Source organism: Diplotaxodon limnothrissa, linkage group LG5 (assembly GCF_057381915.1).
Source record: "Diplotaxodon limnothrissa isolate DT_005_m linkage group LG5, D_limnothrissa_male_GT1.1, whole genome shotgun sequence".
Classification (NCBI taxonomy): Eukaryota; Metazoa; Chordata; class Actinopteri; order Cichliformes; family Cichlidae; genus Diplotaxodon; species Diplotaxodon limnothrissa.
The window spans coordinates 26,774,163-26,910,873 of record NC_140600.1 but is presented as its reverse complement, the minus strand read 5'-3'; the positions used below and the strand labels follow the sequence as shown (position 1 = coordinate 26,910,873).

Below are 136,711 nucleotides of genomic sequence, written 5' to 3'. Positions count from 1 at the left end.
GTTCTGTTAGAGCTCAACTACAGCTGTATTTTATAATCTCAGCCAGACAACCATTCACATCTATCGGCAATTTAGAAGTACCAGTTAACCATGTCTTTGTCAGCAATGTCTGCATGTCCAAAGACAATGTCAGAATGTCAATTACACTTCCACAAAGGATACAGCTGTGCATCCTCAGATATACCTGAGTCTGTCTTCGACATGCATTTCAGAATTCGAGATATCCTTCAGTATGTTGTAATAAGATTGATGTCTGGGTTGCAGGCAGAAACATGGTGGACACAGAACACAAAGATGGACAAATGAGGTAAATGAGAACTGCATATTTGGTGGGAGGGACTAAGGCACAAGCAGAAAAGAAAAGGGAAAAGAATTGAGGATGTAAAATCTGATGAAGGGGGAAGTGGGGAAAGTAAGCCTGCAGTGGCATAGTTGGTATTGCTTTCATTATGTGTGCATCATGGCAAGTGTGGTTCTGGAGACCCCTTACTAAAGCAGGAACAACCACACTGGTGGCTCTGAGGTTTTTGACAGGGGTTTATATGCCACAACTATGCAAGATTCAGTCACGAAGCTTAACAGGTGTGCAAATAAAGGCTCATTTTGAAGATGGGTGTGGTTCAACCAGCTGTTAAATGAAGCAAACAGCTGTTAAAGGAAGTATATGTAGTGTGCAGGTGGGATTTATATGAGAGTCTCCTCCAATAAATCATATCTTTATCCAGTGTGTAAACAGATAATGTTCTTACCTGCAGAGGGCATTGTTTGAGTCTTTGTGTCTGTGTGTGTGAGTGTCAGGATGCCAAAATGACTTCATGCAGACACCAACTGAAGCAAGAACTACCACAAAGGTTGCTTTGAGTGCTTTGGCAGGTGTTTTTCTGTGGTCATACAGTCAAAAACGATGCAGGTGAGATCAAACTGAACTTTGAGTATAGGTGTGGTCTGAAAACTCATCTGTGATATGGCTGGTATCATCTCATCCCAATCCCATCTCATGGATGGGTTGTCATTTTTTGATTGCGTTTACTTTGTTTTTTGATTGATAGCCACTCCAGACACACATGTGAATTTCTGAAAGAACCAAGAAAAAGTAAGCAAATACCACAACCTTCCACCCTATTCAAGTCATGCATCGCTCCAACATGTAGTTACATTCCTCAGGGCATGCATGCCAGGTTACATAGAAGGTTATGACGCAGAGTTAAACTGGTGTAAGCTATGACCTAGATCTGACGCAGAAATACAATTCACATGGTAGGACATCTTGAGCACCAGCCAAGATGTCCTCACCCCACAAATTATAATTCACACAATGCAAATTTGTCTTTTTAATTATTAATGGATTTCCCAACCTTTTACCCGATCTAAATCTGATTGTAATCTGAACCCCTCAACAACCATCTAAAAATTGGCCTGAAAGTGAAAACTGGCCAAAGAGCTTAACCCCCAAAAGTACAAAGCTCACAACCACATAAGACTAGTTGTAAGTTATGAATACCTGTTTATTTTCCAGTCTTTTACTTAAATCTGAATCCTAAAACCAAGTTTGCAGTCTTGCCAGCCTGTGAATGTATGTCTCAAAATGAGCACTGGCTAAGATGTCCTCAATCCCCAAAGTACTAATCACACAAACACAGATCAGTACTGCAACAACATTTCCCAGCCTTTTCTTCCTAATCCAAGGGTGGAACCTAAAAACACAGGGGGGGAATCCCTTTGAATATCACTTCAAGAAGGTGAGTACTGGCCAAACTGTCCCTGTAGGTCCCCCCACAAAGATATGCGTGCGCAGTACACGCATGCACGCGCGCTCACCTCCTCCGTCCTCTCCTCCTCGCTCTCAGAGTTGTTCAGACTTGAGGGAGGAATGGCGGCCCCTCGGAGTTTCTTCATCTCTCTCTGCGGTTTATACCTGCTTTTATATTTCCCATGTGGATCTACGACATCGGGCACCAGAAGAGCGAATCAGGATCGATGCGGGTTTAAGGTAAAGCACAGAATTAAACATTATCCCTGGTGTTCAGCGACTTTTCGTTAAAGCTGTCGCTGCGACGTCTCAAGTGTCCAAAAAGTTCCGTTTTCGGAGACGGTCGTGTTTTTATGTCACTTCTGTAGTATATGCAGTCAGGTTCTTGATGAATAAGCCGCCAGTTTAACACATTCACGTGTGAAGTTAGAGTTATGCTCGCTTTTTATTTAATTTGCTGTGTTTTTAATCTCAGGGTGCGTTACCTTTACCTGTCTGTCTGCGGGGTTCTAGCTGCAGGTCTTTTGCGTAAGGCTGCGAGCCAAACTCCGTTGGAACAAGAATTAATTTCTTTTTCTCCTTTTATTGGAAATTTGCAGCCCCTCATAAGCAACTTCAGACAAATGTCTGAATGAGTCTGATATCATGTTTAATTCGGCATATAATAAAATAAAAATGATTTTAGTTGCTTGACACTATTATCCTTTACCTAATCTCCAGTCTGGTTGGAAGCGTAATTCAAAGAGATCGCAAGGGGGGTGTTTAAAAGTTTATAAACAAAAAAAACTTATTGATGATATTTATGTGTTGTGTTTGCCGAGTTGAACGCATATTTTTCTGCTTTTAACCAAAACGCTTTAAACATATTGTCGATATAAGTTTTGTCGCTTTGTGGCAAGTCTTAATATCCTTAATTATTAGTCATCAGTGTTTGGTGTTCCCTTGTCCTGTTCGGCATTTATGTAATGCTACAAAGTGCACATCACTTGGTTAAAACTCTAACCCCAACAGCCAAAGTCGAGGCGATATTTGCAGGCCCTGTAAATTATCGTAGGTCGTAAAGCTGATTTCCTGCCTTTTGTGCAATCTTTTAAAAGCAATTGATGTGGAAAACAGGAATATGTGAGCTGACCCACCGCCTCCAAACGCCTGTCCTGCTTTTGTACTTCACGGCAGCCTTGCTTTTGGCCATGAATGAACCAGTGTTTGGTCTGTGCCAGTTCAGAATAAGTCTCTAGATTCCGTAAAGGCCAGTGTGCATGAATTTCACTGCAATGTGAAAAGAACAAGTCTCAGAGATTTTTCATTTGTGGGAATTTCTATAGTTTCTATCCTCAGCCTTGTTTTCTCCTCCTCTCTGTAATGAATTTAAACATCATAAATGTTAGTTTATTTCAAAGGTCCCAAGGACCTCATGTTTGTGTTGGGTTTTCTTTATTACTGAAAAAGGTAGATTTTTTTGGCCATTAGACTTAAGCTCCTGCAGTTGATAATTCAACATTGAACGTTTGTTGTTTTTGGCCAAGTAAAATTGTATCATGTGCTTAGGCTGCACAATTAAATAATTAAACAACTAAATATAGAAAAATTGATAAAGGCAGGGGAGAGTTGTCAATAGTTATTTCTTTCAAATATTGATTTTTATTTTCTTTCTCTGAATCACACCAACAGGTCAGGGAGCACAGACTAAGCTAAGATTAACTGATGAGTTTCAATCATTGCCAGTTAATCTGTAAACCCATCTCAATTATTCAGTCATTTATTTTAAATTTGGCTCATTAAAGTTGCCAAGAGTGCCAAATGTGACGTCTTCAGGTTTTTTAGTGTTGACTATTATTTACACTGATCATATACTCTGGTTACTGTCATATATGACAAAAAAGATAAGCAACCTCTCACAATGGAGAAATTGAAGTTAGAATATACTTGTCAGTTTATCTTCCATAAAATAATAACTCTATTATGAAGTGTTAAGAAACTGTTTTTTGTTTCCATGTTTTTTTTTTAAGTGAAATAAAAGTTTCTCTGGTTGCATGTGTGTCCACTCTGCAGGTTTTAATTTTCCTATGTTGATAGATGAGTCCTACATGCCTTTGATATGCTCACTCTCCTTGTGTGTGTGTGTGTGTGTTATCCTGGTTTCCTCTTTGGCTTTGAAGTGTTTTCTACAGGAAGCTTCACACTGTTTACTCTGCTGAAACATTCCTTCCTGCAATATACCCCCCCCCCCCCCCTCACTCACCCCCCCTCCCCAGACACACAGACACACACACACACACACACACAGTCTGCCACCTCCCCCTCTCTTCTTCTGCTTCCTCTCCTTTCACACACACTTCAAAGGCTGCTGGATGGGGGTGTGAGGGCCTGCTATTCTACAGGTGTGAGGTTATTAGAGCTGTGTGTGTGTGTGTGTGTGTGTGTGTGTGTGTGTGTGTGTGTGCTAGTTTTACGTGTCAGCATCATGCAGGAAAAGGCTCCTGATTCAGGATAGATATTAAGTGTCATTTTAATAACCTCTTGGTTTCAAACACTCCATCTTCTTCCCACAGTCCAGTGACATGGATGATGTAAGGATGCGCTTGTCCAACATTTTCCACTTCCAGTAGAATATTGATACCTTTGTGTTGTGCTAAGTTATTAAGCTATATGAAGAAGAGACTGGGAATCATTCCTTTGTTAGGGACGTGGCTGCTTTGACTGTCGTGTGTCCAGGTACAGGCTGTGAATGCCAGACCTCACCTAGTGTCACTGAGCTGTATATCTACTCTGTGTTCAAGCTGTTGGTGCCTTGTAGAGTATTTTCATCAGACTAATATTCTGGCTTACTTAATGGTACAGAGCATGCAATAAGTCTGAGATTCAGTTTTTGTGAGTAAAATCTTAGTATTTCAGCTAGCTAACCCAATTTGCTAGTGCTAGCTGATGCATTAGGACTGAAGCTTTTTGATCAAATCTGGTAACTTCTGAAAGCAGAAAAGCACCAGAAAAACCCAAACTTTGAGGCGTCAAAACACAGTCTTAAGCCAATGGGTGATGTCACTATAGCTACCTAAATCTTTTATACCCAGTCTCTGGTCCTGAAACATTTGCAGATGGTACTCGTTCTTTTTTTTTTGTTTTTTTTTTTGTTAGGGTTATCAGACTCAGAATAAGAGTCAGCATACTTTATTAATCCCTAAGGAAATTATGTGGGTTACAGTTGCACCATTATAAATACCAGTAACAGAAACAGACTATTTAACAATACAATATGTTAGAGATTTAAGAAATTTAGGAAATATGAACAATATATATAAAAATCGCTCAATAATAAATATCACGGATTGACAGAGGTGATTATTAATCACTCGGTACAGATATCCCGGAAAATACTCAATACCATTTTCAGTGGTATCAGTTGCTGCTTAAATAGTTGGGGGGTTTTTTGTTTTGTTTTTTTTTAAGCAGGATGCTGCTGTCCTTTTTTGCTGGTAGACTTTACAGACATTAAACATTACAGATGGGCACGACTTTAAGGCTCCTTATCATTTTATTATTAGCTGCTAGCTGCTAACTTAACAGATGGCTAATGTGGCTGTCAGACTAACGGTTGCATTTACGATGTGTCTTTAATACTTTACGGACCTCCCGAAATTGCTCATGACATTTGTTCTGTGGCGTCAAGATCAACTGCTTCAGCTGCTAGTGAGGGGAGGGGCTGTGTGCCTGCCTATCTGTAGCAATTGTGTGTGATGTTGTGCATTAATACTCCTGCAAATAAGTATCTCATCTGTTTATTAGTATCGATTAATATCAGATTTTTTTGATAAACCTACTCAACATTCCTGCTTTGAAGAGCTACATGTTGGTCAAACTCAGTGAAACCTTTGTAATCCAGATGTTGGCTGCAGTGCCTCTAATGATGCTATGAAGTTTATTTAATTTAATTAGCTAATGTAGCCTGTAAGCTCCAAGCCTCTACATTTATTTTAACGGTCTTTAAATTGCTTGCTCAGATTTCTTCAGCTCCCTCTGGAGCCTTGCAAGACTATTGCAGTTTTTACAAAGATGGTGTAGTATTCATCAAAACAATTAAACAAGCTTTTATGTGTGAAAACAATTGTGTTTGTCTACATGGATAAATAGTAGGGTTTGTTTTTTTTAAATTGCAAATGTGTTAAAAGGAGGTTTGATATTAATCCTGAAACTCATGGAGGAAACCTCCTTTTTTCCCTACATCATCCAGAAACCCGGTTACTGCAGAGAAAGCTAGAATGATAGATGATTTAAGTCAACGTAAAATCTCTTTTTGTAGTGAAACACATCTGCTGAAGCCATCACATCTGTCTCAGCGGAGGAAGTAACTCATTCGGCTTCCTCCTCTCTGTATCCCTCTCTGGATTCTTCATCCTCCCGTCTCTCTACCCTGCCATCATTTTTCAAATAAGGTTTCCCCTGTGAAACCATGTCACATATCTAGGGCGTCGGTGTGGTTTTGGCATCAGGGAGCCTCAGAGGACATCATGGCTGGGTAGGCGTCGGATGGGAAACGTGTGTTTTCTGATTTCTGGCGGCTGAAACAGGCAGAAGGTGAAGCGTGAGTGCTGGAGCTCCACCTCTATCATAAAACAGCTCAGGGAAATATTTTTCATCGCTGTCCTCTGAGGCTTTCTGAGGAAAAACTGAGTTTTACAACTTGAACTTTACTTACGTATGCGCTGGAAATGTCCTAAACAGCCCTGAGCAGAAGTACGAGGTAATAAAAGGAAAGCGAGGATGCTTTAAAAACTTATGCAACGAACAGTTTTGATTTATTGAGTTAATATTTTGTTCTTAAACCTTTGGAAAACTTGCCACAGTTCTTCTGTGGATTCACGCTGCCTCAGTGTGATTCCATCTCTTCATGTCTTCATGAGTGAATGATGTTAAGCTCCGGTCTGCATGCCAAAGTCTCCCTGGTACCTCCAGTTGATCTATGTTGCGTTTTTCAGAATGTGAAAGCACTTAGGTAAAGAAAAAAGTGCATGTGTGGATGGTGAGTGCTCCAGTACAGAAGAAAAGTGCTATATAACAACTAGTCCATTTAGGATTCTAAGTATCTGCTATTCTTCTGGGTGAAGATGTTTTTTTTTGTTTTTTTTTAAATAACCATTTCAACACATGTACTGCAAATCTTAATTTTTTTAGACACCTTAACAGAAATATAAATGATCTTCGGTGGATCTTCCGACTTCCATCGTCTAAAGTCTGTCGTGGTTTGACTAATCCTGTGAGAATGGAGCAGGTAATTGGTCAAATCACTGCAAGCTAATGGAGTCTCTACTTGGGAAGTAGTGTACTTTGAGAAGTGAGAACGTATTGGACGTGCACTTTCTCCTGCTGTGTGGCTACACGTGTGAAAGGGAAACATCAGACAATGTCCCGACCTGATTCCTGTGACATTGTCAGGAGCTCATGTGTAAAAGTGGGCCACAGCTCTTCCTTCAGAGTCAGTTTTGTTGCAAAGAGATGGCCCCCTGACGGTGGTGGTGGTGGTGGAGAATTTGTGTATTTTTATGTCCTTCAAACAAAGAAGAACTTTGTAGTGAAAGGAAGATGTTGGATGTTAAAATCCTAAATGAAATTAAAATGGAGTTTTCTCAGGTAACAAATGAGCGTCACATGACCTCGTTCTATAGATTTGGACCGTCACTCACTACACATGTATAGTGTTGTCTAGGTCGTGTATTTTCAAAGGAAGTCAGGATTTGGCCTGCTCAGAGTCTCTTAAAGGACAAACCGTCACAGCGGGAGTGAAGCAGCTCGTCCTGGGTTAGGAGGAGGAGTCCTGATGAAGAGGGGTGGGAGGGGTTGGGGGACATTGAGGAGCAGTCATGCAGGAGGAGGAAGCCGCAGGTTTTGTTCTTGCGGTGGGAAATCTCTGGTTGGCTGCTCCCGAGCTCACACTCACACAGAGTTTGTATTGTTGGACCTCACTTTTGTTTCCAGCTTTTTCTTTCTGGATTTGGTGCTGAACCGAGATCATACATGATTTCATGTTCCTGTTCAGCAGTTTGTCATGTGACAACAGATGCGTGCGTTCCTGCTCTCCATGTTTAGCCATTAATAAAACATTTTGACTGGACTGCACTCACTGATTGGCAGTTCCAGAGTCGTTGATGATGCACGGTTTAGGTCATTTCTAGTTACATTGTACAGTTATTTCATTTTTAACCTTAATTTATATTTTATTCCTTCCTAGTTAAATTTACCCTTTTAAATTTTTCATATTTATTTCCTATCTTATTCATAGCCTTTTCCTTTTTTGTTTTCTTTAGGTCACGAGCAGTTGTCCAAGCATTTCACTACATATCGTACTGTGTATGACTGTGTACGTGACAAATAAAATTTGAATTTGAATTTGAATTCTAAAGATGATTCACCAAAGTCAGCCTGTTTGCGAAATACTTTGTGTCTCCAATTTTCATCTAGCATGTCTGACCATCTTTATCAACAAGTACATGCTCCTCACTTTCGATGCACCCTCTCCTCTATGTTCTTTCTCCGGATGGATGCACACTTCCTCACTTAATCTATGATCCCACAGGGTTTCCTATCAAACTGCGAGCCTGTTAACTTGAAAAAGGAGCAGGTCTGCTGTTAGTAAATTTTACTAAAAGAAAAACTATAATAGAATGAGAAAATCAGCTAAAAGGTGTAAATTAATGTGGCAACAACCCCATCTTTAGGACACGGGAACGACTGACTGCATTTGTAATTAAGTGCTCTATTGGGTAAGCATTGGGGAGCAACTTGGGTTAACTGTCTTGTCCAAAGATAGTTTGACATACAGACAAGAGAAGTTGGGGATCAAACCACCAACCTTCTGATTAGTAGATGAGCAACTCTACCCCTGAGCTATAGCCATCTTTCCTCAGTCTTAGGCTTTTACTATCTTGTATATTTAATAAGTAGCAGAATATTTTGCTGCCTTTTCATCTTTACTGGTTAACTTATACACTAAATGCGTGAAATGATTCAATTCAGTGCCATGTGGAGGCAACAATCTAGCTGCACTTTTAAGGTGGAACACTTTCATCCATCCTACTCACGCTGACTGAACAGAATCTATGAACAGATCTCAACATAACAGTTTTAACCGTGTTTTTACTGGCTGCCTTGTATTAAATATGCTTTAGTGGGGATTGAAATGTAACTGTACTATGCAAGAATCAGTTTGAGTTATTAAAAAACACTCATAGTGTGTTGGATTGGTGTGTTTTATGCATTGCATGTTGAATATCTGTTCCGTGTCTCAACAGTATCTGGTTCTTTCATCAGTATCACTCTCCCGTGATTTATGAGGATGAAGTTAAACTATTTCTCAGTCCATGCTGAAACTCCCAAAGCCCTAAAAATAAATCCTTTAACTTTTCTTCTGATAGAAGAATAAAATAAAACATGACTCCATTACATCAGAAAGATTTAATCTTTTGCCACACAGTTCATGTGTCCTGACATGATTTTAAAAAACAAAGTTCACCAGGTGATCATAATAATTATAAAGTGCATAATTTTCTCTTGTGTAAAATACCAGTTTACAGGGAAGGATAGAAGGAAAGTACATTATCAGTGTTGATTAAAGGTCTCCGTCCGCCTCAAAAACAGCCTTTTTCCCCTGTGATGATGATCACGATGATGATGCAGCGATTCGTCAGAACTGACAGTCTGCATCTGCTCCAAAACGGTATTTGACACACAGTGAACAAGATCCTACAAGACCAGCACAGACTGAATCCAACTCCGACTCAGGCGCTTTGTTATCAGCGGCCTTGTTGTGCCATATGGAAGTGTTTGGAGGTGTGTGTTTGTCTGTAAAAGGCAGGAAGACATTAAGAGGGCTGAGTTTTTAGCCTCGAGGCTTTTGCATGAACAAGGACCTCATCAGCTTCACACGGTCTCGCTGTTCTTTGTGTGCAATGAAATCCTCAGTGAAGTTTCAATGAAGATAAAAAGGTTCAGGTGGCTTTTTTGAAGTAGTTGCCATAAAGGAGCATTTTCTTTGGTGGGGTAGTCTCTGGAAGTTCGCAGAATTGCTAAAAAGTGGTCGTATTGTGTCTTATCTCATCTGCGTGCAGAAAACAAGTTCTCTAGAAGCAAATACTCAGAGACGGACTCAGGAGGGGAGATGAGTAAAAATATATCAATTATAGCTTAATAATATTGACATGATTAACATGATAGGAGTAATCGAACTCAACTTTTCACTTAAAGAAAAGCAATCAGATGTCCCCGACCACATGTAAGCACACTTCATTTTTATCATAGCAGTCCCAATCATTCCTTGGGATCAATCTAAACAAATATTTATTGATTAGACTGAATGAACTGAAATAACAGCTGGAGCTCTCTGAATGTTGATTGATTGTGCCTAGCAGTTTTGAAAGAAATAAAACAGGGGAACCAGCTCCATCTTCATCCCTCAGGTTCTTTCAGTTGGGCATGAATGTAGGATGGCTGGTTTAAGGTACAGCCTACTGGACCATCACACAAGCAGCTGTGATTACTGTGGCATATTAACATCCAGGCCTGGCAGTGGGCTGGTAGCCTCCGGGTGCTGCTCAGAGCTTTGGAGATCCACATCTGCATGTTGTAGTTACCTGAGGGCAGTGTCAAAGACATGTAGAGGCTTTTCACATTTCCTGTAAGCTACTGCTGTTTATGTTTGTGGTTTTGCTGCTCCCTTAGCATTGACTTAGAAGTTATAATAGACAAAGAACTTTATTTTATTTTATTTTCAGTGAAGTGAAACCAAGTGTTGAAGATAAATACAGCTTTAACAATGTGCTGAAGAGCTTAGTCTCATGTTTTATTTGTATTTATTTATTTTTAATTACCACGAGCCTGGAAAAACTCTCGGCCTCCTCAGCTTTTTATTAGCACTGTCCATGTGTAGCATATCTAATGTGTATATTAGCCTAACCATTAGTTAGCCCATCATTACATGTGAAGTTCAAAGTTACAGTTGTGCTGTATGATTTTTAGAAATACTTCACTTAGTACATGGTAAGTCAGCTTTTTATGGAGACTTCCTGCCTGCAATTCAGCTGAAAGCTTTACGTCTTCTTTTTTCATTGATGGAAGGATGTTAAACTTTATTGTAGCACCTGGAAGAACAGCAACACTGAAAGAGTTTGGACTGTTTTTAACTCTGTGGTGATTGCTTTTGCCCAGTGTTTGTTTGCTTTTGGGAATTCAAGGACCATTTTAATACGGAAATACCCAATGACGGCAGAGTTAGCAAGCAGATAAAGATAAGATAACATAAATGACTCTATGAAGACTGATTGCTAACCAGGTTTTAACCCCCCTTTTGTTGAGCATGTTACACCCTAGTAAAGCATATGGACAAAACTGGAGAGAAGTCTGAACATTAGGACCTGAGCTGCCTGAACTGCAGCTTGATGGACATTTATGAATTCTGGAAGAAGTGGAAAAAATGTTGTCTAAACCCAAGTAGCTGCACATGAGCTTAAATGGAACTGCGTTTTGAAATCTGTGATTTAAATCTGAAAATATCTGAGAAACAAGTGAGCAGCATCATAAGTGATGGTGCCTGACAGACGCTCTGCTCTGCAGGCACTTCAGCTCATCGTGCAGCTCTAATCTTCCTCTAATCTTCCTCCCCTGAACGGAACTTTTGTTTATGCTTCAGCCCAGGAGGAGTATGTTGATTAGAGGTCAGCTGGGAGTTTGTCCCCACATCTGGAACTGGTCTGGCTGGCCCAAACAAAACGAAGCAGAGGAGAAGTCTGCTAAGTGAACCTTAAAAGCTGTAATTGAAGAAGTTCCTGTTTAATCAGATCCCTCCTTCTCTTCTTTCCTCCTTCCTTCCTTCCCTTTTTCCTTCCCTGCAGGCTCGGTCATTACTTCTCCCATCATCCTTTACTCCCCCATTCCTCTCCTGAGTCCTTAGATCCTTTCCTCCCTTGTGTGCGCTGATTAATTACTGTTTCAACTAACTGAGCCAGCAATTAGCTGTCTGATTACCACAGGAACTGATTTTGTGTGTGTGTGTGTGAGTGATGTTTGGGGATTCCCAAGGGAAATTCAGTGTTTCTTCAAAAGTTTTTATGTTGTTTAAAGAGTTTTGTTCTTCTTGTCTGAAAAAGTGAATTTTTTTTTTTTTTTTTTTTTTTTTTGGACTGGTTTGTTTATGTGTCTGCGGACAGGATGTCAAACAGCTGCTCATCCGGTCATTTATTGTGAGTGATAATGAACTACTTGTATTTTCAGTTGTTTACTGATGTGGATTCATGTCTGCTCGGGCCTCAGGGGATGTGCGTATTTTTGTGTGTGTGGATATTTGCAGGGGAGAAGCATAATGATTATTACTAGTGAGAAACACCTGGCGACAGGAAAAAAAAGCTTTTTGTGTGTGTGTCTGCTGTAAAGTATTAAAGTTTGACTCACAGCGGTGGGCGGTTTAACTGGTGGTGAAGAGGGGTAGAAATAGTTCGTTAATTCTGAATTATCTAAATATGCAAGTTAGTAAAAACTCCAGGTGTTTTTACACAGCTGGGTAACTTTAGGATAGCTTAGAGTTGCCATTAGTTGGAGTGTGAAATGAACAAGACACCTTTTACTAAACGCTGAGATTTAGCCCCTTAGAATCAGGGCTGGGTGGGTAAAGCACTTAATGAATGTATGGTTAAATCTACCTTGTAGTCTCAAGTAAGTTGAGTCTTCAGTAAGACTAGAAAAGTGCTACACAAATACCAGTGAATTTCCAATTCTTGTTTTATAAATTAGGTGCACCCCTTTCCTTTCCGGTGTGCCTTTGTCTCTTGCTGTTTTGTTCACCTTGACCCAAAAAGACTAAAAAAAAGGAGCCTTTAGTTGACAGGATCTCAGTAAATGTCACAACATTTTTTTTCTGTAGGTGAACCAGTCGATGCTTTTTCCCTTCAGATCAACAGAGGTCTGCTAGCTGTTCAGCTTTGAATGGTACGCAGTCGAGGTGTAGGTTGGATGCCTGCTTTGGCCCTTCGTTGCTCTTCCTGTAGCTAAGCTTGTCGCATGGGCCTCACTTTTCTCTTAGTGCCACTGCAGATTTTCTGCCCTTGCACGATGGCCAATATAGTTAGTCTGGGCCTGACCCCCAATTGGATGGCTTTTACTTATTTGTTAATTATTGAAGACACAATGTTTATACCATGTTAAATGATCAACCTTAAATTTGCTTACCAAAATAACATTTGCTTTGGATTGGAAACAAATAAATTCATAATGGACTGTCAGACAGTGAAGATCAGAGCCAAGTCAAGTGTTTCTGTCCTGTAAGATGCTGGAGTGTTTGAAGAGATACAGGAAATGTTGTAATGCAAAACCCATAACAGAGTAGGAGCGGATCAAAAGTACTGTCTTAATTATAATTTATGTATTAAGACATCACTATTAAATAGACTATTACTTAGAAAAAAATATAAAAAAATTAGAATGACTGAAGTCTGATATCTTGAATAGTCAAGTTAAGTAAACATTGGTGACTTTAAGAAGTGCCAGCAGCGGCGTCACGGCACATAAATTTTTTTGCATTTTAGAATATTAAGTTTGTTTATTTGATTAAAAAAACTATTTTTCCCTTTTCTTAGACAACGTGTGATTCTCATGAGTTATTTTATTTAATCATAATAAAACCACTGATGCTTGTCAGTTTGTCCACTGCAGCACAGCAAAATAATAACTGTTGACAAGTGAATTCAGCAACAAACACCGTGCACCGTGCATTGTAAACAAACACCGTAAACAGTGCTTACTGCTACGGTGTGACACGGAAAACTCAACCTGTCAGTCACAGAGGCTGTGGTGACACTGCTGTTAAAACTTGACAAACTTGTAACGTCTAACTGATTCATACCAGAGTGAATTTGAGGAATTTAAATGTGTGTTCGCAATGAGTACTTGACCTGTGATGTAAAATTATTTACTTGTTATTATGCTTTATCTCGTACGTTTTTAGCAAAAATGTAGTTCCATGCAAAACCAGGTTTTTGTGGGTCAGTGCAAGAAACCAGGAAGTCCCTTTTTTTTTTTCCTCCCCCTGTGCTTGATTTTTAATTAGCCTTTTAGTTCATGCTGCCAGCGGGACACGTGCACACACTGCAGCATATAAACTTCTAAAGGTCAAAGTTCATACAGCAGAGGCCAACTTAAAGCACAGCGTATGATTAATGCAAACATGATTAGATGAAACGTTGTGTGTGTCTGTGCGGACTATTTTATTTATTTATTTTTATCATTGTTGTGTTGCCTTTAGGTGTTTTGCGATCTGGACAATGAAGGACTTCACAAGTATGTCATTAAAAGTGTGTGTGTCTTTTTGTATGGATGGGTTGTATTTGTGAGGTACAGTGGCTGCTAATAAACAGCACACCGTCAGTAACACTCGCACACACTCAGCTGGGTGTCTCTTTGATTGGTTTCAGGTGTGTGAGACCAGTCTGACACCTCTGTAATAAACCTGAGGGGTGTGTGTGTGTGTGTGTGTGTGTGTGTGTGTGTGTGAGAACATAAAAAAGGGTCAAAGCCGTAAAACTGCTGAAACAGTCGAGGCTGAAACATGCGTAAAGAAAGTCCTCATCTTTGTGTGGGAACATGGAGAATGGGCTTCTGGGTAATTGTAGCTCACAAGGGAGCTGATGTCTCGTCTTATCTTGCTGCTCATCATGTGTTACTGTATCTGCTGTTCTTTGTATTAAATAGACCTCATGGGTGAGGTTGCAAGGATAGCCCAGTCCTGTCTATTAAATGGAGATTTGGTGACCTTTCTCAGGCGCCAGCTTTTATCTTACAAAAATGTAATTATTGCTAAGATTTCCACTGCTGACACCATCTTAAGACCAAGTCATGGCTTTTACATCTGCATGGCTAGAAAGCAAGTAGACTTAATGTCTGTTCACCGTTATTGTCATTTTGTTAAAAAGAAGTGAAACAGCCATGCTAGGTGACTGGTTTGCATAATCTTCTGCTAAAAGTTTAAGCTTTTTCACGCCTGTCACCAGGAGTGGTTACTTTCATATGTCTCATATATCTCTGTTTTCTCCCTCAGGTACCTTCAGGTGCAGATGGAGGCCGCAGGCTGGCCGTTACCTTCAGAGCCGACAGTGAGTTTCTCTTAAACATCGTAAATCTGCACAAAGTGGCTGACTAAATGTAGCAAAAATTGTAGCACACATGGTACATTTCCTCTGGTTTGCACATTGCATTGTCTGCATCAGGTGTACTCTCTTAAATCTTTACCCATTAAAAGCATACTAGGAGTAAGGAAGCATCGAAGCTCTGCTGGTGTCCGTCATATTTCAGGCCTGCTTACAGAACAAAATAATTGTGTGTTCATCAGAAGTTTGCAAGAAGATGATCTGTAAACTATTCTAATGGTCATGAAACCACTTTTATTGATACATACTTAGGTGTCAAAACTTGTCACTATGGGTACAAGAAAGGTCATCAGATGTTGTCTGAAAGGGGGGGGGGGGGGTTGAGGTAGACTCCATGTGTTGCTGTTCAATTATAATCCTTGTTTATCTTACATTGGGTCGTAGCAAGTCCATGTATAAAAGAAGCTGCTTCATCTCTTCACCCCTCAAAGTCAGCTTCTTTCTGATTGGCTTCCCCTTGTAAACATGAGCTTTGAACTTAATGAGCTGAGCTGTGTGAGACTGAGATGGCAAAAAACAGTCCAAAGTGTTAAGACCAGTTAAATTTGCAGACCTCATTACTGGACTCTCTGGCCATGTTTAACATCAGCCTCTAGAATATATAACAAAAAATAATCTAATCTAGTTCTGATTATGTTTGCTCTACCTAACTTGAATTTCAAGGTATTTATTAGTTAATCCAAATAAAATCACATTATAATATCAAATTTGAAGTGTTACAGACTAGAAGAGAGCTTTCATGCAGGCATTTTATGGAGATCGTTTTGTATTTGACACTTAAAATCCTCCACAGGTGTGACTCGTTCCTCTGAGGGTAAACCTAAAATCTTTCACAAAGATCAATTTGATCATAAAATAGTTTATTTTCTGTCATATTTGATATGAAAATCTGCAAGCCCTCCTTACCCTCGCCCACATCATCTCCTCTGTCCTCCTCCTCCACCTTTTCCACCACCACCCTGCGCCTCCTCTTCTTCTTTTGTTCTTTTCTCTGTAAAAGTCAAGTTCCTGAACCGTGGCCGATCCCTCCCTCCCTTCTTTGTCTGTGACCATGAGCGAGGAAACGCTTTCAGATCCCTCAGAAAGTGTGTGTGTGTTGTCTGCAGTGTTATTGCAACCCCTGCAGCTAACAACTACATGCGGTTTAACTATTTTATGGAGTTTGCTCGTGTTGATTGAGGAGTTTGAAAAAAAAAATTGTTATATTTGTGCGATAGAGAAAAATATTGTCATAAATACAGATTAAATTTAAATAAGAAAACCTGTATTTGGATCTAGGGACTTGATACATGGATGGAGTGGACAACAACTTCAACCTTGGTGGAGATTATTCCGTGTTTCATCTAATAAATGTAAAAAGTCCTCCTTCCTCCTTCTGTAAGGTCCAAGATGTTAGTTAGTTTAAAATTGTGCATGAGGGAAAAGTGCAGCAGCAGATTTAATTTATTAACTGTTTGTGCCGTAACTGCAGTTCCTGTGTTCAGTGATTCTGAGTTGATTCACAGGTTCAGTTTTTTAAAAATTAGAGTGAGTCTGATTTCTTAAAGATTTCCTCCCCTGTGTTTGGACACAGTCAGGTCAGCTCTTTCCTTGTGTCTCCAGCACTTATGCTACGCTAACATTATGTAGGTTTGTATTTGCTGACATTTATCTGCAGATTAAACCAAATCACCCCGTATTACCCAAAATGTCAAACTGCATTATTAACAGAATGTGATTCTTTTGTCTGAGGGTCGTCTTGGGAGTTTCTTCCATTTCTCTGATTTTCATTTAATCTAGCTTTAACACATATTATGTAAGCAATGACGTGTGGGTCAGAGGTCAGAAGATCATGTGAATTCTGAAGATCAGATGAAATGAAAACACGCTTGGAGCTAAAGTGAAGCGCTCAAGTGTTTTAGCATGACAATCAGAGTGTGTGTGTGTGTGTGTGTGTGTGTGTGTGTGTGTGTGTGTGTCACACCTCAGTAGTTTGAGGATCAAGGAGAGCCAGAGGCTTCCTCTCTCACACCCTCTCTTTGCTGGAAGTGATGTCATGGGAATTATAAAGCAGGGTGACCTTTGACCTCCAGTAGGTTCCCTAGAAAGGATTGTAGGATCAGCAATACGTTGAGGATAGTTTATTTATTTATTTATTTATTTATGTATTTGGTGATGGGTTTATCATCTTTGCTGCAAACACACCATCCTGCTGTGGGAAATTCTCACCAGTGATCAAAATGTTTTTTTTAATCCACACATTCAAACAAATGCACATTTAAAAACTGTGATGTCCGGGATTTTTAAAAACTCCTGGATATTTTGTCAAATTAAAACCGTACATTTGTAAGCTCTGTCAGATACCTGTCCAGTGTCGTGTTTGGGATATTTTCTGTAGCTCTAACTTACAGACGCACCCATAAACTGCTCACGTCCCAGCCGTCATTAATCGTGAAAACATTTTTGCCACAATATTAGACCTCCTCTTTCAGATGATTTCAAACCTGACATCACACTTCCTTGTGTAACCGAGGCTGACATATGAAGATAGTGAGCTTCATATAGAAGTGAACAGGTGCCTTATACCTGTACAAATCCATGTCTCCTCTGGTCATGATAAGAAAGAAGTGTGACTGCATCGAAGTCCATCCTTCAGCTCCTTCGATAACCTTAGGAAACACTTTCCTGATGAGAGGAAAGATTTAAGGTCTTTGTTGCTGGTTTCAGCACTTACTTAATACACCAGTTTCAGGGGGCCGAAACTGGAGCCTAGTTTTAAAAAGCAAAGCTAGTCAAAACATTTATTTGAGTTTTATTCTCCATGGATGATCTCAACATAGCTATGTCCACGGATTTTGCTCCAGCTGGGATAGGTTCCAGCCCTCCCTAGCTGACAAAAGTGTTCAGAAAATTAACTGAATGGTAACTAATTGTTGGCTTTGGTCTTCGTTTGCTGACAGTATGTCCAGGATTTGAGCATCCAGTCGGAGTGCCTCAAACCGCGTGACATGCTCCAGAGGATTTAACCAAAACTAAAGATTATGCATTTTAGAAATCTGACAGTGCCTCACTGTCATTGAATAATTCTAATTTTTTTACTCAGACTGAAATCTGCTTCAGAAGAACGTCAGCTGAAGCTGATACTTTAAAAACAGTAGGTTCAAGTTGTCATAATTCTACTTTGAAGGATGAAGCATTGAAAGAAGATGAGGATGCACAAATAAATGGAGCAACTGTGATGGTCTCCTTCAGCCTCCTCTTCTTTCTGTGCTTTGTGTGAGCGCCTCCTCCTATGCTTCTTAAATTGGAAAGCGAACAGGAAGAAAAAAGGGGACAGCTAAAGAAAACGTTTGCAGTGAACTTTAGCCCTCTTTTCGTTCTTCTGTCTTTACACTGCTTTGTTTTATAAATGCTGAAACCAAAGATTAGGGAAGGAGGAAGAAGAGTAAAAAGAACTGCAGCCTTCCTCTCCTCCATACATCCTACGGAAGATGGAGGAAGAGGAGCAACCAGCTGTGACCTTCTCCTTTAGCCCTGAACATGACCCTGCTTTGAGGAGGATGAAGAGGCGAGAGCAAGAGGAGCAGTGACTCGTGTCTAACGTTCTCTCATCCGTCTCCATCTTTTATAAGCTCTTCTCTCCCAGCTTCTTCCTCCTCTTCCTCACTTCTGTCAATCGATGGTTAGCAGGAGGAAAGGGGAGCAGTCAGTCGTGTCTGAGTTCACGCCTCTTTTCTTTCTACATCCTAAGTCCATCTTTTTTCCTCCGATCCCTCTCGGTTCATGGCTGGCTGCTCCTCCTCCTCCGCCCCTCCAACTTCGTGTCTCTCAAGATAAAACAAGAGAAATGTTGGAGACGAGAGGAGGTGAATGACAAACAACCCAGAGCGACTGAATTAATGAAGGTGCGGTTAATAAAATATGGATGACAGATCGGACAGCTGTGGAATCTGCTAATAATGCATTTCTTAATTTAACTCAAAGTATCTCCTTAGAGGGTTATCTAAAGATAATGACACACACACACACACAAAAGATGTCAATCGTATGACTTTTAAAAAAGTAGAGCTGTTATGTTCAGTCATTCTGGACTCTCATTAAAGTAGCTTTAAACAACTCACAGTTCAAATTAAGCCTTCTTTAACTTAGTTCAAACAAGCTGTTTTAGCTCCGCCCTTTAAGTCTAATTTTCTCCTGATTGGCTGCAGAAACTTTAACCAGGAGGTTTATGGAGCTGTTGAAATGAAAAGACGACATATGGACCTAAGAATAGAAATAAATGTCTGAGTTTAAGCCTGACCATTAAGGAAAGGTCAGTAGCGCAGAGCATCTCCCACCAGAGCTCTGGACCATAAACTTTCTTATATTTTAAATTCAGAATTACATATGCTTCATTTTAGCATGATCTTGGTCTATTGTACCTATAGTTTGTATAGTTTTATGGTTTTATTTGTTTATTTTCCCATTTTTTCAAGTTATTCTCTCAATTTTGTGTTGTTTTCTCAGATGTTTTAGCTGCTAAGTAGAAATTTCAAGATACTTAATTTTAGATTTTAACTTATGGATGGTAATAAGCTGGAAACTATAATAAAAGAATCGGCAGAGTTGACAAAAGTCCATAACCTTCCTGCAAGAATCTGGAATTGAGCCTGAATGGTCCTTAAATGGCTGTGAAGATGTTAACTGCAGTCTTTAATCTTTACTCTGTCCATCAGGCTCAGATTTCTGTTTCAAGAACCATTAAATCTTTTGTTAAAGTGCGGCTCTCTGTGCTGTTGTTAATCTCTTCATATCTCTCTGTTTCTCTCTGCAGACTGCTCATTAAACTACCCACTGGGGAAGCACATGATCCGTGAGGTCACCAACGTCTCCTTCAGTCATCTAGCCTGCGACGATCAGGCCGCCGTGGTTGTCCACTGGTCTGCGAGCCCACTAGGTCTGTTTACCTGTCGGCCTGCCTGTTTGCACGATCATCCGGAGAGACAGTTTTAGAGAGAGAACAGGGAAAGTTGAGGGAAGAGCAAGAAAGTTCAAAGTGCTCAAATCGTAAGATTACCCAGCTCTGTGCGTGTGTGTCCCTTTGATCGGGGCCGGAAAGAGAGGGAAAGAGGATCGCATCTCACACAACAATGCCGCGATTTGACCGTGAAGGAATGTGTGTGCGCACAGTGTAAGGTGAACCTCTGCTGCCTCTCCCTCTCTGTGACAAAACGGCCCGTTGTTTTCTCACACAGAGAGGGAGAGGCAGAAATCTCCCTGAAATTCTCCATGTCATACTCACATGTTGCCAGATTTCCTCTTTGAGATCTGCACAGCTTAAGGTTACTGCTGTAAGACAGCCAAGACTTTACCGACAAACCCAGAATTTATCTGAAACAAGGCTGAAGGCTGTGGCGCACCAGATGAGTAAAATTAGGGAGTTGGGCAGGAAGACTTTTTTCTTTTTTTGGTCACCCGAATTAAGGTCTGTGACTAATTGTTGTTAACTGCAGTGAGAGCTTGTTTTGCATTGCCAGCATTAAGTTGGACTCATTCTAGGTTGAAGTTGGTTCACGGATCCCATTCAGAACTTTCATGGACAGAATTCTTAAAGGGGTGGAGGTTGTCGGATTCGGAGGTCTCAGGATCTTGTGTGAGTCTGTCAGCTTCCTTGAGCCATGACCTCCACCGTGTGCTGAGTCACAAGTCTGAGGCCATGGTTCCTAGCCAGCAAAGAGTGGATTGCCCACTCTGGTTTGGGAACAAGCTGCTTCCCCCGGGTAGGAGTAGTAGGAGTCTTGCGGTCTTGGTCACGAGTGATTGGTGTGGTGTCTGCAGTGATGCTGTACAGGTTTGTTGTGGTGAAGAGAGAACTAAGCATGAAAGCAAAGCTGTCAACTGGTCGATCTACATTCCCACCCCCAGCTGTGGTCACGAGCTGTAGGAAGGGTGGCTGGACTCAGCCTTAGAGACCCTTGGGGTGAGCAGCTCTGTCACTGGGGGCAGGCCATGGACAATCTGGAGAGATTATCGCTCTCTGGCTTGGGGACATCCAGAAGAGCTGGAGGAGGGTCTGGGTATCTCTGCTTAAGCTGCTGCCCAAACGACACAGGATAAGTGGCAAATAACAGATGAATGGATAGCTGGTTAGATATTTCCACTGTGTTTTTCCCAGAGAAGGCAAAGCTTCTACATGTTACGTACCAGGGATAAATAAGACTAGTTGTTGGAGACATTTAGCATCATCACATTAAACTGAGCCTAGTCTTAGCGTTTAACTTCTTGCAGCTGCATTTAATCTTCAAAAATAATGTCAGGGAACATGAGAGAGAGATGCAGTAGAGCATCTACTGCTGATCACTTAAAGCAACTCAACTACAAGCTACTTTTACTTGTACTTTCACTCTTTTTTTCTATAGATTTTATTCCCTTGCTCACATGCGGAGCCCATATAGAATCACAGATTAACTTTAACTTGTATTTGGGGGGTGGGAGGAAACCGGAGTACCTGTAGGAAATCCTCACAGAAAGGCCCCGGGTGACGCAAGAAACTCTTTCCTGTGAGGCAACATAACCATTCATGCCACAATTCAGACTACTCGATCGACTTACAAAAAATACCGTCCACCACAAACAATAAACTCTTTACATGTGTCCGATCTTATAAAAGAGGTGAAAAGGGGTCTTTTTAGATTTGTATTTGTGATAAACAGATACTTGTGGTTCTTGTTTGATTGCTATTGAGTTTGAATAAAGATTGTCCAAATTTATACTGAAGAGAAGGAGAGAAAGAAAAACAGATCAATTGTGACCTCAGGCTGCTTCTGCTGTTAAAATGCAAAACATCCACGACTCACAAAGAGGGAGCGAGAGAGGTGTTCAGAAATATGCCTCAGGACAGAAAAACCTGTTCTGCTGCATCTCTCTCTCATGTTCCCTGTCTTTCTCCTGGAGAGCTAATATGAAAAACATGTCCGGTCGATGTATAGGTATAATTAAAAGACAGGTGTGCTTTCAAAGAGGAGTGACGGGGGTTTAAGGAGTGGAGGATTGTAGGAGAAGTGAAGAGGACTGAAAATAAGGAGGGTGGAGACGAGAGGAGATGCATGCAAATGAAGGAACAGAGTGGAGGGGGGAGAAAAATGAGAACTGGGGGATAGGCGGAGATATAAGGAGGCACAGGAAAGAAGGAAACAAGGGTAGGTTTGAGGCCTTGTTATCACTGTGTGAATTAGCTCTACACACTATTTGGTTTTTAATTGTAGCTATCTGCCGTGACTGGTTGCTGTTTAGCTGGGATGATTCCCAGCTACACTGACTGGTTACTATCTGTAATGTAAAATAAGCTGTAGAAAAGTACCAGGTATCAAAACCAGTTAGACCTTTCATGGTCTGAAAAGAAGAGTTGAGGAAAGGGCACAAAAAGATTAGCTGAAGGAAGCATCCTGAAAGAGTTGGCAAGACTGTAAAGAAGAAAATTAGGCTATTAGCTGCTATGTGCCCATTCATAATCACTGATTAAGGTATCGTCTTTGCCCTACTGCTTATTAGTGCTACTTTCCTTTCTCTACATCAAATATAATTTTTCATAACTAAATGCAAGATTTTATAGTACTGTTTAGAGTTAATGTTGACACTGCAAATCGCAAGATGTTTAGTGGTCTTTAATCTCCCAGCTCCTTAGTACAAAGTGAGAATACCACAAGTAATAGTCCACTGAGTTCACAGTAAGCAACGGTTGACCTGTGGCCTCGATTCAGGCAACACTTGCACCAAAAACAACATGTGTTTCTGGCAGTGAGAATACGTCTGCAGATGACTCATGCTTCGGAGTCTCCTGCTGTGTGTTACGTATCAGAAAGGATAACAGAAGAAAGTCCACAAACTGTATTATCCCCATGATGTCCGGAGTTCATGCACAAAAGTGGCACAACACATCAGATTCCCACCTTTTCAGTCTTTTGCCTTTTTCTGACAGTAAGTTTGTCGATTAGCTGTGACAAGCATGCACTGGCAAGGTATTACGTTAAACCTATTTCTCCTGTGTTTATATCAAGGTATGTTCATGCAACTCTACCATGACCACCTAAAAATCCCACCTCAAATCAAAGGGCTACTAATACAGTAGAACATTTACTTAACTGTGCAATAGAAATGAGTGCAGCAGAGAAAAGGGGAAAGATGGATGAAGAGGAGGGAACAAGGAAAGGCAGAAAGAAGAGTAAGAAGAAGGTAGGAATGAAACTAGATCTGGTTAGGAGTGTAGTGTAGAGAGTGAATAAGGATATGGATGTGTTGGTAAAAGGCAAGGAGAAAAGACTGGTGAGGAAGAGAAAAGATGGATGCAGACGTGGTGAGACTGAACTTGCTGTTGCGTCTCTGCAGGGATTGAACACATTAAAGGCTTCAGAGTTTACCTGGAGGACAAGAATCCAGAAGGGAAACAGTGTCAACACCTCATCCTCAAAGACCCACGACAGCTCAACTTCTCCTACAAGAACACGGTAGGGCCATTTCCACAAAAAGACTTTGAACTGCTGGCTTTTCACATTTCCCGCAGTAGCACATCGCTCAAAGGATAAGATGCTTCTTCCAAATGTAAGCATGTTAGAGGCGGCTATCGAGGGTGCTGGAACAGGGGGACAAGGAGCCCTGAAGAAAATGTTGTTTTGAGGGATAAGCATGTTAATCCCTGCACACTTTTTGTAAAATGAAGCAGACATGCATAAACAAGTCGAACACTCCTAATTCTTTCTATTTTCAAAATAGGGATTTGTAATTGACACCATTCTGGGTTTGCTTGGGAGTGGACAGAGAGCCTGGGTCTCAATAAGGCATACCTCTGGATCTGCATCTGCAGTTTCTTGGGTTGTTAATGCATATTAGGCTTAACATCAGCAGTTTGAATCATTGTGCAGACCTCTCAGAATATAGTTATGTGTATTTGTTTTACTTCATTCTTTTGTTTTTTGTTGCTTTTTGGCCCTCGATCGATATGAAATTACTTCAGCTCCCTTGGTGGTTTCAGTCAATCCTTTCCGCTGCAGGCTGGCTGTGTAATAATCTCCTCCTAAGCTGATGGTAATGTGCTGTAAGAGATCAGGAACACAATCTGCAGTCTTCATTCTTCCAAAATATCGTCATTATAGGACACTGACAATAAACTCGCACATGACTGCCTGGACAAAGATAAACACTTGAATCCTTGAAACATCTGTGGCCCTGAAGCCTTGAAATAATTACCACACAGTGTAAGCTGGCTCACTGAGTCACTCTTCTGTTGAGATGTTGTATTTAATAAGTCCACATACATGCTCATTAGAGTCTGCTTTTATCTTTTTTACTGCTTTTAATCAATTCATGCCTGCAGCCCACAGATAAAAAATGTTGGCACAATGACCTCAATTAATGTGCACTGTTCCCGATGAATGGATGAAGCAAACATGTTTGTGCTTTATTAACTCGGAGATTTACCATTGCTGCTAAACTGTATTATTTCGATTTATTTCATTTCCTCTGAAGACTGTCGCTCATCATTTCCTTCTAATTTCACCGTTGAACGTTTGTGTTTGTTAATGTTTTCATGTACAGAAGCTGAGCAGTCAGCCGTTCAGCGGTTTGAACTTTGACACCGACTACATGGTTCGTGTGGTTCCCTTTCCATCTCAGATGAACGAGAGCTTCTTCCCTCCGTCTTTCCTCAAAACTAACTGTGAGTCCTACACGTCTCACAAATGTATGGGACTGAGTTTTTAGCCGATCAGCTGATTCACTGATTGTTTAGAAAAGCCTTTTCAGGCGCCTCTTACATCATCTTACTGTTCCAAATCCCAAAAAGCCACCTCGAGGCACTTTACACTTTAAGGTAAAGACTTAACCAGACTCAGGGAGGGGCAGCCATCTGCCACGACTGGTTAGAGGTGAGCATAGTTTTACGTTTTCTTTGTTATAATATAATTGTCCCATTTAGGCTTCCAAGGCACGATAAAACAGAGTATGATTTAGGGCGTGGCTACCTCAGGATGCACAAGCCTCTACCATGTGAGTGTTTATATATACAGCTGGTATGTAATACATGTGACGACATAAACAAAAACAAGATACAAGATGCTTTGTTTTTATGTTTTCTTTTTCTATTTAAATCAGTTCAATTCAGTTTTATTTATAAAGTTAAAATATAAAGACTTAATCACAACAACAGTTGCCTTAAGGCGTTTTATATTGAAAGGTGAAGACCCTACAATAATGCAGATAAGCAATCAGATAAGCAAGCACTTTGCAACAGTCGGAAGGAAAAACTCCTTTTTAACAGGAAGAAACCTCCGTCAGAACTGCAGTGACTGGTTGGGGCTGAGGGGAGGGAGACAGGATAAAAAAGGCCAGGAGATTAATAATAACTCATGATTAAATGCAGAGAGGTGTAAACATGCAGTGAGTGAAAACAGATGTGAAAAGAAACGCTCAGTGGATCATGGGAAGCCCCAGCAGTCTAGACCTATTGCAGCATAACTTAAGGGAGGACTCAAGGTCATCTGATTCAGCTAAAACTGTAAGCTTTATCAAAGAGGAATCTTTTAAGCTTGTGTTAAAAGTAGAGGGGGTGTCTGTCTCCTGAATCCAAACTGGGAGCTGGTTCCACAGAAGAGGGGCCTGGAGAGACTGCCTCCCATTCTACTTTTAAATACTCTAGGAACCACAAGTAAGCCTGCAGTCTGAGACCAAAGTGCTCTAATGGGGTGATATGGTACTATCAGGTCATTAAGATAACATGGGGACTGATTATCAAGGCCTTGTATATGAGAAGAATTTTAAGTTTGATCCTGGATTTAACAGGGAGCCAATGAAGAGACGTGACGTCAGTGTCCTCACCTCTTGAGACACCTAAAAATTACCGTCCTGAAGAAAACAGTGTTTACTTTCATGTGGAGTCAGATGGAAACGTGTTCATTAAATACTGGAAGCAGAATAAAAACAAAAATGCTGCTAGACTGACAGATTTACTGCACTGCTCCGAGATGCATGCACCACCTTGGAAGTGAGTTTAAATGGATCACAAGACAGAACATGCATAAAGCTTAGGAGTTGCTGTGAGGTTGTGTGTTTCACTATGTGCCAAGCCAGACTAGTTTTCCCAAAACATCCCCTTTTTTTAATAAGCTGAGACAAAACTGAGGCTGTACAATGAGAACAATAAAACAAACTTTGTAACCATCTCTCTGTGTGTTTTGTTTTTTTGTTGTTTCCTTACAGCGTGTGAAATGCTCCTCGGATCAGACAACCTGGTCTGCAAACCATGTAAGTTCCTCAGTGTCGTCGTCATAACCAGAGCCACATGTAGGCCGACTTAGTTGGGAGCTGGTTACACTACCAAAGCTGGACCCAGCCCCGCCTCGCTCTTAGATCAGTTTATTGTGAATTCGTTTTTGCACAAACGATTCAAGTTTTTCTGTGTAGGTGAAATGATGAGAAATAGGGGAGGCTACGGTGACCTTAAGCAGAAAAAGACAACAATGTGGTCCTACATTTCTGAAATGTTGCTGTATTTTTTGAAAGGTTCTTCTTGTACTTGTTTTATTGCAATATCTAAGAGGTCGTGGGAGTTTAGAGTTCTTATTTCTTGTGTTTGCAGTCTGGACACCAAAGACGCTGAACGTGTCTCAGCTCGGATCGAGCCTTCATGTGGCCTTTGATCAGGCTCCGCCCTCCTTTGGTTTCCATTTCTACTACCTGTACTACAAACTGCGACCGGACGGACCCTCCAAACTGCAGCGCTGCAAACCGGTAAGATCAGCTGTGTTTAATACATTTTGACATCAGTAAAGTTCAGATTTATAAAAGTTTTCTAAAACCCGCCATGTTCGAGCAGGTTTTCGGTGACCTCTAATGAGAAACGTGACAGTTGTTGTAATAAATACTCTAATAAATCTCCGTAAACAGATTCAAATTCAAAGGACTGTGTAGGCGAATGAAAATATACTGGGTAGCAGGAGATGACAGAACCTGAGGAACTGGTATCATATTTAACCCTTTGTAATCACCATTTCCATATCTAGACAAAATAAATTATAGCAATAAGTCTTTCTGCATGCAACCGAACTTAAATATCACGAGATCAGCTGTCCCAGAGCGCTGTTTCCTTTGGTACTCTATCAATCTGACCAGCTGTTAACAACACTTGGAATATACGTTGTCACCGTGAACTACCACGTGGTTTTCAGCAACAGCGGAGAAATGATGTCATTTCCCGAGCAGCTGTAGTATTTATTTATTTTTTTCTCCAAGGCCTATCGCAGATCCACTGCGGCTGCTGAAAACTGTTTAACTTTGTGCCTTTGCGCATATAAGCTGAACGCGTAGAACTTTGAGTGCACTACTGGAAATAGTTAATTTTGCTGTACATGCTGTGTTTCTTCAAAGTGCATATGCATTTTATTTTTAATACAGTTTATAAAAATGAGTGCATTACAAACATTTATGAACACACTCAAGCTAAATTTCCTGTTTACAGTTTTGAGGGACACACCCATGACAACTGTGTATCTAGAAAAATGTGTAAAAAAATTCACTTTTAGTAATGTATTTGGTTACTATGGACTTATTACATACACGTTATTAAAATTTGGGCTCTATCAATAAACAGTAAGTTGAATTTCTCAAAAAACAAAGGCAGTACAGCATGTAAAAATATGAAGACAAGCTTGGGTGGACTCTTTCTGTGATAGTTAAACTGGAAGAGGTTATATTGGTGCCTATTGAGTACCTGTAGACCACCAGAGATTTTCTCATGAAAGCTCTTAAGTTTTGTTTGGAAAAAAGGGTTTAATCGTTTGAGGGAAAAAGCTGAATTAAACTGTATGGAAAATTACCAAAGAATGTTTTTTCTTCTTTGTTTTGGAAAGCAGATCAGCTTGTGGGTAAAAAGTGAATGCTGTTGTTTCCAGAGATGTATTTATTTAGATTACAGAAGAGGGTTTACTCTGTCCTTTTTGTGGTGGCAAAAAAAAAAAAAAAAAAAAAAAAAAAAAAAAAGAACTGAAATGCTTTTGTTGGTCGCTGCTGAGACCCTGTAAAGACGTGTTTTTATTGAATTCTTTCCTTTCAATAAATACATTTGTTTGGACTTGCCTGAAAAGAACATTTGAGATTGCTGGCCATTGGAGTCCTATCTGAATCTAATAGACATAGGCATCATTGGACCTTATTTTGCTTCACTTGGTGCTTTACAGTTGAGGGGTTCGCGGTAGAGTCTGTGATGCTCTAAAACATGGGCTCTTGTGGCAGATTCACCCTGAAATAGCAAGTTAGCAGTCTGTTACAAACATGTGATTTCTCTGATTCTCCAAACTATTCTCATAGTTTCTTCTAGTATTTTCTGTGAAAATGTGTGTTGTCCCTCCCCCTTCCCGGCTCTATATAATGGTCATATTTTCACTTCGCCTTCACGTGTGGCCAATGTGGAGCAGCTGTAAACACATTTTATTTGCGATGAATTTGATGTGGAAGCCTATAATTTGCCCCTAAATCTCATCCAACCACATCCAGAGTTTCTACCCGATCATGTCCGGACTGGAAGGTGGCATGAAAAGCTTTTGTTCCAGCCTCGTCCTAACTGCATCCTCCTTGATCTCGCTCCAGCAGCTCTTTTCTTTTGTCTGTCTTCGCAGTATCAACACCATCAGGAGACACACAAACTGCACGCACACACACACACACACACACACACACACACACACACACACACACACACACACACACAAACGACACATACACACACACACACAAACGGCACGCACACACACACATACACATACGGCACGCACACACACACATACACATACACACACAAACGGCACACACAAACGGCACACACACACATGCACACGCACACACATGCACACACACACGCACACACACACACACACACACACACACACACACACACACACAGTAACACAGCAACTCCTAAGCAATTTTGTGAAGAATGAAAAAAGGCACACCTGTCCCGTCACTATATCAGGGTTGATATTAAGGCGGCACCAACTCCCCACTGATACTGACACCACTGTTTAATACTTGTACAATAAACTGATGAATATACTGTTCCCATGTGCTTTGAAAACATTTTTAAAACTTCTTTGGCCTTCAGTTGTACCTCCTCTCCTCCTGAGCAGGCTTTTGTTTAAGTGTGTGCGTTGTCAGAAGGAGTTTGGGATTTAATCTGGAAGCTAAAATTTAATTGCAGATGTTAGTCTTTATTGAAAACTAAAGTGTCGTGTTTTACCATTTCCAGGATGTGAATCAGCCCAGAACGACATGTATCCTCCAGGACGTCACTCCAGGGACCTACACTATAGAGGTACATGAATGTAGCACAGAGCTGAGCTCCATTTAGAGCATTCACAGCTGGTTAAACTGGTTTTTGCTGGAGCCTAGTCCTCACCGAAGATGATTTATAGACCAAAAATGATCAGTTTTAAACAGTACTCTCTTCTCTTCTCTTCCTCAGTTGAAAGATGACAGCAACACCACCAGGATGCACACTCAGCACCACGTCAGCCAGGGTGAGATGCACACAACCACACAGTACGCTGTATATAAAAGACGGCCACAGACACCTTGACATCCCACCATTTCATCTTTAGTATTGTTGGGTCTTTAGTTTGATTTAAAAATACACCATTAAGTAAATATTCCTACGATGACTGCACTAAAAATAATTGAGCTGAATCCACTGTGAATAGCCCACCTGTGCAACACTGCTGTTCCTGATTTACTGACAGTCTTAATCCATTTTTTTAAAGCCACTGAGGGGCTGTCATAGTCAGACATTAATGACATGTTTTCAGTGAATGCTCTGGTCTGTCCATGACTCTGTATATCATCTTACCACATGCTGAGCACAGGGCATTGTCCACATTGAGGAAATAGACTACAATAAAATACAATGACATGTTGGCAGCCAGAAAAGAGTTTGCCTCTTCACTAATTTGTCAGCTCATTAAGGATCTCTGACTTTTCTGATTTCTTTAACTTATAATAAAAAATTAGCACCACCTAGTGGCTGGAGGTGTAACTACAAACCAAAATTGATTCTACACAACAAAGGGGTCCAAGGTGAATTTTAGGAAAATAAAGTTCAGCATCCTGCTTCCCCCCCAGTTTAAAAAAGTCTGTTGGACATTAGGATGCCTCCCGGTAGCCTCCCTGTAGAAGTTTTCCTGGCACGCTCAACTAAGACGAAACCCCGACATAGATCCAGAACCCACTGGAGAGATTGTGTATCCACTGGATCTAGAAACGAGTCAGGATTACTCCAGGAATCAGTTCTCATTGTGTGCACACAATGAAACATCAACTTCAGTTCAGACCTATTGACTCTGCCCTGCCCTCTACTATCATTTTTTTGTGGCAAAGAAATACTGAAATAACAGTCTGATCTAATTGCCTCACAAATGGGTATGTTTGTTTCCATCCTCCAGTCCACTCCCCCTGGGCGGGACCTATCCGTGCCATGGCCATCACGGTGCCGCTGGTTGTCATGTCAGCATTTGCAACCCTCTTCACAGTCATGTGTCGCAAGAAGCAGCAAGGTGAGGGGAACCATGATTCATATTTTAAGGGGCTCAGTTTCTTCCCATTTTAACATTGTTAGTAATGATTAGTGATAGTGATCATCTGCTGTGTAAATGACTTTCTTTCCTTTAGACAGCAACTGGCCCCAGATTTACTATCTTGAGAGGTGTACACAGTATAAAGCAATTACCCTTGTAAACCTTTGCATTACAAAAGGGTGAGAATATATAAGTGTTACTTCTTTCCACTCCTTTTCAAGCACTTGTACTAGAAGACAGTATTAGCTGTATTCATGCTCGGAATAAATGATCAGTCAATCAATCAATGTGACTGCACGACATCCCCGTTATCTTAATGTTTTTGTCATTTGTCATTCAAATGCAGTTGCCGAATTTCGGTCACCATACTTTAAATTTATGGCTGCATTTTAAAACAATCCTCTCTTCCCTCCTTTAGAAAACATCTACAGTCAGCTGGATGAGGAGAGCAGCGAGTCGTCCAATCACAGCGCAGCACTGACCACTGAGCGGCCGTGGCCCCGCCCCAAAGTCTTCATCTGCTATTCGAACAGAGACTGTCCCAAACACACCAGTGTCATCCAGAGCTTCGCCTTCTTCCTGCAGGACTTCTGCTGCTGTGAGGTGAGACGATCATGAAGAAGAAACTGAGGACCACTAAAAGACTTGGAGGAAAAAAATATAGAAAACATGAAAAAAATCAATCTGATTATTTTCACTCATGTTCAGGTTGTGTTGGACCTGTGGGAACACCTGGAGATGTGCAAAGAGGGTCAGATGTCATGGCTCAGCAGACAGCTGGATGAAGCAAACTTCATCATCACCGTCTGTTCCAAAGGCCTGCGGTACTCACCTTACCCTCCTGTTTCTATAGAAAAATAAGCAGACAATCACATTTATTAGAATTTAGATTTCATTAGTTTGATTTGGTTTTATTTATTTTTTATGCTTAATTTTTATGAGTGTACAGTATAATTTTAATTAGTCTTTGTTTCTGAAGTCTCATTCTTCTTTTTTAAATTTAGCCAGGGAGACTTCTCCTCCCTGGCTCAGAGTGAATGTTTTCTTCATATTTAATTGTATTTTTTTGTGAATATTACAGTTGAGGCGCTGAAAGTGCCTTCAGCTGCAGTTCCTCAAATGGCCACTAGATGCCTCTAACACTTATCAAAAGTAAACATCAGAATTTGAACTAACAAATAAGTCAGGGGTTCAGTAGTTACTTTATAGTAAAATCTTTTAAAATTGTTGAATTAAAACACAAAATGTGTTGAAGATGCTGATGCATATATGATTTAATTTATGGTAGGCTCACAGGTTTCTAAACCTAATTGACGAGTGTGTCACCCCTCTGTCCCACCTCTTTTTACAGGTGTCATGTTTTCTTCATTGTGTGTTCACTTGTTTCCGTCTTTCCTTTGGTCTCTCTTGTCTTCTTGCCATACCCATGTGCCTTTTCCTCTTCAAGAACATTTCAGGTTTCTAAAATACAAAAAATGTTAAGTAAGGAGTCAACTAAAAATGTACCTTTATTCTTTTCCTTACCATATTTTTTTCAACCCCTTTTGTCATAACTGTTGTTTTTTTGCAGCTATTATGTGGAAAAGAAGAGCCGTCGAGGGAAGACGCCAGTGAGCCGCCGTAGTAATGGCAGCAGCTCTTCGATTACTGCGGTTGGTGGGGACCTGTTCATTGTGGCGGTTGCCATGATTGCTGAGAAGCTGCGGCAGGCGAAGCAAAGCGAAGACAGCGGGGCACAGGAGATGAACCGATACATGGCAGTTTACTTTGACTATTCTACAGAAAGCGACATCCCCACCATGCTGAGTCTGGCTACCAGGTAAAGACGGGAACAATGAATACAAACTTTAATGAAAATGATAAATACTTGCAGCCTGATAAATAATTTCATTTCCTGTTTAGGTTCAAGCTGATGGACCAGCTGCCTCAGCTCTTCAGTCGGTTCCATTCGAGTCATTCCAGTCTGACTGATCGTGAGCAGCAGCCTCTTAACATTTCCCGCAGGAACTATTTCAGAAGCAAGTCCGGGCGCTCGCTCTACGTTTCCATCTGCAACATGCACCAGCACATCAGCCAGAACCCCGACTGGTTCGAAAAGCAGCTTGCTCCTGCTGGAGCATCCTCTACCTCTCCTGACTCTTCCTCCAAACATCCGTCTCTCGCTGCTGTCCAGGCTCCGAGCCTTCCGCCCAAACCTTCCTGCTCCTTGTCATCTCAGGCTGAGCAGAGGTTTGACTCTGGCTTGGTGCTGAATGAGGTGGTGGTGCGAATGCCATCGCTGGAGAGTGGGGAGGGCGTGATGGGGAGGAACGTACTCCAGCTGGCCCATGGTTCCAGCCCTGATCCCAACCTTTGCCCGAGTCCCAGTTCCACCCCTGACCCCTGTCCCAGTCCTGGTGTCTGTCCCAGTCCAGACCTACCACACTCTTCTCTGTTCATGCTAGATCCCAATTCAAGGTAAAGGAAAGTGTGTTACACCTCATTTTTGTTTTCTTTTAATTTCACTGATATAACAGCAGGTAACATATAACTATTATTATTATTATTCTGACTGCAGATGCTTTTTCTGTTACAGGTCTGCTTCTGGAATATCTGGACTGTTATCCGAAGACTCTTCCTCCTCCTTGTCCTCCTCTGGTCCTTCCATCCTCCAGGATGGCATTTCCCCTGGTCAGGGACAGGCTGATGAAGGCCGCCCCACTGTTCCAGAGATCCCCCCACCTCGTGATTCAGGCATCTATGATTCATCTGTTCCTTCATCAGAGCTTTCTATTCCCTTAATGGACGGACTGTCACATGACCAGGCAGACTCCTCCTCCCTGGCTGAGAGTGAATCATCTTTCTATGGTTTGAGTAAGGCCTCAACCTCAACAGATGTTTTATAAAATCGAACTTTGCTGTTTGTTCTGTAGAAAAAGCAACATTTTCAATAACATGCATGTGCCAAATTTCCCTGACTTATGTCCTCATGTGACTTTTGCACAAAGGTAAATGATTCTTAAAGACTGAAGGTGATCATGGTGCTCACACTTGGCTATGTGTCTTTCAGGTGATGAAGAGGCACCCGCTGCCACATCGCTCAGCTGCAGCGCTGCCACGGTGTGCAAAGCTGAGCTGCACCACCATCATCACCTCGAGCAAAATGACGCTGTTCTCACACCTGTGGCATCGTTGTAGGGGTATGCCTTCAGCCAATCAAAAGAAGGCTAGCCTGGTGATGTCATCTTGTAAATCAATGTGGCAACTTGGACCAAAAAGTTGCCTTTGTGAAGAAGGCGAAGCTGGAAGAACCGGAGTGGGAAGCAGAAACTGAGTTCTGGAATGCTGATCTGTCATAACTATGTTAATCACTGAGTTCTAGAACACTATTCCATGGTAACTATGGTAGCCACTATGTTGTAAAACACTTGACCATAGTGACCATGGTAACCTTTGAATTCTAGAATGTTGATAAATAGCTATGAAAACTATGGAACCACTGAATTCTATAACAGTATTCTTTTGTAACTGTGGTACCACTGTGTTCTAGAACAGTAATGACTGTGATTGCTATAGTAGCCACTGTGTTCTAGAGCAGTATTTCCTGGTAATTGTGCTAATCACTGATTACGAGAAAACTTTGGTAATTGCAGTTCTTTTTTCTTTTTTTTTGTCCACTGGAGGATTTTTGAAGGACTGGAACTCCAGATGTTGGCAGAGGTGACCGTTTCAAACCAAAGATGGCTTCAGGCCACAGTGTCCTGATTGGCAGACAGAAATGTATGACTTGATGTCAGGTACCAAAACGTGATGCTGTAACAAACCAGCTGTTCCAGTACTGTTTTGATGTGAAAATGCAAGATAAAGCAGAACCTGATCAAAGAGTTTACTTGCTGCCCAGGACTGTCAAAGCAGTTCTTACTTAAAGCTGCTGAATGTATAAACACCTTAAAGACATCAGTCAGCACTTTTGGACCAAACACTTCTGGGAAACTCCCTCAGAGTAACTGCTCCACAGAAGTGCATACCATCAAGGACACTTTTTTTTCCTTTTTCTGTTTGCATTCACACCTTCGGTAAAAATGCTAGCATGAAGTTTGACCCACCTGGCTGCTGTCATAGCAACAGCTATCACAATTACATAATGGAGAACACGGTGGTTGGAGCTGTATGTTTGTTGTGTGACTTTTTTCATAACAGCGATGGCATTAGAAAGGGGACAGATATAGACTTTCTAGAGGGAAGCACCAATTCTGGGCTTTTCCAGTGACCACAGCTGTTATTGCTGCAGATAACCAAACAAATCTTCCCTATTCTCTGACCAAACATGTTATCAAGTAAACCAAAACAGTTCAGATCTGCTTTGGTTGTGGTGATTCTTGTAACTCAGTTTCAGTCTCTTTGTTTTCTCTCTGTTTTGCTTATCGGTGTATCAAGTCGAGAGGAAAATCTAGTAAAGATTTCACATTTCTTCTGCCACATACAGGCTGGACTTAACAGATGCTTTATTTGTCTACTGTCTTTCATTTTTAGTAATCTCTGGCTTACATAGGTAATGTTTACTATTCCTATTTTATCATGGCGATTGCATTACTGAAAAGGTTCCTCTTGTGCTTTACTTAAGAGTGAAAAAAGGTCCTTTGCCCTTTTAGTTCTTGCATTATGCAAAACTACAAAAAAAGGGGGACTGCTTTGATGTAATATTATTTTGTATTATCATGATTTAAGACCAAATACTGAAAGAACTTATACTATAAGATAAAGAATCAGATGAAGCTTGTTTAAGAGGTGCCTTTTTTATTTAAATGTGCCCACTTGTTTCTTGAAAGACATTTGCATCATAAAGAGAAACCTTCTTCAAAAGCACATCTTGTTTTGAAATACTTCCAACATACTCATGCCTTATATTTGTTGACAAAGATTTATTGTTGGTGTAACAAAGTAACATGACCACTATTATCGGATCATAAAATCGAATATTTTGTTTAAAGAAGTGACATAAATGTTAGTACACCTTGCTAACGTTATGTACAATGATGGAAGACTATCATTTACGTGAACAAAGTATTTTGCTTTTTGAGTTTTTCTTTTTAAAAATTGTTTTCTAGCTCAAGAGAGTGAGTTGCTGCTGAATGCGTGAGTGAGGATTTCTGGTTCATCTGCAGGTTTGAGTTGGCTGGAAGGGACGATGTAACATTTCCTACTTGTAAATATAACTTTTATTTTTCTCTGGAAATGTTTGATATGATTTTGTATAGTTAGACTTTTATTTTAGTAAGCTACTTGTTTTTAGAAATTGTACTGTTTTATAGTACCTTTTATATAGAAAATAAAAAATCCTTATTAAAAAAAGTTATTTCTATTTTCTTTCTTTTCATGACTTTCTGCTGGGGATGATTTGGATATGAGCAAGCTTTTATTGTAGCAAAATATAATTTGGATCAAAATATCCTTTATGGCTGATCGTACTCTGACATGCTTCAAGCTGACTAACAGGTTTTAGTTTCTTGTGGTGAAACAAACACTCTTCCCTGATATAAAGGCCACTGGACAGCTCTATAGTTTGTGAGCTGTGAGGCATCCAGGCTTAAATAAACAGAAGCTACTAAAACTCAGATGTTCTACAAACAGCCTGCTTTTATTTTCAGAATAAAAGCTTAAACCCTGGCATGGTTTAGAGATGATTAACAATTAATTTAAAAAAGATTTGAGAATTCAGTAGGCTACATACTGAAAGCTTGGAGGAAACAAAAGTATCAATTCTATTGCACTAATATCAGTCCGATAACAATACCAACTTTGCTATTGATAATATAAACATTTGGATTATTCTGCCCACCTCTAGTTTGAACTTTTGGATATGTATGAGGTCATAGAGAGCAGATATAATATGGTCATCTTTGGCATAGAAGCTCCACCCACCTGCTGCTCAAACCTCTGTTTTTATGAGTGAGTATCATCCAGTCAGGAGAAAATTGGTGTAAAGGTGGAAGAACTAATACAGCTTGTTTGAGAGGATTTGTGGTGCTGCAACCAAGGAGCAGAGTCTTTTTTTTTTTTTGACTGAATCATGCAAAGCTACTGTAGAATAAAAATAAGCCTGATCTGGAAATGCATAATACTACTTTGCATTACAACAAATGTTAAACTATTTGTTCTTGACAGTCTCTGTTTTTCAATTTTTCCTCAATGCATTCTAAAACACATTTAATATGTTAATGTTAAATGTGAGTAAGATCTTGAGTAATATCTCATTTTATCTTCAAAGTCAACCCATGCTTTTATTTTGAAGGCGAGGTTCGAAGGAAGGCGCTGCTCAGACTCGGCTGTACAGAAAAAGGAAGGATTTATCGCTCTCAGGTTGTTATCCGGCACAAATCTTCGCACTGAAGCTGGACTTTCATTTATTTTAAGAAGAAACTTTTGTTTTCACTCACTGGAAGAGCTAAACTCACTGAAGCAGCTGATCCGACTGCTGTTTTTGTTTAATCAGGGTTTTTTTTGTTGGTTTTTTTTTTTTTAAAAAGAGGGTTTGTTTTCGGCTCGTTGGGAGGAGCTGCAGTCCGATGCAGGCAGGTGATGGATGTCAGCGGGGTTCGAGGTGAGGGGAAGCTCCTCTGTGAAGCTTGAGACGTTTTTTCTGAAGTTTTTTGGTAAAGAAAATGTATTAAAAGTTTCGGGGAAAGACATGCAATTCTATGATTAACCCTATCACTGCCGGTGTGTGTTTAATTATAAGGTGTTATTATACATGTGGAAGATTTAAAGTCAAGAGACTCTGAAGAGGCAGTCAGTCTACCAAAGAGAGAAAAAACTGAAAGAAAGAGGTTTTTATTGCTGCTTCATGAGTCACAAGTTTGCATGAGGGTGACTTATAGCTTGTGCAAACACACACACACAACACACACAAGACTCAAAGTCTATCTCTGTGAGGACCCCGAGCTTTACCCCTGAACTTAACCTGGACCTCATTCACCTCATTCAATTCTGAGCCATAAAAGAAAGCTTTCAAGCACCAAAAGACAGGATCTCTGTTTTCCCAAGCTGTAAAACTCAAGCTAGTGCTAGCAAAAAGGAATACACACACACACACACACACACACACACACACACACACACACACTGGCTTCTGTCCTTGAGGCCCTTGCTATGATTTTAACCTGTACCACACAGTACATTTCAGATAAACAGCCTTCTGCAGACAGTTTGCCTCTCTGACAGTTTGGTGTGAGCTGATGTGTGTTTGCTGTTTAAGTCACAGTTTTCTGATACTGTTGAATTAGCAGCTGAAGCTCTGGAGTGATGTGATGTTATGCTAGTTCGTGTTAGTTTTGGTTACTTAAATGCAAAATAGCATTTGTTGAAGCTGGTGTTTACCCACGCTGCTCCAGGATGATCTCATAAAGAACTTCCTCGGTCTTCATAAATGTTCAGTGAGGTTGAGATCATGTGATTGCAGGGAAATTCATGTTTGCTGGGACGCCTACTTTGGTTTTTAAGTAGTTCTTCAAGGCTTTGATGTGTGTTTGGGCCTCATTATCCCGCTGCTGTGCGAATCCCACTCCACAAATATCAAACCAGAAGGTGGAGCGAGTCTCTGAAGGATGGAGAGCTGCTTCTCTTCGGATTCAGTGTGGCGGTGTGGATTCATAGTCCTTCTAGAAGCAAGCCTCTCTATTTGGACAGTTATTTTTTTTATAAGTATCAGCTGAACTAACTTCTAATTTAGCTGTTCATTGGGAGCTCAAATCAGAAGTTGCTCTAAAACAAGCTTTTAAAAAAAATCTTCTGCTCACAAAATTATACTTCCATAACCATATTTGGTGCAGGTGTCCTACTCTGTGAGGCAGGCAGTAAACACAGCGTAGAAGTCAGTGTCTGAGTTTTAACATTAGCCGCCCTGTGCCCTCATACAGATGTTATATTTGGAATTTGGTGCTTCATAAAGACTTTAAACATTTGAAATGGTAGAAGTATTTACGTCATATATGTAAAGTACAAACGTTATATATAAATTAAAATGACTGAGTATGAGGATCGTAGCATAATCACTGAAAAAAAAGTCACTTTATTGCTGCAGTGAGAGATTATTTGAATATCCTGGATGCTACTTCATCCATATAAATACAGGATAATTTATCACCTTTCAGTAACTTCAAAATTATAACTAGCTAAAGGTTTTAGATAAGTTATAGAGTACAAACTAAAATATTAGTGTAGCATAGAAATATTTAAATAAACAAAAAGTACTTGAGATATGTTCCACCACGGTCATTTTCATGCTCTCATCCATTGGGAATTTTAAAATTAAGACAGTATAGCATTGAAAATTTTTACCCACTGGTGATCTCTAACTGGCATTCATCATAGACTGTAGTTTTTCTTCTTCTGCTGTGACTAAAGGTAGTCCCACCTTATCCCTAGCATCCCCTTCTTCACTACATCCATGAGTCTTCTCTTGGTCTTCCTCTTCTTCCTCTGACTGGTAGCTCTGTCTTCAACATTGCTTGAGTAGTATATCCACTATCCCTCCTCAAAACTCATTTCACTCACTCGGTTCACCCTGAGTGGTGCCTCTGATGTTCTCATTTCTAACCTTGTCCAATCTAGTCACTGCCAGTGAAGATCTTAACATGTTCAGCTCGGCGTCCTATCTTTTGGTCATTGTCACTGTGTCCAAACCATACGTCATAGCAGGCCTCACTCACTTGTCTTGTAAACCTTCCCTTTCTTTCTTGCTGCCATCATTCTGTCACAGCTGCTCCACACTGCCTCCACTCGCTTCTACAGCTCTCTTGTGCTCTGTCCATTGCTTTGGATGGTTGATCTCAAGTGTTTATTCCTCACAGCTTCACTGTTACTTCACTGTTTCATCTGCCTCCCACTCACTTGTACACATGTATTATGCTTTATTTCTGCTGAATTTCAGTCCCTTTCTTATTTCCAGAGCAAGCCTCTGTCCAGAGGATACATCAGATACCTTTCTGGAAGTTTCTCTCAGCACTACAGCTGTACTTTCACACTCTTCTTGTAACTCTTAACTACAACTTTCAGCCTCTGTCTTCACTCACTTCCTCTTTTTGATTTCCAAAGTAATCCTACAGACTGTTATCCAGTGCTGTTTTGCTACAGTCTCCCCTGACACCATCTCACAGTCTCCTGTGTCTTTAAATGGCACCTTCTGCATAAGCTGTTGTCCACCTGCCCGCACCTTCCTCCATTCTTTTATGTCACTCGATGTTCCTCCCTCTTCTTGAAGCGGATATTTGCCACAGCCATTTCCATCCTTTTTCAAAATCCACCACCATTTGTGTTTTTCTGCCTTTCTCTATTTGACGCCATACCTAACCTACCTTCTCATCACCTCCTCATCACCTATGGTCCCTTTGCTTTTATGTCAATTGAAGTCTACTTTAATCAACAGTCTTTCTCTGCTGACATCCAGCCTGTGGCTCATATTCACTGACAGCATTCAACATCACCCCTTCTATTTAAAAGGGAGTTTTCCCTTCCCACTGTCGCCAAAGTGCTTGCACATAGGGGGTAATATGATTGTTGGGTTTTTCTCTGTATGTGTTATTGTAGGGTCTACCTTACAATATAAAGTGCCTTGAGGAGACTGTTGTTGTGATTTGGCGCTGTATAAATAAAATTGAATTGAAATGGAACTGAATATTTCAAGCCTCACACTTGTGATCCTGTCTGGCATTCTCTTCACCCCCACAGCACCGTCATATACATTTCCTACAAGATTGCCTCTGCTCCATTCCTCTTCCTATCTACACCATAATAGAACAGCTTAAATCTTCCTTCAGTGCTTCTGACCTTGCTTCCCTTCCACCTAGTCTCCTGTACACACAATATATCCATATATATCAGCCTACTCTCATCTCCACACTCATTCCTTACCTTCTCTCTCACGGTCTCCTATCATGCCTTCCCCCTCTCCTGTTGCTTTGTCTTCAGCCATCAGTACCACAGTTTCCACAAGCTCCTTGTTGGCGAACAGCACCAGAGGCAGTTATTGTTAACCCGACTAATCCAATATGGAAATGCCATTTTTTTATGAGCCACATGTTCAATTTGGCAACGATTTTGGGCCGGATGCCTTTCCTGATGCAACCCTTTCCATTTATCTGAGCTTGGGACCGGCAGTAGGGGTACACAGGCTTGTGGCCCCCTCGTGGTTGGGTTCATCATATACTGTATTTAAAAGATGGATGTAGCTTCCATGATCATTTGTAAATAACAAACATCACACCTGGAAGTCTCGTCCTGCTTAATAAAAAGACACCGAAAGACCTTCCATACACAAGTTTTTAGATGTAACACCTACACACACAAAGTTTTAGTAACAAAGCATGCAGTAAATACAACCTGCATTTCTTCTGTGGGATAGGCAGATCTTTCTTGTATGCAGGAATTCTGCCTTTGGGGCTTCAGCAATATTATGAATCATACGCAAATGTGTTCTGTAGTTACTTGTACGTGTAGTAACTCAAGTTTCTCCACATTTCAGGGAGTGACGGAAGTGGAAGCAGCACAAAGAATGAAAGATTTGGTTTGACATTTGAGATTGATACCACTTCATGGACCTCTCCTAAATAGTCCACTGATTTGCAGATAGTTTCATATCTGCATGTTTATTAATGATGACAACAACAGAACAGAACAATGTAAAACTCCAAAATGACTCCCACAGTTAGTCTCACTACAGCTAGCCTCCCCTTGAGCATAGTGCCCTGTTTTAGTCTGAAAACTGAATGTTTGCTGAGAAAGTGATATTAAAAACAGATGAGTGGATAAAAGATTTACCAGGAGAACAGGCAGGGAAAGACTGGAGGTGCGTGTAGCCAAACACACCTCTGATCTCCTCAGCAGGAGAGTTCAACCACGTCACCTCCCTCTTGGGAAAAAAAATGAGTTTAAAACATTTTAAGGTTTAAGGTTAGATTAAGGGTTATAGTACATGTATTCAAGTCGGCATAATGTCCTCTGAAGTGATGGAAACAGAACTCTGTGTGCAAGTGTGCGTGCGTGTGCATGTGTGTGAGTTCATCCAGGGTGGGATGGTTTGCACTATTGGAAAAAGCCCTGCAACTCCCAGGAATGAATGAGTCACACACATAAAGGCAAACGCACGCACGCACACACGCACACACACACACACACACTTTAGAGCCATGATGAGACAGAAATTGTTTTTTGGTCTATTGATTAAAAAAACAAAACAAATACTGATGCCTGGTAGCATCTGTAACTTCAGATCCATCCATGTCATTGTTAGAAAATTGTCATAAAACACAATGAAGAAGCAACAGAAAGCTGAGAAAAAGCAGCAATCGCTGAACAATCTGCCACCATACACTGTGTGTAAACACATTTGCATCTTATTGTTTTACAGCTGCTCACTGTTTTCCAATTCAGACCTGTTTCATCCTCTAAAACACCATCCAATCACCATCTAAAACAGTGAATGAGGTTTTAATTTATGATATCAATATTTTGTAGGCTTTGTGGCAGATGCCAGATGGTGGGAATTATTACAGAGTTACACATCAAAGTCTCTGTTAGAGAAGGGGATCACTTCTGAGGTGGGGGAATGATCACTTTTTTTCTGTGAATCAAATCACAATGAACCACCAGCACAAATGGTCTACCATCTAAAGAAAAAAGAGGGGAAAAAACTGCGCGTCCCTCAGCCCGAGTGCGTCATCTGTTGGGAGAAGTTGGCACTGGGTTATGGCATAATGAGACAAAGATGTCATTCCCAGCTAGTCATTGTTCAACACAAAGGGTTACTGGTGAGTGGGATGTATTTAAACCCAAACAAGGATCTTCTCCTAACAGCTTTAGTACTTAAATCTAGACAGCGAGTGAAAATCAAAGTAGAAAAAGCAGGTCAAACCAAGTGCAAAAACATTAATGTCCAAGCAGGCTCATAAACCTGATATTTACGCCACCGGCACCCTCCAAAACTTCCTAATGTGGACATTGTGTGAGACACGGTCAGCATCTGACAAGACAGGATTATATGAGACACCCCGATGAAGTTATTTTTCAATAATAAAGTGGACCTGTTATGCTTTTCTTTAGTTTTTCTTTAGGAGTTTCACAGTGATGGATGTTCATACATACATACATGGCCAAAGTTTCTCATAGTGAGGTCAGCATAACCGAAGTAATTTTTGCGTTTACAAAGTTAGTTTACAGCAGCTTATTTCAGCCTTTTAAGAATGATTATTGTACTGATCTGAGAGTCATACAAAGCTGCTCTTGTTTTATCAAACCAGTCTGTATTTTTTAGTGTGAAACAAGAACTTCTGGAGCAACTTTGTTTGGATGTAACTTCATTTATTGTCATAGTTGTTTATCAGAGAGCCACACAGGCCTTACATAAGCCTCATTCTTAAGGTAGAACTGACTAAAAGTGAGTTCTACCTTAAGTAAGAAACATCCAATCAGAGAACTCCTCAGCAGTTACCGTGCCACTGACAGCAGAGGGAAGGTAGATACTGAAGTCACAGACACAGTTAGGAGCTTCCTGGGGTGAGAGGCCAGGAAACAGAGCAGGACTGCTGTCACTCTCTGTGTCACACAGACAGAAGAGGGAGAGGCTCTAATGATGTAACATGTTTGTCTCTGGCTGTCTGTGTCCTCTCTGTCTGCTCGTTCTTCTGCAGCTTCACCAGCGTTCATAAGCCTTTTGTTCAGATTAGAAATGATGAATGTGCTATTAACAGTAAATAAAAGTGGATGGCTCTGGGAGATGCTGAAGTTGGCCTTTGCTACAATTTCTGTTACTTTGTTGAATCTCTAATTTTTGCACAGTCAGTTGCAGGACTTGCAGAAGCTCAGGTTGGAGGGAAGCTGTCAGGTTATAAGGACAGGAAACACACTTGCAGTTTCACACCAGTTATTTCCACATACCTTATGCCAATATACACCATATTTCACTTTGTCAGTTTAGCGGAGCTGCTTTATAGTTTAGTCTACAAACTAAATGTGACACAAAGAGTTTGTGTGGGTTATATTTGTTACTGTTGCTGAAAGTCTGACTACTTAAACAAATAATCTGCTTACCTTAAAAGTTTGATATCCATAATAAAAACAAATGAAGTACAAATATCCTGTATTTTCTTTAAAAGCAGTGATGTCCGGCCTCATACACATAAATGGAAGCCAAGCTTTGTTAACTCTGATGGAGGCTAAGCCATGCCAGAGCGCCTTCATTCCTTTATCTGTTCAAAATTCATAAGATTTAACGGTCAGTAAAGAATTTAACCGAACTTACACAAAATTATCACCTAAAAGATCTTCACACAAATTTTTGCACTGGGTAAAAGGTCGTGGGTGTAGTGACTTTGAGAAACCACCTGGTGGAGCTCTGCCCACTTCATATTTTACACACCTTTGAAGGCTTGCCTCCTTTACTCTTCGTGACAATCTGCATAGTTAAAAAGCCAAACCTTAAAAAAAATTAACTTAATTTTCATCAAGTATGAAGATTAGTTTTCACTTAATCTTCTGTTGCTAACTGTGCAATGAAATAACTCAGCTTTCAATACTGCTCACTTTTTAATTTCTGTATTTTTTAAAAAGTTTTTAAATCCTAGTTAAGTTATTAAAATAAATAAATAAATAAATAAAACAGTAATTGAAAAGCAAATTGAAAATCTTTTTTTCTTCTTTTAGTTATTGTTTGAGGTAACAGCATGCTATCATGTTCCTTTCATCCTTTATTGCTTCTCTCCTCTCCTCATCGGTCTGTCTTCCTTCCTCATTTTCTTCCTTCAGGTCGAAGCGGCAGAGGAAAACATCCTCCTTCTCTCTCCTCTCTCCTGATGGCTGGACCCTCAGAGGGGTAAGAACAATTCCCACACATGAACTTAGTCATGTTATTCCCTGCGTTACAGTAACTGTGCTGTGACTCCATTATTATATAACACAGGATTTGCCAAAGTCCATAATGAAAAAACAAAACAAATGCAGCAAAAAAACAAAACAAGACAAAAAAAAAAGCAGCAAGCTGTGTCTCACCTAAGTTATGTGATTTTACCTTTTCTTTATTTGATTTTTATGTTTTGAGGTTTGGAGATAAGGACATTATTTTAAACATCACACAAAAGTCCCGTTTTGAAGCCCCACATTTGCACATTTAGGCTATTTGGTTCAGTTCAGCTTAATTCAGTAATTTGTTATTGTCCCTACTGGGAAACCTGGTAAACAATACACAAGAACCACAATCCTCTAGTAATAATCACTAAATTAATTTAAAAAAAACCCCACAAAAACAAGTCACTTTGCCTTGGGAGACACGACCAGCTTCAGATTCATTGTGTGTGTCTGGGTTTAGCTTTGGACATTTCGCCTCATTAAGGTTACTGAGGCATCTGACCCAGATGGCTCCTGGAGGCCTCCTAGATAAGAAGTTTCAAGCATGTCCAACTGGTAGGACACCCACGAGCCATGAGCTCGTGGGTGCCTTATTTTGTCTTCCTAGACAAGGTGGAGGAGGTCTGGGCCTCTCTGCCTAGACTGCTGACTCCTGCATGAGGCAGAAAACGGGTGATTACGTTTTTAATGTTAAAGGAGATCTATTATGGTCATTTCCAGCTTTATATTTTTGCTCTCTGGCTCTACTAGAGTGGCTTTGCATGACTCACAGTTCAAGCTGGTCTGTAGAAGTGTTTGTGTGTTAGTGCCAGCAACATGAATGCCAGGACCCAGGGTTTCCCAGCAGAACACAATGCACTGTTATGCGATGATTAATGTGATTCACTTAAAGCCATCAGGGGTTTATTGGTAATATTGTAGCTGAATTCTCATTAAAAATATGTATGTTGTAATAAACACAAGAACTGTGCAGAATGTGTAACCAGTGAAATTAGAGCTGTTTCACCTTTAATAATTAGGCAAAACATTGCTGATCAGCACAGCTGGAAGCGAATTTCTCTCTGTCAGTTCATCAGTTAATAGTTTTAGCCCCACTCTCCTTGATTTTTTTTTTTGTGATTCACACTTTTTAAGTCGTTTACTCTCAATTATATGCTTTAAGAAAAAAATATCTGTGTTGCAAAATGAAGAATTTCCTTTAACATAATTTGAAAAGGCAAGAAAGAAAGAAAATTCATAATTACTTTTTAATTTTTTTGTGTGAAAATAATGTGTGATAGATGTAAGTGATCAGTCTTTGTAAGTGTTTGTCCTGCTGCTGTCACCGTGCTCCTTCAGCTCCTAATTATAGACGTCTTGTTTCCCCCCCAACATCCGTCATTTCCTGTTTGTCCTGTGGGAACCGAGGGGACAGACAAACACACACACACACACACACACACACACACACACACACACACACACACACACACACACACACACACACACACACATACATACATTGTAAAGGGTTCCTGTTCCTGAGGGTCTGTAGATCCACTCAGGAAGGTGGTGAGGCTGAGGAGGCTCAGACTGTGGCTGAGGTGGTGAAGCAGGAGTACGCAGGCGGAGAGAAGCAGCGGGCAAAAGAAGGTCAGAAAAGAGAAGAGGAGGTGCAGAATAAGAGGCTTTTGGATCAAGAACCTGGAGAACTTTAACAGAATTAAAAGAGGTGAAATAAAATGTGACTGTGAAGGAGGTGATTCACAGGAGGTGGGACGAACAAAGGAGAAATTATTTCGAGTGCTGTCCAGCACCAGCATGTAAAGAGGAGAAAAGAAAAGAGGGCGAATGTGACTTTGGGGTTAAAAGAAAGGGACCTGGAGGAAGAGGAGAGGAAGAAAGAGGAGGATAAGGAGCTGCAGAGTTGATTACAAGTGTGTTTGAGGAGCTGATCCTGATGATGGGCTGCTGTTTGTTTGTTTACTATCGGGTGAGTGTGAAGAATCAGAACCGCTTTGATAAAAACCTGCAGTACCGACGTCGTCCTGAAGGGGGACATGTTTCTGGATTTGTTTTTTGTGTGCATGTTTCTATATTTATTAAGTACAAGTTTGAGATATGTTTATTTCACTGGGTTTGTTCCCTTTCTACTTCCAGCACTTTTGGGAAAAACAAAGTGGGGGCTCGCTGTCAGAATGGGTGGAGCTGGACCTGCCCCCCACCTAGTCCAGCTGATAGGAGCTTGTAGTAGACTGTATATAGAAGATGGTGTCAGGTTTTAGGCCTAAAAATTGAAGCCCGTGCAGAAGTGCGTGCATTTCTAATTACCATTCTTTTGAATAACCATCGGGTGGGGCACTGTTGTGGCTGCAAAAAGAATTCTGGTTCTAAACTTCCTTGATCACTAAATGCTTTTTATGATGAGTTTAACATATCTATTTATGTTTCTTATTCGATATGACAAGATGCTCAAGCATGGTGTGCTTTTCTTTGTTATAAACAAGTCAGGTTCACAGTCAGGTCCCCATCACGTGTGGGGGATTTTGTGATTTACAAAGTCAAAGCCCATGTTCACACTGCAGGTCTTAATGTTCAATTCTGATTTTTTTGATCAAATCCGATTTTTTTTGTCTGCTTGTTCACACTACAAATAAAATGTGACAGGAAACGCGCTCTAGTGTGAACCCTCAAAGCGGCCCGCATGCACAAGAGAAGACGTCACACACAACGCGCTCTGTTTAGACACAGACCAAACAATATTGTTTGACTGATGGCTCTTAATATAAAGACTTGTTTCGGACTTTACGTTTCCCAATTTTGCTTTAAGTTGTAAAGTTATTTTGTTATTTAGATATGGCCTAATAATTATCCTTGTTGCTGTTTTAGAGGAGCGGTGCTTCAAAGGATAGTTGCAGATTTCTGTCACAATCTGCAGATTATACAGTACAAATAAAATGTTCACGTTTCTCTAACGTTGTCTTCCCAACAGTTTCACTAATATCTACACTGGATGACCAGGAAGCGTTCGCGATGTCTTCTCGGGCGCTTCTCCGGCGCTATTTGGGGTCTGTCTTGTGTCAGTGACGTAAAAGATGGATTTAATGCGACATGACCGTTCAAACAGTAGTCACTTTCTAAAACACCAGATATGTGTTGGATTCAGTACCACATACGAAAGTGACCCAGATCAGATCTGTGCTGTTCACACTGTCGTACCATGATCGGATATGGGTCGTTTAGGGTCAAAAAAGTCGGATTTTATGCGCTTTCGCCTGCAGTGTGACGTAGCCTAAGAGGTCAAAAGTGCTTATCTCGAGATGTTACTGGACCTTACAAGCCATTGGTAGACCACATCCATCTTTGTAGGCCTCTTTCATGACACACATTAAGGCTTCCTGTCCCACTTTTTAAGGAGTCTAACTCCATCTGGAATCATTTTTCCATCACCTGGAAAATCTATGGATTTACTGGACATGCTCTCCTTTCTCCAACAGAAGCAGGAACTCCCAATCAGGATCCACAGAGATTTGAGTTAAGATTGTGTCCATTGTTTAATAGAAAAAGCATCTATTCCATTTAAATCTCATTCAGACTAAACTACTCTCAAAGGAAAGGAAACAAGGGACTTCTTGTTATATTGTTCACCTCTTAACACCACTTAAACTGCTTAGCTTTGAAATTAGAGCACAGTTCCCTCCTCTTGTCTGGTGACCCCCCCATGACTGAGCCTTAACCTGTACAAATGCGGAAAAAAGATATAACACAATATTTTGTTAAGGGTTGAAATGTTTTTGCATGTTATTTTCATTCATTATAATCTGGGTAAATTAAACTCAGAGTTTATCTGATGGGTAACAACTTACTGAAATGTTGATATCTGAGCGGACTTGAGCAGAGAAATTTCTTCTTATTATTATTCTTGGTCATTTGCTGTAAGTTTTTCCTCTCAGGATACTTACAGGTTACTATTCGACTCTGTGTTGAGTTAGAGGTTAGCCAGAGAAGTTCTTCAGACACTATTTAATGATGAAAAATGCTAAAATCTCCTCTCCAGATTGATCGAAATAAGACAAAAACAATTTGAACAATTAAACTGAACAGATTTTTTTTTCCTGCTTGCTTTTTTTTTGTATTAAAATATTTTAATTTATAGTAATTTATTGAAAAATAAGTCACAAATGATTGCAAGCTGCAACCAGAACAGTGAGCTAAAAAGTTGCGGTTGGGATCCATCACAAAAACTCGACTTTCACATTTCTGAATGTAATCTGATTTAATAAAAATATAAACAAATTTGAAGCGTACTTCTTAAAATCAACACCTGCTCTCTCTCGCTGATGTTTTTTATTCTGTTTGTGTTTTGCAGAAGAAGAGGAAACAGGCCAACAGAGATGCCGACTCCCTCAGTCTCTGCAGTCTGGAAATCAATGTGAGTTCAGCTCCTCTTCAAGCGTGTGTCAAACTCTACTCTTGTTTAAATAATAATGATGTGTTTGTGAAAAGCTCTGCCTTCCTCATTGTGTGGGCAGCGTTTTCACACATTTAAAATATGACCTAAAAAACCTAAAAAAAAAAACCTTAAGCTAACAAAATGATGATGTCCTACCACTCAGGAAGTGTTCGGCTGTATTTGTCTCCATTATCCTCTTATGCAGAACACAAAGGAGGCGGTACATGTGACCTTCTAATCAGGAAGCTGTTGCATGGCCTGTACATGAGAGACCTAACTTTCGTCATTTGATTTAAAATGCCAACTGATTTCAGTTTCTAAATTGAGGACAGAAAACTTAACACAAGGCATTTTAATGGTTTTATCCACAGAATCAGATAAAAAAATGTCCATATTTTCCTACAATTGTCAGATTTTTCTCTGATGTTAAACTGATTTCTTTGCTTTTATGCCGTCATGCACTTGTGCACAATCAAAAACGGAGACATTGTTCTTCCTTAAGGGTTGAACCTTAATTAAAACAAGACTATCTGTAGTGAAACTGTGACAAGTGTGACACAGACCAGAAACTGGGAATGTTTGCATTCAAAGTATAAGCTGTGCCTTTTGAAATATGTTGACTGCAGAGATGACCTTTTTTGAGTTTCACTGCCACTTGGCCTGGAGTTGCTCGTGTTTGTAGAAAAACATCAGCATCTTCCATGAAAACTATATACCAGCAGCAATCTGCTAGCGACTGAAGTATTCACAAGAAAGTTTTTGATGCAGCACCATCTTTGTAGCTGATTTCAGTGGCTGCCAGAAACCACTAGCCACCGGTTGGTGAGTAGTTTTTGGCAGTCACTGAAATCAGCCGCAGTCTCTGAGACAAAGAGTACCTCATACATTTAATCTCACATTCTACCAGAGTAGCTTGGCTTGTTTACGGTTTGAAAATAATCCTCATTTATCTTATTTGGGCTCAATTCATTAACTGTCTGCAACAGTGACAGTTTAGCTCCTCCTCTTTACACCAACTTTCTTCTTATTGGTCACCCCTTGCAAACTGATTACTTAATTAAAATAGAACGTTTAATGCCTCTGTAAAATTATAGGAGTTCTATGACATGCATCCCTATATAAGAGAATAAAAGAATACAGCTGGAAATCTGTATCTGTAAATATTATACCACAAAACCTTCAGTATACACTGTGGGAAAGTAATTATATCTATAAAAAAGTAATATTGAATTAAGTTTCTTAAAAGTATTTGACCAAATCACAACAGCAGTCACCTCAAGGCCCTTAAGATTGTAAGTTAGAGACCCAACAATTATATAGAGAAAACTCAAACAATCAAATGACCACCGTTGAGCACGCACTTGGCGACAGTGGGAAGGAAAAACTCCCTTTTAATAGGACGAAACCTCAGGCTTTCTGCCACAACGAGTTAGAGATGATATGGTGATACAGTGTTTATTCCAGAGATCACAGAAAAACAGAAATTAAAAGTATTTTCCTGCTTTTAACAGATATTTTTCTCATCAGAAATTTGATTGCACGTATAAACTCTGAAAAGAAAAATGTTCCTCTTAGAGCATCCCCTCTGTCCAATTCAGGTTTGCTGGGGGGCTGATAGGTAACCTAAAAACTAAATTCATTTAGAGAGGAGAAGACAAATTAACGGCCCCCGGCCCTTATGTTGGGCCCCTCCTCCTGTATTTTTAGCCTTCTGCCAGGAGCCTGTTCCTTCCTGGGCGTTTCCTCCTCTGCTCGGTCTAACACAGGATGTCCAGCCTGTTCAGCACACTCCAGCGGCTCCAGGGGGACAAACAGACCCAAACACACCATCAGTCTTACTTTGTTCAAACCGGCGCTGGCAGATACTGAAGCTGGAATGAATTACACTCTATTGTTTCTGTGCTGTCGCTCAGTGAATCACACACACTTGTATTGTTTTCTTACTCAAACTCCAGGACCCAGAGACCACTTTATCTGATTTAAAAGACACGTGTAAGGACCACCGGGAAACGTGCTTTACATCAATAATTTAACCCTCCTGAGCAACTGTCTGTTTTCAGAGTGGAGATCAGTAAAGATTCATTCACTGGGAATTATTATATTTTATCAGTTCATCTGTTTAGGAAACATTTACTGCAGATTAATAACTTTATAACATCTATTTATTTTAGGACAGTTTTCAAATATTTTTACCTGAATTGATTGGCACAGCCCACATACTCACAAATGCATTTAAAACTTTTAAGATTTAATAAAATGTGACTACTTCTGACTACATAATTACAAAATAAAATAAAAACAATATGCAGACCTTTTTTTTAATACAAAAGGTAAGTGCTGTGAAAAATTCACAAAAAGTAAAAAAAAAATTTTTAAAAACCCCAAACAGGATTAAAAGCACTGAAGTGTAATCGATGTAAACAGACATTAAAGTAAAGATTTATTCCTTTATTAATAATTAATGTGGCACTATATTTTGATTAACAATAATAATATTAATAATAATAATAATGATAAATAACAATTTAACCATGACTAATCAGATTTTCCCTCTCAGAGACATTGAATATCTTTGTTCAAACCTAAAACATTCAACTGGAATTATTTGCTATAGCCATTAATTTTATTTTATTTGTGAAAAATGCTGCTCTAGATGTAAATTAGTTGTTAAAGGGGTGATGCTGTCATTTATAATTATAATACATTTACTGTGGAAGTTTCTGTTTGGCATTGGATGTTTGTTTGTTTTTACTTGTTAATTAAAACAGGCATTCACTATTGAGCAGTTACTGATGTGGTTTAGTAACCGTGGATTAAAGATGTGAGTAGCATTCTCTTCCACCAGTGGGCAGTACAATTACCTTCTCTAATTAAATGGGTTGCCAACTGCCAGTAAAACAGAAGAAGACAAAGAAAACAAATACATAATAGTCATGCTGTGAGACGACGCAGTGCGTAATAGCAATAGATAAATGTTTGAAAAGAAAAAGTAGGGTCCTGGAGAACATTCTGACCCAGATGAAGGCCCTAGCATGAGTAGTGCATGGGTAGTGGTCAGAAGCAAGCAACAAAGGTATACTAGGGACAAACTGAGCCAAACTCCACTATGCCATGTGCACAGGGGAAAATTATCAATTTGCTTTTTGTGACATTTTTGTTTGGTGGTGTGCCGTGTGATTTTTCTAATGTGAAATATGTGCCGTGGCTCCAAAAGGTTGGGAAACACTGGTTTAGATATACGTGCTTCACCACTTAAATTCTTGTACAGCCACTTTTCAGGTAATAGGTTTCAGGAACTGGACAATGGAAAAATCTGTGGAAATCTGGTTTTTTTTTTAACGTTATATTTCCTACTTTAAATCACTACATTGTAAGGTTTGTGATAAACAGAACCAGGACTGTTAAAATTCCCCAGTCTGTCACTTATCTTGGAGGCTTGAGGGTTAAATCTGATGGGTTTCTACTGCAGAAACAGGAAAGAAAGTTGCACAAGATTGTAATGTTTGCTTGTCCAAATGTGCACGTTGATTGAAATATGCACATATGTGGAGTACCATTTACTGTATTCTTCATGTTTTTTTATTAGTTTTAGGAGATGTTAATAATTGATCGATGTTTTCAAATCTTTACCATTCAAAAAGAGTGTTCCCATCTGTAAATGCTTCACCACATCCCTGTAAGGTTTAAAGACGCAGTCGCTGTGTCACAGTACAGATCGAACGAGGCTGATTTGAGTTCCTCCCTAGGCGTCTACGAACGAAGCCTCCCAATAACAGACAATAGAGCTTAGTCACAGGGAGCAGCTTCTGTTAGCAGACTGTGAGGTGTTGGAGGCCAACGCTGATGCTCTGACTCTGATACCGGTCATAGCTTTTAAAGGAAACAATGAAAACACTTCTGTGAATGATGCAATCTTTTTCTGATGTCTTGTTGCTTTCAGCTGAGACGGGACGTCTGTGTTTATTTAAAGCTACTTTTCTTGGAACTTCGATGTACCGTGGTCCGTGATTATAACAAGGGTCCTAATGTACCCAAATCAGATCAGCCAAGCTGATGTATAAACATATATAGCTCATTAACATGCTTTAGTAAACGATGGATGTCCCAGCTCTTTGTTAAGCACTGGAAAAGCTTGATGAAGATCCTCTCTGTAACATCAAGTGAAGCAGTACAATTAAAAGAAACTTTTTCATAAAAGTGAGAGTGGAGTAGAGGAGGAGATGGACCGATGTGTTGACCCCAGTGCAGTGTCTTCATCTGCAGTGATGAAGACACTGCACTGATCTGTTGTAGTGACGAAAGAGCTGATTGTGAAGGTTAAGCTGTTGATTTACTGGATGATTTACTATATTCCTATCCGCATGTATGGTATGGTGATGAGATGTAGGTAGAGACTAAAAGAATAATGTCACAGACACAAGCGTCAGAAAGAATAAGCTTCCTCTGAACAGAGTTCAGCCTTAGAGACAGGAGGAGGTAGCTCTTTGTTTTAGGAGGGGCTCAGAGTAGAGCTGCTACTCCTCCACATTAAAAAGAGCCAGATATGGTGGTTTGAGAATCAGATGGATTCTTTCAGGATAAATCCTCAGTGAGTTGTTTTAGGCATGTCCACACAGGACACTCTGGAGAGATTATGTCTCTGCTCAGTACCCATCTGAAAGAGCTGGAGTAGATGGCTCGGGAGAAGGTCTGGGTGTCTGTGCTTAGACTGGACATGGATACGTGACAGAAGAAAAGATGGATGGATGTCCCTGAAAGTCTTCTCATTACTCATTATGTGGTTTCAATATGGCAAAGCAAATTATATTATTTGTAAAACACAGTAATCTTGTGGTGAATGGATGGATGGGCCTCACCTGTCCCCTCTGTTTGGACTCTGGAACAACTAAAACCTTACTGTGAACCCGTATGACTCATTAAACCGACTGGATAGAAACTAGTGGAAGGCTGGATCTGACCGTGACTTATGATGAAAAACAAGGAAAAAGCAAAAGCGAAATCTCCACATTTAAAAAGGTTGGAAGGACAAATTGATTTGAGTTACTGATTTAAAATAAAATTCAGTAAATAAAAAAAATACTTAAAATCTTGCTTTAACAAATAAAAAAAGTGTTTCTTTGTCCCCACAGTGGGGCTGAATAAACACATTGACTCATTGAATTTAAAACCAGGACACAGCTTTGGCTGCAGGCCTCTGTTTATTAATTATACTTCGGACTGGCATTGACTGATGAGGACTTCCCACAACCACTAGCAGTTCCAGTCAGGGATTTCATAATTTACGTTTGTCCAGATTATCGAAATACATAATAATAAACTGAGTAAAGATAATGTGAGTAATAATATACATATTAACCTTATACAATTTACATTATCATTTCTTTCACATTAAAGGTAGATTTACTTTTTCTGGCATAAAACATTTTCAGGGAATGACACATTTTAAATACACACAAGAAAAACAATATACATTTCCTTAAGTGCATTTACAAAATGTCTTATCTGTAGGATTCATATTATCTTTTCATATTTTTAAATCTTCTACCAGCTCTTTTGACACAATGTGTCTGTGGCACTGAGACAATTGGTTCAATATCCGAATATCTAGAGTTTAATTTTTTAGGAGGAAATGGGGTATTAGTTTGGGTTTTTCTTTAAATAACTGTGTACAAATGTGGCTTATTAATTTGTTTTAATTTCTAGGCCACAGTAGAGCTCTATGAGATATATATATATATATATATATATATATATATATATATATATATATATATATATATATATATATATATATATATATATATATATACTGGAAAGGGACAGGCAGAGAAATGAATACGTACAGAATAAAGAAAGGAAGGAAGTTTTAAGTGACTGGGTGAGAGCGCCACTGAATAAGTGAGCCAGTGACAGAGAGAGAGAGAGAGAGCATTAGCTGCTGAGAGAGTGCGAAGGCGGACGAGTGAACAGCTACCGCTGAGAGGATTACACGATTCAGAGCTCTACACGGTCTAAACTGCAGACTAAACTTTTCCTGTATGATTTTCTGGGAACAGAACTAAATCCAGCCTCTTTTTGAACTCTTTTGTTTGGGGTCTGATGGTTCGGCTCTCAACCTCAAGCCCTCCCGGAGCGGTGTGTTTAAAAGCTCTGGTCAAAGCCAACTTGTCTTTATGAACACTGCCAGCACCGAGTCTGACTGGATATTTTGCCTCTGGCAGTACTCTTGTGATACCAGGCCTTTTTAGAGCTGTTACGTCAACTCTTTGAAGCTACTTTACAGCTATTAGGCTTTTAGTTGAACGGCTACCATTACCAGGGGTTTTAAGGGGACTATCCTCTTTCTGTACCTGTGCCAACACCAGAATTGTGCTTGGAACTCCACTGATAGCACTTTCTTTCTGGTTTACCAGCTTGTATCAGTCATCGCTTCAGTGCTAGAACAGCGAGCTGAATTGTTCCTGGACTTTGTGTCTATACTAGAAAACAGTACCAAACTCTCTTTAGTGTCACTCTGGACCCTCTGCTGTTTTCAGTCTCTCTCTGGACATTAGACTTTCATACTCCCTTCCTCTCTGCGTTTTCTACCAGTCTGAAAATATTTATGGACGCTCTCTTGGTACTGGGAATAGTTCAGATTGTGTGCTTGGCTTTGGGGTGAGCAGTATGGTGGCGGGGCAGGGACCCTTCAGCCTGCTGATACAGCGGTTTAACTCTGGATGCTCAGTGGCAAACAGCAGCATGGGAAAAGAGGTTAAGGTAAGATGAAACATTTACTCTTCTGTTCAGCCTGGTTGGATTCAGTTGTGTTAATTTTGTGAGATAAATTGGATTCTTTTGTTTGTGTGTGTTTTCATCAGTCAAATGTATTCATTTTTTCTTGATTTGGTAGCATTTAACATTTGTAATTTTCACAAATGAAAAAAATCTTGGCAATGAAGCTGGTGACAAAACTGAAGTTCCTCTATTGGCCACTTGAGGCTGACTTCAAACTGAGTCAATCCCCATAGACTGTCATATTAGAGTCCCAACGTTACAGCAGAAATAAACAAAGAAAATAAGCCCAGCATAAAAGACATTGTACGTCATTTCCACCTTCATGCACTACACAGGGGGTTAATTTTTTAAACTAGACCATTTATGTTTTTCTAATGGTATTAAGTTACCATAGCTCGCTGTTAGGCCTCATCTCTTCTAACCGAAGTCAATGAACTGGGCGCTTTAACCTTGTTTGAGCTGTTGCTTATTTGAGTGCATTGAATATCTGATGGTACAATAATGATAAAATAATAGGGCTTGATGTGGAGTTGATTGCATTAACACAGTGTTTTATTCATGTGTTACTTTGCAGTAGTTACCAGGTGTCTGTGTTTTTGAAACACCTTCACTTTCATACTAACCAGTCTAATTTATTACCAGACATGCTCACATATAGTGCCCCCCCCCCCCCCCCCCCCCCCAAACCAATCGGTGACATCAGTTTTCTTATCAACACAGTATATGTTAAATATGATGTATTTATCACTTTGTTTATATTCACATATGTACTTATCTGTACAGTGATTAATTAGAAATATACAGAATCTGATCTGATCTAGTAACTTGTATTCTGGTTTTATATGATGTAATCTGATTGGGCCTACTTTACTCTATTACACGACTGATGTGAATCAATCAAATGTGATCTAATCTGATGTAATATGGTCTAATTCAACAAACTAATATCAAAACCAGCACTAGTTACATTTAATGTCATTTACTTTAAACTAAAAAGACTGAACAAGAAACGAGAAGTGAAACTATGATGAACACACCTCAAAAATGTTCTTTATAGTAATTTTCATTTCCTGAAAGTCTGGGGTCATGCCTAGGTATCACTAAAGACCTATAAAAATGCAGTTTGAATCCCTGAACTGCAACGTTTGTTCAGTTGTTTAATTTACAATGAACTTTATATCAAATGACTGAACAAACGTTGCAGTTCAATGACTCAAACTGCAGACCAGAGTCAACCTGCTGTGAACTTGCTGTAATTAAATAACCAGCCAGCTGCTGACGAGCTGTGTTGAATTGATTGCTGTCAGTTCGAATCAGCTGAAGCACCATCATCCACAGAAAACCCATTACAGTTTGTCCAATGGAAAGTTCTTGAGCATGAAGCAAATAAGCAGATAGTTTATGATCCAAACTGAACCTGAAATCTGTAACAAAACAAACAAACCAAAAAAAACCACACGAAACAGCTGCAATGCATCTAAGCTCATAACTTTCACCAGGAAATGACACTGACTTTATTTCCATGTGATTCATGAGTATTTTAGAGACTCATCACTGACTCATCATTTTTTGAGAAGTTGTTGAAAACTGTGGAAATTCTATTTCCAGATTTGGGGGGTGAACTTAAATCGAAAGGTGAAGGAAAAAAGAAAATTATCTCAGAGGTTGATTTATTTTTAGGCAGCTGGTTCCTGACTGTGAGAGCTGATGGTTCCTGTGTTCCAGTAGGTCAGCTGACAGTGAGCTGCCGGGCAGAGCTGCACACACACAGACACACAAACACGCTGATTTACTGTAAGTCTCCATTCAGTGCAGATAACCCAGAGGCAGTTTCACACTAAGAGATGTACCCTTTCCACTGCAGAAACTCCAGGTGCACACCAGGTGTCCCTATTGTTTACAAGATGCCGTCCTAATCAGGGCTTTGAGTCTGTCTGTTTACAGCCTCAGATCCATCACACTCACTACTATGACTACAAATAACCAAGTGAAAAAGTACCTAGTCTTTAACAAGCCTTTTTAGGCTTAAATGAATTTTTAATTAAACAATCAGCTACCACTTGCAACATATTAAATCTTATTTTCGAGATCCAGCTTGGGTCAAGCTGCTGCTTCTGATAAAAACTGAAAATGGAGCGGTTGCATCTCAATGCATGTGCCATAGAAAAATATTTTTGGGAGATTTAACATGTTGAAATACCTTAAATCTGATATTTTCCACACTTAAAACATTAAGCATAAAGTATGAATGCTGGGGTGACATCCCTATGTAGACACCTTTGCTTATTATTATTAACTGTGTGCATTGTTATTAAACGAGCTGTGATGCTGATTCTGCTTTACACTCAACCTTCAGTAGTTTGTTGTAACAAAATGCAGCCATAAAGATGTCTTTTTCCAGTTAATTTGCAGTAAATATAAACATTAAATAACCATTATGTTCATCAAAACTTAAAATTGAGCAAAAACATTTTGACCGTAAAGTTTATTCTGAACATATAAAACACTGTTTGCGATGAATGAGACTTAAAAACTCTCCAACAATTGAAGGACTCGACATGGTTGTTGTTTGTTTTGTGTCCCTGTATCACAGATATTGCATTGCTGATTTGGATTGGTGTTTTTTTGTCAGCATCTAGCCCTCTCCAGCAGTTTTCCAATGCATTTAAGTACCTGTAGGAGTACTTTTTCAGCCAAGAAAAAGAACAAATGCAGTTGAATTTTAAATAATTTCACTCCCCGTGGTGTTGATATTTGGAGGCATCATGACAAGAAAAGCAGCCCATCATATTTTATTTTAAATCATTCTAATTACATTTTTTACCACCTCGAAAGACGTTGAGTTGGGTTTTGAAGAGAAAGGGAAGAGATGGATAAAGGGGAAAAAGATAATGATAACATTTAAACACAAGGAGTCAAAAGAGGAAGGTAGAGGAGAAAAGGTCAGTGAATCATGGGAACTTCCCCAGAAATCTGAGCCAATAACCTAATAAAGGGATGGTTATGCGGTTTTTGGTAGTCCTGCATAGGGCTGTGCGATATGACCAAAATCTCATATCCTGATATCGTCCGATAACGATATAAATCACAAAAATTTAACATTTTCTGTAAATTCTGTGAATCTCCGGCGGCTCGATTTGCGTGAAGTGTTTCCAGCTGAGAGTCATGTACCTGGAGTTGAGTGTTTTAACCGATGCATGAAACTATATATTTTTAGACATAATTTGTAACTTAACGTTTGAATCTAAGGTTTATTTTTTAGCACCTGACGGCTCTTTTTTGCTTCTTATCCGTAAATATTTTGCATACTCTTTCACATGATGCGGTTTATTTTGAAAAGTCTCAACAGGATCTTGAGCTTTATTGTGAAAGGTTTACGTTGTTGTTGCTAAAGACAACGCATAAAAACAGGCGCTTGTCCGTCTATAGTGTGGTTATATTAAATATAAGAGAAAGAGAGAACTTTAAGAAATTAATATAGCCACTACAGTGACCATCAAAACGATGAAAAAATATTGCCGTAAACGTTTATTTTGCGACACCACGAAACAAACAATAGCGTAAAATGAAACAGACGTTTTTATATCGTCATCCGATATATCGTTATATCAACAGCCCTAGTCCTGCAGCGCTTTTAACTTTGCTCACATATGAAAATACATACATGTTTGTTCATTTATCATTATGAAATAATTTTACTCTTTTTATCTTCATTATGTCACTGCATATAACGAGATAGCAAAAACGGCTGTTTATCAACACCAAGTAATTGAATAATAAATACATATATTCTTCGTCTTTGCAAGCTGTATATTCATTGATTCAGACAAAGTAATCAATGACAGGCACTATTAGTGTCATTCTTTGATGAAAATTTATTTAAAGATATGTTTGAAAACTTATTCCATTGACTCCAAAGTGTCACTGCACTAAAAATTGTTTTTATTTTTTTTTATTTACAAACAACAATCTACATGTAATCTCAATAATATAGAACTAACATGGATGTCCACATTCGCTTTGAGATCAGCTGCTACACGTAATACATGAATTTGTAGGGATTTCAGTGTTATAAAAATAATTGGCTAAAGCAAAATCCATGTTAAATTTAAGCTTTACATGAAACCACAACAGCCTCTTGTCTCCATGATCATCCAGTCTCACACAGTGACCATAACAACCGTCCTGTTTAGTGTGTGCGTGACATAAGTTAGTAAAACATGACTGCGTGTGTGATAAAGTCTGGTACTGAGGGAAAGACTTTTGAGTCATGCTATTGTATAATATGTCAACAAACCAGAGTCGGCTTTCCCACAATCAACTAGAACATTTGCACACACAGAAACCTCTGACTGGCTGATATAAAACAAGAAAAATGTCTGCTGGTATTGATGTTTGGTTGATTAATTGGTGTCCTTGTTAACCCTTTGGGTCGTTTGTATCCCAGGTGTGTTGATTTTGTGAGATAATGTAACCATGTGGCTCTGTTCACCCCTTCCAGGAGCCCAGCACCAAGCGCAGTAAGCCTGTATCCCGGGTAGCATCTCTGGCCAGCCTGCTGCCCCCCGTCAAGACAACGCCGCTGAAGAGGATTGGCCAGACACTGCAGGTAAACCAACAATCACATGTCTTCAGTTTTTTTAGTAGTAGGTTATTTAAGATGGGAAATGAGAGTGGCTCTTATCCTGCTTCCCATTTTAAGTATTAGGTTTGATGAAATTAGATCAGAGATCTCGTGCAGGGGCAGCTATGAATCCTACAGTTTAGAGTAGAAAATAGCAGTGAAGTGAGTGTGGAAGTGCCTTAAAACTACATTCTTTCTAATGGCAAAAAGACGACTGGTTACACAGAAATCTCTGAAGATATCGCCGCCTTATGAATGTGCAGCCAGATCCTGTCCGATTTCAAAACACAAAAATGGCAACACCCAAAACACTCAGCTTGACTTCAATAGCAGGTGACATTACAGTATACTGGCACCTATGCTGAGGGAGTGGAGGGAGGTCATAATTCAAAAAACAGTTTTATAGTCAAGTTATATTATTTAATAATATCATTTATGGGGAAAATTGATGATTGATGAGTTTTTACTTCCAGAATCAGGGATGGCAACAAAAGTTTTAGGCTACAGAATAGTACAATTTAACAAACAGAAATAAGTTCTAATATATATTTAAACCATCTTCTGTTTCTGCAGCGTACCATCAGTCTTCGTAATGAGGCAGAGAGAGCTGCTCCTCCTCCTCCTTCCTCCTCGACAAAGACACGTGTTATCTCAGCGACACTCTCAAACCCTTCGTCCTCCATGACTGCCCCGAGGGTTTCAACCGCAGCTGCTCCGGCCTCCAAGCGTCGGGACAGCAAGCTGTGGAGCGAGACATTTGACGTCCGACTGGGAGCGGCACAACCTCTGAGCCCCAAAGAGATAAAACGACAAGAGGTGAAAATCAGTGAATTTTTAGCAGTTTATTTCTTATTTCAAAGTGTTCAGGTACATTATTTCAATTCATTATTCTAATTTAAATACTAGAATATAGTCTCAAGAATGATCAGTAGAATAGAATAGCTCCTTTTTGTCACTGTACATGTACAACGAAATTTGAAACACTGCCAAACAACAATGATGAATTAACTTTTTGGCCTGAATCATAGACTGTATGTATAAAAAAAATGGAAGTAGCCAATGTTGCCACCCATTTGTTTTTGGACTCCACATTTAATCACCCCCTGACACAGAGAGCTGCTAATTAGTGATAAAAGTAGAAAAAGAAAAAAAGAGAACGTCCCCCATCAAAATGAAGCACAGCGTCGTGGACCAGCTGTACAGGCACCAACACCAGAAATGAGTCCAGTCCAGTTAAAGGGCCTCATACCTAACTTCACCATAGAGCCGTTATAAAGGGGGAAATATCCATAGATTCTAAAGCTGTTTATATACCACACTGTAAACATGTTTGTTTCTGCTGTAAAGTTGGGCATTTTAACATGGGAGTCAATGGGGCTGACTCACTTTGTAAGTCAGCCTCAAGTGGCCACTCCAGATACTGCATGTTCATTTTTCAGCCACTGAACCAAACTAACACTAACGTCAATCTGTAGCATTGAGTTCTCAAAGTAATTGTTCTTCCTTTGCAGGCTATATTTGAGCTGGCTCAGGGCGAGCAGGATTTGGTGGAGGATCTGAAGTTGGCCAAGAAGGTGAAGTAACTTGTTTATTTATATTTCAATGAAGAACTTGCCTTCAGTGTCAGTATAGTCACCTGTGTTTCTTTATGCGTGTGCTGTAGGCCTACCACGACCCAATGCTCAAGCTATCCATCATGACCGAGCAAGAACTGAACCAGATCTTTGGTACTCTGGAATCACTTATACCTCTGCATGAAGGTAGGAAAATATTTTAATTACCACCATTTACAGCATCTTTTCACAGGAATCTTTAGTCATTTGCATGATCTTTATGTAGACATACAGATGAATGACATATGTAACAACCTTAATGCTCTTTGTATAAAAACAATCTGTAATGGATGTTTGATAATTCATTGCCTTCTTAACTAAAATTAAACCGAGCCTCATTAGCATTCAGGTGGAGGAGTCATGGCAGTTAAAGTAAAACAATTAGTTCTTTTTTTTTTTCTTTTTTTTTTTTTTTTGGTCGATATTTTTATACATTTTTATATACACTTACATATTATCATGTTAGGCTGTGTGCAGGCAGGCAGTAAAAAGGACCCAAAATGCAGGACTCTCAAAGACGGGACTGGAACTCAAAACGCAGCTTTATTGCTAGAAAAAACTCTTAATAAATTAAAGTCACCAAAACTCTGAACGGCGAAACTAAGGACTGACATGTATCAGGCGCTTGAGACAAAACAAACAGCTTACAGGGCTTAAATACACAGTGGAGTAATCAGGAAATGGAAAACAGGAGAAAGGCACAGCTGGGAGAAATTAAGGCTAACGAGACAGGGGGAAGTAAAAGTGAATACACTGACATAGGATGGGGACTATCAAAATAAAATAGGAAAAAAGAAATAATTTACAAAGACGCGGACTTGAGACAGACTGAAAGAATATAACCCTTAATACAAACCAAAACATAACTCAAAGAGCTGTGTCAAAATGACCCAGAACCATGACACATATTTGCACTTCTATTGTATAAAATATTAGAGTTTAGGTGTAAATTTCATTTTGTGGAGTTTTCCTTTCTCTGTATTACTTGATGCCCTTAAAGCATCCATTATTCTCACTCTGACGTCTCTTTTTATAAATTTTAACTTTTCTGTCTTACCTCAGATTTGCTGAGTCGCCTCCGAGATGCCAGAAAACCTGACGGGTCCACAGATCATGTAGGACATATTTTAACTGACTGGGTGAGCGTTTTTCTAATCAACAGACAGCAGAATCCAGATATTAGCTCTTCACCAAGTATTTATCAGAGTGTTTGTCTTTGTATCGCTCTAGCTGCCCTGCCTCTCTGCCTACACGCCGTACTGCAGTAACCAGGTCAAAGCCAAGGCTTTGTTGGACCAGAAGAAGCAAGATCGGCGAGTCCAGGACTTCTTGCAGCGTTGTCTCCAGTCACCTTTTAGCAGGAAGCTGGACCTATGGAACTTCCTGGACATCCCCCGCAGCCGGCTGGTGAAATACCCACTGCTGCTCAGAGAGATCCTCAAGCACACAGCCAACGACCACCCAGATCGACAGCACCTGGACGAAGCGGTGAGGAAAACTAAGATTGCAATACTTCATCAGTTTGGGTCACCAGATAAAGCCTTTAAAAAGACTAATACTCATGACTGTTACATAAACTTGCTTAGTGCAGACATGTCTCAAGACGCACCTTCATCCCAAAGACAGTCGAGGGACAGTAAGGCAATAGACAAAGATGCAGACAGAGAAAATCCTGGCTGCCTCTTCAGTGTGGGCAGAAGATTGAGAGCTGTAGAAGTCCATGACTGTCCAACCATCCATCAACTCAGCTGACCACAAATGTCAGATGAGATAACAGTGTGTTTGTGTGTCTGTCCCACAGATGCTGATGGTTCAAAGCGTGGTAGCGGACATCAACAGGCAGACAGGAGAGTCGGAGTGTCAATATTACAAGGATCGTCTGGTGTACACAGAGGACGGACAAAGGGACGAACTCATCGACCGCTCAAAGACCCTCAGTTGCCATGGAGAGCTGAAGAACAACAGAGGACTCGTCAGTACAATTCTACAACTTTATCGTCCTCCCTTCCCCATTTATCCATTCTTTAATATATCCAAAGGTCAAAATGGACCTCAAAGTTTTAGATATTTAAATCGTTGTATGTAAAAGTAATCCTTATGAATGAGAAGCTCAGGCTTCAGGCTGCTCTGCTGTTTAATTGCACCTGATGAGGTGTTGATGAAGAAATGCCTGAAGCCTATTGTAGTCCCACTGCAAGGTATACAGCAGGGGGTTCAGAGGGGCGTAACATAGTTTCACATGGGTTTTTTAGTCTTGGGTATTTATGATGTCATAGAGAGGATTGTTGCCATGGCTAAAATATTTACAACAACACTGATTAAATCCAATCAATAAAACATGTTTATTTTCAACTCACTCTTGAAATCAGTGATATGCATTATATGAATTTTCATGACATACGTGAGCTTTTTAAAGGTGATTCCTTAATTTGGTTGATTTTAATGCTACACAGAAATGCTTCTAATACTTTCATAACATTACCATTTTATGACCAAAATCACTCATAAATATCATCCATATATTTTATTGGTATCTCTAGAGGAAGAAATTAAAACCTGTACTCTGTCTGATTCTCTCTTTCTAGAAGCTCCACGTGTTCCTTTTCCAGGACGTCCTGGTCATCACCAGATCCATGTCGTCAAACGACCAGCCAGTCGGCTATCAGCTCTGCCGCCAGCCAATCCCCATTCGTCAGCTGGACCTGGAAGACCTATCAGATGGCGAGATAAGAGTGGGCGGATCCATCAGAGGGGCCTTCAGCAACAATGAACGAAGTCAGTACTGGACACAGCTATTTAAATCAGTGTCAGGTGTGCTGCATGCTGAGGATGTCTTTGTGACCAAAGTTAAGGTTACAAAAGTGTTTTTGTAGTTCTGCGTGGTAGAAACTAAATGTGTCATATTCTGCACTCACCACATGAACTAGTATGCTTATTGTAAGCTAGTATTTAATGTTGGACCTCAATGATCTTGTCCTGAACGCAGTGGACGTCCGTGTAGCCAAAAGATTGAATGTCTAGTGTCTGTGACTGAAACCAGAGGAACCTGTTGTAGCGCAAAATTTACATGAGTGATTCCAGGATTTTTTAAACTGCCCATTCTGGGAAGGTAGCTACACTTTATGGGTGTCCCTGAATGTGCCACATGAAAACAATCGTGAAGTTACAATTTTGATAAGAGGTGTGTCATTTGTCAAATGACTCCAGAGACAGAAAAATGCATTAAATTATATTAAAACATGCTGGTAGAGCTGTCCATGTGATAATCAGTGGGTGTATAAAATCAGAGTGATTAAAGTTTGTATTATGTTGGATTTTATGACCTGCGTTATCTTTTCGCCTGCCTTTAAAGGGCTGTTTTAAGGGTTAAATCCATTTTTTAGGTTTAAAGTTATTGTTAGGGTTCTGAACTTAGTAGTGACAATAAAAATGATAGATGTATTGATGTACCATCAAACCATAATGTTCAGGTTGTGATCTAGTGAAATGGTATATCAAGGAAAACTAAGAGACTTTGTGCTGTGCTATAAAACTTGTGCACAGCTCACTTTTGCTTTAGTAAATATACACCTTTATTGGTCATTTGTTTGTTTTTGTTTTTATTTCTGATAATAATTTGGCAACAATGTTTACATATCAGTTTATTCTGTTTATTATAGGATTTTTATCAAATTCCAGCTTATGTTCACCACCTCTGTCTCCTGTTTCTTCTTCCTCATTTTCTCCTCCACACAGCAAAGAACTTCTTCCGGGTTTCATACCGTACTGGAGGCCAACTGCAGAGCCACTGCTTTCAGGCTAGTGACGCCTTCAACAAACAACAGTGGATCAACTGCATTAGACAAGCCAAAGAAGCTGCAGCACTGACTAGAGACCAGCTGCCACAGACGGGACATTGTCCAGAGACGGGGGTCAATGAACAACCAGGGCCACCTGTTGAAACAGTGGGGCTGTGGGGTGTGAAAGGACAGGGCTTGGAGGGAGAGGCAGGTCTGCATGGACAGCAAGAGCTTGGACTGAGGGATGGAGATGGGCTGGGTTTAACTCAAGAGACAATGACGGGGAAGGAGATGGAGGCAGATTTGGGTTTGCATGGTAAGTCAGAGATGGACGGAGCACTACAGCTTGTGATCAGTGAAGCAAAGACAGGTGTGGAGATGGAGGGAAATCGGGGTGTTGGTGTGGAGATGGGAGCTGAACCAGGAGCCACTGTAGACTTTAAGGTGGATGAAGCGGGACAGACTCTCACCAGATGTGAAGATGCAGTTTCCATTTCCCTCCTCTCCTCTTCAATTCCCAAACAAGTGGAGGATGAAGTGATGGAGGAGGAGTGGAGCAGTGCTGCAGAAGAAAGAGAGGATGGTATGGACACTGGCGAGATGGACTCACTGCAGTGCCACAGGTGCTGATAGGACAGCATGAATCAGGACTGGAACTAAACTCAACCAACTTTGGTATTTAGTAATGATGTAACTAACAAAAAGCCAAATGAAATGTATATGAACAAACTTCTTGGGAGAAGTCACGAGACCAACCGGTGCTCACTGCTCACAGACATACTGCTCAGAATTAAGCTGAAGGTGGTAAATGCTTATACTGTGATATGTATGTAAGATGTTAAGTCCAGGAGATATGGTGAAGTAACAAAAATGTGCTCCAGGTGAAATAAAGACTCAGAAAAGGCCAAATTCAAACAACATTAGATCAAAAACATTAAATAAAGAAGACAACTGACCACTGTATCTGATGAGAACAGAGATAAGATGACAGCAAACATTACACATTTAGAAATAAGTATATCTCAAGGAGATGAGTCAGGAGGATACACACTTATTCTCCACATCGGAGTAAACAGTCACTCCCTAGCAATGTAAAAACATTGTTAGGCAGGCAGTGAGACACTCCTCTCCCTTAGGTTAAATACTCCCAGGACAGTCTCACTGCTGCACCCACTCTGGTTGACCAACGGATGCAAAAATAAAAGTCCCTATAAAAACCTTGGTGAATTTAGAGTTTTGACTGTTTAAGGAGAATTGAAAAAGTGAAATAGAGGAAATGATGTTAGCAGTTGCTAAATGGTGTGTGCAAAGGTTGGTCATAAGACTGAGGATTGGAAGTAATCGTCTCCCGTGCTGCTATCTGCTGTGTTCTAACTGCAGTTAGCCATGGATGTTGTTAAGAGGACTGGATACCACACCCTGTGGAAGTTGCTCACCAGGCACACACTGCTGAAAGACTGCTCAAAGGCCCTCCCTCACAGGTTTCCTTTCCAGCTCCCCCCTGGCTCCATCATAGCTAACATTAACTCACATTTTGTACTGGACCCGCCTTTGAAGAAATAAATCCTGTTCCAACCACCCCTTACCAGCAGCAGAGCTCAACAGTCTTTATAGTGGTGACCAGGCTGAGAACACTACTTTCACCGAATGATAACAAAACGTATGTCTCCATTTACTGTAGAAATCATCAGTTATTTGGTTACTCTTATGTTTGGGGTTATGAACACAGAAGTATGGGGGTTGCTCCTGGACAGGCTTCTCCTGGACAGGCTTCTCCTGGATAGGCTACTGCTCACCTCACTGGTCCTGTGAGGTGAGCAGTAGTGGAAAACAGAAAACTGGGAAATGTGAAAACACATTTTTGCTCATTGGTATATTTTACATACCAATTCTGTTGTATAGATTGGTGGAGACACAGACTGTATGTAAAACGTGGACTCTTCTGGTTGGAAAAATAAGTCTGCAGAAAGCCATAATTTCAGTCTCCAAAACTAAAGAAGAGATGTGTTGGATGGTTTGTACCAAACAGGAAATTACAGTATTCTTAGATAATTCCTTTAAAAGCAAAGCAACAAATCCCCTACTTTGAGCCCAAAAGCCCCCCCCCCCCCCCCCCCCCCCCCCCCCCCGTTCAGTTGTTATGGAGGGAAAGAAACTATTCAATGAAGCCAAAACATTAATTGTACCAGGCTGTAAATATGTGGTTGTTGGGCATCTTTGCATGGGGAGACTATGGGGATTGATTTCCTTTTGGAGCTAGCCCCAAGCGGCCATGAGAGGAACTGCAGTTATTGGCATTTGTACATTGGCTTCATTTTTCAGCTCTGGCGGACGTCACTTGGTTTTCATCTCCTGTTTTAGTTTTCTTGTCAGATGTGGGATCGCTTCCTCCTCTGCTGCTATGTTTCAAAAACTTTTTAAAGCATGTCTGAAAACACTGGAGAGAACTCAGCTGTACATTCCCTTTTAATAGCAGACTTTATTTATCTTCTGTGTTCTGTAGATTTACAGTTTTTATCATGTATCCCAACAATATTTTGTTAAACTGAAGTAGCCTGCAGCAGCTGAAGCTGCTGCTAAGTGAAATGCTCTGTGTTCAACTCTGCATTAAAGAAGGAGCCTGTTGTACATGTACTGTATGTATATAAAGAATGTATATGAAGTATTTGTGTAATATGAATGAAGGGGGAAAAAAAACAAGCGCTACTGTTTGTTATATTCGTGCTTACATATTACACACAGAATGATTCCTGTCATCAATGTTAGCAAGGCTGAAGATGCTAATAATGACATTTACACTTAATTAAGGCTGCCATTTTTTTTTAAATGAATTACACTACTGTGTAAAAGCTTTGAACCACCCCTTCATTTTTCTATATATCTTGCTAGGGAAATGGGAAATAGGTGCAGCACTTTATTCAAACATGTAGAAGAGTACATGGAAATAGTGTTTATAGGGCAAAAAAAAAAAAAAACCCTGGAAAGTCAGTATTTGGTATGAACACCTTTTCTTAGGCAAGTTTTCTAATAATTTCTTTATGCAGTCTTTGGGAATAGTTTTCCATTCCTATTGAATGAAATTCAAAGCTCTTCTTTGGATGTTGGCTGCTTTTTGCTCCATTCTCATATTTTTGTAGATTAAACCAAAAGAAATGGGACCAAATGGTGTATTTCTGCTTACTTGTTATATGTAGACAACACTGCTACATCCATTGAGTTAGATGCATTTTTAGTGCTTGAATGTTTCATAGGTCAATGCGAAGTGGTTAAATAAACAGAGAAAAACATTCTTCTGAAAATGTTCAGGTACAAGGACTGGACTGAAAATTAGTGAAATAGCAGCAATTTTCCAAAAAGACTAATTTTTCACTTATTGGGAGCACAATGTAAAGAAATGAGAGGTGGCTCAAAACTTTTGCAAAGTCCTTATAAGAGGAGATTTGGACATCTCTGCTCAGAGAACACTAACTATTGTGCAAAAACGAACAAGGTGATTATAAGTTGAAGTATTATTGTCTGGAACAAAGCATTAATAAATTGTTTTAATAGAAAGCCTTTCATTGGATGAATGGTTACTGTTAGTTTAAAAAAAATTCCTATCGCCTTGCACACACAGAAATGCAATCACTCAAATGCACAAAAGCTACAGTTACAACAAGCTATTCTGATTGCCTTCAAATCTTCCAAACCAGGGCTAAGTCAAACAACAACAAAAAAAAGACAGATCACGACGGATGTCATTTTCATGGCATTGTTGTGCACCAACAGGAACCACTGCACACGCTGGTGCATTTCATCTTAATACCTAACGGCAGTCAAAATACAAGTGACCTCCACCTGTAAAACCATTCCTGTTTTGGGGGTTGTCTCATTGTTGCACTTCTATTGGTGTCTGTGAAGGTTCTCAGTCATCCAGGTCATCGTAGTCAAAGGAGCTTGCAAAGAAAAGCGTCTGGACTTCTTTAAGTTGCTTGAAGACATTTCACCTCTCATCCGAGAAGCTTCTTCAGTTCTAAGGTCAAATGGTGGAGAGTCCCAGATATAAACCTAGTGGGAGTGACCCCCCACAGAGGGACAAAAGGACCCCCTGATGATCCTCTAATCGCCTGAGCCAAGGTGGGAAACTGGGCGTGGGTCCCAATCAGCCAGAGTTTCGGGTGTGTTCATTGTGAAACCTGGCTTCTATTGGTGTTAAACTTCTATTGGTGTTAATGAAATTACCTATTGACATTAACACCAAAGCAGCTGAAACTGATGAACAACCCCTCTGCTACTTAAATTATCAGATCAATGTCCAAGAAGTTATATTGACTTGTCACTATACTATGAATAAAAAGTGTTCCTGTCATGTTTTTGAGCAGTGTACATCAAGGAACCCAAACAAGTTCCTCATCAGGTCAAGGCTCCACAGTCTATTTACACCTAAAGTCCACTGACCACCCTTTCAGTGATGAGAATTTACACATCCTGGACAGAGAGGACCACCGGAGTAAAGAAAGCCATCGATGTAAAAAGTAAAAACCCATCTCTGAACCAGTGAGGGGGATTTGTACATCTTCCACCACAATGCTGTAATTGCAGCCATTTCCCGGCTTTCTGTGAATGACTGCTCATGGACATTGATCCATAGTCATGTAAATTTGCATATTAACGATCATGAAACTGAGCTCACAGCCTATTGTTAGTCAATGGCCATTATGCAAAAGTACTTTTCAAAGGTATAGGAAAGCTACAGTCAGCTGAGACTGAAAAAGTCACTTAGACGGGAAATATTTCTCTCACAGATGTTAGAACATTGTGTGATTTCCTTACAGAGCACGCATTAAGACACTCCAGCTTAGTCCACTACTGCGAATTAATGTTAACCGTGCAGTGCTCATTACAACCTCAGAATAGCATGACATCATTTTCGTTCACTTGCTGTAAAGAAATATTCTCAGTATGAAATAATCAGATCATGTACAGATAAACTGACTGCTCAAATAACAATGACGCATTGGAAATATTTCAAAACGAATCTCACGTTTTTCCTCTGTTCTTTTTCACTATAAAATACGTTTATTATAAATATCCATTTATTTCCAACTGGAAAATACAGAAACTGCATCTTTAGAAAGCAAGAGACACCATGTGCTAAACTACATTTGATGTGTCTGTTTGTATTACTTGAACCAGCCAAACCAGAAACAGTAGTGCCGTTTATGGTCGCCCCCCTGCTGCAGAGCTGCCTCGATGGCTGGAGTATTTGACAGTCTGTCCATATCAAAGCATGAACAAGCAGGATGTGCAGGAATAAAGGGTACATTGTGTGCAGGGGATCTCACTGCTGGACGTTTGGACATTGTGAATGAAGGCGGTCAAGGCATTATCTACCTGCACCAGGCACGTGCAGGGGGGGGGGGCTGGAGGGGCTTGAGCACCCCCCCTTTCCTGATGGGTGCCCAAAGTGCCCTTTTGTTGAGGCAACTTTTCAAAAAATATATATATATTTTTTGTGTGGGCGTGCGGAGTCTTGTCTGTGCCCCTCAACAATAATGTATACTATTAATCACAGTTTTACTGAATAAAAGGATCTGGCTTGCATCAGTCACATGATAGTATAGTATTTGTATTTGTATTCTATTTTTATCTTATTGTATATTTATTTTATTTTATTCTACTGTATATAGTATATTATTTTATTCTATTCTGTACAGTTGTGTACTGTATTTATTCTTATTGTATTCTAATTTTTGCCTCATAACTTTTGCACTGTCCACTTCCTGCTGTGACAAAACAAATTTCCCACGTGTGGGACTAATAAAGGTTATCTTATCTTATCTTATCTTATCTTATGATCACATTTAACCAATGATCGCTCTTGACGGCAGAACGCGCTGGTTACGAGCCGGGAACGAGCTCACAGAGAGCACGCGCATTTTTTGCAGTCCGGAGCTGTAGGAGAAACACAAATTAACTCAGAGACACAGACTTACTATATTTCTTCCATACAGACTGATGCGACAAAACCAGTAAGTAGGTGTACAGCGTACACTATAGTCTATAGCACACAGGAGTATTGGCTTATTACGTACACGTTGGTAAGTTGTCTTGTGGCAACTGACAAACTGAAACAAATGAGCGTGCTGTGTGTGCAACAGCGCGACAAACATTACCTGTCCTTTTATTAACTGCACATGTAGTGCTGGTCATAGCTGCTAGCTCACTGGTTAAGGCTGTCATGGGTCTGTAGCTCTGTCCACCGTTTTAGGGAACATATTTAGTTTTAAAGTAAGTTTCCGGGCTTTTCCTGCCTTTCTGGAGGGCTTATATTTCACTAAAAAACGATCTAATATGCATGTCCACATAATTATGCATTATTATAATATTTAAAAAAAACACGCTGTATTTTAAAGAACATACATTAAGAAGCAGATTATATTAGATTTATATTTTAAATAAGACAAAATTTGGATTTTACAGCAGTAAAATGATTGTATCTCTACAGTTTAAAAATGTAATAAGCTTTGCCCCTGCACAGAGTGGATAGTGAAACAAATGGAAGCATCATAATGACATTATTTCATATTTATTACTTCCCCCTCCTCATTGCTTTATTATTGTAGCTCTAGTAATAAATAATAATGTAAGGATTCTGGATCAGCACAGTGATGCCCATAGTACAGTATTCTGAAGAAGGTCTAAAATGTCACTGTGTGTGCGTGCATGTGTTTGTTTTATGTATATGGATTTTTTAAAATTATTACTCTCATGATATAACATTGTCCAGACATGCCTGGTAAGGACATGAGGAGGAAACAGTAGGAGCTGTGTGAGGCTACTAAAGGCAGTGCTATAACATTTTTCTGTCATCATTTTATTATAGATTAAGTGCAAGAGTTGTTAGGTGTGGATAATTAGATTATAGTTTATTGCAATAGCAAGTTGTGCCTTGTTCTCAGATAGACAGCAAGTGGAGAGTGATATATGAAATGATGGGATGGAAGGAAGAAGAGAAGCAAAGAGTGATTCACAGGCAGAGCCTAATTTATTTCTCACAGTTTTTTGTTGCCTTATGGTTCCAAGCGCTGTCACCAATCTTTGCATTTTGTTATTATGTCATGATACTTGTTTAATCAGCTACCATCTCTCCTATGGACTTTTTAATGTCTACAGTCTCAGATCAACACAGCCCTGCCCTCCAGCACTATCAGCAGCAGGAGCAGCAGAAACCCCTCAACAGCAACATTGTACCCATCAGGTAAAACATAGGCTACGTTTGCTTTGCATTGTCGCCACCTCACAACAGTGATATAGTATGATGCGATCCCATATTAGATTCTTGATGAATGAATGTGTGTTGTTGTTATTCAGTCTGGTTCAATGTGCCCCTTTTTAACTTTGAGCACCCGCCCCTTTAAACGTCTCTGCACGGCCCTGCTGCTCGGCTTCTTATTTTCCCTTTCAGTGGCCCTTTATACCACCATTTTGTGCTACACCGTGGAAAAACATCGTGGGAACTGTCGCAGTTTTAGGCTCGGGGCTTTGTCCTCCCTGAACCCTGACATGCTTTATTTTACAGTTTATTTACCCATCGCTGTTCTGCGTCCACTGAAACCGTAATGAAACTGTGGGGATGGGGTTCGTTTTCCAGAAGATGGCAGCATTGAGATAACCAGGTGCAGCTAAATCTCAGTGAAGAAGATCTGCGCCCACAGGAAGCATGGTGCGGGTTGAGTGCTGCTCCGACTCCCTCCGCTGCGGGATTAGGAGGTAACAGCGGTGTCATCGCGGGACTGTAGCAGAGACGAGGTGCCGGAGTGACGGTTGAGGAGAGACTATTCCGTTACGTCCAAAATACATACAATGGACGACAGCAGCCTGCCCCGGAGGGAAGCAGGTCGTTCGAGGAGGGTGTCTGCTGCTGCGGAGCTTGGAGCTAATGTTAGCCTGCAAGATGGCGAGGTGATCGACCTAACCCCTTCCAGAGAAAGTCAGCCTGGAGCGGACAGACCGGGCGCTGCTGGCGGGAGGATGGAGAGGAGGAACTCGGCACCTCACATAGTCCATAAGAGGCATATGCCCAAGGAGCCCTACAAGTTCCACATACCGAAGAAAACTGAGGAAAAGAAAGGTGGGCCATTGTGTCTGTATATTAGTAAAATTACACCATAGCATTCAGGACTTCTCTGTGCTAATTTGTTTAGATTTGTTTTTTACACCTGAAACACTGCCCTGAACCTGAGTTAGCAACGGGGAAGTTCCATTATCGGACGTGCGAGTATCAATTCGAAAACGTTGTTTTCTCTTCTTACATCGCACAACATGACGGTTGTGTCCACAAATGTGTATTTCATATGTCCAGCCCTACTGTCACCATCAGTTTTACGTGTATCAAACTCCGTACAAGCTCCAGTGTGTTTGAGTACACGGTTAGGCTTAGTGAGGGATGCTAGGAGTTAGCGTCACCAGCCAGTTAACATTAATTACATGCTTGTAAGTGCAACAGGTGTTTATTTTTCACTTTATAGATGATTTTAGGCTGTTTGTGAGTGAAAGTAAATATCCACGCATTCATGTACGAAATTATAAGCTGCATTTTCCCCTTTATGTTGACATTAGCTTCTGCTAACGAGGGTTAGCTAAAGCGAGGTAACCGCCTCCTTGTTTACATTCCAGTTATAAGTGTCCAAGTGCTCACATGTACTTTGCGCTTTCTGCTCTTGTGTTTATGGCTACTGTCATCGTGTCGACCCTAAAATGGGATCTTGAGGACATTTTTTGGCGCTTTTTACAGAGTCTACTATAAGATTAAGGCTAAAAGTTAAATGAGCTTTGAGATAAGGTTTGGTGTTGTGCTTTTTAGGGATTGTTGGTAGGTCAGAAAGATGTAAGCCTGAGACCATGGTAATTTATTTTTGCCTTGATTAGCACCAAACCAACACAATAATTTTGGCCCGGGAGCCAGTTTTAAAGGATGTCATTGCATATATATCCCCCATGTACTCCATGCAACTCCCTATCCTATCCTATCCTGTCCTACTCAAACTGTTATGTTCCTTGGTACCTTCCAAGCAGTCTTTCCAAGCCTAATAGACCACTCCTACTGAAAAAGCCTCCTTTAGTTCAAGAGAAATCTTAGTTATTTTCTTTTTCCTCCTTTGAATGCATCATTTAACAAACATAGTTAATAACCACCATGCTGATGATTATAGGGTTTTTTGAAGCAGTAAATTCAAAGATAGTCAGGCTATGCTGACATCTTCTTTATGTATTATAGCTGTCTGAGACCACAATTTGAAACTACCACCACATCTTTTTGGCTTGTGTTTGAATATTTTGTCTCAACCCCGGTGTTGTAGCTGTGGAACGGACAAATATGTTGTGGGTTACTGGGGGCATTAGCTCTTTTTGTTAAATCACACATTAGTGTTTGATGCTCCAGCTGAGCCCTCTCCACTCCGAGGGAGGCAGCTGCTACAGGTTTTTCCTGTTCTCCTGAGAATCTGGCTAAAAAAAGAAAAAAAACAGCACCTGTCCTGTTGTAATTAAGCCAGTCTGTCAAATATTTCTGTGGGCCTCCTTATGAGGAGCCTTTGTGCTCAAAGCGACATAAAGGGTGGGGCATATTGGTGGCTTTATTTCAAATTTTACAATTTTGTCTGATATACGTGAACAGCAGGGTTACTGACAAGAGCAGTAATATTCTGTACAAGCTCAAGTTAAAGTCCTGTTATTTGACTTGAGTTTATGGTCCTTCTAGAGGCAAGTGTGTTAAAGTCAGTGATGACCAGGACTGACCAGGGAAACTGAAGATACGGTTGAAAGAGCTCCCCCTCAGCTCGTTATATGCCTGTTACACATACACAAAGCAAGGCATCAAGTTCAGTTACCTGCAAACTAGGGGTGTCATGATATCAGCTTTTCATGGAATTAATATTGTGGCCCATTGCTTACTAAATCTGGCCCCTTATCTCTTCCTCTGTGGACACCCCAAAAGAAGTTACATCATCAATTACTTGTCCAGTGGAAGAAAATGTTATGTTGAACAGAGAACACTGCAAACAGCCAAACACACCTGTTTCTTGCTACGAAATAATGAAGACAGTGTAAAGGTATATATGTAAATTATAAAGGTAAAATGGATTCATCATTCTGAGGGATTATTTGTGAAAGTGGTTTTTATTGGCTCTAATCTCTCCGGTCTTTCTTGCAGCTCTGTTCCAGTATGTCTCCACTGAGTCCAGAGAGTATGAAGACATGATGACTATCCTGACCTCCAGCTACATCGACACTAACTCTGCTGGATGCTTTACGTACTCCATACCTCGGCTTGTCTACAGTGAGCTGCTGGAGAAAGAGGTGAGTGATAAACAAGTCAGAGTCGTGAATTCATTAAACAACTAAATGGGAGGGAGGGGGAAATCAAGATCACCGTGGGTTACGTGCAGGGACTACTTTACTTGCAGGTTGTGACCACACGTCTTTGCTTGGATGGTCTGGTCAAGTGGTTTTGTAACAGTTTACTTTGTGGGCAACACAGATGATAGTACTAAAAACAAAGAAAAACATTGTCTCACCTTTCTTTCCATATAAAGAAGTTTAACTACGCGTTTAATGCTTGATATATCTTAAGACAAATAACCGCAATGTAAATCTTACTTTTATAATGCAGAAAAACTGCCTGGAATATAAAATAAAAACCAGAAATCTTTTTAGTCAAAGAAAATGTCTTTTTTAATGCAAACCGCCTCTTAAAAAAATCAAATTCTGTAGTAAATATATAAAAAAAAAAGGGAATTTGTATGTTATTTTAAGGAATGCTGACAGTAGACAGCAGCTCATTTTATGCCCCTTAATGGTTCATCATTTACTTACAGGCTGTAGTTGATGTCTTTGTCAGTAAGAACATTATAAAACAAACACAAGATTTAACATTCTCCAAAGCTGTGCTGTGGGTTGGATTGGACGATTTGGTGTGTTGATTTTGGTTTCAGGGCCTTATGTTGAAACCGCTGGTGTACTCTGACTATTCATTTTCTAGATCAAAGTATCACAAAACCACTCTGCTGTCTTTTTTTTTTTTTTTTAACACCTTGCTTGGGTAGATAACTTCCTTTCCATGAGAGAGTAAAGAGCAGTCATAAGCAAGCCTCAGCTGGTAGTTGGTGACGTAACTTCTTATGGGGCGTCCACACAGGAAGAGAACAGGGGCCAGATTTAGTAAGCAATGCAAATTAATGTGATGCCACAAAAATTATGCCAGTATTACTTAGCTGTAGATCCTGTTAACACATCTGTCAGTTAGGGAGGTGAATGAACAGACATTGTCACAGTACAGTAAGCAGTATAACTGATTCGATTTTAGGAAGAAAAAAAAAGTAATTTTAATCCTGAATTCTGAAATCATATATTTCAATATTAAAGGAAGTAAAAGGAGATGTTAAAGGAGATTTAACCTCGACAAGCTAATATAGTTAGCTTAGTTAAAACAGAATCAGTTCTTATTTAGTGTATTCTGCTCTGTGTATTTGTCTTGCACGATCACGCAAAATAGATTGTTCATCTTTTAAAAAAAAAAAAAAATTCCTGGTTAAATAAATAAAAGAAATTAAATAGAAATATCGGGATTGGGGTACCATGGACATGTGCAAGTGTCAGTGCAGTGCTCAGGAAATGAACAAATCAATATTTCACTCAATAAAAACTACTGTTTATTTACACTGAAATGAGCTGAACACATGTGAATGTATTGCCTGTATTTGCATGGTAGAGCAGCTATTTCAGAGGCCATGTTTGTGTTGTGAGAAAATTTAGGTCTTGGAGTAAGAATTATGAATTGGATAGGTTTGTCATTAGGAAAAGCTGTTTAGAGAGATGATATTGTTTGTTTAGTGATCATTGTACTGATCGTTTTTGTGTGTGTTTGTGTTTATGATTGATCACATTATTTGTGTGTGTGTGTGTGTGTGTTTTTAAGTTTGTGGAAAAAAGGAAGGAGATGAAGGCAGAGGGGAGGACCGATAAGGAGCTGGAGGAGTGCTACTGTTTCCTGTTGACAGACACTCAAAAGGTAGGAGTGACACCGAGCTATTGGTTCAGTTAACAGTGGTTTTGTTTGTTTTGGCCTTTATCCAGAGACATAGTCAATTTACATAGTTGATTTACTTAAGGGAAGTATGTATTTCTTAGAAGATTTCTTCTTAAGAAATTAAGTTTACAGGGAAAAGACACTGCTTGTAGTTGTTCCTAGAAAACTGAATGACTGTGTTTTCTCTGTAAAATAACTGGGATCACGCCAATAAACCATGTCCTTTAAGACTGAGCTTTCATTATATCTGTGATCTAACTTGTGTTTTGTTTATTGTTTTAGCTTCCCCTGCTCTGTGAGAAGGGACTGTTTGTGGGTCAAAGCTGGATCACAGTGTTGGGAAACCCCAGTAAAGGTAATAGTGCACAAATGATCTACATATTGAGTTATTGTATGCTAAAAGGAGAAGTCACAACAAGCTGATATTGAATTTATTTTTTTGAATCAGCTTTCCAGTAAATATACAGTTGTGCCTTGACTTATGAGTTTAATTCGTTCTGTGACGGAGCTTAAAACTCAAACTACTCGTATGCCAAATCAATTTTCTCCATTGAGATAAATGAAATGCCATTAATCCGTTCCAGGCCCTCAAAAGCGCCGCCTCCGGATGGTTGGAAAAGCAAAGTTTTGCAAAATAAATGTAAGAACAACACTGATAACCGCATAAGGTGAACGAGTGAAACACGACATGCTCGGCAGATGTTGCTCTAAATTTCAGCTCTAAACTCAAAATTGTACAAGAGACTGGGCGTATCTCGAAAAACTTGTTAGTTGGGGCACTCTTAAGTCAAGGTACCACTTTAAAAAAAATTCTATAAGTAGTAATTTTATCACTTTGTGTGTGTGTGTGACATATGTGTCTGCATATGTTCTTAGGAGTGTATCTGTCAAGGTACTCAGACCTGCTGCAGATGAGTTCCTTAACACCAGGAACTACGGGGGAGATTGTCATCTTCAAAGTGATGAAGGTAAGTTACAGGGTTCATATGTGCGTGGAAAAGCTGAGAATGGTCAAGGAATTTTACAAACCTCTAAAAATGTTGGAAAGTTCAATAAATCCACAAAGTCTAGGAAAAGTCATGGACTTATGTTTCACAAGTACTTCTGTAATAGAGTATTTGGGATTCAGGTAAAAAAAAAAATCTGTATTGGTCAAATAATTGTATTTTATGAAAAATCTATCACTTTACTCAGCTCCATGTTATTCTCTGTTTAGACCCCAGCACGAGCTGAAGCCTGCACTTTGAGGACAATTGCACAAATACTAAAATAATGCTTCATTAATGTCTTGCTGCATTTATAAAAGCACAAAGTAAGAGCAGAGAAAAGCAAGGACATGAGACATGCAAATTGTTGATTTTGTAGAAGGGATAGTCATCGTCATTAGTCATCATTTGAATATTCAAAATATTAAAAAAAAAACCCTCAAGCAATTCTAGCTGCTATTTTTAAAGTACATAGTTTTTCTTTCATTGACCAACACTTAGTAGGATATAATAGAAAAGTGCAGTATTGAGTCACTGATGTAAGTCAAGAACAGAGTTTGTGAGGCAAGCTTTCTTGTAATTATCGATTTGATTGCTTATTTTATGTTTCTTTGTGTTTTATTTATTGCTGAGTTGTTGTGACTGTGGATATGTCATTTGTTAGATGGCTCACTCTGTAGATATTTAAATTATATATAGGTTAAACATCACAAAACTATTTTGACAACCACCAAACAGCTAAAACAGCAAATGAAAGCAGGTAAACGGAATCCGCAAAAAGACGTAAATACAAAGCGCAGATCCGACGCATTAGAATCTGTGAGCCCTGACGGCGTGTACGTGTCGTCGGGTGAGAAAGCCGGCAGCACACTGATTCTGATAAATCTTTGTTGTTAAACTCAATACGTAGTGGTAGAAATGATTGTAATCTGCAGTGGAATTCTTTGTTTGGCGTTTTAGGGAAAAGTCAAGAGCATCTATGAAAACATGAAAAACCTTCTAGATCCAACGCCTCGCTTTGACAGCCATATCTCCAAGAACGCCAGCAAAGTCACCTCGCTGAACTCATACCGCGCATTTGAACTCACACAGGTAAATACACTCAAACACAGAGGGGAAAAAACAAACAAACTGAGAAATGGACAACTTACTCTGGGACAAACATAATGTCCCACACATTTTACACACATTTTATCTGTTCAACACAGAAAATTGTTTCAGTGCTTTGAGATGTTTTATAGTCAACAGGAGTCTTTCAGTTGGTTCTGGCGGTGTTATTGGGGTCCGGTTTGTGTTTGGCAGGAATTGAATGTCTGAATTTAACTTTAAAAACAATATCCAGAGAGGATTGTGTGGAAATGACTCAGCTGTTGAAAAAGCAGACCTAAAATTACACGTCTGTCAATATGTATTTTTTGTTTTAAATTGAACAAAATGACATGAAAAATATCTTTCAGCTTCAGATGGTTTATTCGCTAAAACAGGTTTTCTAGTTAAAATGTTTTTGTTTGATGATCAAATTTTTAGTTTCCATATTTGTACTAGGACTGACCTGAAAAATAAATTTTCCATGGTTGGGTTAGGGCTCATATTTAATGTGTGTGTGAATTTCATTTCATGGGTCAGTGTTGTCTGAAATGGAACAGGCTGGCTGTACACTCACACAAATAACAGTTGCAGCATTTGACTCTGATTGTTGTGATTGCCACCTCATTTTGTCAAAAACTTGTCCCATCCATGCACCCATCCATCTGTTTTGGGTGGATCATTGCCAACATGTCTGCACTACCTCTGGATACCTAAGCCCTTTGCACACTGATATAAACGTGCTACCAAAATCTCACTCAAGACGCTGAAGCCACCTCAACTTGCTCCTTTCATCATGGAGAAGCAGCCACAGTATGCTGAGCAGCTACCGAAGGAGCATAGAGAGGTGCTCCGTTTGGAGAAGGAGGCTCATCTGGTGTGTCTGTGATCCCATTTTGGCCCTCTTTCGAATTTTGTCTTTCTTTGTCTTTGCCTGGAAAATAAAAATCAGTTCTATCTGCTGATGAGGATATGTTGTCAGCGCTAATGGTGACATCGTGATCAGTGCATATGACTTATCCTACTTTTACTAGCTGGAATTAATTTGACAGCACCTCTTTTTCTACTCTGAGCCAAGATGGTGACCACTAATCATTATCATTCAAATTATTTTTCAGGTGTTTGTAGTGAGATTCATTTAGTTTGTTCATACTTGTTGTGAATCTACTTGTAGGCAGTGCAAGTATAGACACAGCATGTGTAAATGTGAAAAAGTACTGACATATGCAATCACGTCTGGTTATTGAAGAGGAAAATAAGCGTTTGGGAACCTTGTGAGTCTTTTAAAGAAGCAATGACTGCTTTAAACAAAACCGTTTTCTTGATTATTCCAGCAATACTTCTACGAGTATTCATTCGACGAGCTGCGACAGCGACCTCGCCAGGTGTGCCCGTACGCTGTGGTCTCCTTCCAGCTTAAAGGAAAAGACTCTCCTCTTCCCAGTGCACCTGTAGCACCCATCAGGTATGTGAAACATGTAAATTGATGCTATTCTAGCGAGATGACACCTAAAGAGAGTGTTCGCAGGTTTCCAGGAAAAAGCAGCCAGAGCAGCTTCAGTAATTAACTTTAGAAATGGAGTCTTTTAATGAATGTGCTCTTGTTTTGTTTTTTTTATATTTTATTCCATAAAAGTCTGACGGACATTTTAGACATGGAGGAATCAACAATGGTTCTGAGTTTTAACCTCTATCTCTGTGCCAAAACTGACATGAAGTTTGTAATTTGTGTTTGGTGGGCAGGTCGAACAGTCAGTCAGCAGAGGGGAGTAAAGGTGAGCACTGGTCCCTGTTTTTTGTCGATGTAATCACACCTGAATGTGAAAGGTCACCTACACTGCTTGGATATAAAATAAAATAGGAAGCTCTGTGTTTTTTGTTTTTTTTCTTTTCAGTCTTGCTCTGGTGCTGATGAGGTTTTATTTTTCTCCCACAGAGCATGCTCAGTTCACAGTGTGGACTGGAGACCTGGTGAAAGGCGACCGAGTGCTCTTTCAGATCTCGCTCTGTTCCCTGTCTCCTCCCTTCCTACCCCACAAACTGTGAGTACTGAGCTGACCTTTAGGCTGTTTAAAGCAGTGGTTCTCAAACTGTGGGTTATGGAGTTCCTGTAGGTGGGGTGTGGATGACCAGAAAAGACATTAGTTTGCTGACTTACTGACCAACATTTGTGACTCCTCTTTATCTTTAAAGATGGATTGAAATCTAAAGTGGGTTTTAGATAGACTTGAATGATATAATCAGCTACTTGTGATGTGAGTCTTCCATCCTGCACGTGAACTCCACCATCTTGGACCACAGCTAGCGAGAGTTGAGTTTGGTCTAGTGAAACATAAAATGTTAGCGTGGCTATGTCAGTGCGCCCCAGGGTGGCTGAGGCTACATTGTAGCTTGCCATCACCAGTGTGTGAATGTGTGTGTGAATGGGTGGATGACAGGTTGTGTAAAGTGCTTTGGGGTCCTTAGGGACTAGAAAAGCGCTATACAAATACAGGCCATTTATGTTGCAGATAGGCACGCTAACATTTAGGAGTATATTCGATTCCATAGATCCTCTATCTAAGCTGAATGAGAACCACCACATCAGCACCCTGGCTTACAAGCCCGGAGGTAGGGCAAAACAAAAAAGGAAGGGCTGGGAATAGCCGGTTAGTTGTTACTGAATTTAAAAAATACGACTGAGGATATTGGCCACTGCTAAAGTGCTTATGACGTTTTTCTCTCAGACAGATGGAAAAAATAAAAAGCGAGTCACTGAAAAATAATTAGTATATCTCAGCAGTCTGACTGGGTAAAGTGTAAGCATGGGAAACACTGGATGGGGGTGTTTCTTAGAGTGGGGGAAAAATAAAAAAAATTTGAGAAAAGGTTTCAACTAAAATGAAAACACACACAGACATATTCCATCAACACCTCGAAAGCTTACCTGGCTTAGCTGACTAAATTCCATTGTTGGTGTCCATGTTTTCTGTGATGCATTGCGCTCAACTCTTTAGCTTAGCCTTATAAAATAGCTTACCAGCCTGCCTTTAATGATCTGTAATCCCTCGCAGTATAATTTTTACTTTTACTTACTTCGAAAAAACTGCATGCACATTTAAACAAATGCATCCTTACCATTTTAAAATAATTCGCTCTGTGTCCGTCTCACCATGATCCTCCCTCAGACCAGAGAAGCTGGAAATTGGTCATTTGATGAGGCTCGACCAGGTGACCAACCTCCTCCCTGCCAGCCTGTTCTCCTATAACCTCTACAACAGCAGACAGGAGGGTAAGATCACATTAATCCTCTTAGTGATGCCACGTTACACACCAGAACTACAGTCACTTTAATGTTACATAAGATTCTAGTAATCACCCTTTCTGTAACAGCATTTTCACCCTCAGATATTGCCAAAAATCCTTTCTTAGTTATATTTTCAAAATGCATGTGCATTGAGCTTGAAAGAGGAAGTGGATGGGACTTATTTTATATTTTCTTTTTGGTAGTTGTGAAGAACGGCTATTACTGCAGTCTTCTGGAAGTGATGGACAGAAATCGGTCTAAAACCAGCGTGACGAGACTGCTGCATGAGCTGGAGATAAAGCGAGTGGTGGGTTCTGCTTGCTTTAATATCACAGAGGACTAGCAGATTCTCATGTACAGTGCATGGAAGCTATATATGGAAACTATATATCTGCCAGAGTCTTTATTTACCTACAGAGAAAAGCAGGTTGCCTTTATTTGAAACGGCCTCACATCAAAGGCAGCTATTTCACTTTGATATTGCAGGTGAATAGATTGTGAAGTTCTGAGCCATTATCAGCTGAAACTCTGTGATACAGTGATTTTTACTCTATTTTTGAACCTTTACTTGGTGTAAAATGTATGTTAGACAGCAGTTGAATATTCTTGAGTTATCTTGTTATGCTGGTAGGACAATGGTTTGTAATTAAGTGTCCCAGTAACTCATTTTTGACTTTCATTGTGATAAAACTACAAAAAGATTATAAGCAATGCAAAATGATAAGTGGATTTGTGGAAACATTATTTTATCTTAAGAAGTTGTTTGTTGTTGTGTTTTTTAGTTGTTTGGAGAATTATTTTCATGCTTTGCATCACTATTGGAGTCTCAGAGATACTAAAAATTGTAAATATGTCCCACAGACAGCAGCAGTTTGAACTAAGTGTAGCAAGGAAGACAAAAATAAAATGTGAAGAATGACAGGAAGTGTTGAGTACAAGTTGTCTGCTCTCTTTACAGGTTATAGTGACTCCGCTTATAGATAAAGGCTTTCTGTTCCTGTTGTCCAGTGTTCAGATGGCCACGCCCACAGGTAAGGCATGGGACTATGAGTTATACTGGTAAATTGTATGCAGGATAATATTTGGATAAAAATCAAGAGTAAAAATAAATAAATACGCATTTCTCACTATTCAGCGTTATCTTCTCATTCAAATCCAGGCAGTATCTAGCGCTAGAGAAGTCAGATCACTTCTCTGTCAGTCCCGTATTGACCCATTTCATGTTTGCTTCTGTAAATTGTTTTCTTTGCTAATTTCAAACTTGGGCAGATATCAGTTTTTATGTAAGACCGTTCCAGTCTTCATGTTTAGAGTTATTGCCAGCATGGGGTTTGAAGCACAAGCAGAAACATGCTCATTAATGTGTTTGATCCATCCCTCAGGCTGAGCATTCAACTTACTGTAACATCCTCTGATGGAGAGTGTGAATGAAATGTGTCTTGAGGCCATCTCACCTCTTCTAAATTGATAGTAAAATACTGGAGAATAACTTTGAAGGGGAGGGTGACCAAATATAAATCCTCTTTATTGGTGCTTTCAGCCCATTTCAGTGCCTTAAAGGCAGATTTGGCACAATCCAACCCATAGTAATTTTATTCTTGTTTGAAGTAGTTAACCTTAATTTTATCACTGCTGTGAGTTTTCTCTGCAAAGAAAATATTGGTAGATGTCAGTGAAATGTTCATGTACTATGTTTTTGCTGGTTGTATAATTAATTATGAATTTTCTATAATGAAAGTAATAGAGTGAGCTAATGTGTTTTCAGAGAGAGGAGAGAACTGGAAGAGGTGTCTTCAGGCATTGTTTGTTTTCCCAGAGACCAGAGATGTGTCCAAAACTGGTGAGTATCGCCGTAAATGAGGGGCATTCATTTATTGTAGTTGCCTTTTGGTACAAAGTAAAGTTTTATATTGAAAAGAAAATAACAGGAGCATTAATGGTGTCCCTGAAAACCAATTTTTGATGAGCTAAATTAAATTGAGTCATCATACAAGCATTTTTAGTGTAACCACAGTTCACAGGACACTGAGCCTAAGTGTTAATACTGATCATTGACTCTGCTGACAGGGTTAAACAGCTGAATCAACATTATTTTCAACCTAATGATGTTTTCCTTGTTTGTTTGTTTTTTTTTCCCATGTAGCACCGCACTCTGGCTTCTCTTCCCATGATGCCTCTGAGTCTCAGACATCTGGTGCTGCAGTAATGTCACGGCTAAGTCAGTTTATCCCAGCAATGCATCATGCCCTGCTCAAAGTTCGTGCCAACCCCCCTCCTGAGCTGTCTGCTGGTGTGGAGCGCCAGGCACGGGAATACCTCATTGGCCTGAAAGACGGCAAGGTACGACCCAAATCTCTTGAAACTGGCTCCTTCAAATATCCACTTCCCCTGGGGACTGTAACGTTTCTGTGTTTGCTCCCAAGGTTCGACAGTACCCAATGGGTGAGTACGATTCCCAGATGGATGACAAGGAAAAGTCAGTTGCTGCTCCCATACACCATCGGGTGAACTTGGAGGGTTACCTGCGCTCCTACCTGTACAGCCCCGCCTTCTACCTTCTATCAGCAGCTCGGGCCAGGCTGTTATTAGAGGCGCACTGTGGAATTGAGCAGCCGCATCAGGAAGCAAGAGCCAGGAAAAGAGACGCAACAGAGAAGGAAGCGACAGGAAATACTAGGCACGGGCAGACCAACACACAAAAGGTGAACAGTCACACAAAAAAACATAACGCAGCTTAGTAAGTCCACTTGTACTGGTCATGTCCATAAGTATTTGGACAGTGATACAGCTCTGTGCACCAATATTATTTATCTGAAAATTAAAGACTCAAGATGTTATTTTAATGGTATTGAAATTATTATATTGTAATTCAAGATGTTATTGAATTACGGACTTTCAGCCTTAATTCAAGGGGTTTAATAGAAATATTATTCAGTTTGCTTAAAAGTAATTCAGTTGTTTTTTGGGTTAAATGGCTACATTTGGTAGCAGTTTATGGGTGCTCTCAATATCCCCCTCCGGGCCAGAAAGCTCTGGGGAGAACTCTGGGTTAGATCAGTGTTGGAGACCTTCAGCAAGAACAACTTAAATGATCACAGTCTTTTATTTTAATGAAATCCTGTTTCAGCCTCTTCATTTTCCCTCTTCATTCTCTCTCTGCTTCCCTTTGTGGTGGATGCCCGGTAACAAGTTGATGGAAAATTATGGCAAATATATATTTTTAAATATATATTTTTATATACTCATTGGTTTATTTCTCCTTGTTTCGTTCAGTTTCTTGAAGCAAACAAATAGGCATGTTGATTACATTGCGAATATTTACAAATATTACACTTTTCAAAATTCTACATGAAATCTTTAACTGTTTACCCCTTGAAATCCTGGAGTAACCCTTGAAGCTCTTTTCTGAGCTGAGTGGTTTCTGTTTATATTTCAGCCTGCTTATGGAACCAACTGACTGTGTTTGCATCAGAAGTTAGTGAGGGTGGTCTCTGCCTATGCTGCTACCCCTGGAAAAACCCAGAAACTATTCTAATGGTAGTCAAACCAAATCTTTATTGATCTATACTAAGAATACAGGCGAGGCATTGTTGTTAGAATGTATATTCCTAATATGCTCTGGCTATGAGTAGAGGCTCTAATTCACCTGCTGTTCAAATATCATATCAGGTAGCTTCAGATAGCAGCAGGCTCAGAGGGATAGGGAAGAATCAGAAATATGAATGAGGATTATTTAGATTTGTGAGTCATGTAAAGCTACTTCAGTAGAGTCCGGAAATAAAAATGCGGAGATTGAAATGTGCAAAATAATCCTGCGAAGCAAAATAGATTTCCTTGAGTCATTCACCTAAACTTAGACAAACAGAGCATACTTTTCACTTACTAGTGGTGAAACTGAGGGCTGAAAGACCCACAAACAAGCAGCAATTTATAGTAGTAAAGACCTGACAGGAAATCTCAAGGGAGGAAACTCAACTTGGTGGATTCAGATTTAAGGCAGTTAAGTTGAAAGTCTGGTCAACACATTATGATGTCACATTTTCAGTTTCACAGTTGCATCTGAAATGAGAGCGAGAGACCCACAGTGGGTGGTTTACTGAGGTAAAGTGACAGAAATTGTTTTTGTCCTATGGGGTTGATGAACTCATACCAGTGATGCTTGTTGCTCAGATGCAGCAGCTGATCGACCTTGTTTTGACCTGCAAGAGGAATGCAGAAAATGAGGTGAAGAGGGAGGAAGGAGGGGGGCTCCAGGCTCCAGGGAGGAAGAGGAAGATGGAGCAGCAGGCGGCAGAGAGGGCTCTTAAATACCTGAAAGCATCCCAGGAACCCATAAGGCACAGCAAGATCCCAGGTGAGGAGATGGGAAAAGCATGTCTGCGTTTTTTGATATGACCTGATCCCAGGCTTCATGAAAATCAGCTTTCAGGTCCTCAAATGTAACCTCTAAAGTCATGAATGAACTTAGGTTTGACAGCAAATCCTCATGAGTGAGTCATATTTGTATATTCATGCAACATCAGGGGAAGCTCTTTTTCTTTCGATGATTCTTTTTTGTCAAATTTCCCTCTAAATTTTCTTAAGAACACCAAAGATTGTTTGCTTTTTTCATTTTGTTAACAAGCTCACAATCATTGACTGATGACATGTTTTCTCTTTGGATTTGCCTTCTAAGTTGAAGGAAACCAAGTGTCCTTGTCTCCTGTCTCCTTCACGTCTGTGATTGGCTCATTGGGTTTGAAGGATACTGATTTGAGAGAAGACGGATCTGAACTTGCCGCCAAACTTCTGAGCCTGCTAACAAGTGAGCGGATACTCGGACAACATGCTGAAACTTTCCATTCTTCCTGCTCTTCTTTTGGCTCCTTTGTTTAACCAGAATCTTTTAACTCTGTTTCCTTCTGTTATGGAGCAGCTTGCTGCTTACATCTTATTTCAGTTGATTTTTCTGCTCATTTCCAGGCCTCGACCAGGCTGCCAGAGGAACGGCTAATCAGAGCCTTTATGAGGCACAAGAAGATGGGCTGAGGGGGTCGTATCCGTTTGATAAGCTGGCTACAAAACTAGGCCTGCCCACCAACTGTGACATTGATCTGAGAAAGCAGGATGAGCTGGAGGTATTTGATGTTTATGGTGTCTGTTCACAAAATTACTGTCTAGAACAGCGATGTCAAACATGCAGTCAGGCAGCCAGAACCTGTCTGCTGAAGGGTTCAATTCAGCCTACTGGACTACTTTGCAAAGTGCAATTCTCATTAAAGTGCACTTGTTAGTTTGTGGGTACCAGTGTTACACACATTTTTTACCTTCTGTTTCCTGGTAAATTTTTAGAGATGCATTGCAAGGGTTTTCTTTTACTTGTTTTGTTGTTGTTTTTTAGTTTACAGTGAATAAAGCGAATACTGGACTGCAGAACAAAAAGCCTATTAAAACCTGAAGCATATCACAGCTGTGATACTGTTGTGGTTTCCTGTCAAGAGCTTTTAAGGGTCGTTTATAAAATGATCTCAGTGGTTTTTAGAGTGTTCTTAGCATCTTAAGACCAACAAGAGATAAGGAAGATGATACCAGTGCAATCACATAGGTTGTTATGTATTATTTCAATGTATTAGTCATCTTCTTGCCTGCTTTCTACCGGGTGTCCTTCAGAACAGCTTAATTCTTCATGGAATCGATTCAACAAGGTGCTGGAAACATTCCTCAGCGATTTTGTCCACATTGACATCCACAAAGTGAATTTCCTATTCCAACACTTTACAAAAATGGTCCATTGAATCTGGTGACTATGGAGGCCATTTGAATAGAGATGTCATGTTCAGGAAAGGAGTTTTAGATGATTTGAGCTTTATGACATGGTGTGTTATCCTGCTGGAACCAGCCATCAGCAGATTGGTTGTCTGAGGTCATACAGGGATGGACATGGTCAGCAGCAATACTCAGGAAGGCGGTTACCAACGTTTAAACAATGCTCAGTCACTCCTGAGAGTCACAAAGTGTGCCAAGAGCTATCCTCCATGCAGTTACACCAGTGATCCTTTCATGTTGTTTACACCAAATGTTGCAGCAGAAATCAAGAATTACTGGTTGGAAAATTGTTGTTATAAGGCTTCTCATCAGCAGCTCCCAACACTGATCTGTTGTTTTAGGCACCCAGGTGGAAAAAGTCTGACTCACCGAACCTAACAGACGGCTTTATCAAAGTTATTTAATGTTTACACTTAAATAATGAAAGTAAGCAGCTGGAAATTAGCATTACCTATCCCTCTTATGAATATTAGTATAATTATCTTTTAATATTTTATCCCCAAACCAATGTTGTATTATTGTCTTATAAATATATAAGTACTTGCATATTTACCTGCTACAAAGCTGCTTCTATTTGTATTACTTCTAAATAAAGCTCCCACTCTGGATAAGCTTCTTCCGGAAAGTGTCATAAAACAAAACCATTTGAAATCGAGCAGGTGAGATTACAAATTTTCCTGTGTTTGTAGGAGCAGACGGCAGGTAGCGTCAGTAGTTTGGAGGGATTCAGTCCCAGCTCGCACAGCGGGGAGATGAATCACCACGGAGCAGCAGCTCGAGGAGGAAGAAGAGAGTTGGGGAAAAAAATGGAGTTTGATGAAGATGACGATGAGGAATATGAGATCCCGTGGGTCCTCATCCCCATAACAGGTGTGTCTGTCTGCTCAGTCAGACATCTGTACTCTAAAACAGACCGTGTGCATTTTACAATAATTTAAAAAAAACAATCAGCAGTCATACCACACATTTAAATACTGTAGATTTTAATATGAAGAGTAAATTAAAGTCAGAATAAAACTCAAAAAACGAAAAAATGTATGAACAATAAAAAGATAAGGGGCCACGTTGTTTACTAACATCCATCATAGGAATAAAGGTTTTTGTGCTAAAACCGTGTCCAGGTACAGTTAGGATGAATACAGCAGCCTGTAGTTTAGATTGCAGATCACAGAGTTGGAGAACTAATCAGACTGAAAACTAAATGTTGGTGTTTTCCGTCTGCAGGTCTGAATTCAGAGAGGTACGCCCTGGGAGACAGGAACATCCCTCACGATCCTCGTTTCCTGCACCTCACCATGGCTACAAGCATCACCACAACAACCAACCCTCCCAGGCAGAGCCCCACCTTGTCTCCTGAGCCCAGATCTCCTCCCTCCCCCTCCCTGTGCCCATCCCCTGAGGCCAGCCTGCCTCCATCCCCCTCCCAGTGCCCCTCACCTGACCCCAGTCCTCCTCCTTCACCCTCGCAATGTCCTTCTCCAGATCCCAGTCCCCCACCTTCCCCGTCTCAGTGCCCATCTCCAGAGCCCAGCCCTCCCCAATCTCCCACACAGTGCCCATCTCCTCAGCCCAGTTCCCCACCTTCTCCTTCCCTGGAGACCAGCCCTCCGCCCCACACATTCTCCCAGCCTAATGAGCTCAGCCTACTTAATAAGAACCACAAAAGTGCTAACGAGGAGTTGTTAACCTCCATGGCCTCCAGGGAGTTTGCAGGTAACATCACGCAACCTGAGAGCATCTTGCTTAATGTATCAGTGAATTCTGGACTTTAATGCCACCTGCAGTTTTGATCGCCAACTGCAAATTTAAAAATTAATCCAAGTTTATTTTTCCATTTTATGTTGCACCTTTAAATTCTGGGTTATCGGTTGTGTAAATCATTGTGACTGATTTATTTATTTATTTAACAGCTTTAATATATTTGAGGAAGCTATGAAAAATTTACTATTTTTGCAGTATGAAGTACGATTTTATTTTTACCCGTGTTTCTGAGCACTTCTGACATTTAAAATTCCAGATCTGAACAGGAACCTGAGCATTTCAGATGTGTTAAAGGCTTCAGATACCTACTGCAAACTAAAGACAAAGTCCCTCTCACAGTCTGCGATCCATACCGTTCATTTAAAATATGACTATTATAGGCTACTGATGCGCCTGCTCTCAAAAGGTATTAAGACAGAAAAAAGGATATTGTATCTAGAATAGTGTGTAATTACATCCTCCATCAAACTGATGCATTCTTAACTCTAAACTTATATTTAATATATCAGAAATACATAGGAGCGGGCGCCAGTTTGTGGAAGCTGCCATGTTCCCCTGCCCCTGAACTTATGGCTAACTGCGTTTTACATATGTGGCTAAGTGTGCAGGAGATGAGCCTTGTTAGTAGAGACCTATTCCCTGAGTATTTCCATGTATTTATTTATTTATTTTCATTTATTAATTCAAACATTGATATTTAGTGTTCCTGTATTGATTTTAACGACTTGTAACGCAGAAAAATTTCATAGTATGAAGATCACAGTTTGTAAGTGTAAGGTGAGACTTTTTTTTTTTAAACTTTATTATATTTTACATCAGCAGTCGACTGATGTATAGTGCCAGTGCAATCACACGATCCTCATTGGTTCTACTCCTGTAATCCTTCCCTCTTGTAATATATGCTTGTTTTTAAATGGGCTGACCTTCGTGTACAGTTAATAGAATTTGTCTCCAGTCTAACACTGTCTTCTCCTGCAGCAGCATCCAGTGACAAAGGGGAGAAACCTCAGGGTAAAGAAAAGAAGACTGAAGAGCCATGTGTTTCTGCAGCCATCCGTCCATCTATTCCTCCATCTCCAGAGAGAAGGATCTCGTCACCATCCACTGAGCGAGTGAAGGAAGCAACAGAAAGAGGAATGGTTAAAGTGAAAGAAGAAGCGGTAGAAGCTTTGGTGAAGGAAAAAGAAAGTCAGGCAGGTGAAAAGGTGCAGAAACGAGAGATAAAAGCGACTGATGATCATGAACAAGATTTGGAGATCCAAGAGATGGATTGTAAAAAGGGAAATGTGAAGGAGCTGGTAGGTGGTTCTCCCTCCTCAGCCTCTGCTTGCACAGATATTAACAGCATTGTGGACAGACATCTTGGTGACTTCTCCTCTGAGATTCAGCTGCTCCTGCAGGAGGAGAGCACCCACTATAACTTACCTCAGTATCCTCACTCGACTTTAATCACAGCAACACCTACACCACAACACACAATGTCCTACGCCTCCGTGTCTCAGTTTTCACAGTATGTGTCCTTCTACAACCCCTGCCCTTCCGTGCAGGACTACGTGGACTCACTAAAGGACGGCATTAACAGCATGATAACAGAGTTTGATGATGGCTGGCGAGAGCGCAAGCCCGAACTCAGTGGGACTAACCCTGACTCCACTTTAGCGAATACAGTCAGTGCTTTTGTGGCCAGCGTTCGAGCAGCTAATACTACAGGCAGAGATGACGAGGGGTCTGCTTCCTGTGATGAGTGGACAGCTGCTGACTCTGGCACCACAGTCAGTCAAAGCCTAGCGCTCTCCAGAGGAAATGAAGCGTGGCTGCCAGACAGCACAACCTACAGGAATCCCACAAGTTCTCATGTTTCTTTATCAATTCCTACCCCCTCATCTGGTTTGATCTATGAGCCTGCAAACACTTCTGTCCTCTGCCCTCCACCTAGCACATCACCACATTCCCAGTGGACACCGCAGCAGAATGAAACTGTAGAAATCAGCAGGACAATCACTCAAGATGTCAGCCAAACACAGGAAAACAGCACCACGAGGACTGTGCTATGTACTGCTGCTGCTGACAGTGGGGGTGTTCTTCCAGCTAAAAACATTGTTGTGACTCTGCCGGGGCTAGGCGGCACTTCTGACCCTTTGGGAGAAGCTTCCAATCCCTCTAAACCGGCATCCAGCCCGAGCTCTGTACCTGTCGCCAAGCCCAGTGTGGGGACCGCACCCCCTGCCACAGACCTGAGCTCCCTGATCAGCCAGTTGCAGCCAGATGTGTTCAACAGCCTGGTGGAGATCATCAAAGAAGTCAAGAAAAACTCCCTGCAGTTCTACATCCACTGCACTGAACCAGGAGACAAGGTCACCAAAGATATAAAGGTAGCCTCATGGGCAGCTCAGTTCACACTACACGAAGAGCCAAAGGAAAGTCCCCAGAATGTTTTTTTATTTTTATTTTTTAACTGTTTTTAAATTTGGATTTCCTTTACTTATTTATAAATAAACAGCTTGACTACTTTGACAAGATGATCTCAAGAAAATCGCAAATAGAGACTGTTTAACATGTCAAATATGAAAGAGGTAGTGCCAGTTATATTAATGCTAAAGGAGCTAAACACAAAGCTGTTGCTGCTGCTGCGTACGATGAGTTGACCAATTTTCTTTGTTGGTATAAATGTGTATAATCTCTGGTTAAAGTGAAGAGTTATTTTATTTGTGTTTATGTTTTGTGTGTGACGTTATGTTGTAGGAACTCCTGCTGAAGCAGGGTAACGTGGAGCAGAATCCGATCACCTTTCTGAGCCAAGAAGACCCTGACAACAGGCTCCTGGTCATCATTAAGAACAAGGACATAGCTGGACATGTACACAAGGTAGTTAACAGCTGTAAAGTCTTGACGGACTCTGCTTTAATCCACACGTTTTGTCTGATGATGACTGCGCCGGTTGTGGTTAAGTGGAGCTTACTGTAGTGTACTGTAGACATCAGCTGTTTTCACTCAAGCTCTCCAGGCCTCGTTTTTTTTAAGACACCAGGCACTGCTGCATGTGAGTGAACCTGCAGCTTCTTAGTACAGTGCAAATAAAGGGTCTAGTAGTCCCGTGCAGTAAGAAGTCTCATGTGTCCTACCTCCTACGCAGAATATTTCCAGCAGTGTCAACATGTTTGAAGCGCAAGTGGTTTGGGCTGTGAATTTACCTTTAAGGGAATGGGATTATATTTTATGTACTGATTTTGTCATCTTTGTTCTTTCTAAATGTACTTTAAGAAGTTTGTAGTGCAGTAAGGGTAACATGACACGACACAAACATTAAAAAAGGGTATTGATTTGTAAATAATTGGACATGAGTAACTTAAGCTTATTATATAATATTATACTACTGTATATTTCAAATGACCTCAGCAGCTCTTTCTCTTTCTCTAAAGATGTAATGCATTCTGGGGTCAGCTTAAAAGAAAGGCATATGTGAAATGTAAACCTGAGGTCAGAGTTCAAATGTGATCTTTGGATGCAAACTATAATCCCAGAGTTTTAAAAATAAGTTTAACGTTATTTGACCTTGCAGAGGTCAAATGTAATGTTGTTGCTCACTAGCTGTATAAAGTTTCTGTGAGATTTGTCCATTTGTGTAGCTCTTCATTATTAACCTTTATTTAACCAGGAGTTAACAGACCTGTACAAGCACCCCTTTGATCACACAGAACCAGAATCAGTTTTTATTGAGCAGGTTGTGTACACATAGAAGGTAGTAGGGCTCCGATTATTTCTTTGCTGTTTGCACAATACTGACAACGTGACATCAACATGACACAATAACGACATGTATACCAGATTTATGTGAAAAAGTGCCGAGTCCAACCCTGTTGGAATAAATTTTGGAATATATATATGTATGTGTATATATATGTATATGTACTTTTATACTGCAAAGTAGAAGGAGTAAAACCAATGCAGAGGCTCGTGTGATCACGCTGGCATTATGCATCAATTATGTGCTGACTTGATGGCCTGGACAGGAAAGACCAGCGCACTTAGAGCTTAAATGCTCTAACACAACACTTGTGTGCACTTTTAAATGTAACACTGCAAACAAACAATGTCTGTTGTGATTTCTGCCTTCTCTGTGGCAGGCGCTAACTATAGGACAAAGATTAGTACAAATACCAATGACAGGTTTTCCACATATTTTTGATTTTAATATGTATGTGCAGTATGCTGCAGAGGTTCCTGCAGTACTTAGCTGTCAGCGGCTGCACTTTTTATGTGCCACTGCTGTGAGGAATTGAGTTTTTCATGCTTGACCGATGTTTTGCTGTAGATATTGAGTCATGAGAAGCCCACATTGAAAACACACATACAGCAGCTTTGTTTATGTGTTTGTGTTGCTGTCAGATCCCAGGGCTGGTGTCTCTGAAGCGACACTCCGCTGTGGTGTTTGTGGGAATCGATACGCTGGATGACATCAGGAACAACAGCTACAATGAGCTGTTTGTAGCCGGAGGCTGCATCGTATCAGACGAGCTGGTCCTCAGTCCAGACTGCATCACTCACGGTAGGTCAGAGAATCAGAAAGCAGCCATGTAAATGTATGTATGTAAATGTAGTGGGAAAAAATCACATCTACACATGGAGAAAATTTTGTTTTTCACAAAGATAAAAACAGATTTTATCTTTTCTGTCAATCAAAACAAATGCATTACTTATATAACTGGAGTGTTAATTAATGAAATGCTTTTCTACAGAACGACTGGCGGCACTGCTGATGTTCCTGGAACAGCACAGTTCTCTAGAGAATGTTTGGAGGTGGAAGATTCACTGCAAAACGCACAAAAAATTAAAAGAACAAGCCAGGTAGTAGATCTGCTTCTCACTGTGTAATGAACAGCCTTTAGCCATTTTAGAAACTATAGGTGTCACATTTCAAAACAAGTTTCTTTTAAATTAGTTTAGGCTTTACAGATTAACTGCTATATAATTCTAGCAGGATATATAAACTTTAAAGGAATTAAAAGAATACATGTGAAACTAACCTTAACTGTAAACAGGTCATTGGTGACCTTGTGGATAAAATGTCACACTATTCAGTATTCCAAGCTGGAATACATTCTGACTGGAGAGGTGTGGTTGAATGGTAACAAAATACATAGTATAACGAGATTAAAACAGCTTTATAAAAGTGCACATGTGCTTTAACACATTATAAGAACTATACAATAATTTAACTATACACTTAATTTAAATATATAAATATAAATACACAGTACAGTACTGGTACAGTATAGTACAGAGACAGACAGGCAGAGAATTGATGAGTTGAGTATGGTGATAGCTTTGGGGAAGAAGCTATTCCTGAGTCTGTTTGTTCTGGCCCGTATGGATCTGAAGCGCCTGCCAGAGGGCAGTAGGTTGAAAAGATGGTAGCCGGGGTGGGTAGTGTCCTTCAAGATGTTTCTGGCCCTGCTGAGACAACGGGAGTGTTAGATGGCAGACGAGGGCAGGGGACAGCCGATGATTTTTTTTGTGCTGTATCTACCACCCTCTGCAGTCCCTTCTTGTCTTCCTCCGTGCAGCTGGTGTGCCACACTGTCACTGCATAGGTCAGCAGGCTGTCGATGGTGGATCTGTAGAAGGTCACCAGCAGCAGGGCGTTTAGTTGCTTCTTCCTGAGCACCCTTAGGAAGTGTAGCTACTGTTGGGTCTTCTTGATTAGGGGCGTGGTGTTAGCTGACCAGGAGAGGTCTGCAGAGTTTTGGACGTCAAGGAATTTGAAGGACTCCACTCGCTCTACACGTTCTCCGTTTATGTGCAGGGGGGCAGCTCTGTTCCAACAGTAAGATGTTTGAAGAAGCATCTACATCCTCCTGCTGGCTGAACGTGGATGATTTGTGTATGTTTGATCATCAGATTCAGGAGAGAAGCAGCCAGCCTGCTGGATTTGCTGTCAGCTTATCAGAAGCGGCAGATCGTGGAGTTCCTCCCTTATCATCACTGCGACATGATGAACCGTCAGTCGCCTGACCTGGACTGTCTAATCGAACTGCAGGGACGATACACGCAGTACCGACACACGATCTTCCTCACAGGTACGTATATGTGAGCAGGCGTGACTCTCAGGGCACCTGATTAATACTGGTGACTGGTTACCTGATTGCAAACTAAACCCAACTGAACTGCATAAGCTTTTACTTTTTGCCTTTCCTATTTCACTTGACTTAAAACCATAGGAGCGGTGTGCCTGAAGTGCATTTATAGGATGATAAATTCCACCAATAAACATTTGATCATTTGATTGGTCGGGTGGTTAATCAAATTTTCATGTTGTTCATGATTTTGGCTTCAATTAGTTATGAATGACAAATCTTCATGTTCTGTGCACAGTATGACTGCATGTGCAGCGGCTCAGCTGACTGTTAAGTTAATATGTCATGTGATTAACATGAGAAAATAATCTCATCATTCTTTTTTTAAATTTTTTTTTATTCAGAGCATCATAATGAGAAGTTCACGGCCTACTCCAGCGGGGGCATCATTGTTGCCAATATCGATGAAATTCTGCACAACTTCTCCCAAATAGTTGGTTGTCATGACATCAAGGCAAAGCAGCCAATCATAGATGACATGTTGTCTCCCAAAGGTGCCAAAGGTTTGAAATGTCTGCTCTACCATCTCTCCATCTTTTCTGTTTCTCCTACTTTACTCCTATACTGACACTCCTTCTCTCCTTCCGTCTCCTTCTCTTCAGAGTCATGTTTTAAAGTCATGTTTTAGAGATAACATGCATTCATTTAACTTTAAATGCAGCCCTGTCATCCATTCTGATGGGAGTACTCCTCTCTCCTCAGGTGTCGGGGGTCAGCTGAGTCATAGTGACTGTGTCTCGGGTCCTGAATGCTCCCTGTCCATCTTTCCAGAGCACAACCACTCGCTCTCCTCTATCACCCAACCACAGCAGCTTCCACAGCCCAGCTCCGGCTTCCCAACCTCTGTCCCTCACCCCTCTGACCAGCTCGTCCCTGACGCCTCCTGTAAGGACGGGGTCCCTCGCCACTCGGACGCTGACTGTGAGGTTCTTCGACAGGCCATCTTACAACTGCGGGCAGAGCGTCAGGCGCAGCTGCAACAGCTTCAGCAGCAGCAGCAGCAGTTGGAGTCCCAGGCAGAGTTGAGCATTAACCCTGTGAAAGGCTTCCTACACAGTCCCTCCTCTCCTTTGGGTCAGGGAGGTCCTCCTGACGCAGTACAGCTTACTCCAGGCAGGAAAGCCGTGGCAGCCACACTGGACTCAATTCACTCGGTACTGCAGCCAGAGCTGAGCAGCAGGAGAGAGGACAAGGTGGAGCCTGGTACAGAGGGATGGAGGAGAGGAGGAAGTGCAGGGAGAGAGGCTGAAGATCAGAGAGGCAGCACTCCAGTGCGAGTGGTGGGCTCACAGGCAGGAAACCAGGCTACTGGCAATAATGGCACGCCAGCCTTTCCGAGCAATCAGAACGCAGCTGTAGTGACAGCGTTGAGCAATCAGACACACAGCGAAGCAGATCAACATGGAGAGCCTGCGTTTTCCAAAGCAGACGAAAGTAGTGCACCGCCCTGCACCACCTGTCCAGCAGAGGGCGAGGACAGAACAAGGTAACATAACACGCTGGTTTGAGTCCTGCTCTTTTTTTACAGGCCAGTTTGTAATATGACTGCAATATTAACACTGTTCGAGTATTCATATAAAATACAAACAGAATTTTTCGACTTACCTTTAGAGCCGCAAGTGGCCCTTAGTGCAACTGCACTTTCTGGCACTTCTGTGTACACTTCATTTTGTGGCCCAGAGGTTTCCATGTGATGCTGACATGCATCCATAAAAGCTGTGCTGATTTCAGTTTTCAACCTCTGACAGTCCGGTTCCTGCTCAGTCTCTTCTTCTGCTTCTCTTTCTGTAGTGAAACAAAAGCCAGCTATGAACAGCCAATAACAGAAGAGGCAGCACCACCGGGCAACAGTGAGGTACCTGGAAACATCACCTCGGTCACAAACCACGAGAGTGTCTCACATCCTGCTCTGCCCCAACTACAAATCCAGCACCCTCAGCAACATGTGAGCGAGCAGCAGCAGGGTGCTACACACCTGCAGTACCAACCGCCCAGCCAGCGGGGCATTGGTCTCCTTCACCCCCACCTACCTCGAGTCCACAGACAGCCTTTTCACCGGGCCCCCATGCTGGGGCCCCTGAATGCCCTGGGAGGAATCAGGGGCCTCCTGGGGCAGCCACCCCTGTGGCCTGGAGGTTTAGGCCCTGTAGGTGCTGTCCCGCTGGTCTGGGGTTTCCAGCAGGCAGCTATGGACTTCACGGGTCCTTCACTGCTGGGAGGGTACCACAGCCCTGCAGGTCCGGGCGGCTTCAGGTACAGAGGGGGGCAGCGAGGAGGCTTTAATGGGACGTAGACAACCAGCAGATTAAACTATGACCCCAGAAAACTAACAGCCTGGAGTCTGAACAGGCCAAACTCTTGACAGGTGTCCACGCTCTGTTTCCAACAACAAAACAAAAAAGATCATCGTTTTAGCCAGGTTATTGCACCACAAAAAAAATTCATGTTGTTTGTGGTTCAAAAGTGGAGTAGAGTAGAGTCTTAAAGTATGCAAGCTTCAGATGGTTTGTATAGTCTGCTTCTGATCCTGAATCATCCCAGGAGGTCAAAGAATCTGCATGTTTCTGTCAGTCAGGGCTCATCACCTCTTTTTATGTGCAAGACCGTGTCTTGAAAATGCCGCACACTAATTTTATATCAGTGCTGCAGGTCTTTGTACAGTATTCAAACTTATAAACACAAACTTTTTCAACCTGTACTCCTGCAGGGCTGTTCTTAAACCCCAGGAGATATGTGAATGTGTGAATCAGCAATAAGTTGTTTTCTTTTAAATCAAGTTTCTGATGTTTTTCATTTAAAACATCAAAAATGTGAAAATGTTATTTCTCACATAAAAATATTGACTGTCAAGCCCTCCTGTAGTTGTTTTATGCACCTAAGAGTGACTGAAATGTCTGAAGACATTTGTCTCTGATGGCTGGCAGTCTGAGATCAGATCAAAAAATGTTGTCCTCAACTATTTTCTGTCTCTTACTGAAGTTCTGCAGCCTCCAAAAACCTCAAAGCACCAAATATGTCTGTCTGTTTGAAAAACACTGAAAGATGAAGCCCTTTCTCAGTTTTTGGACATGATCGAGAGATAAAAACAAGCACAGCAATTGGTGTACCTCAGTCACAGAAGAATTCAGTACTGATGTGGATACAGGGCAGGTTCTGACTGAATGAAGGGTCTCATTTAAATCAGTATCATCTGGACCTTAAGTGTGACTCTTATTACTCTGAGTGGTAGTCCCATTTTCCCAGATTCCCTGAACGCACCAGTTTCACACTCTGGGAACGTTTAATAAGTAAAGTTTTTGTTTTGTTGTGAAGATGTTTTGTTTTTGTGGAAAATGGCACTGCAGAGTAACCTGTACCGGAGGCTGACAAACAGACTGCCTCATACCTGTGGACGATGTTTATATCCTGTAAAAAAGTTTAGTTTGTACAGAGTGTTTTGGTTGTTACACTCTGAGCTGTTTGTGTTAAATTTTATGTAGGGAGAGACTCTGGAATGGACCGGTTTTAACTTAAAGCATTTTTTATGTTTTCTTTTTTATATCAGATTTTTTTGTATTAAAATAATAAACGTTATATAAAACTTTTGTGCTCTGAATGCAGTTCTAACAGTCGGCATTAATGTTGAGGTTTTCCAAAGTTTCTGACTGATATCTTTTTCCCTTTCCTCTTGCACGGTGCTGCTGTGGCGCTCTTTCTGCCTGCGAAAATCACGCAGTAGCTGCTCCGAGTCACTGGTGTCAGTAATTCCAAACATAGTGTAACAGGTGGATGAAGCCACAGTGATGTTGATATTATTTATCATGAAGACATCAAGCTGCCAAAGTCCTGAATGCTTCATGTGTTTACACACTGTTTAAATACGTTAACCAAGACTCACAGACAACTCTTCTGGCGCAGTGTCAGTCAGTTTGGATTCAACTAGAAGAAGGGCTGTGTGTTGGAGATGACCCATATTATTAGAGATATCCCCTCACTGTTACTGCCTGAAACTCTTCACAGTGCTCTCCCTCCTGAGCTTCTGGCTCACAGGGATTACTGTACATACACTTACCTCATGTAAAACTGTCTCAGAACCAGGGAACCAAACCAGAACAAAAATGAATCTGACCAGAATGAACTGGTGTCAGCATGTTTTAACTAACTATGCATAAAAGAAATGAAAGTCAGTATAAACCACAGGTTTCCAAACATTTAATTACATTTAAAATAAATTAAAAAATACATCAGCACAATGAAAATCACACAGAAACACAGCTTCTTAGGCAGCAGAAAATAAAGAAACATTTGTTCCTCACTTCTCTGCAGGAAAAAAAATGGAAAAACTCAACAGTTGTCAGATACCATGTCATTCTTATAAAAAAAAAAAAAGTGCATTTAAAAATAAAATACGTTCCTCATGTAACGCAATTCACCAAGAAACTCAGCCAGTGAGCAGCAGGAGAAAGACTTCCCGTTTGGAGGAGGCGTTTCAGTGCTGTCTGTTTGAATTAACTTTTGCGTCTCTTAGAGAAAACCTCATATTTGAAGTTTTAGCCACTAAAATTTGATAAATTTTCCCATCAGGCTGTGAACTCTAACAGCCTCCCTCAGAGAAAAGGGACAGATTTTTTACTTGAACTCAGGGACTTGTGAGGAACGAACGAAAAACACAGCAAAAATAAACTGAGGCCACAGGATGATATACGTCACCTCATTCTGCCGTCTTGTTCCAAAAACAGCTCCCAACGTAACCCACAATGAAACTCAACCACCAACCTCAGCAGAGATGAGTTGTATGTAAAAGATGGACATCCAGGTCTGAGAGGTGAAACTAACACAGTTGATCAATACAGAAGCTGGCATTGCTACAGCTCGGGTTTTGATTATTGCAGATAACAGGCTCTGTGGGAAAGACTAGTAAAATTCACTAATTTTACTGTTAAACTCAAAACAGACTACACTACAGTTACATGACTTTAGGGGTGTGGCCACTGAGCTCCTGTGTTTGGCTCGATTAGACTTAATGTTCCCCGACAGCTTCTGTCGTCTTGTTAGCAATAAAGAATAATAAAGAATCTTCTTTAGGGCAAGTAAAAGCTTCAAGTATTTTAAGTAGAACTAAATGTAAAAATGTCTAAAAGTCCTGTTGAGCACCAACCATAAGTAATTAAAAACATAATTGAAACTGAAGACTGCATGTTTATGGTCACCAGTCAAAAAAAAAAAAAAGGATAAAATTTTTTAAGGCGGGTGTGACATGTCACTATCCTACGAGCATTTTAGTTACATCCACACCTCATCTGCAATGCCTAGTTTCAAAAGCATCAACTAACAAATGGGTGATGTCACAGTGGCTATGTCCATCTTTTATATACAGTCTAAGGCCACCCCTTGTTGGTGGTCTGTAGGTGGGGCCTCGATACTACAAAGGATTTCATCTTTAGCTATGATGATTATCATCAGGCTTTCATATCTGCTCAGTGCCCACGTCCACATCACTGGTTCACTGTCACATTCAAGTACACCTGCAGAGCGCTGGACGTTGCGTTCAAGTACACCTGCAGAGCGCTGGATGGTCAGTTTCCCGTCAGAGTCTTTAGCTCTGAGCTTCAGCCACCACGGCGTCCGACTCGTGGACCACTCCCCTCTGCAGCTCTGAGGGATGAGTTTACTCTGACATATTCACACCAGTTCAGCTTTTATGCAGCATGAACCTTTTTTTAAAGGCTTTTTTTTTTTTTTTAAGGACGATTATAAACCAGGAAAAAAAAAAAAAAAAAAAATTCCCTGGTTTAGAATGACCCCCAAGAAAAGGGCAAACTTTGTATGCCTATCCAACCAGAACATTTTCAAGAATCCTGCTAGTAGACAAGCAACATTGCAATTTCAGCTTTCAGCTTTAACAGAATTTAAACTTCGCTGTGTCCCCAATGTTAAATAAATGTAATATTAAGAAAAATAATGATTTAATTTGGGTTTTTTATAAAAGAGCAGCTCATGAGAGCTACAACCATCTCTGGAATATTTACTCTTCCTTTTTGTGCAGTGGGAAGAAGAGTTTATGGAGAATTACACTCAGTGACTCATTCAGGGGTTATTCTGCTTGAACTCATTGTTAGATTGTTACTGTTTCACTGTTAAACTAAACTGTATCTCCTGGTCATAGGTGCAGGGGAGTCAACTACTGATTTGTGACATTTTAGTACGCTGATCATCTGTCCCCTCAAGGGTTGGACCTCCTGAGGTCATCAAGTCTGAAGGACTCTGTAGTATCAAAATAAATGCACTCACATGAGAGTGCTGAGGTTTTATTTGACACAGGTCGGAGGTCACGTGCGGTGTGATGTCGAGGGAATCCGGTGCTTGTCGTGATGCTTCCGGGAAGGATTCAGATCTGACTCTAGCTCCCGCTGCTTCAGTAACAAACCCTGAGAGCACACAAACACAGTTTGTACAGGTGAGGATGCTCATCACTCATCGTCTTCATGTGGATCAACACAGGCGTGACGGGGAAACTATTCTGCTCATTTTGAGGCAACTGAATTTACTGAGAAGAGGAGAGCGGCAGACTGCTGGGTTTGTAATACACTGGCGGAAACACTGTAACAGACTCTGTAACAAGACTTCAGGAGAATCAGCAGATAAAGACAGCAGACTTTATCTGCTAACCCTGGTTTCAGGGTCATCATACATTATTAGTGAGTAATAATGAATGATGACCCTGACAAAACTAAGTCGGAGAATGATTACTTCCTGGCTCTCTTTCACAGTGTGTCTTTTGTCCCGTCTCCCTCCCCCAACCCCCTACCAGCAGATGGCTGGCCCCTCCCTGAGCTTGGTTCTTTAGGTTTAATCCTGCTAAAAGGGAGTTTTTACTTCCCATTGTTGCCAAGCGCTTGCTCACAGCGGGTTGTTTGATTGTTGGGGTTTTCTCTGTAAGGACACCTTGTGTGTGGGGTTTTTTGAGTGTGTTACCTGGCGGAGCTGAGCCAGGCCTCTGAGGATCTCCTGCTGTCGGTGTATGTGGGTGTTACGAAGCAGCTCTGGGTGGAGGAGGGGGTCTCGATGTGATGGAGGAGGCGCTCCTATAACAGGAGAGAACATTTATTTAGATGCAAACTGATGCACAGTAACATGCTCAGAGGTTTTTCTCTGCATTTATGTGCCGCTGTTTCCAAGTTTGCTACCTGAAAAAAGGTTTTAAGTTACTCCCAGAGGAGTGGATTGTTTTATCCAACTAAAGATCAGGCAGTTATCATGATTGTCTAACAAAAAGAAATAAAGATTTATCTGTTTCTGTGCAAAGACTTTCAAAGTGACATTAGATGAAAGTTATGGAAGTTATGGGAATACAAAATGGACCCAGCTTCCAGGGTCAGAATAATCCTGAATATTTTTTTTAATGGCCACCAGAGGTGATACCTTTGGTTATATAAAGATTATGTAGAAGTCTGTGGCGAAATGACCCTCAGTTTTGACCTCAGTAAACACTTTCCTGATGCGTTCACGAGCTCATTCACTATTTTCAGGTCACACTGATAGAAACATTGAGCCTATTTTGTAAAGTCTGGTGATTCTAAGAGTGAGAAAGGAGAATTATGCAAAATATTTCTTTTGTCAGGCAATTAATTGATTGGTTTTCAACGTTTTGGGGACTTGTGGGATAAAACTCTGAACAAGCAGATACAATTATGTTACTCCATCGTGTAACAATACTGTACTTACATGAAGGCTTAAACTTGAATAAGCATCTAGTTTTTGTTGTGACTTTCAAACCCAAATCATTTCCTCTACTGTATCGTAGAATTTGTGTCAATGGCGAGGCTGGAACTTGAAAATTTTGGGGATCATTACATCTAGTTTGGTGTGTCTAACCTGAGTGTGTGAGGGGTGGAGGAGTGTCAGCGGGCTCCAGAGGGTCCAGGTTGAAGACTTCATTAGTCCTGACGTAAGGAATGAACTCCGAGACAAGAGGAAGAGTATTGGAGGCATGCTGACTCTGCGCTCTGTGTTTGACTGCAGGGACAGGAGGAGAGCGCCCTCTGGAGGACAAAAAACAAAACAAAACATGAAAAAGCCCTTTACATTTCTTATGTTTTAGTCTAGAATAAAATGCACAACCAAACTACCTGAAAACTGGCTGAAAATACAATCTTATAACGATTTTAATTGTGGGCTGACCAAATTTAATACAGTTTTCCATTTGTTCTATTAGTTTATTCAATTTAGTTAGTCTTATTTTTCAGTTTATGTTAGTTTAAAGAGTGAGTTTGCAGGTAAGTTTTTATCATTTTGTGTATTAAAATACACAGAACACTGACATCCAAGTCTCAATAAACATCTACAACATTCACCACACAGACTAAAACTAAGCACATAGTTGTAGTGGCACACAGTTTTGAAGAGGGAGTCCCAACCCCGCCATGCACAGCTGCTGGACTAATTACTAAAAATTAGGCTTTCTGGTTACAAACTGCACAAACTTTTTTTTCTGAAATTTTTAATCCTCCTAAAAAAAAAATTTTAAAAAAAACTTTCAGAATCTGTTCAAATATTAAAACCTTCTGATTGGAGTCTACTGTCCGCTGCTCACCTTTCAGCGTTTAAGCCTGTGGAAATGATGTGCCCTCTGGAGTTGGCTTCCACCTGAAACAGCAGCAGTCATCAACACACACATCCACCTGCAGCTGGGAGGGTTACAAATGACCTCCAGCCAGCAGAGAAAACTAGAAGTAACAAAAGTCTTTTTAAGAGGCTGGTATTGGGGGGGGGGGGGCTACCTTCCTGGTGGGACTGGTTCTGGTTTGCATGATGTCAGGGCACAGGCAAAGCTCCTGGGGTGGAGGAGGAAGAGGAGGGTCGGTCCTCGGCAGACAGGTCCTCTCCTGCAGAGCGAGGAGCTCAGCTTGCCTCTTTAGTCGACTCTCCTGTCTGTTCCTCTGCAGAGCAGCTGGGTAGCGCTCTGAGGCTGGAACGAATTGACGGTTTGGCCTGAAGCAGAGCATGTGTAGGGAGAGATTTTTAAAATATTATCAATACAATCCCTGTTTCAGATGTACTAGAGTGTGATGGTCTAGGAGTTTCTACCTCTGAGTGTTCCACTCAGGTCTCCTCTTGTCCCTCCTGCTCTTCTCTGTCCTGGCAAACGGCTCATATGGGTCTCCTCCTGCTGGCAGACAAATGTTCTCCTTCCCTGTTCTCAACGCTCTGCTCCTGCTGTTTGGAGGAGGAGCAGCAGTGGGCAGAGATGGAGGAGGCTGCGCTGAGACATCTGGAGTCTGAGCTCTGAGCGGCAGAGAAGGAGCAGCTTCTGCACAGAGACAGGGATAAATAAAAACATACAGATATGAGGCCTTTCAGCAAATATTAAATAGGGCTGAACCAAAAAAATGATTTGTACTGTACAGGAAATAATGAGCAGCTTTCTAGAAATATTGCTCCTTCACACAAGGAAAAAAAAACCCCAAGAATCATTTAAACAAATTTTGAGTCTGCCTGTTCAAGTTTGTAGGACCTAAGAGGTAAAGATGACACCGCTACAACTTTATCAATATATTGACAGAGAGCCTCTTTACTCATTTATCTTGTAGAAAAACAGAAAATATAAAATACTGCAAAGGTATTAGATACCCATAGAAAGAGAGGGCAAAAGAGCGAGAGAGACAATCGTGGATATTCATATTAAACATGGACACATTTTCCAACAATGACATCACCTCCAGCAGAATTCAGACAGTTCTGTTTTCCTACACTTAGATATGAATGACGTCAGAGTGGATGTCCCTAATACGGTCATATTAGACACACAGCTCCGACTGTGACCACAGAAGCCAAATTTGCTTGCTGTTCATGCAAAGCTTCTTTAAAGAGAAAAATCTGAAAATGGGCAGAATGGGTCAACTTTAATTAAATCTTGCTAATTTAGTCATAAACTAGAAGGTAAACTGGTAGTTACAGTGCATTCTCTGCTCTAATTGAGGACTCAAAGCTCTTTTTACTCCACCTTGATGCTGCACTGAAACATTTCAATCTCACAAACATGGAAACAGATTTTTTTTAGTGGCTCAGTGCAGATAGACGCAGACATACGGTCTCCCACAGCAGCAGTGTAAGTGGGTGTAGTAGCATTAGATGCGTTACCTGTCTGTACAGCAGCGTCTTTGTAAGAGGAACCCGAAGTGCTGGTGTCCTCCAAATCTTCAGCCTGCCTGGTAACTGCTGAAAACAAAAACAGACACACACAGAGCTAATTATTACAAACATGTTTACTTCAACATCTTCTGCACCTCAATTTATTTTAAATCAGCTGTCACCAGTGCTACACAGGAGGGAGCAAATCCTGGAGCAGGTGTGTTTAATAAACAGTTTGGGAGTGAAACGCTCTCTTCTGTCAGAAACCAGAAAACATTAAACATAAATGAGCACAATGAGTTGGTTCCTTGGTAGGATACTAATGAAACTAATTCCTTTGGGTGGAAATCACTTTCATTGCTGTTTATCAGTCTCTCAGCAACAGTTTTGGTTCATGGCAGAAGTGGATTACATTTCAAGTTTTTAGAAAATGACTCCCTCCATAATCCTCACAGTGGTTCGATCTACTGTTTGGCATTGATTAACTCTGCAAACTATTTCTGAGGCCACGTTCTGTACTTCTGCCACTCAGTAGAATAAAAGATATGTATATTTGGACCCAGACTCTATATTTTTAGCAGCATTACCATGTGGTTGAATCCTGTGCTTCAAAGCATTGATTCATTACTGAGCAGGCAGAGTAAAAATATACTTTTGGTGCATATTTTCAGATCCAAAGTGCAAAGACACTGCAAAAGTCTTACTGACCGTTGGACTCCAGTTCCTGATGCAATCTGCCATCATGGCTGCTTTTTTTTAGCTGCTCCTCCTGATTGATCGATTGCTCCTAAAGATGAAGAACACAATGAAACAGTTTCAGATAAGTACAGTTAGCTTCATCCTCAGCAGAAAATGTTTAACAGAAAATATGAGAAATAAAGGAGTGCAGAGAGTTTACGTAAATGTTTCTGTATAATAGTCTGTCTCTGACCTTTTCCCTCTCCTTCAGTGTGTCCATCTCATACTGTCTCTGCAGCATTTCCCTTTCCAGCACCACCCTCCTCTCTTCTTCCTCCTCCTCCTGTCTCCTCTTCGCCTCCTCTCGTTCCCTTTGCAGACGACGCTCCTCCACTTGGGCTTCGATAGCTCGCTGGTAGGAAAAGATAAAATTTAGGGAATCTTGGTGAGAAAAACATTCACTGATCTCTTCTCTGTGCCTCCTCCTACCTGCTGTTCAAGCTGTTTTAGCCTCCTCCGCTCTCTCTCCTCTATCTGGGCAGGATCCAACAGGGAGGTCATGGTCCTCAGATAGCTGTACATACCACAGGAAAACAAACAAACTAAATATATACACTTATACATCTGCAGCTCATCACAAATAAGTCACCATGGATCGTGTACAAAGAGTCTTTTAAATATTTGACGAGACGTTCCTTCCCACCTGGCCCTGGTTGGGTACCCACGGGTTGTATCCACACTGTTTCCTGCGACACTGTCTGCTCCACAGCTGCTCGTAGCATCCCAGATGAGGGAAAGGCTTGACAAGGGCTCCCACTCTCCCCGATCAGAGCTGCTGAACTGAGCCGGTGGCAGCGCTGATGGAACTGCAGGCTGGACAGGCGGCCTCCTCTGCAGCGAGTCAAAATGTGTAGCCCAGAGCTCGTGGTCCTCCGCCTGCAGACACAACAACACCAGACTCAGGGGGACAACTTTGACCTCTCAAACCTGCCTGGTCTGTGCCGTGTCCCCGCTGTACCTGACTCTGCAGCACTTTCTCTCGTCTCCTGCGCTCAGTCATCTCCTCTCTCTGACGGTCCAGCTCTTCCAACCAGCACCTCTTCTGCTCTTCTCTCCTCTCCACACTTAGCATCTCCTCCTCCATCGGAGTGACCTCCTACAGAGATGCAAGGACTTAATTTTAATTCATATTTTTTGTTGCCTAAACACATCCTTAAGATCACAGTTAAGTTTTGTTGTGAATAAATCTTAAACGCACACAGACACATACACACAAAAAAATATGCTCGAATTCAGTCAGCAGCAGTTCTGAAATGAATAACCCTGAACTGTATAGATAAACAACACTTGAGAGAAATATCAGATTCAATAAATCTTTTCTCGTTTCACTCTCTCAGTGTCATATAAAAAAAAACAAAATACAAAAAAAAACTGCAATGAAAGCGACATTTTTTTGTACTATAAGTTAGAGAGGGATTAAAAGGCAAATAACAAGTTAGGGAAAGTTATGTTACTGAAAATCTTCAACTGCACTTTACTCTTTTACTTTACTCTTAAACAGTAAGGTATAAGAAAAAAAAGCAGATAAATGCTTCGTTTGATTTAATTAGTATTTAAGGTGAGATGAACATGTTTGGTCTATCCCAAAAGTTCTTGTTCCGGCGTTCAAAACAGGAAACAACCAGTAATGAAATAAAACAGCTATTATTGAAGCAAAATGACAAAAAAAAAAACAAAAAAACTGAAGAGCTGAACTAAATACAATAAAATAAGAACCAAAATCTGTGTAATACACATTCACTTACTAAGTAATAAAAAAACTAAATATACAATTAAAAGACTTCAGTAAAATAAACCAACAGAATATATTTTCATTTTTAGTGTTTTTTGTAATTGTTTAGTCACCAGGGTCTGATTTAGACTGCAGGTAATCGTATTCACGTTTTAACCTGAAATGGACAAGTACCAGCATAATTACCCGTGTGGTTGTATTCTGGTGTTTTACATCACATTAATATTATCTCCAGAGATAAGATATCTAACTATAAACCACCACATGCAACAAGTACTAAAACACATTTTGTAAGATGCATAGGATGATAAGACAAAGAATCCAATAAGACCAATCAACCCAATCCAATATAAATAAAAAAAATTACTGATAATTGATTAAATATACTTTTTCTGCTTGTTACAAATTTAACTGATGTTTAGTCTTGCTGAGGACAGAATGGAAAGTTGGTGTTCTTACATCAGTTAAAGTGTGATGGTGTGAAGAAATGAAGAAAAAAAAAAGAAAGAAAAAAAAGCATGGCTGCTCCAACCTCAGTGTTGATTTTATCTGTGAAAAGTACTTTTATTACCCCGAGTCTGAGGCTGGATCTGATGGCTGGCGGCTGCTGTTTGTGGCTGATCGAGCTCTGCACTGATAACACACTCTGTGTGTCCTCCTCAGCCTGAAAAACACACACATAGACATACACAAAAGGCTTTTACACATGCTACAAATAAAATAAAATAAAATATATCAACCCAGAGTCCAATCACAAGTCCTGCATAAGCCTGTATTCTTCTTAACTGACAGTAGAGGGCGACAGCTTCATACTGAACAAAGTATGACACAAATAAGTCAATTTTGCACATTTTGGCTATTCTAAGAGTCGAGCCCACTTTCCTAAATCAATTCATCCATTCCAACTAATTCTTGAGCATTACTTAACACAATTCAGCTTGTAGTTCTAGTTGTAAAAGTTCTAGTTTTAATATTTTTGGAACAGTTGGTAAAATTTTAAATCAGCAGTTTAATTATTCAAAAAAAAAAAGAAAAAAAAAAAAGAAGAGAATTAAAAAACAAAATGAGCACAGGAACTCAGAGGTGACTGTACCTGCAGTCTGCTGGGTGCTGAATGTTGCTGCTGCTTTAGGGCCACCTGTTCATCTAACACACACACACACACACACACACACACACACACACACACACACACACACACACACACACACACACACACACACACACACACACACACGTTTTGACTCTTTGATAACAGGAGTCATTGCCAGTGTTGACCTATCAGTATGTCATTTCAGGTTACCTATACATTAAAATAAACGTCACAAGGTTAAACGCTGATTTTGGAAAACAAAACAAAACCAAAAAAAAAAGAAAAAAAAAAGGGGTTTTCAAAAGTGTTGAAAAGTAGTACTCAGAGTCAAAGTCAAAATCTTACTTAAATAACACTACAAAGGTTTTAACATCGAGTACTCATTATGCACACTCTGGTGTAATTGTGCTCTTGGAGCCATTAAATTGTGACCATATAAAGAAATGGTCATCAACAACAGCCTGCGGTGTTCACATCATGAGCAGTTGGCATTAATGGACTCAAAGTGTGCCAAGGAAACATTCCCCTGAACATTACACCACCAGCAGAAGCTAGGACTGTTGACATAAGGCTCCATGGAGTCAGGTTGTTGTTTCTGACTGAGCATCTGCAGACTTGGTACTACAAACTACATTTTGCACTTTGGTTTGTGTTACCAGTAGGTTGGAGCAGATTCTCTGTTCAGCAAAAAAGGGACTGAGTAAATGAAATCTATCCTGTCTGGCTTCTGACCTCTCGCTGGATGTTTTCCCCTCATAGTTCAGTACATTTGTGCTGAAAATCCAGATGGTCTAACTAATAAGTAATAATCATACATTAGTGAGGTGTGTAAACACTAAATTTACTTTTTTTTCAGGCTATGAAAGTGGCTTTCTTTTTACCTGATAAGACCAGAGTAACTTATGTTGAATATATAACACAATCCAATTTAAAATAAACTTCCTTTAATGACAGCATGCTCAAAATGCATTTTACATTCTCTACAGACAGAATATATTTTATACATGCAACCTGTGGAGCCATATTTTACTGACACCACTGAAGCAAGCCTTGCTGCAAAGTTACTGCAGGACAAACTGTTCATATTATATTTTCTCAAGAATTCAGTTTCTAAAGCAGAAAATGCATAAATATAATTTCATACTTTAATCTGCTGCCAATTCTTTTTTCCCCCCACACTTCTCACATCATAGCAAATACAACAAAGAGTCATGTGTCCACAAACTAAAGGCACATTTGTAAATAGGCTGTGGCACAGAGTCTGAAGCTACTGATTATAAAACGGCATGTAAATGGATCAAGTTTAAAGTCTCAGAGCTCTAATGTGCACACAAGAAGTACACGTAATGATTTTCTGCAGCATTGCTCACTTGGCTTACATGCAGCACCTGTGTTGTCCTTTGCTGTGTCATTATTTTACATTCCTTATGTTTGTCTATTGTCCATTCCTCTGATTAGGATTCCTAAGTAAGCAGAACGATCAATTACGTGCAGAAGGAAAGTGACATGACAAGCAAAACACCCCCGTTAATGTGCAGCAGAAAGTGATAACCATCATCATATTAATGGTCATCTCTTAACTTTGGTTTTAAGCTTTGTCAAGACAGCTACCCAAAAGAAATTACAGCTGTGTCTAATTGCTTCGTAGTACGCCTCTCTGCTGTTTCATAAATAGCAAAACCAATGCAAAGTGACTGACATTTTTCCTCATTCTGATTTTTTAACATCAACTGAGGCTTGATTTCAGGCTGAGGTGAGTAAAGACAATATAAGATAAAACAATAATTAAACTCTTACTGTGTTTGCTCTTTGCTGTTCAGCAGGTTTATCAGAGCCATACAATGATGCTCAAACTCTCTGGTATAACTGTCACCATTCTTAATATACATGAGGATTACTGGTTTAAAATGCCTGCGTGTGTGTAACTGTACGTACCGAGTTCTTTCTTCCACTGAGCCTTCTTAGCTTCGATGGCTGCCTTGCTGTCTGACTGTCGCTCTTCCAGCCAGCTGAACATACCTCCAGACAACCTGAGGAACAACAGCATCATCACAACATCTTAAAAACTTGATTTTTTTTTGGATCTGCTGTAACAATGATGTGACATTTGTGTTGTCTAATTATATTCATGCTTGAATTAAAGAGTCAGCTAAATTTCCAGAGTCCTATACACTGACTGCCATCTACAGTAGGTATGCATCAAGAGGAATTTGATTTTGCTACAAGAACTGTGACAAGCTCCTCACTTGTTGTCTTTCTGTTGTGAGGTTCCCATTGAATCTGTTCCTTCTCCATCTCCTTTCTTTATTCCCTCCCCTCCTCCTCCTCTGTCTTCCTCCCTCATATTGCCTCCTCCTCCTTCATTCTGTGAGTAGCCAGATTTTGAGCTTGTTTGATTTCCTGAAAGGGTGAAAAAAAAAAAAGAACTTTTTAAATTGCTCTTCACTCTGTGCTTCAGTCCTTCTCAGTGCACCACTCTACCATTGCTTCCTTGAGTCTTGTCATCCTCTGGTGGGTGCTGCATATTGTTGGAGGTCTGGACAGTGCTGAGGATGTGCTGCAGCTGCTCACTGGTCAGACACACCATGCTGTCCTTCAGTGCTGCATCCCTACTGGCTGCTGGGTCTTTAAATCCTGCCTTTCCAGCTCCTCGAGTCCTAGTGTTTCCCGCTTGTCCCGTTTTCTCACCGGCTCTCAGGGGCCCAAGAGTAATACTGTGTTTCTGCCTGTCTGACTTTACCTTCAGCAGAAAGACAGAAAATCAATGGTTGAGGGGAGACAGTTACAGAGTTATTTTAAATTTAAGGCAACTTACAATACCCTATTTTATAAATAGTGCACAGTATGGTCAGTCTGTTGTGGTGAAGAGAAAGCCAAGTGTTAAGGTTAAACTGTTAAATTACCGGTGTACCTGTAGGTCTTTTGACGATGACCTACAGATAGTGCCTGAATGAAAAAGATCGCAGATACAAGCAGTACAAATTAATTTTTGCACAAATGTGTCTATGTTCAGTCATTCAGGAAGAGCTCAGAGTAGACCTGCTGCTCTTTCACATCAAAAGAACCCATGGTTAAGGAATATAATGGGAACAACACTTGCAACTGGTGTTTTAGGCATTTTCTACTAAGAGATGACCCCACAACATGCTGGGGAGATTGTGGGCCTCAGCAGGCTTAGAAAGGCCTTTGTTTCCCCACCCAGAGGAGCTGGATGAAGTAGGTAGGAGACGAATATCTAGGAATCTCTGCTTAGGCTGCTTCCCCCATTGCCTGCATCCAAATAAGTGATAGAATCCAAAGAACCCCAAAATATTTGAACTAGACAGTAATAACTCTAAACCAGTAGTGCATCAACAGAACAAAAATACAAAACATGAAAAACACATACATACTTCTTATATACATATGTACATGAGAATTTATAAGAAATAGTCCCATTTTCTCTGCTATAATGCATCTCCTCCAGTATGTCAAAGCAATGATCCTTGAAATTTATTTTAATTTTTTTTATGAAGTAAACAAAGTCACAGGAAAATATATGTGGAAAGTGAGACAGTTGGTGAGCAAAGATTGTGTTGGTGTGGCAAAAACCCCTCCCAAAACTGCTGTGTTTTTAATGTGCTGTGTGCCAGCATATGATGGCACCACAGTTCAAACCCTTTCAACCAAATGCTCTCTGTCAGATGCCTCAGGACACCTGACAGAGCATTCAGCGGAAATGTTGACAATCTCACCCTAGGAGACAAATTCAGTGAATCATGGAAAAAAAAAAAAAAATGTAATGAGCATGCTCCTAGTCTTGCTTTTCACTCGATGGGCTGCCTTCTGGCTTGGAAACTGTGGAGTCTTGTCACCAGCAATGATCCCTCACACGAAATTTGTGCAAGGTTGAAATAGAAGTTGATGTTTGCTCTCTGTGCATGTTTGAGGTCTATGATTAAAGTATAGAAGAAAAGTGGCACAAGTGGTCATAACTGGTCTTCCAGAGAGTTCTGAAAGTGGTCTTTAGATGCACAAGAAGAAAAGAAGGTCGATCACATTTAGATCACAAAAAAGAAGAAAATTATCTTCAGAACAACTGAAGTGAAAAAAGTAAAGCAAGAAATTACAATATTAACAAAAACAAAGGAAAATGTAGTAGGAAACTGAATAAAAAAAGCAATACAAATTGGGAAAAATGTCTATAAATAGAACAGCCAGTTAAGAAAAACAGTAAAAAAATGTGAACAAAAACCATTGAAGAACTTCAGATTCAACAGAAAGCAAGTGAGACTAACAATATCCTGCTCACTCACCTTTGGATTTTATGTGTGAGTGGGACCAAGTCGGAGAGGAACAAATAAAAAATGTTATGTTATCATTTTATTATTTCATAGAAGCTTTTTTGAAAATGTGTCCAAACCTTTACAGGTATGCTAAACCAGATCCTTACCTTGGCCACAGCTTTGACGATGCCAACTTTGTGATGATCATGTGTTTTCATTGAAGTCAAGCTGGCACTCTTCCCTTCAGTATTGGAGGTGACAGATGCACCTGCTCCTCCTGCCTTACTCCTGGCCCCTCTGTGCCTCATTGCCAGCTGTCGGGGTGGACGCTCCTCCCCCTGTACATCTGACACACAGGAGGTCTGCCGGCAGCTGAGGATGTTTGCTGCTCCAGGCCTGAAGGACAGCTGTGAGGAAACACACCAGATCAGACAAAACTATAACAGTTATAAAGCCGACAGACCATCATGCAATTGTTACTGATCATTAGAAACATAAACAATATGTCACCAAAGGTATTTGGATAAACACATTTTCATGAGAATATAATAGCCCAACTTTAAATTGGAGTCCTACCTTTGCTGGATTTTTATCAACACCTGCAGTGGAACAGGCATGGGAGTAGTAAGTATAATTTTGAAAAATAGGAATTTTACATAAAGTAATCTTCACAGTGTCAAAACACAGCTTTACCAGGAAGGTTAACTGACTGTTAACTGTGCGTTTGTTAACAGGATTACTCAAAGAGCTATGGATAGATTTGGATGGAAAACATTATTTTTCTGCACATCCAAAATGAAGATTAAAATGTAGATTATAAAAGCTTAAAGGTCTCACCATGACTTAGCAAAATCAACTTGGGTTTTCCATTTTCAAGTTCAAAAAGCAGGCCGTCCCTGTTCACAAACACAACATCGATTAGGGCACAGAAAAAACACAATAAACACCAAAAATTATACTGTAGCTGTACTGCACCTACAGAACCAACTGTTTCTACTTTCATTTTTCAAAGTGTGTTTTGTCCAAGTCCAAATATGGGATCAGGATCACTGAAACAGCACTCAAATAACAACAGTCCAACCACAGGAGGGTCATGGTTTTTCTTCGCTTAAATGTCCCATTTATGAAACGTCACACAATCACATCTTATGAGTCAGTACAGGGCAAAGATCGATACTGTATTTAAGTCTCATTATCTAGTCTAAGTGGTTGGTGTATGCTCAATTTCCACTCCATATTTTTTATTATTGTACTACAGAAGCTTTACATATTCACAGTTCAAAATAATCCTTATTTATCTTATAGTGATGATGTGAGAGCTGACAGAAGTAGTAGGATTAATTCTGAAGTGTACCAAGCTTTACTCTGCTGATTCAGACAAATGCTGCAGAACTGATCACACTGTGCTCCACAGTACAAATGAATAATGACCCAAAGCATACCAAAAAAGTATTCCAAGAGTTTATCAAGGCACAGAAATAGGATATTGTACAATGCCCAAGTCAGTCACCTGATCTCACTCCAATAGAGCAAGCTTTTCAGCTACTGAAGACCAGACTGAAGGCTTAGAAATCCACAAACTAGCAGAAACTGAAGGTGGCTGCAGTAAGTCTGCAGAGCATCTCAATTGACGAAAAGGATTGTCATCCAAGTATTTAAAATTGTGTTAGTTTGCCAAATTTATTTTGCGCACATACAAATGTGTCTAAAAACAGCTGCAATTCCCAAACAGTTAATGCAAAACCTGGAAAACTCAATTAAACGCTGAAAACTGATGTACAGAACCAAACTTCTAACTGTTCGACTATACTTACGGCTCCAAACCTTGTGCCCGTAAATCAATACAATGTTAAGATGTTTTGATGCACACCAGTCTCACGGTGAAATTTTCTGAGTTGTTTGTAAGAGCTGTAGTCAGGTTCATGGGGACCCTTGCAGGTTGACCTCCCCTCTTTTATTGCTGCAATGTAGTGTTTTTAAAATGGGTCATGTTATGTATTGATTCTCTTCGGTTTTAAGCTAAAATAATCCCCTTCATTTCACTGCGACACATTCGACCCGTGTTAGCCTAAGCTAACTCCCCTTACCGTTATAAGGAAGACTCACCCGAGATTCATGCCGACAGAAGACGGCTACGCGTCTACCTAGGGCCGTATAAAACCAGATGTGGAAACTCAGCACATGACGTGCAGCTTTATAAAATCGCTTTTGTCAGGCTCTGACTGGCCAAACTGCTGGTTCCTCTATGTACAAACAGTGTATGTTCGTTGCTGGCGACGACCAAGAAAAGTGTCACTGATTGGCTAATTCTTTATCATGTTTAAAATTAACAGCCAATCACATGTCTTCATTAGAAAGATTTAAACGATGTTGCATTTAAAGTAACTCGGAATTAGGCAAACGATTAAGCCTTTTCCCATCAGCTTGCTACCTCTATTAGCTAGGTATAAATGGTCCACCACCTACCAGGAGGCAGTATAAATGTTGTGTGAATGAGGGTCACAGTGATCATCGTGATCGACTTGATTTTTTTTTAACTTTTCAAAGGGTTTCTGAAGGTAGCCTCCAATTATTAATGCGTTGTTTACAGTGAGACGAATTTATGTAGTCATCCTTTTAAGTCACTCATATTTATATATATTGTGGTTTGTTCTTTATATTGGGACAGCTTTTTTGTTTGCTTTTTTATGTCCCCACCTCGCTTACAGTATCATAACATAACTACTGAACATAACTACTGTAACAAAAATAATTTCCCAAATATGGGATAAACAAAGTATTCATCACATCAAAGAATAATCATCTCATCATAACCACCCCATATCATGATTTATTTTCAAAATCTTAGCTTCTTTTATCCACTTTAATTGCAGTTTTATCAACACTGTTAGTGTAGCATCTGCAGTCAGTTAGTTCTTTAAGTGTTTATGTTTAAATAATATCAGTATTTATGACCTTAATTAATCATTAATGAATTTAAGTCATATTGTATTATTGTACTGTTATTGTTGTTGTTGCTCTTGTTGTTGTTGCCAGAGGCGTTCGAAAGGTTCAGACAACAGTTTACATAACTGTAAAGCAGTCATGTAAACGTCCCAATTTAATAAACAATGTCTACTCATTATTTTTTGTTTTGGAAACTGAAACCAATTGAGATCAAAACTAAAGACATTTCAAGGTTTTTGTAAGAACTCACTATTCGTATTTCTTTTCTTCTTCTTTTTTTAAAGTTTAAGTTATTTCTTGAATGAGATTTCTTGATTAATATGTGTTTTTTACAAGTTGTCTTTAACCTTGTGTATACCAAATATATTCAAATAACAGTTACATAACACAAAAATGTAAAGTACAAAAAACAGGAAACAAAGATAATTTGTCATGATTCTCAAGATCACCCCAGTAAAATCCCAAATATTAAAATATAAATAAATGTACTTATGATTAAATAATATAATGCATATGATTTGCATATTAAGTAAGTAAGGTAAGAACGCGAATGCCATCTAAACAAGTTCCACATCAATTATCTGCACTGTATTTATTTCTGAATAACTATTCATATATGCCTCCCTAACCCACCTCCTGTATGCCACTCCATTTGAAAATTCATGTAACTTCAGACTAGTGGTGACGTTTGGCTTGCAGCAGTTATAAAATGATTATTCCTCATGTTTCTTCCCCAGATAAAGCTTTAAGTTTATTTTTGGTTAACAATCCTGGTAAACGAAAAAAAGTCTGCAGCTTGCGAGTAGGGTCGTAAGAAACTGTAATTCCTGTTGTGACCTGAAGATGGCACTAAGCCGCCATTGTCACGCAGATGAACCGTAAAATCCAAACAGGCTGACGTTAGCCTCCTCCTGGATGTTTTTCTTCGCCGTTAAAGAGTTTGGCTACAGTAGAGCGACATTAATCAACCTCTCCAGTCTCTGAAGCACCTCCAGCGACATCTCTGCGGAGTCTGCTCCCCGTCCACTCGATGCTCCTGAAGGTGAGTAGCTATCGTGACAGCTCGGTGCCTCTCTAACCGGAGAGACTGCGTAATGTTAGCCGCTAGTGTTAGCATGCACCGCTGCTCAAACGGCAGAGTCAGACCAGTGTTTACCGTCAGAGTCCGACACTCGGAGCATTAGTTGAAGAAGAGAGGTTTTCCACTGACATGAAAATGAAACAACGGGAAGATTTATTTTAACTCTAAGCCGTTTGAAAACGAGTCTGGCTGACTTAGCTAGCTAGCATGTTGTCAGGCTAAGGTCAAGAAGCTGTCCAATCTGACAGCTAACGCTAACTAACATGGTACCGATTCTACAAACGGGATATGTAGGAGACAGCCACGCCAATAGCAGGTAACATCAGCTCCGGTTCTGACCGCTGGAAACGGGGCTGTGTCGCTCACAAGATTTCCAACAAGAGGTGGGTTCCTGAAAGTTTGGCTGGGGTAAATATGGTTTTAAGGGAGGCTGATGGAGTCAGATGGGCTGCCCAGTGTGGCATACTGGGATGGGTTGGTGGTGGTATTGCTACCTGGCATTTTATGAAGGTTTGCCCGGGTTTAATCGTAGCTTTTCTGGGTGTGATGCTGCTGCTCCACAAATGGCGACAGTGTTAGTAAATAAACCGACTCATCCGCTTTACTTCTGCTCTGTGGCGTTTCTGCAGAGGATGCGGTGGTTTCTGTGGCTCCTATGTATTTCTATATAACCAGCAGCTAACAGCCTCTTCTCAGGCATCAGTCAGCTAAGCTCAGTGATGACTGACGAGGATTCCAGGTCTTAATATAAATTTCTGATCATTACATTTCTGGTATGTAACAGTGCTGTGCAAAAGGTTTGAATGTGTCCTCATTTCTTTATATTTTGGCTTCCAAGGAGCCAGACTTTCTTGTAAATTTTTTGAAGTGATCTTGAGCAATAATAGTTCTGCTCGCTTTCTGGATTTTTTCCCCCCACTCGTTTTCAGTCCTTGTACCTGATCATTTTCAGAATATTTTTTTTGTTTCTTCAGCAACTTAAGATTGACCTATGAATCATTCAAGCATAAAAAGGCTTCTAACTCAAAGGATGAATCAGTGTTGTGTCTACGCAAAACTGTCAGCTTGGTAAAAAACCAGCAACAAAGTATATCCTTAGACAAGTGGTTAGTGGCAGCCTGTTGCATAACACATAATTTGCTCCCATTCATTTAGTCAAATCTGTGAAAATATCTAAAGATAACACAGTTTGATAGACATAAAATTGTATTTTTGCACCAACAAGGTGATTCTCGAAGCGCTATTGGCCCAAAACTATAAGACTAGTTTGTGTGAGTTTGAGTGTGTGGGTAAGCTAGAAAAATGCCCTTTTTGGAATTATTAAAGTTTCCCAATCGGAATCTGAAAAAATAACTATATTTTGGCGTGGAGAAACAATCCTACAAAGACCTGACACAAGACCTGAGAGTTCCATCTGGCGCTTCAGTTGATTCAGCTACTGTTCACTGAAGCCATGTCACAAATGGCTTTAGTGGAAGGGTGGCTGTATAAAGTATCTTAAAGCATTTTGGAGATCTTGTCAAAACTGGTATAACTGTAAATGCAGGAAAGTACCATGAAATTTTTAAACACCATGCAGCACCAACCGGAAAGCATTTGATTGGGAACAGTTTCATTTTAAAATTTTTTTTTTTTTTAGCATAACAATGATCTCAAACACACACACCATTGCAGTAAAAGCATACCTGGATAGAAAAACACACAAAGGAACACTATCAATCATGGACTGGGGTCCGTTCTTCGTACCTCGCTTACTACATCCAAGATCAAATGACATATCCAAGATCAAATCATCGCGCTAACTTTGAGCTCGCTATTCCGGTTCTCCGAACGCAGCTGTTGTTGACGATTAGTATAGCTGGATGAAGTAATGTGAGATCACTGGGTGGCTTAACAGGGGCTACGCATCGATAGTAGAAACATTGATCGGCAACCCTTTGATTGGTCGACGAAAATGTCGAAGGAGCGCGCTCGGTATTTTCCGGCAGCAGAGCAAGAACTCTTGATTGAGGGATTTCAGGAGTTTCAGAGTTTAATTAAAACGCAAGGGAACACTGCAAAGGCTGCAAAAGCAAGGAGAGAGGGCTGGCAGAAAGTTGCTGACAAATTATACTCGTAAGTAATTTAATAATAATAATAATAATGGATTGGATTTATATAGCGCTTTTCAAGGCACCCAAAGCGCTTTACAATACCACTATTCATTCACTCTCACATTCACACACTGGTGGAGGCAAGCTACGGTTGTAGCCACAGCTGTCCTGGGGCAGACTGACAGAAGCGAGGCTGCCATATCGCGCCATCGGCCCCTCTGGCCAACACCAGTAGGCGGTAGGGTAAATTTATTATATTATATTGCATTATATCATATTATATTATATTACATTATATCCTCTTTCACATTAGAGCCACAACAGGACCCACTAGAACATGGGAACAAGTAAAAGTGAAATATAAGAATATTCTACAGAATGGTAATATTTATCACTTATATTGCTTTTAGTCTCTTGAAAAGAGACCCTGAAATAATCTGTTTGTGTGTTTATAACAGCAACCAAGAAAAGGGCAGAGCAAAAAAAGACAGGTGGTGGTCCTGCACCCCCTCGTCAACAAGTTGGTTAAGTAAATAATACCCTCACGGGAAAATCGATATCTCTCTATGAGCACACTGTCGCGCTGAGCTAAAGGATCCTGTCTATCCCGCAATATACGCTGAATTCTGAACCCCCTCCAAAGGTCGGGGGTTCGATTCCCCTGAACAGCTACCCTGAGGTACCCCTGAGCAAGGTACCATCCCTACACACTGCTCCCCGGGCGCCCAATGGCTGCCCACTGCTTCACTGAGTGAATGGGTTAAATGCAGAGAGGAATTTCCCCACGGGGATCAATAAAGTACACTTTCTTTCTTCTTAAAGGACCAGGAATTCATAAAATCTTAAGGTATTTAAATTTAAGAAATAATGCATAAAATATGACAATACAAAAAAAGAACAACTCAAAATAAATAATCTACACTTTGACACAGGGAGTTAGTCCTTAACAGGACGCTTATGTTATGTTTCAGTTTGATTTAATGTAGCAGTGAGTGCTAAAATGATAATTGTCAAAAATAACTTTCTTCAATAAAAAATGTTCAATATTAATTTGATAGAACTCATTCCATCAATAGCTTGATAGACAGCAAAGAAAGTCTAATTATGATGAGAATACCGCTAAGTTGAACTATTCATGTGACTGGAAGAGAGTTAAAACTACAGCATGTTAGGTTGACGCACCCGCAGCACTTAATCTATGGGTCTCTGCAGCCATACAAACTGAAAGACTGATCGATGGTCTGTATGGCTTATGTAGTGAGTCATAAACACAGAACAGTGGCAGTACAGATGAAATGTTTTACAGTTGTTTAGAACCAAACTATTGTCATCTTGGGTTGTTAAGTCAGGGTAAGTGATTTGGTGGAGGTTGTCAAAGTAGCTCCTTTTCTAAATCCATGCACTGCTCTCGCTCTCTGACATGCCCTTGTTTCATCTTTTGTCATCATTGTGCACTAGGAATGTAAAAGCAACCTGTTGCCTTAGCAATGATATCCCAATATTAAACATCTAGATCACAAAAACAATTATACAGGTGTTTTTGCTAATTCTATGCTATTGCACAACCCTAGTTACTAACGCCATGGCCTTAAACATTTCTATTAGACCGCACTTCCCCAGCTATGTGTAGAAAGTTGAACATTTCTGTCTTCCTTCACTGTTACATCAAGTGTGGTCAAATTGGGCATCTGATCCAAATCTGAAATTGTCAGAATTAAGGTTTTAGTTTATAATAGATGCTTATGTTACTTCATTGAAATACATGTCGTACATGTGTCATGTTCAGTTCCTGACAGAAAATGAATAATAAACAAACCAAAATTAACCATTGTATGTTCACATCTCACTTTTAACCTTTAACAGAAGTACTGATTTGGTTTATATCATGATGAATATCAATATCAACTGATGACATAGTAATTAATTGTGGCACCAAACAGATTTGGTGTACCACCAGTCACTCTCCAGGCTCATTAGGTTTTCTTGAGATGTTTAAATTTAATCAAACATCAATGCCAGATGCAGACCTTTCATATAATGTACAGTCCAAATTAAGATAATTACAAAAGACCAGTCAACAAAGAGTCAAGAAAAAGGCTTCATTGACTTCAGGATGTCAGCTCAATATGTGCAGAAAGTTTCATAATGAGAGAGTGACAGATCTTTGATCTTGTGGTACAGCTGTAACATATAACCCAGCCTTCTGCCATAAAATTCATAACACATCAAAATGAAACTTCCTTTTACAGCCTTCTGAGATTTGTCTTAGAAACATAATTTGCTGTAGCTGAATGGCTTTTTAGTTCAATGACTTTCTGAACCCTCAGTTCTCTGTGACTTCATGTGACTACTTATTTGTGGAATAAATTCTTTGTATTTATTACACGGCGTGCTGCGGGGAAAAGTCTGTTCTAACGTTTGAGTCTAAGGTTTATTTTTTAGCACCTGGCGGCTCTTTTTTACTTCTCATTCGTAAATAATCTGCTCTTTCACGTGATTCAGTTTATTTTGAAAAGTCTCAACAGGATCTTGAGCTTTATTGTGAATGGTTTATGTGGTACATAAACAAGCGGACATGCGATGGTGTTACCGTCGTTGTTGCTAACCACAACGCATAAAAACAGGCGCTTGTCCTTCCGTAGTGTGGTTATATTAAATATAAGAGAAAGAGAGAACTTTAAGAAATTAATATAGCCACCACAGTGACCATCAAAACGGTGAAAAAATATTGCCTTAAACAGTTTATTTTCCGACACCACGAAACAAACGATAGCGTAAAATGAAACGATAGACGTTTTTATATCGTCATCCAATATATATCGTTATATCGAACAGCCCTATGTTGAATGGAGTCCCAGGTGTCTCTTAATAGGCAGTAAACAAGCATTCATTCTCTGACCTCAGTTGTCTGCCTTCAGTATCAATTTTGTTTTGTCTGCATCCAGTTAAACTGTGCGGGCCTAAATTTCATTTAAATAAAAATACTAAATAATTTAAGAAATTTGAGCGCTGCATTAAAATACTGAATATAAAAGCTCCAGAGTAGAAACTTAGTTCAACAAAAGTGATTACTGACACACTAATTGGATAACTAAGGATAATTGGAACAAAATGGACTACACCTGTGATTTCTGATGAGCCTAATTGCGTGCATATGGATATGAAATTACCCGTGAACAAGGACAACATCCAAGAAAATAAACCATTCCTTCTTTTTCAGCGTGAATAAACTTTGGTAACAAACATGAAAAGATGCCTGATGAGTACTGGGGGCACATCTTTAGTCTGATGAGACCAGAATACAATAGTTTGGTTCTAACCTCACCAGGACCACCTCTGTGAAGTGCAAAGTAAAGAATGAAGGAGGGACTATAATGATATCGAGCTGCAAAAGGTGATGGGGAGATGACATTTCTAAATGGCACCATGAATATTTCTGGACCAAAATACAAGCTGACAAGGTGGCTTCCAGTCACCTGATGCCCTGTAGAAGATGCCAGAGAGAAGAGTCAAAGCAACATTGCCAAAAGAATCTGAAAGAATAAATGAATTTTTGCAACTCTGTAAGCATCTAAGAGGAGATTATCAGGGGGAAAAGTAAATAAAAGTGAAAATAAGAAGAGGGAGGAGGCAAATGGATGCAGAAAGATTCAAATCTTTGTAATAAAAGATGGACTATTTGTTTGTTGCATTGAATTCCAACTATAGGGTCTGTATTCTTAATGAAAATAAATTCTGATAAGTTTAATACATTCTTTTGTGAACTTTTTATAAAGATAGTTTTAATATCTCAATAATAAAAATAAACATTTTTAATAGATTTTTAATGCTATCAAAATTTTTTTTGACATACCCAGGCAAATAATTTTAACTAACTCTGCATTCACACAGGAAGTGACTAGAATTGATCATAGAAAGTCAATGACATTTAGCAACTTTATGCAAAAACAAGTGAGAGCGACCACCAATAACTGTAAAGAAGAAGTCATTTGACATTTCAGGTGGGGTGGGTAGGCAACTGGAGCCTGGAATGTTCATTAGTGACCAATCACTGATGAGTGAAATGCTTCATATGAGGATAAAATTAAAGGTTTAACTCATAGATGTTATGAGTAGTTTAGTTAAACTCATAGAGTTAAACCTATGAGTTTAACTAAAGAGTTAAACCTTTAGTACAAATCATGTGAATTATACCCTGGATTTTAGATACACTTTAACTCTTTGAACCTGATACTGTCTTTGGCTCTTCCAAAGATAATTTAGATGCACTCCCTCCAAAACTAACCCCCCCAAAACCTTTAGGTATTTATACTTAAGATATGTCTAGTTACCCTTAAAAGATTGTCCAGATGAACAGAATCAACTTTTGTGGGATACCCTTAAAAGCCTTTAAACACTGTTCAACACTTATACCTGTTAACTGTCTGCACCTGGCTCACAGAATTTTCCAGGAATGGTGACGCTATTTTCCAGAGAATCACTTGGTGATGATTTTGCACAATTTGATCTTTTATCTCAAAACACAATGTGTTCGAGAGCATTTTGGACATGCAAAATAAGTTATTGTTGTGGTGCTAAGAAGTAACCCTGAAAAGTTAATCCTGAAGTAACTTCGCAAATCCTGCTAAACCTGCTAAACCTGCTTCATAAATTTCAGTCCTCTGCTCTGTTTTACACAGAACTAGTTCACAAACATCAGAGTATGAGAAACCAATTTTTACCAATGCCACAAGTTTAACCATGAACTTGACATGACAGGCGTTTCAGCTGACAGACTGACATGTTGAGTTTTGGTTGCCATGTTGACACTACCATCTTGAGTTTGTGGTGAAAAAGGAGCCCATATGGTAGACGTGTGTGGTCTTGGTGGTTGTTTTGACCGATGCAAACTGACATTTCTCTGACGTCATACCCAGCCCATTTTGTGTGTGTGTGTGTGTGTGTGTGTGTGTGTGTGTGTGTGTGTGTTTCTCAGCAGCTGTTTGGTTGTGTTAGGGGACCCTGGAAGCAGCTGTGTGTGTATTTGTGTTTCTTCCATGTTGTAGTTTGTGATTTTTGACAATGACAGATGTGTTTTGGTTTTTTTTGGGTGGGGGAGGGTTCTTCCCATGGGACTGCATGATACTGCAAAACAGCTGGATCTACTTCCTCTGTTCTTTCCGAGCCTCCTCGTGGCATCATTATTATATCATGAACCGTTGTTCATCCTTGCCTTCTCCTTTTTTCTGGGATTGCTATTGAGAACATAGTTATGTATATGGATTGATTAATTATCTGTTACACTTAAACTGGCGTCTCTCATTTAGAAACCTGAACACTACTGGAAACCTTTTCCTGTTTGTGTGTCAGCAGTACCAGCCTCCAGCCTTTATTTAGCATCGTTTAACCTAGTCATGCTACACTGCACTGATACAACCATTCAGCAGTGAAACACAAGCTGCTGACATATGCTGAGGATGTTGATGGTGTCTTTTGGGGATTTTTCTAGAATGTTTCTCCTCATGGAACTGCACTAAAGAGGTAAGGGGTGAGAGATGGGATCCTGACAGTTGTAAATGGTATAGTTAATTGTTTGTGGTGGTAAAAAAGACAACAAAACGTTTTAAAATGTTTTTATGGTTTTATATTATCCAGTGTGATGTCATCAAACGTCTTTCTGGAACACACAACTAATGATGACATACGGGGGGAGATCTCCCTGTCATCTCCCTGTGTGAAACTGCCTGGTTCAGTTTAAGCGTTGTTTTCAATAGATTGCATAGTCAAAAAACTCACTCCCATTTTTTCTTGTTGCATGTTGAAGCTGTACTTGGAATCTTGTTAAGATCCAACCATGCAAAATCAGATTTATTTATTTTTTGCCGTTTTTAAGTGGTCTTAAACCTTTGCTTGGGACTCTTGTAGAGGACATAAAGTCAGAGATAGAAACAACAAGGAGCAGGTGCATCTAGTACAGGTAGAGCTGCTGCAAAAACCCACAGAGCTCAGCAGCCTGTTCTCTGATTGGATAGTTAAATTTGTGATTGACATGACATTGGCCAATCAGATGAAAGGAAGAATAACAGGGTCAAAATTCGTACTTGTAACTTGAAGCTTGAGTGCAGAGTTTCACACGTATTTTTTAAGTAAAAGATTTGTGTGTGGACGTAAGTCCACACACAAATCTTTTTTACGCACACACAAATTCTTTTTACACATACAAATCTGTTTTACACACACAAATTCTTTTTACACATACAAAACTGATTTACAAGTACAAAATATTTATGACCACAATTTGAGCCCATACAGGGGCCCTTACAGTGTTTTAATCAAAGACTAATTGTTGATTTTGTTGCATAAAGCTACTTCAAAGAGTCAGCTACTGTTCTGCCTGCATCATGGGAAGCTTACTTGTGTAAACAAGGGCAAAGAGAGGCGTGCACTGTCACAAACTGGACCAAAGAAAGGAGCCAGGAGGCAGCTATAGGCAATTCACTGCCATTTAACGTATGATTTTATTGTCAAATTATGTTATTATTATTATTATTATTATTTATTTATTTTTTTTTAAATTTTGTTAAATGTCTCTTAAGCATTTATTTTAGTTTTCAATTTTGGGGTGTAGGTTATCCTTTATTGTGATAGGACCGTGGAGAGAAGACGGGAAGGATGGAAGAGATACACCTTGGTGAAGACACACAACATAGGGCCTGGTGGATTCAAACTTAGGCCCTATAATAGTCTTACAGCATATGGGTCACCTGCTCAAACCAGTGAGTTATATTGGCGACCTAGTTTTCAAGTTTGACTGTTGCTTGAGTGGTCTCATTTTCAACTCCTGCCGTTTAATAATTGGACCAATAGGTAAAGGAGCTTACAAAGAAAAGCGTCTGGACTTCTTTGCAAGCTCCTTTGACTACGATGACCTGGATGACTGAGAACCTTCACAGACAATTGGACCAATAATTGAGTTGCCAACAACATGCCTAGTACATGCTACAGGACATACTGTGTGGAAATAGCTGCGTGACCTGTGTGGATAGTGTGTAGCAGGGAGCATCCATCTTTGTAGTTGTAAAAACAGTCTGCACATTGGCACAGTCTTTAGATAGAAGTCCTTCCTGTATTGTGTCAGAAGTGTGTATTCTCATGTTCATGTCCGTTGGATAAAATGTAGAAAGTTCAGAGATGCAGCACGTGTGTCCTTATAGCTAAACAGTAAGAAGTCCACTGACAGGAAACACTTGTTGGTTTTCTCCTCTTGGTTGGCCATTAATCTGTTTTTTGTTGTGAGGTGATTGCTTTGTAGTGGGTTATGAATTGTGAATAATTGTTTTTCTCACATTGTATTTATTAAAATTGTGGAATGATATTTCTTTAATGATATATTATTTTTATTATCAATGGGAAAGTGGGCAAAAATGTCAGTTGGCATGTTTTGGCCTTTGAAACAGACAGGGTATAAGGTAGGGCTGCACGATTCATCGTTAGAAAATCGCGATCTCAATTCATACTTATGTGCGATCTCATTTCCAAATGACAACGATTTATAAAAATTTTTTAAAAAAAGACGACGACGACGATTGTACTGCATTTTGATCCGGGACATAATCTGCATGAAAACAAGCGCTCACTCTTCCTGCTCAACAAATGACAAGGGCGGAGCCTTATACCACGTGATACAGAAGCTGTGCCGTGTGATGCTAAAATTAGCAGGGAAAAAACAACGGAGAGCACGTCAGGGATGACGAGAAAGTGACAGGAGAAAATCCGTCCCGGTCAACCACCCAAACATCAATAACGGGAACCTTATACAGCGCTTTCCCATACCCGTCGAACTTCCGCAGGCACAAAGAAATTACGGAGGCCATCACTTATCACCTGACCAAAGTTATGGCTCCCATCAACACTGCAAAACGAGGGATTTAGGAAAATGATCAACACCCTAGACAAACGCTACACAGTGCCGTCCCGCAACTATTTTTCTATTGTTGCACTACCTGCTCTATATACGCAGCGTCGAGCAACGGTGGAGACGGAATTTCAAGCAGTACAACATTTTGCGGCAACAACAAAACGTGAGACATTTGTTGTTTTTATGTTCAGTCTCAACTGTTACGAAGTTGATGTGCAGTTAATAAGTGCAATAAATATTTATATTGGAAAAGAAAATCGTGAGAGAATCGTGATCTAAATTCTAAGCAAAAAAAATCGTGATTCTCATTTTATGCAAAATCGTGCAGCCCTAGTATAAGGCTTTGCTTGAAACTTTGATTCCCACTTGTGTTTGTGCAAATGAGTCATTAAAAGCAGTTAATTTTACTAATAAAAAAAGCAGATAGTAGTCAAATAGCTTTTAAAAAAAGACCTTTCGATTTAGGTTCGACTAAAGCCACAGATTTGCATACATACTGGTAAGCCATCAGCACTGGCAAAGGAACCAGATTTGTTCATGCATGGTTAATTCTGTATTTTCCACAGTGACTTTTACTTTTTCGATTTGGAGTATAGCTAGGGGGCCTCGTGGCTGTTTTGTTTTTTGTTTTGTTTTTTCATTGGAGGTGTCTGTGTGTGTGGTTTTTTTTTTTTTTTATGAATATAATGGTTAAATCGTGTAGTGGATCAGACAAAATCAACCTCCCGATAAAGGAAATGATGAGGACATCTGACGAGCTGACTTTCTGTTCTGACATTTTGACTTTGTTGGTTTCCTTCTTCAGTGTCAGAGAAGCTGCAGCAGTGATCGGTAGGTGTACTTAGTGTTTGTCATGTCAGCTGTACAAATATGTTGAGTTAAAGAGCCAATTTAGCAGCAGCCTCTACATCTACATTTACATTTGTCAGTGTTCTTGGCTGTTTGTCTGTCGCCATTAGCCTCGTTCCAGATGAATGGCGCCTTGCCTGGAACGCAGACAAGTGCAGGCAGCGGCTGTAATCAAGATGTACAGTTCACAAGGAAGTCGAAGAAACTTACTTCTGGTTCTGCTCCAGATTTAAATGAAGTTATCGGCTTGGTCGTTTCAGCTTGTATTCAGCCTCCAGTAGCGCCATACTTTAGTAAAATGGCATACAGGCTGTGTTCATGGTTAGACATCCCCATTACTCAACTATTTCAAATTAGATTTGCCAGAACTAATATAAGGCAGCCCCATATGGAACAGAAATATATGTATAAAGGAAATCTATTATACCCTGCAGTGTCATGCTAAGACTTACTGCTGAAAGTAGCCACTTTTTTCAGTGTTCTTACTATATATCTAACATTTGGAATTAAAAGACAGATCTCACATTTCTTTTAGGTTAGATGGTTATCAGTTTGTTGCTGTCCTTCTCAAATCATAAAGTTTTAAAGTAATTCAAAAATCTACCAGTACAGTGTAGAATCTCTAAAATTAAATTAGTACTATACAGCTTCTCTTAACTCTCATTATGCTGTGATCTAACTGAACTATCTAAACCAATCAGGTCCTCATTTACATTAGAGGCCAGGCATTTTTTTTATCATGCACTTGGTAAAGAACAAGTAGCAACATCTGCAATTTCTCTAGAAGCCACTTGAGGTTATTTCCAAAAATGAGTCATAGACCCCCATGTTAAAATGCCCAAATTTAGAGCATCAAAAAATTTGTTTACAGCCTGTTTAAAAACAGTGTTTTAGGTCTTCAAAATGTGGTGTCCAGAATATTTGACTGAATGATAAAATGTTTTTCAGCAACAGAAATGACAATAAATATGCCAGTAAACTGTTGGTTGCAAGATGTTAAGCCACCCACCACACCACTGTATGCATTGCTTACAGGCGGCATGGTCTCTTCATCTCTATCTGTGATGTCAACAAACAAGGCAGAGAGAAGTTAAATGCCGCATAAATTACATTACTGGGCAGGAACATCCCAAGTCTAGAAACCAATGGGTGATGTCACAATGTCCTTTTTATACACAGTGTTTGGTAGAGTAGCTGCAGTGCCTGGCTCCAAATACTCCAGGTGGCCTGATCTCCTTTAAGTTGTTGTTTTGTGTAAGTTTGAATGACATCAGACATGCGTCTAACTAAAATAACCTTTTTGTCATGTGACCACTATTAATCCCACCGGTAAAGCTCTGACTGGCTGGCTTCCTAGAACATGGTTGTGAATATGTGGTTGAATTTCCAATATGTGGTGGCGATGATAGATTAATGACTCCCTGACCTTTGCTGCGTCTTGGGAATGTTTCCACCAGTATGATTATAATCTGATTGCCTCAGGCAGTTTAATGCAGGTACAATAGATATGTTTGCTTTCTAAACTTTTTCAGTCAACTCTGCTGAAATAAAGGGTTTTATAAGGTGAGAGAGACCTTGGAAAACCTGAATAGGACTAAAGCTAGTTGTGGAATTGACTACATTTATTTAGGTGGGTATTGATTAATCTTCCCAATAAGGATTAGCTGGTTACCCCTTGTCTCTCTTCTTTTTGGTGCTTTTTGAATCAGCAAATGCAGTTTCAGGAGATAACATGTTTTAAACGTCTCTGAGTAGATTAGATCGAGAAGTTCCTTCGTTATGTAATTTGCGTCTCAGACAGTTTAGCTGTGTCTCCTATTATTCTTTCTGGGTGTTTTTACAGCACCGTGCCAAACTTTTCTGTGTCCAGGCTGAAGACGGGTCCAGGAAAAATAATTCTTCCCTTTAACCCTGCTGGATGTGCTGTGTGTCCAAACCACAGCAAGCACCCACCGCTCTTTGCTGAACCACGTCACAGCATTAAACTGACTAAAATAGAGGACGGCAGCAGTAAATGCAGCAGTTTTAAGAACTGATCTATGTTCAAGAAAAGATTGGTTAAAGAAATCTCTTTAAATAATCTCTTCTTTCTATGTTATAATCATAGATCCTTTGGTTATAACCTGGAAGATGCAGATGCAGATCCTAAGTTGATGCTAAAATGCTTGTTTAATAAGCTGCATCTATAAAAAAAAATTGGACAAACCTGCTAATTAGTGCTACATAACAAATTAATTAAATCCTTATACTTCAATAACCAAAACAGAAGCATCAAAATCTTTTGGAGGTTTTTACCACAAGGCAGGCCATATTATTTCAGATAATTATATGAAAAATGATTCAGAAGCAACCAGCGGCACAGAAGGGGTCTAGTCCAACAGATGTCCCATTCAGATTGATGGAAGTGAAGCATATCAGACACCTTCCAGCTCAAACAAAACTACTCTCCTAACTCCAGTATCCATATTTTCGAAGAATAGAAAAATAAATAATGAAATCCCCTGTACAGTTGTTATGAAGGGTGAAACTATCCACAGAAGCCTAAACTGTTTTTTGTACCACTCTATAAACATGTTTACTTCAGTTGTTTTAACATGGCAGTCTGTAGAGAATCGTTCTCTTTTGAAGCCAGCCTCAAATGGTCATTATAGGAATTGCACTTTTTGGTTACCCAGTGGTAACCAGTAACACACCTGTGTAGACCAGAGCTCATCTTTTTAAACAAACTTACACCTATTATCTAAAAAATAACACAGCTAGAGTTGAAAGCCGATTAAGTAAAAATATCAGCGAGTCCAGTTCTGATCACAAATGTTGGTGGTTTAGCTCATTTACCATTATTGATTAGTGCTAGAAACTCTTTTAACTCTTTGTTAAAGCTTGAGTTAAATTAATTGTTGATCTAAATTTAAAAAAAGTTCATTCATGATGTGCTCAGCCTTTTATTGGATCACCAGTGTTTGTATTTATTTATATAACTAGAATAATTCACTTAAAAAGACAAAACCTTCTAATCTATGCATAAAAACAGACAAAAAAAAGAACTAAAAATGTAAACAGCAAAGTTGTTGTTGTTGTTTTTTCTTTTTAAAATTGGTTTTGATTCTGCATGAGCAGTTTTATGTCAAGGTAAATGACTAAATAAAGTTCATTTAGATAAATTTTCAAAACTAACTGCCCAAATATGTGCTGAGTTTGGTACAGCTGTCTTTTCACTGGACTTGCACAACCGTTTAAATCCAACAACAAGGTGCCGAGTTGTGTCCATCTACTCTTAGGTATTCCTGGAAGTCCTTAATTGGCTCTCTCATCTCTAACTTCATGAAGGACACGAGGATTCCCACACACACAAACACACCGTCACTCAGTCAGAAATAGCAGTTTAATCAGCGTTCGAAATAGCAGCTTAACCAATCAACGTTGCTGAGCCGTAGTGAGCCTGCAGCGTTGTCACATTAATGGCTGGTGATGTAGGCTATACTCACAGAGATCCTCTAAGCTGATTGGCTGTCTGCTGGAGTTATTCACCACACCTGGCATGACACAGGGGGCTGATTAGAGATGGAGTTATTTGTTTGGACTGTGGAAAAAATTCAGCACCTCCTCCTGGAGTTTGCTACAGTGACAGATGATAGACAGAGCACCAACGACACACAGCAGACAATTATTTCTGAAAATCCTCCAGACTGTCACATATCTTTTCTGTCTAATCAGAGCCACATGTAGAAAGTATACATAGATACACAAAACCATATGAAAACAACACACAGCCTTGATACGTCCATCAGAGCATTCGCCCTCTTTCCTCCTGTCTTGGATTCCCACCCAACCTCTCTTCCTCCAAGCTAACATCCCTCCCTCCCCGACTTTCTACCCACACCTCTTCCTTCCCAATCTCCTTCATTCCTTCGTGCATTCCCTACCGTTGCGCCTTTCCTTTTCACAGAATGACACAGCAAATCACTAATCCAAGTTGTACTAAAGCTGTAGAAACTTCTGCATTATATTTTACTGTGCAGATCTCAGACAGATGAGGGCTGAAATAGGGAAGGAGACAAAAATGGGGGATTTGAAGGGAAGGAGAATGATAAGAAAGAGGAGCGGGAGTTGACCTTGATTTTGTCCCCCACCCAGCTCAAACTGCTTACAAGACACTGCTCGGTGGACGTACACCTATTGTTTTTCTGCTGGGGATTCACCTTGGATGCATATAGAGCTACTAACAGAGAGCAGACCACCAACCAGAAGGGTCAACAAACAAGGGGTATAGCGACACTGTCTTTCATTGTTGATATAACAGTCTCCTTTTAATCAATTCAAGAGTTTAAATTACATGATAAGACATTTGTTAGAGGTGTGTTTGCAGCTGTATTTTGAATGGATCCATCTGTTTCAGCGTATTCATCACTCTAAAGTACAAAGATGCACAGTTGAAATGGTGTAAAGCTGCCAAAAATACAGCAGCACTAGTCCTATTAATAATAAAATTACAATATTATAATTATAAGAACATTTTTCAAAAAAAAAACCATTTTTCATTTTTCAAAAGTCATCCAGTCTTGGTTAAAAAAATGACACTGCAATTTCTGGTTCAAAGGGATAGGTTTTAACAGTAATTAACATTCAGGATGTACGTTACTTTTGCATGCTAAAGTAATGTAGCAATTTAGTTATGATATTAAAAAAGTAGTCACATTTTTTGGACCAAATAAATCTAACGCATCTTGAATGACAATTTTGGAAAATTCAAAGTTAGGATTATTTAATGTTTTCTTTTCAAACTGTTGGATTGTAGCAGTGGAAAGTTAGATTTGAATCATCAGGACGAGTTCACCAATCCCAGGACAGAACAGATGTGGCCTGATGTTTGTGTTTTGCTTCTAATGTTAGAATTCATTGCTCATGGGGAATACTGTTTACACTCTGTGTGTGTGTAAGGTTTTGTGTGAGGGTTTCTGTGTGTGTGGCTGTGCACTCCAGCCTGTATCTGAAGCTCACGCTTGGTCGAGGTTGGATCGTGACTTGAGAACAGGCTGTCCCATCGTGGTTAAATTTGTGCGCTGTGTGGTGAGCAGTTGTGATCCACTCCTGTGATGTGGGCCCAATGCGAGTGCGTTTTAAGCTGAAGGTATTTCTTACCTTGATGACATGTTAGATGTTTGAGGTTTTCAGGATTTTTGGTAATCGCCGGGTGTCTGTAGCTTCTTACTCAAACATCTCGCTTGTAGGTTTTCCCTCTTCTGTTTTGTTAAATTACAGAAGAATTGAAGTTATGATAAAGTCACAATAAATGCCTCTCAGACTGACGCTGGATCCTGAACAGTAGTTTAACCTCTGACATGTTTATGAACAGGACTTTTATCATGGTGGTTAAAAACAAAGTCTGGTTTTGTACTGTTAAAGCTGTGTTTATGCTGTAATTGCATAAATCCAAACTGGTGTTTATCGTTACTGGCATCCACATTTCTCTCACAGGCTCTCATGTATTGAGCTGAATGTCTGCACAGGGCTGCAAGCGGCAGTTTAAAAAAATTTTTTTAAATTGATTATTCTGCTGATTTTATTATAGACACCATCATTATGTGCAATGACTATACACCGCGTTTTCAGTCTCCTGGTGCTATAGAACATGTGGTATAGCGCAAAAAAAGTCTGAGGGGCAGAACTGGCCTGCAGATCATCCCAATCTGGCCTCTAACATCCTAAGAATAAAATTAAACCGTATCAGCATTAATCATTTAAATCTGAAACAAAAGTTCCCCCTGATTCCGCTACCCTCAGAATCAACTGGGTTGTTTTGTTTTTTGTTTTGTTTTAAATGGCCTTAACAGGAAAATGTATTGATCTCTGTTAAAACTAGATAACACAGACTATTTTACTGTAATTTTTTTGAGCCAGGACAGACATTTGGTTTTGTTTGTTTGTTTGTTTGTTTGTTTGTTTTTGTTTTTTGGTCTTTTTGCTTTGCTTCACATAACAGAAAAAAAATGAGAGCTACATTTTAAAGTACTAACGGTCACATCTTGTCACGTCATGGATTTAACAGTCTTTGTTTAGAAAAACAAGCCTTTGATTTTATTTTATTTTATTTTATTCTACTGAGCAATGTTTTTGTGAATGAGAAAATAATCCTCAATCATAATGTACATAATGTATTAGTGTGGAGCACTTAAGGAAAATCAGTACGGTATCTTTAAACAGAGATGTTCTTTTTGGGGATGATCCTTCAGTAAATGGACTTCATCGTGTCAATACTTAAACTTCCTGACAGAAAAGGTTCAGAAGTGAAGAAATAATTATGGAAAATGCCACAGGAGTTGCCCATTATATATTTGTATTTATTATACTTTAAAAAAAATTATGAGAGAGACATCAAAGCATTCACACTGACCAAAAGAGCTAGTCTCTTGTTCTCCTGTAAAATTGACTTAATCTCCCCCCATCATAACCAATTCTGATCATTTCATCTGCTTTTGTAGATTATTTCAGGATTATTCCGTTGTGACTCTGGAGACAAACATTCATATAACAATATGAGAGTGTAGGCTATACTAGTTGTTGTGGTGTTTACACATATAGAAACAGATAAGAAATAACCCAGCCAAGCAGAGATTTATAGATTAAAACACAACAAAAAACAACTGACTGGAAGGTCTCCAGATATATGAGATGACCACTTAGCAGTATGATGTACACGGTTTCTATAGCCAGTAATAAAACTTAAAGTACAATGTTATTAACAGGATTTTTCTTATCCCACTCATTGAGACATAAAACGCGTGCGTGCATGTGTGTGACAGTTTGGTGGAAGCTGATGTGCTGAAGCATTTGATGTCAACTGTTTGTGGCAGCTTGTCCAGGAAATGCTGTTTTATAAGGCGAGTTCAGATTCACTTGATTGGAGTTGTTGTAAATGAGAACATTGGGGGGGGGTTTTTCCTCAAGAACAATCTAATACATTGTTTATGGGATTTTTTTTTTTCTTTTTTCGTCTTCCTAGAAGGATACTCCCAGTCCTCCACTTCCAATGAACTCCACGTTTAAAGATATAAAAGCTATTCATAGGGTGTGACAAAAGCTGATGAGCCGAGGCCAGTGAAAAAGTATATTGTGCAAGTTGACAGCCCAGCTTCTGACCCATTAGAGCTGATGTCATGTTTTTATCAGTCACAGAAATGA

At 40.0% G+C, this 136,711-nt stretch overlaps 4 protein-coding genes across 4 annotated transcripts; 3 read left to right on the top strand and 1 right to left on the bottom strand.

Moving 5' to 3' along the window:
- Nucleotides 1-1,864: 1,864 nt before the first annotated feature.
- On the top strand, nucleotides 1,865-33,677 carry il17rd (interleukin 17 receptor D). The gene is made up of 16 exons (XM_085354427.1): nucleotides 1,865-1,990; nucleotides 14,823-14,877; nucleotides 19,724-19,846; nucleotides 23,275-23,393; nucleotides 24,481-24,601; nucleotides 26,140-26,184; nucleotides 26,519-26,670; nucleotides 29,180-29,245; nucleotides 29,396-29,450; nucleotides 30,369-30,479; nucleotides 30,919-31,103; nucleotides 31,209-31,324; nucleotides 32,071-32,319; nucleotides 32,403-32,957; nucleotides 33,076-33,353; nucleotides 33,550-33,677. The coding sequence occupies exons 1-16, from the start codon at nucleotides 1,871-1,873 to the stop codon at nucleotides 33,675-33,677; spliced, it is 2,478 nt and encodes an 825-aa protein (XP_085210553.1). The 5' UTR covers nucleotides 1,865-1,870.
- Nucleotides 33,678-45,962: 12,285 nt separating this feature from the next.
- Nucleotides 45,963-67,530, top strand: arhgef3 (Rho guanine nucleotide exchange factor (GEF) 3). Its single transcript, XM_085354426.1, has 11 exons — nucleotides 45,963-46,347; nucleotides 48,724-48,786; nucleotides 60,086-60,193; nucleotides 60,782-61,024; nucleotides 61,720-61,782; nucleotides 61,872-61,968; nucleotides 62,884-62,960; nucleotides 63,052-63,309; nucleotides 63,623-63,793; nucleotides 64,407-64,596; nucleotides 65,557-67,530. Exons 1-11 carry the CDS (start codon nucleotides 46,315-46,317, stop codon nucleotides 66,228-66,230), a joined length of 1,977 nt encoding a protein of 658 aa, XP_085210552.1. The 5' UTR covers nucleotides 45,963-46,314; the 3' UTR covers nucleotides 66,231-67,530.
- A 5,772-nt stretch (nucleotides 67,531-73,302) lies between these two features.
- On the top strand, nucleotides 73,303-100,224 carry tasora (transcription activation suppressor a). Its single transcript, XM_085353370.1, has 28 exons — nucleotides 73,303-73,713; nucleotides 75,796-75,941; nucleotides 77,560-77,652; nucleotides 77,953-78,025; nucleotides 78,547-78,638; nucleotides 79,617-79,748; nucleotides 81,077-81,207; nucleotides 81,486-81,517; nucleotides 81,679-81,784; nucleotides 82,910-83,013; nucleotides 83,232-83,335; nucleotides 83,987-84,059; nucleotides 84,794-84,868; nucleotides 85,172-85,368; nucleotides 85,452-85,730; nucleotides 87,199-87,382; nucleotides 87,704-87,832; nucleotides 87,991-88,145; nucleotides 89,523-89,703; nucleotides 90,058-90,546; nucleotides 91,573-92,966; nucleotides 93,337-93,459; nucleotides 94,981-95,140; nucleotides 95,331-95,439; nucleotides 96,493-96,671; nucleotides 97,073-97,231; nucleotides 97,431-98,214; nucleotides 98,520-100,224. Exons 1-28 carry the CDS (start codon nucleotides 73,446-73,448, stop codon nucleotides 99,019-99,021), a joined length of 6,453 nt encoding a protein of 2,150 aa, XP_085209496.1. The 5' UTR covers nucleotides 73,303-73,445; the 3' UTR covers nucleotides 99,022-100,224.
- Nucleotides 100,225-102,592: 2,368 nt separating this feature from the next.
- ccdc66 (coiled-coil domain containing 66) lies at nucleotides 102,593-116,783 on the bottom strand. The gene is made up of 21 exons (XM_085353515.1): nucleotides 116,773-116,783; nucleotides 115,504-115,562; nucleotides 115,243-115,265; nucleotides 114,834-115,073; nucleotides 112,883-113,141; nucleotides 112,648-112,801; nucleotides 112,337-112,431; nucleotides 110,402-110,454; nucleotides 109,880-109,972; nucleotides 108,535-108,672; nucleotides 108,220-108,452; nucleotides 108,006-108,090; nucleotides 107,770-107,928; nucleotides 107,547-107,625; nucleotides 106,848-106,925; nucleotides 105,795-106,017; nucleotides 105,488-105,698; nucleotides 105,301-105,353; nucleotides 104,583-104,749; nucleotides 103,683-103,792; nucleotides 102,593-103,135 (listed from the first exon to the last, which is right to left on the bottom strand). Exons 1-21 carry the CDS (start codon nucleotides 116,781-116,783, stop codon nucleotides 103,037-103,039), a joined length of 2,622 nt encoding a protein of 873 aa, XP_085209641.1. The 3' UTR covers nucleotides 102,593-103,036.
- Nucleotides 116,784-136,711: the final 19,928 nt, after the last annotated feature.

Bases quoted from the DNA above. Each gene is read 5' to 3' on its own strand.
- il17rd (XM_085354427.1), top strand. From the start codon at position 1,871: ATGGCGGCCCCTCGGAGTTTCTTCATCTCTCTCTGCGGTTTATACCTG. The intron at 29,246-29,395 runs GTACATGAATGT...TCTCTTCCTCAG, and splicing joins CAGGGACCTACACTATAGAG to TTGAAAGATGACAGCAACAC. The intron at 32,958-33,075 runs GTAAAGGAAAGT...TTTCTGTTACAG, and splicing joins ATGCTAGATCCCAATTCAAG to GTCTGCTTCTGGAATATCTG.
- arhgef3 (XM_085354426.1), top strand. From the start codon at position 46,315: ATGATGGGCTGCTGTTTGTTTGTTTACTATCGG. The intron at 48,787-60,085 runs GTGAGTTCAGCT...CACCCCTTCCAG, and splicing joins TCTGCAGTCTGGAAATCAAT to GAGCCCAGCACCAAGCGCAG. The intron at 61,783-61,871 runs GTGAAGTAACTT...CGTGTGCTGTAG, and splicing joins ATCTGAAGTTGGCCAAGAAG to GCCTACCACGACCCAATGCT.
- tasora (XM_085353370.1), top strand. From the start codon at position 73,446: ATGGACGACAGCAGCCTGCCCCGGAGGGAAGCAGGTCGTTCGAGGAGG. The intron at 81,785-82,909 runs GTGAGTACTGAG...ATCCTCCCTCAG, and splicing joins CCCTTCCTACCCCACAAACT to ACCAGAGAAGCTGGAAATTG. The intron at 95,440-96,492 runs GTAGTAGATCTG...TTTGATCATCAG, and splicing joins AAATTAAAAGAACAAGCCAG to ATTCAGGAGAGAAGCAGCCA.
- ccdc66 (XM_085353515.1), bottom strand. The intron at 115,266-115,503 runs GTGAGACCTTTA...GTTCCACTGCAG, and splicing joins GTTGATTTTGCTAAGTCATG to GTGTTGATAAAAATCCAGCA. The intron at 113,142-114,833 runs GTAAGGATCTGG...TTTCTGCTGAAG, and splicing joins TCGTCAAAGCTGTGGCCAAG to GTAAAGTCAGACAGGCAGAA.